Source organism: Callospermophilus lateralis, chromosome 5 (assembly GCF_048772815.1).
Source record: "Callospermophilus lateralis isolate mCalLat2 chromosome 5, mCalLat2.hap1, whole genome shotgun sequence".
Lineage (NCBI taxonomy): Eukaryota > Metazoa > Chordata > Mammalia > Rodentia > Sciuridae > Callospermophilus > Callospermophilus lateralis.
The window spans coordinates 14563603-14704475 of NC_135309.1; the positions used below are offsets into that span (position 1 = coordinate 14563603).

Here is a 140873-nt window from a genome sequence, read left to right on the forward strand (position 1 = left end):
CTTTTTTATGACTCAATCTCTGTAAGAAGAGTGTCTAACCTTAGCCTTGCTCTCTAGGCAGTATATTCAAGAAGCAGGAGCCAGCTGGGTGGAGTGTTGCACGCCTATAATCCCAGCAATTCAGGAGGCTGAGGTAGAAAGATAACAAGTTCTAGACCAGCCTCAGCAATTTAATGAGACCCTTGCAATTTAGCAAGATCCTATCTCAAAATTAAAAAAACGTGGGGGGGAGCTGGAGATGCATCTCAGTTCAACTCTCAGTACTGGGGGGGAAAAAAAGGAGATGTTAGTGAGCTAAGGGATACATCTCTGTAGACACCAGTTTTGCCTAAATCTATTCCTTTTATCCTCTGTGAAATCCTTAATCTCAGCATTATATTTGTGGGCTAGCATTGGCCAAGAGCTCCCTCTATCAGTCAATCTACCAAAAATATTTGATCACATTCTCCAGATGAAAATTAGGTAATGGCAGGAACTGCGATTCAGTGACCTACAGAATGGACCAATACCTTCTGTCTTCCAGAGGCATGAAGTCTTCAGGGAATAAATCCAACTCGGAGCAGTGTGATCCTAGGACCCTGGGGACCCAAGGACCTCTCCTTTCCAACAGTGAATCTGTGTGATACTTCATCCAAAAAAAAATTTTGCAACAGATTGCATGCAGAAGCTTTCTGAGAATATATTATCTTCTATTAAGCTAGACATTGGGGAATTTTGCAAAACTAGCATTATGTCACTCTTTGCATGGCTTTTTTTTTTTTTTTTTTAATACCAGGGATTGAACTCAGGGGCACTTGACCACTGAGCCACATTCCCAGCCCTATTTAGTATTTTATTTGGAGAGAGGGTCTCACTGAGTTGCTTAGCACCTCGCTTTTGCTGAGGCTGGCTTTGAACTCTTGATCCTCCTAACTCAGCCTCCGGAGTTGTTGGGATTACAAGCCTGTGCCACCATGCTCGGCTTTTTTGCATGGCATTTTTTTTTTTATTATTTTGGGAAAGATTACTTTCCATAAAAAATGTTGTTTATGTTAACATGTTCAGAGTTCATTATTATTATTATTATTTTTGTAGTACTGGGGATTGAACCCAGGTTCTTGTATATGCTAGGCAAGTGCTTTACTACTGAGCAAGACCCCCAGCTCTGATTTTATATTGCTATTTTAAATTAATTATTTGTTTTGTTTTTGAGCTGGGGAATAGAGCCTTAATTAAATTTTGTAATTTAAATATTGCACATCCTCAATACACGCTCTACCACTGATCTATGCTCCTGCCCTAATGCTATTTTCTTTTTCTTTCTTTCTTTTTTTTTTTTTTAACTCGCAATTCTCCTGTCTCAGCCTCCCAAGCAGCTGGGATTACAGGTGTGTACCACTATACCCGGCTTTTTTTTTTTTTTTTTAAACACTTTTTTTAGATGTTGATGGACCTTTCATTTTATTCATTTCTTTATATGTGGTGCTGTGGATGGAACCCAGTGCCTCACACATGCTAGACAAGTGCTCTACCACTGAGGCGCAGCCCTAGCCCCGCTAATGCTATTTTCTCTGTGTGTGTGTGAGCCAGGGATTGAACCCAGGGATGCTTATATCCCCAGCCCTTTTTATTTTTTATTTTGAGATGGAGTCTTGTTAAGTTGCTTAGGGCCTAAATAGCTGGCTGAGGCTAGCCTTGAACTTGTGATCCTCCTTCATCAATCTCCTGAGCTGCTGGAGTTACAGATGGCTGTAGTGCTATTTTTAAATGAATTTAAAGCCAGGCATGGTGGCACTCACCTGTAATCTCAGTTGACTAGGGAGTTGAGGCAGGAGGATCACAAATTCGAGCCCAGCCTTGGCGACTTGGTGAGATCCTGTTTCCAAATAAAAAATTTAAAAAGGGCCAGAGGGGATACAGCTATGGAGTAAAATGCCCTTGAGTTCAATCCCCAGTACAATAAATAAGTAAATAATCCAATAATTAAATTTTTGAAATTTAATCATGCGAAGTCAATCTTGATAAATACAACCCACATAAACGTAAGCTCGTCGGTCCCCAGTAATTTTAAATGTGCAAGCAGGTCTTGGAACCAAAAACTTTGAGAAGCGCTACAACAGGAAAAGCCTCAGAAGCAATCCCAGCAGCGTGGGTGCAGGAGGGCTGACTGCTCCCTGCCACCGGCTGAGAAGCCCCCTCTTTCCTGCCCCCGAGTCCTGCAAGTAAAAAGAGGCATGCGTCAGTCAGTCCAAGTTGAAAACCAAGCAGGCCCGCAGTCGCCCAGTGATGGACAAGAGAAGCTCCTTTCCAAGCTAAATCTGGAAGCTGGGCCCTCTGCAGAAGCTGAAGGGCGGGGAAAGACTCGGTACACCAGCGTCCCCTCCCTGTGCAGGACACGCCCTGCGGACGGCGCCGCCGCCGAGAGAGCAGTTACCCTCTGCGGAGTGACTGCCCAGTGCCCGATGACGTGTCCAGGGGGTGCAGGTACCCGCGGGGGGTAGGGGGGAAGAGGCCAGGCCACCAAGCGCGGCCGCTCCAGAAATATTCAGCCAAATTAGTAGAATAATAGATTTTATCCAAACCAGCTTTGAAGGAAAACAAAAGAAACTTATTAAAGGAGGGAGAGGGAATCACAAACTGATCGATTTCCGTGCTGGTAGGAGTTTGCCTCAGTGAACCCAACTACTATGTAGAACCATGGAGCCCTGATATAGGGATATAGTTCAGTTGGTGGAGTGCTTCCCTTGCAGCACAAGGCCATGGGTTCAATCTCCAGCACCAAAGAGGAAAAAAAAAAATGTATTGTCACCTATGCGACTGAGGGGGTAGCTCTGCTGCAGCAGGGTGCTCGCCCTGCACGCCTAGTCCTGGTTCAATCCCCAGGACTGCAACAACAGAAAACAGGTTTGTTCAATCCCAGCCCCAGCCATAACCCCAGTGGCTGTTGAGGCTGAGGCAGGAAGAGCTCCAGTTCAAGGTCAGATTCAGCAAATTAGGGAGCCCCTGTCTCTAAACTAAAAAAAAAAAAAAAAAAGAAAGAAAGAAAGAAAAAAGTAAGAAAAATGGTCTGAGATGTAGCTCTGTGACAAAGCGTTTGCCTTGCATTTGCAAAACCCTTGGTTTGTTCCCCAGTTCCAAAAGAATTAAAAGTAAAAAAATAAAGTCTGCCCCAAGGAAGTTAGAGGGAATCTTTTCTGTCTCAAATTTCCATCCCACAGGTGGCTCAGGGACACAAACAGCTTCTGAAAGAAGAAAGGGGGAGCGGGGCATGGTGGCACATGCCTATAATATCAGTGGCTTGGGAGACTGAGACAGGAGGATCGAAAGTTCAAAGCCAGCCTCAGAAATGGTGAGGTGCTAAGCAACTCAGTGAGTCCCTGTCTCAATTTAAAATATAAAATAGGGCTGGGATGTGGCTCAGTGGTCCAGTGCCCCTGAGTTCAATCCCCAGTAACTCCCCCCCCCAAAAAAAAAAAAGAAGAAAAGAGGGGACAGTGGGACAAAAGGCAGGAAACACACACAAGCCAACTTAGCTAGGCAGGGCAAGTCAGAGAACACATGACACTTCTGGGTCTCCCCCATTGGCTGGCACCTGCCCATCCTCAGCAGGAGGAAGCTCAGTTGCAGAAAAACTTTATCAGGAAATTGGGTAGGTTGAGGCTTTTAATTTTTTTTACTTTTTTTTTTTTTGTACCAGGGATTGAATCCAGGGGGACTTAACCACTGACACACACACCCATCCCTTTTTGTTTTGAGACAGGGCCTCCCTAAGCTGCTTAGGGCCTTATTAAGTTACTGAAGCTGGCTTTGAACTTGTGATCCTCCTGCCTCAGTCTCTGGAGTCGCTGGGATGACAGGTGCACACAACCATGCCCAGGTGGGGCTTTCAATTTTACAGGGGCTCTGTTCCACCTCGGCTGGGAATAAGCTGGGAAGTGGCTCATTTAGCTGTTTCTGATGGACAAAGAATATTTCATTTCTGACCCATGCAGGTTTATATTGTAATATGGTGTTCAGGCAATAGATCAACCTTATATAGCCTTTTAGTTTAATTAGATTGGATGAGCCGCTTTTCTCATGGAGATTTCAATAAACATCCAATTTGTATAGGCATAGAACCTTTCTGAAGGAATATTAAAGAAACGGGTTAGTGATTTCTTCTCTTCCTCCTCATCCTCCTCCTTCTTCTTCTTCTTTTGTAGTTGGACACAATCCCTTTATTTTATTTATTTATTTATATGGTGCTGAGGATCAAACCCAGCACCTTGCACACGCTGGGCGAGTGCTCTACCACAACCGCCCACCCTTTAGGGATTTCAACTGAAGGGAATGCAGTGACTGAGGGTCAAGGTGAGAAGGAGACTTACTTTTGCTGTCTACCTTTGATAACTTTTTATTTTCTACTACCTCTAAGTATTACTATTACTTATTTTATTTATTTATTTTACAGCGCTGGGATTTAACCCAGGGTCCCACACATACCAGACAAGTTCTCTACTATCACTAGACAGGAGTCCTATGAGGTCCCTCTAAAGAAGAGAAATAGACTTCAACTTAATCAGGGCAAATTCTTGACTTTCACCACTGAAAAGAATTCCAGGGCTGGGGGTGGGGGGTGCTAGGGTTGTGGCTCAGTGGTAGAGCATTTGCTTAGCATGTGTGAGGCATTGGGTTCGATTCTCAGCACCACATAAAATTTAATACATAAAATAAAGGCATTGTATCTGTAGTGGCACCCCCTTTCTCCTCAAAAAAGTCTTAACTGGGCTTCTCCAGAAATCTTCACCATGGCTGATTTTAGGACTGTCAGCAAAAGAGTCTCTAGAAAAGAGTTCAGTGTAGATAAATTTTCCATTTTCATGTGCTCTGTTTTACCTGGCCACTGGCCAGGAAGATACCAGCACTCCAGGTGCTGAACACCCCCTTATTAGTTTTTCACAAACGTATCCAGTATAGTAGTTTGTAAGAAAAGTGCAAACAAGGCCTCTGGCGTTGAGCTGGGACTTCACAGAGACATCTGCATTTCTAAGATAAGTTACCAATTGGGCTCCATGGTAACAGCTGGCAGGGGGAGGAAAGAAAGGGGAGAAGAAGCTCTCCCCTCTCAGGTGTTGTCCTTGTGAGAAACTAATGTGACTCCATTTTTAAAAATAAAATAAATAACAGCAGCTTCTACCTCAAGGCCTGTCCTAAGGAAGGGGGCGTAACCCTTGTCCTTGGAAAAACCCACTGAGCACTCCTAAGCACATACCCACCCTGCTGAGTTGTTTGTCTGTAAATAGCAGGAGAGGTCTGAGGCACTAGGTGTCTCTGACTTCAGTTAATCTAGGTGAGGACCCACAGCAACCCCCTAGCAACCTCCAATCAGCATGAGACAGGGAAAATACCTGGGATTCCAGATGACCCCCAGTAGTTTATGGTGGTTGATAACATGTTGGGAAACCATGTAGTTCAATACATACACCCCTCGTGGCCTAAACCAATCAGTTCAAAGGAATCCCCCTCTTGAATTAACCAATCACCCCTACTCAAATTGTTCCCTCCAGTGAATGTGCTAATCAATGTTAAGAGTTGTTGTTTGACTTTCCCATGGTGTGGAATGATTTGCTGTGTGATGTTGTGATGCATAGAGTATCCCCCCAAAACCTATAAAATCTCACTGAACAAAGGACCAGGACTCACTCCCTGGGACCGCTTCGTCGGGAACGGTTGTGAGTCCAGGCTTGAGCTTGCAATAAAGACTCTTGTGTGCTTGCATCGGATTCGGCTCCTGGAGGTCTATTGGGGTCCCATGAATCTGGCATAACACTTGAAGGGATAACTTGCCCAGAACAGGGAAAGAAAAAAAACTGCTTTTAGGTGAACTTCTACAGACTGTGAACTTCTGAGCCCCTCCCCTTACATGCTGGGTATAAAATTCTGAAACTACCTGAATTCAGGGTTCAGGGGATTGATTGATTACAGCAAAAGCTGTGCCCTCTGAACCTAGCTGCAGCCAAATAAAACTGTAGCCTGCTCTCTTTGGTACTTTGCCTCGTCTGTCCCTAGAACAGTTTCCATTCATAAGTTAAAAAAAATAAAATAAAAAAAGAACTCTAGGACTCATCAGAAGCAAGGCACAAGCAAAGATGTATTTCAGAACAGCAAGGGTGTACAGACCTCAAAGGCAGAGGGTAGGCTACCCTTGCCTCTCAGAGAAGATAAGCAATGCTCTCAACATTGAGCCCTTGGGCTGAATATTTCTGATCACATACATGATTTTCATGGAAAGAAATGTCCAAGTTTTTAGGCAAGCTCTTTAAAAGTCAGGTGACAGGACAATCATATGATTACTGAGGTTTAGAATGTCTTTCTTTAGTTACAGTCTAATCATAAGTCATTTGTGGGCCCATTGTGTAAGTCTTTGGTGATGTTTAAATTCATTATGTTTCAGTACACGCATGTGATCTTGGTCACTTGGGAGGCTGAGGCAGGAGGATTGTAAGTTCAGTGAGCCTGGGAAACTTAGCAAAACCCTGTCTCAAAATAGAAAAGGGGCTGGGGATGTAGCTCAGTATTACAGTGCCCCTGGGTTCAATTCCCAGGACCACTAAATTAACTAATTGTGGTGTTTGTTCTAGTTGATCTGTGGAAGCCCATGGTGGAGGATTTGATCATCTAACTATAGGGACAAACAAGGCTGGTTCTGTTCATAGATGTGGGTCCATCCACTGACGGCTCTTTTTGTCTCTCCCGGAGAGCCCAAGCATCACACTGCATCTGGGCTATGCTCCTAGTCCTTGAACTGTTTAAAAAACTCTTATAAAAAATAATAATGAAGGGCTGGGGATATAGCTCAGTATATATGGTAGAGTGCTTGCCTTGGGGTTCAATCCTCAGCACCACAAAATAATAATATAATAATTACAATGAAAGAGCTGGGAGTGGTGTCACCTGTTTAGGTATGCTTTAGAGATGGGCTGTGCCCTGCAGGGCTATTCGATGATGCGGGGAGCAGCAGCGTCAGGCTGTGCCGAGTCACTCCACTGGGGAAAGCAGTAGTGCCATCTGCTATAACATTTCCAGCACAGGCACCAAGGTAGAATTGGAAGAAACAAGCTCACTATCCAAACCAGGAATAGACTGAGAGCCAAAGGTTACAGAGAAGCAAGGCTTTAACTGATGGTGCAAGATCTGGCGTCTGGGTGAGCAGGCGCCCCAGAGCAGCTACGATCAGCGTTCTGCCTCTCCCCGGTTCCTTGTTGGCTGAGTGCTGGGGGGTCCCCAGCCTTCTAGAATGTCGCCTAGGTTTTACTGTCTCCTATTGGGTTATTTAAAGACATGTACCTTTAGTTGTCCCACCTCCTGTGTTCTCCGGTGACTTCTGGGACTGAACTGGTAGCAGGCAGTGGGTCTCCGTTGGTCAGGCTGGCTGGCCCCTTCCTGTCTGCCAAGGGGCTGTGACTCTGTCACATTCCAGTGTGACTTTCCATTTTGTTTTCCCCTCTTGCTGCCCTTCTTACATCCCAGTTTACATTTAAGGCTCAATACTGTGCTCTGCACATGCACCACCAGACTCTACTTCTCACAGAAGGACTCCACTCCTTGTGTGTAGAGTGCACAATCGCCAATCGCCCAGCAGGACCAAGAGGCATGAACTGATAAATAACTTCCCTTTGTCAACTTGCCAATCTAAATCTAGGAGTGCACGGACATCCCATGTCACATCAGGAGCACCAGACATGGGGGCTTATCAACCGCCCCAGATGCAGCCCCCTCATCTAACCCCCTGCTCTTCCATGTTAGGGGGGAGCTCGGGGACACCATGATGGCAGGCAAGCACTCTACCACTGAGCCACAATCCCAGCCCTCTTTAAGTCTATTGATGTGATACATTACATTTATTGATTTCTGTATGTTGAACCAACCTTGCATCCCAAACCCATTTGTTCCCGGTGCACTATCTTTTTAATAGTTTTTGTATTCAATTTGCCAGAATTTTATTGAGAATTTTTGCATCTATGTTCATTAGAGATATTGACCTGAAATTTTCTTTCTTTGATATGTCTTTGTCTGGTTTTGAAATCAGGGTGATATTGGCCTCATAGAATGAGTTTGGAAGTGCTCCCTCTTTTTCTATTTCATGGAATAACTTGAGAAGTATTGCTATTAGTTCTTCTTTGAAGTTCTTATAGAACTCAGCTGTGTGTCCATCTGGTCCTGGGCTTTTCTTGGTTGGTAGGCTTCTGATGGTGTCTTCTATTTCATTGCTTGAAATTGATCCGTTTAACTTGTGTATATCATCCTGATTCAATTTGGGTAAGTCATATGATTCTAGAAATTTTTCGATGTCTTGGATATATTCTATTTTATTGGAGTACAAATTTTCAAAATAATTTCTAATTATCCTCTGTATTTCTGTAGTATTGGTCATGATATTTTCCTTTTTATCACAGATTCTAGTAATTTGAGTTTTCTTTCTCCTTCTCTTCATTTGCTTGGCTAAGGGTTTATCAATTTTATTTATTCTTTCAAAGAACCAACTTTTTGTTTTGTCAATTTTTTCAATTGTTTCTCTTGTTTCAATTTCATTGACTTCAGCTCTGATTTTAATTATTTCCTGTCTTCTACTGCTTTTGGTGTTGATTTGTTCTTCTTTTTCTAGGGCTTTGAGATAGTAATGTTAGGTTATTTATTTGTTGACTTTTTCTTTTTTTTAAGGAACAAACTCCATGCAATGAACGTTCCTCTTCCTACTGCCTTCATAGCATCCCAGAGACTTGGATACATTGTATCTGTGTTCTCATTCACCTCTAAGAATCTTTTAATCCTCTCTTTGATGTCTTCTGCCATCCATTGTTCATTCAATAGCATATTATTTAGTCTCCAGGTGTTGGAGTAGCTTCTATTTTTTTTTATTTTATCACTGATTTCTAATTCCATTCCATTATGATCTGATAGAATGCCAGGTAGTATCTCTACTTTTTTATTTGCTTAAGAGTTGCTTTGTGGTACAATTATATGGTCTATTCTAGAAAAAGAGTGATATGCTGCTGAGAAGAAAGTGTATTCACTTGTTGATGGATGAAATGTTCTATACATGTCAGTTAAGTCTAAGTTATTGATGTCCTCAGTTGAGGTCCCTCTCTTTGGGAACTTCTCAGATCTGGGGTGATACCATTACCAGAGACACTGATGTGAGTTGAAACCTACGTGCTGGACCAGACCCCTTAACAGGGAAATACGATCTTGCTGGAGAGTTCCCAGTCCCAGGGAGTCCAGTCCCTTTGAATCATACATATTCTACCTAAGTATATACCCTAATAAAAACCTGGCCCTAAGCCCTGCTGCACATCAGGCTCGAGATAGCCTCGCTCTGCCCAGGTGCACACCCTCACCTCCCCATTTCTAATTAAACTTTTCCTCTCTACGCTAAAACATGACACATCCTGAAGTTATTTTCTGTGATGTGTTCAAGAGCATAAAAAATCCCACTAGAGGTCTCCTCTGCCTCTAAGGGACCTCCTTGGATGCCTTACAAGGTGACAGTCACAGTTACTCAGGAGACTGAGGTAGGAGAATTATAAATTCATAAGTTCTTTTCTTTTAATAAGTTCGAGGTCAGCCTGGGCAACTGAGGGAGACTTTATCACACACACACACACACACACACACACACACACACACAAAGGCTGGGGATGTAACTCAGTGGCACTGCACCTCTGGGTTCAATCCCCCGCAATTAATTCACTAATCAAATAAGTAAAATAAAGTAATAATGAACAGAGGTCCAAGTCTACCCAGAGGGGAACCTGCTGAGTTGCGGGGTCTGCGGAGAGTGGTGGAGCCCTGCTCAGTGTCAGTCTGGTTCCTGGAAGGGTCCGTTGCTTGCCTACCCTCCTTGCATCAGAAGCTCCTGGCCGAGCACCTCAGGCTGGGGGGTGTGAAAGCAGATGTTGGAAGCAGTTATCAGCAGCTTGGCAGTCTGCAGGTTCCCAGTGGAGCACAAGGCAATGGACATCGGGAGACCTGAGGAGGTCAGGAGGAAACGCTTGCTTCATTCCTCCCAGCTATCAAGCAGGCACCCAGCGCAACAGGCAGGTCCCTCTTTCCTGAGCCTCCAGATCATCTCACACTGCCCCTAAACCCTCCTTCTCCTTCGGAAACCAGCATTTGTCTGAAGGCCCTTGAGAATACCTCCCTGTGTTCCTGCGAACAAATCCACCACGTACCAACCTCCTGAACGAGGATGGTCAAACTTCCCGAGCTCTGCTTTATTCTCAGTGTCCTGGGTAAGCCTGGCAAACCACGCAGTAGGTTCCCGGATTGTATCCATTTCACCAGTGACAAAACTGAGGTTTTGAGAGGTTAAGCAATTTCCTCCAGGTCATGTACCTAGGAACTGACAGATACCTAGCGGCTGGGAAAGATAAGATTAGAACTGTTTGAGGTTGAGTTCCTGCCCTTTTTTTTTGTAGTCCTGGGATCTACCACAGGTGCTCATGCATGCTAGACAGGCACTCCACAGGGCTGCCAGCCTGAGCTCCTGCTCTCCTCCATCACGCTCTACTCGGCACTTGGCTCTGTATCAGCAGCCTGGGGTGATCTGGATGCCTCTGGGAGGATTACAGCCCCAAACCTGTTATCCACCATTTGTCTTGGAATAAGTTGCTGGAGATAAGCCAAATCTGATTCCTAAATGTCATGATTTAAATTTCTGTAATAAATTTATGTAATGGCTGGAGCCTAGGGCTCAGATCAGGTGTTAGACTACACAGTAAAGAGCTGTTAAGTTTAATCCAGTATGAAATTTTTTAGATAACTTTTTTTTGAAGCACTAGGTATTGAAATAAAGGCCTCATGTCCACTAGGCAGGTGTCAAACTGCTGAGCTAAGTCTCCAGCAGTCATATGCAACTCCTGGAGTCCTAAAACATGTGGGTTGACAATAAAGACAAAACTCAAATTAGAAAATACAAACTACAGAATTTTGGGGATGATCTATTTATGACACCCCTTGATGTAGACTTCAGCCTGTGTTTAGTTGGCTTTTTCCCTGCTGTGACTAAAGGACGTGACCAGGGGGCTGGGGATGTGGTTCAAGCGGTAGCGCGCTCGCCTGGCATGTGTGCGGCCCGGGTTCGATCCTCAGCACCACATACAAACAAAGATGTTGTGTCTGCCGAAAACTGAAAAATATTTAAAAATTCTCTCTCTCTGTCTCTCTCTCTCTGTCTCTCTGTCTCTGTCTCTCTGTCTCTCTCTCTCTCTCTCTCTCCCTCCACTCTCTCTTTAAAAAAAAAAAAGGACATGACCAGAACAGTTTTAGAAGAGGAAGTGTTTATTCGGGGGCTCAGGGTTTCAGAGGTCCATAGAAGGCTGGCTCCATTCCTCAGGGCTCAAGGTGAGGCAGGACATCCTGGCAGAAGAGTGTGGCAAAGGGAAGCAGCTCATGGTGACCAGAAAGAAGAGGGAGAGTCTGCACAGCACTGCCCCCAGTGAACCATGCTCTCCAGCTATCCCACCTGCCTACAATTACCAGTTAACCCCATCAGGGATTAATTAGCCGATTAGGTAAAGGATATGACCCAATCGGTTCTTCTCTAAACCTTCTTGCTTTGTCTCATATGTGGGCTTTGGGGGGATACCTCACATCCAAACCATAGCATTCCCTTCCTGGCCCCCAGAAGCTCACAATCATCTGACAATGCAAAACATATTTAGTCCATTCCCAAGAGTCCCAGGAGTCTCAACTATTCCGAGATTGCTCAAAGTTCAAGTCCAAAGTCTTCTCTGAGTTCAAGGCAATCACACAATGTAAATTCCTGTAAAATTAAAAGCAATTTACAAATATCCAATATATAAAGGTACTGAGTTAACATTTCCATTTGCAAAAACAGGGGCATAGAAGAAGCGATGGGACCAAAGCAAGACTGAAATCCAGCTGGGCAAACAAGTCCTGCAGTTCTGTGTCCAGCGTCTGGGGACAGGGCATCGTGATGTTCTCTCCAAAGGGCTTGTATAGCTCTGCCCCTGTGGCTCGAGTGGCCTTTCTGTTGGCTTGTCTCTGCTCAGTTCCTGCATGAGCAGTTCCCTAGGATGATGTCCCGTGTTACTGGCATTTCTTCATCTCAGGGGTCTCTGCTGCAGCTTCGGCTTCCTCCTCACATCTCCACACTTTTCCCACCCGTGGGCTGCCCGCAGAGACTGCGACCCTGCTGTACTCTGCCTGGCCTCCCAGGCCTTCCTTTGAAATCTTGGTGGAAGCCTCCATGACCCCCTAACTCCAGCAACCTGCGTTCCTGCAGAATCAACCCCACATGGTTGACACCAAGGTCTGCTGCCATCTTGAGCAGTAGCCAAGCCTCCAGGGACCTTGGCTGCAGAAGCCTCTGAGTATCTGGGTGGCTATGCATTGTTAAACCGGGACGCAAAGAAGAGACCACCGACTCCAATTTAAATCAAGTTAAAGCAAGCTTGTAACTCCGACCAGCCGGGGCTGTCTCTCCTGAAACCCGTGGGAATAGAAGACAGCCCTGCAACTCTCTAGAAGTTCAGCTTTATGGCACAGAAAGTTTGCAAAAAGCAGGGGGGTGTCTTGAGAACTTACAGATAATAGGATTTTGACCAGCATAACACAAAGGCAGGTAATAGGTTAATGGTCTAAATGGTCCAGCACTTAGGAAGTAAATTTAGATCCCAGCATCAGAATGTATGAGGCGCCACTAGAGATTCAGAGAGGGTTGTTATCTGGTCAGGGAAAGCCAGGCATGGGTGAGTTCAAGGCATGGGCAGGCATTCCAAGCAAGTTTATAAATCTCATTGATTTATAGTTGTTATAGTTAAAACTTCGTCCTGGGGTTTCATAAATTGACTTCCAGACCACTCATATATAATCAAATTTGGCGTGAGGGTAGGGAAGAAATGGATCCCGGACGAGCCCCCCAGATGCTATAGTTAAAGCTTCGTCTCAGGGTTTCATAAACTGACTTCCAGACCACTCACATATAATCGAATCAAGCCTTTATTGAAGCACACTGGTGGCGACTGACCACAACATAAAGCTGTTCCCCTGATCAGCCCCGAATAATTGCAAGAGCGCTCCTTATAAGCCTGAAAACCACGAAAGGGATGTTCGGTGGGGTCTAGCCAATGCAAGCAAGCCAGGTTACAGAAGCGGGACAGTGCAGTCAAGCGGAGGGAAGCCTAACCAATCACAGTTAGCCCAGTCACCCCAGTTACAGAAACAGAGCCCCGTTACCCTAGTTACAAAAACAATGCCCCTTAGGTAGTTCCGTGTTCTTAAAGGTTTCTATAGCAAAAGGAAAAGAACATCTTGCCCAAGTCATGACCCTTCTACTTGGCATGGTTGTTTTACAGGATGAAGTCATAAAACAAAATGGAGTCACATTTGCTTTTACTATCACACAGTAAAGCCGAAATTAACTTTTCATGCCTTTGTGATGAGATGGCTCCCAATCTTAAGAGGGAATTAGGCTGGGTTTATCAAGCATGTCGAAAACTTCCTAAGCCCTCTTGTGCATGAAGGGTGCCCCATAGATCTCTTCTCAAGAGAATTTTTACTTTTACTCCAAAGAGCTTGAGATGAGTGTGGTCTTGCCAGCTTCTTAGATGCCCTCAAACTATCTTTCTTAGTCTCTGGGCAAAGTCTTTAGCATTTCTGCAGTGGCAGTAATGTCTTTAACAATTGCAATTTAGCCCTAGTTTTACTCTGGCCTTTCAAGTACGTTTTCCAAATCTTTCTGTTCCAGTTATCACAATAAATTTGGCTAAAAGCTGCCAGCAATATCCTTGCTACCTAGAAAGTTCTTCTGCCAGATTAAGAAGTCCATCGTGGGCTGGGGATGTGGTTCAAGTGGTAATGCGCTCGCCTGGCATGTGCAGGGCACTGGGTTCAATCCTCAGCACCACATAAAATAAAGATGTTGTGTCCACCGAAAAAAACTGAAAAATAAATGTTAAAAAAATTCTCTATAAAAAAAAAAGTCCTTCGCTTTTAAAATCAGCCTTCGGGTGGGGTAGTGGCTTAGGTAGATAGAGCTCTTGCCTAGCATGTGTGAGGCACAGGTTCGATTCTTAACACCGCATATAAATAAATAAAATAAAGGTCCATTGACAACTAAAATATGTTTAAAAAAAATATCAGCCTCACACAAAATCTTAGGACACAGGCAAAATGTAGACAAATTTCAGCCAGAATGTACATGAATGGCCTCTAGTCCAATTACCAATAGTCCTCTTTTTCCTCTAAACCCTCTTGAGCCCTGTATTCACTGTCCATGGTCATATTGACATTCTGGTCTTCTGAGCTCCCTTCAGAACTGGCCATTAAGCTCCGCTTATAACAATACAAAACATTTCCAGCTTGCTCCGCTAAACATCTCAAAATTCCTCCTAACAATTCCAAAAAGCTCAAAAAGTTTCTGAACCACATGGTCAGTGATAAACCCAGCCTAATTCCCTCCTAAGATCAGGAGCTATCTTGTCAAAAGTTATACATGATTCACTTCTGTTTTCTGTAAAATATTAGGATTTCTATTTGGCTTGGCTATTATTTTGATGTTTTAAACTTACTTGGAATGCCTGCCCATGCCTTGAACTCACCCATGCCTGGTTTTCCCCGACCAGATAACAACCCTCTCTGAAACCCTAATGGCGCCTCATATATTCTGATGCTGGGATCTAAATTTACTCCCCAAGTGCTGAACCATTTAGACCATTGACCTACCACCTGCCTTTGTATCATGCTTGTCAAAAGTCTGTTATCTCTAAGTTCTCAAGACACCCCCTCTTGCAACTTTCTCTCCTATAAAGCTGCACTCCTAGAGGGCTGGAGTACTGTCTTCTATCCCGCAGATTTCGGGAGAGGGACAGTCCCGGCTAGTTGGAATTACAAGCTTGCTTTAATTTGATTTAGAATTGGAGTTGGTGGTCTTTTCTTTGCGTCATGGTTTAACAGTCAGGTTAGGCACAGCAACACCTTGCTTTCTTCTTTAGTCAGTTTTTTCGCTGCTGTAACTAAAGAACATGACCAGAACAATTTTAGAGGAGGAAATGTTTATTTGGGAACTCATGGTTTCAGAGGTCTTAGTCCATAGAAGCCCAGTTCCATTCCTCAGGACTTGATGCTAGGCTGAGCATCATGGTGGGACAGTGTGGCAGAAGGAAGCAGCTCACATGGTGATCAGAAAGCAGAGAGTCTGCACTCTCCAAATACAAAAGTCATGCCCCCAGTGAATACAAAATATATACCCCAAAGCCATGACCCCAATGAACTACTTCCTCCAGCCACACCCCACCTGCCTCCAGGTACCAGTTAATCCCATCATATATTAATTCACTGATTAGGTCAAGGATATGACCCAATCATCTCCAAACCTTACTGTTTTGTCTCACATGTGAGCTTTCACATTCAAACCATAACAGCATGTAAATGATTACACAGCTATTGTGTAAACATTAGTACCACTGTATATGATGGGCAGCTACTATTTATGAGTTGTGTTATGATTTCCATGTATCCCAATTTTATTTTCCAAATATATGTGGTCATGACACAAAGTCCATATGAGACACATATGCACAAATCTCTCAAGACCTACTGCAATATGGAATCTGTAGGCAAGAGGGTAGGAATGATTTAGCAAGCACCCAGGTGACTCAAAATCAGGTCAGTGTGAATATATATATTCAATTTCCACAACTTTAAGGATAAGCATTTCTAACTTCTGAGATAAATAGGGAACAGAGGACCACAAAAATGGCTAGAGGTGGAGCTCAGGGGCAGTGTTTGCAGAGCAGGCACAAGGCCCTGGGTTTGATCCCAGCAACACACACATATACACACAATTTGATGCACTTTAAACAATTATTTTTCAGAGGTGTAGGGGGGAATTTTAGATGGATTTGGGGCTAAATCTCAGATGGGGGTGGGGGACAGGCAAATTAAGACCACAAGTGAGGGGGCTGGGGCTGTGGCTCAGGTGGTGGCTCGCTTGCCTGGCATGCGTGCGGCCCAGGTTCGATCCTCAGCACCACATGCAAACAGGGATGTGGTGTCCATCAAAAACTAAAAAATAAATATTGAGGGAATTCTCTCTCTCTCTTAAAAAGAAAGAAAAAAAAAGACCACAATTGAGGGAGGGGTCAGCTCCTCAGCCCCACTGCCTCAACCAATGCAGAACAGGGCCCTGTGCAGCCGGGTCAGTCATGTGGTTCTGTGGAGTCTCTTGGATTTTAAAAGTTGGAAAATATAAAAACTATAAAAATATAAGGACAAATGAAATGAACCAAGTCTTGCTCACAGGTGGCTAGTTTTCTGAGTAAGGGGCCTTTCAGTTCCATGGAAAAGGTATCTGGGAAGGGACCAAAGCTGTGAGAGGTCTGGTTTGGCTGGTGCATGATGGAGGGAGCAGGGAAATAGGGATCAGCTGGCCTGAGACATGGCTACAAAGCAGTACCCAGAGCTTGGTCAAGCCGTAAGAGAGCCTGTTGGTGTCCCAGCTGCTAATGAGGGCCAAACCCCTACCTCTGGGACCAGCACCCTACCTGGCCCTTCTCACTCGACAGCATGAGAAAACAGGCAGGGAGGGCTGTCTAACCCACCACTGCAGATCAAACATATGAAAGGCTGGTGAAAGGGAACTGGTAAGATGAATTTCATTTATAACACGAAGAAAATATCCTTGAGGTTAGGAAACAGTTCCAATTTTTATTCAAAAAATTATTAATCAAAATTGCAAAGCAGATTTACAGAGCCACAGATTTATAACAAAACAGGAGGGCAATGAAACATTCCAGAGACCCCAAAAAGTTCCAGAGAAGCACATGCCAGACATTTCCAGTTCAACTGTGGTTATATGACAGGTCACCTTCACTCTTGCATCTTCTCAATGAGCTCTTCCTTGTATTTGCCTTTCTCTTTTCCAACTTGCCGAGACTTGGCTTTGCGTTCAAGAATTTTTTTTCTATCTTTGTCCAATTTCAGCCTGGTGATAACTACCTGTCAGGAAAGACAACAAACATGTTTTTTTAGTTTTATTTATTTTATAGTACTAGGAGGACCCCAGAGCCTTGCTGAAGGATATGGAGTAATAACCCCCAGGGAAAAAGGATGGGCTCTGGACTTTCATCTCAATAACAATGGGTTTCCAGCTTTCACAGCTACTTTCCTGATTTAGACTTTGAACCTGCACAACTAGTTTCCTGACTGCCCAAGTCTCCAATGATTAAGTCACACTAAACATTCTGCTATGATTAATTCTCATTAAAACCTATAAAAAAAGACCCCTCTTGTACCAGTTGCCATGTTCTCCCCTGAAAATGTGCCATTCCACCACTACTTAATAAAGACTAGGTGCTGATTCATTGAGATCTGCTCCTGTCTTGGTTATTTTTGCTTATACTTGCACAAGGTGGTTCTGTGGTCCACCACTGACTACATCCCCCACCCTTTTAAAATATGATTTTGAGATATAGACTTGCTAAATTGTGATCCTCCTGACTCAACTTCTTGAGTAGCTGGGATCATAAGCATGCACCACCTCACACAACACCATAGTTAACCACCATCACCCTGAACAGTAGAGGTTCCCTGGACAATAAACAGCAGCTCAGGTTCCTTGTGCTCACCAGCCTTCCACCTCCTAATTCCTGAGGATCTCAGGAGGAGGTCACTTCCATAGTTGAGTGACATGTCCTTTGGTTGGGAAATTTTGTTCACTATTTCCATTAACTGGCAAGATGCATTGCTTTTAAAAAATCTGCATCGCACACAGCTACTGGGATAAGCAAGCCCCTAACCATCCTGTCCTCAAGGACCTGAAACTCAGGAAGGAAAGACAGATCCTATAACACATACAGGACGAGAGTGAAAAGCAGAGCACAGGTGTCCTGCTGAGTGGGCATGAAGGCCAGGGAGATGGTACACTCTGAGTACCAGTGCCTTCTTGTCACCAGCTAGGATGGCAAAACAAAGAGTCCAGACTCTTTTGGGGGGGCATACTCAGGGGTGCTGAACCCAGGGGCGCTCTGTCACTGGCTAGTTCCCAGATTTATCTTTTTTGTGCATGTGTATATGGTGCTGAGGATTGAACCCAGGCCTCGTGCATGCAAGACAAGCACTCTACCAACTGAGCTATGGTCCCAGCCCTATCTACCTTATTTTATTTTTTTAATATTTATTTTTTATGTGTAGATGGACACAACACAATGCCTTTATTTTTATGTGGTGCTGAGGATCGAACCTGGATCCCACCCTGCTAGGCGAGTGCTCTATCACCGAGCCACAATCCCAGCCGCTACTTTATTTTATTTTGAGACAAAGTCTCATTAAGTTGCCCAGGCTGACCTTCAACTCTGGATCTTCCTGCCTCAGCCTCCCGAGTCATTGGGATCACAGGTGTGTGCCACCATGCCTGGCTAGAGTCTGGATTTGGACAGTATTAAGCCAATGAACCAATCAAGGTGCCTAGCAGTCTGCCTCTAAGCCCTTACCTCACCCACCTGTACAGAGAGCACCAACATGTCAATAACTAATGGCAACACTACACTAAATGGCTGTCGCCCCCACTCAGTCAGGGACATACCTTGCTTGGGTGGATGCCCACGTGGACGGTTGTGCCATTAGCCTTCTCACGCTGCACCCGTTCAATGTAGATGACATACTTCTTTCTGTACACCTGGACTACCTTGCCGATTTGCTGACCTTTGTAATGTCCTCGAACCACCTAAGAGAAAGTATAAAAGAGAACCCCCTGTGATGGATGACATCATAATGAGAAAGCTAATTTTTAGGAACATGTAGGCTGAACACAATCTTTTGTGAAAAAGTCTTGGCAATGAAACATCAGCTAGTTTATGGCATAAATCTGCTTTGTGTTATGCTAGCTTAGCTAGAAATTCTTCGATTAATTTTTTTCCTCCACTTGTCTGAAGAAACATCAAGATTCCATGGACTAGGACAGTCATCAGAGAATGAGCCTCAGCAATCCTAAGCTGTCCATCTGGAGTGTTCAGCATACATTTCAGAGTGATTTTCAGGTTGGAAAGAGGACAGCCATGCCTCACTGAAAAATTAACATGAGTCTATGTGACCAGAGGTTCTCAGGACAACTTGGGGGCTATGCCTTTCCCAGAGACAAGGAGCACAGATGCAGAAACAGATTTTAGGAGAAAACTGTTCAGTGTGAAATGATTTTGAAGCACTGAGGGACATTCAACAGACAGCAGAATCTAATACACCGTTGAAGGCCACATGAGCCACCAACAGGGACTTGGGAGTCATCCACAGAGACGCAATTTGAAGTGCACTTTCATGAAGGGAAAGTAAAGGATGCAATGCTATAAAATGATTCGAGGATCTGGGAAGGATTCTCTGAGGAACTGACATTTAAGAACAGAAATGAGGAGTTAGCCAGGTAATGTGGAGGAGAGCACTCCAGGGAGCGGAAGAAAAAAAATAAGGGGTATTTAAGGATCTGATAAGACAAGCATGGCTGAAATGCAGGGCCTGGTGGGGTTAGGAGATGAGCTGCAGGGGAGGACAGCCGTGGAGCACCTCGGGCCTTGTAGGCAACAATTTTAGACTTTTTATGGGCAGAGGTACTGGGGACTGAACCCAGGAGTGTCCTCAGCCCTTTCCTGAAGTAAACTGGAAATAGCCAGAATGGACTTCTATAGATAGAATCAACAGGACTTAGTAGTAGTGCAGAAGACAGGGTTTAAATAAAGTTGTTGAGGATAACTTAAAGGTTTATGGCAGCTGGGTGTGGTGGCCATACCTGTGACCTCAGTGACTCAGGGGGCTGAGACAGGAGTACTCCAAGTTCTAGGCCAGCCTGGGCAACTGAGTGAGAGTCTACCTCAGAAAAGAAGAAAGGCTATGGGGCTAAGGATATAGCTCAGTGTAAAGCAGCACTACCTTAAAAAACAGGTCTTTTCTTGGTTAAGAAACTTGTAAAGTCTATGAGATATCTAAACAGGTATTCAGCAAATAGGTCTGTAGTGATTCAGGCTGGCATGTAAGAGGGAGATGTTACAGAGCAGACATTTACAATTCTGAGAATAAAATATTACTGATTACTGTACATTACATTCTCTAGGCAGAGAATGCAGAGCAAGATCAGACCTGGCCCTAATGACCCCAAGAGAAAAACAGCCAGCAGGGAGTCTGAGAAGCTGGAAGCAAACTGTGAGCCTGAAAGTGTCAAAGAGGCCAGGACTTCTTCAACTAACTTGGTGCTACCTACACCAAATGGTGCTGAGAAGTCAGAAATGTGATGAGAGCAAGATGTGTCTCCTGGATTTAATCACAAAGAGGTATCGCAGTCAAAGCAGATTTTATGAAGTAGTAGGAACAGGAATGAGACTGGAGAGTATCCAAGAGTGAAAGGAAGATGAAATATAGACAGTTCTTCTGAGAAGCTTATTTAAGAAATGGGCAACAGACAGTAGAAGCTGGAAGGAAATGGGATGGCAAAGAGAATCCAAATTTTCCAGTTCTCTTGTAAAGTCAAAGTCTGACAATACCGAGTCTGTGTTTCCTCTAGGCTGCAGTAGGTAAGACATACATCCTTCAAACAAGGAATCAACTTTTCAGGTTGACATGCCTAATCAGTCCACTTTTCTTACTTAATTTGCCAACCCAGCCCCTATAGGCATGTGCAATTCCCGGTTCTAGAACATGACTGATGGGAAGGATCCAGGAGAGAAGAGGTTGAAACTATTGATTCTGCCTCCAAGTTTTGCAGCACTGGGGGGTTGAATCCAGGGCCTCACACATGCTGAGCCACAATCCAGCCCTAGATTCTCCCTCTGAACTACCTTCAGAGAGCCCCAGTGTCTCAGATGATACATCAAACCCCTTCACTTCATCCCATTTCATTTCTAAACAATGGTTCCCAGCTGGGGGAGACAACTGGCAATATCTGGAAATATTTTTGCTTGTCACAGTGACAAAGATGGGGAATGCTGCTAGAACCTAGTGGGAAGGGAGGGATGCTGTTAAGCATTCTATAAAGTCCAGGGCAGTTTCCCCACAATTACTGGGTCCCAGGTGTCCACAGTGCTGAGGCTAAGAAGCCCTGTTCCAAAATGTGAGCTCTTTGAGAACAAAGGCTTACTCAGTCTTGTTCACTGCTAGTGTCTAGGGAAGTGCTCAATAAATATTCCTTCCAGGGGTGAATCCAGCCCAATCTATTTCATTCACCCTCACATCCTGAGGTCCATTGACAGAGAACAGTGGGCTTCCACTTTCAACACGGACTACAGCCTTTCATAATTTTTCACTTCTGACTTGCTGTGGCTTCTCCATTTTCCCTGGCAAGACTAGTACATTACAAACCTGGCTCCCACAAACATCAATTCTACCAAACTCAAAAGGAGCATTTTCCCCCTCAAAGAAGGGCTCAAAGAACCACCCTGAACAATAGCTCACAAAATAAAAGCCACTGGGCTAGACTGAAAAGCAGACTTTTCTTTGGCTGAAATATTTTAAACAGGGTGGGCACTCCAGCGGCTCTGCACCCCATCTCTGATCTGCACATCTGCAGACTGGGTACTTGCTAGGCTACTTTTTTTTTTTAAAAAAAAACTCTGAAGCACTCTGATGGCCCTCTGAGCCACATCCTAGTCTGGTTTTTTTTTTTTTTTTTTTTTTTTTTTGTATTTTATTTAGAGACAGGATCTCAATGAGTTGCTTAGCGCCTCGTTTTTGCCGAGGCTGGCTTTGAACTCGCGATCCTCCTGCCTCAGCCTCCCGAGCTGGGATTACAGGGTTGCGCCACTGAGTCCGGCTCTTACTAGGCTCGTGGGGGCTTGAGTGCCTGCGACTCCCTCCCTCGGGCACAGGCAGTGGCCCGGCGCCCTGCACTTGGTAGGCTTCGGGGGGGCGAGCGCGTACCTGGACCTCGTCGTCCTTGCGGATGGGCATGGAGCGGACGTTGTACTTCTGCCGCAGCTCCTTGGAGAGCGGGGAGGACATGATCTTCCTGCGCACGTGCGAGGGGGCATTGAAGTGGCGTTTGCGGTTTTTGCTGCGGTCCGAGGTCACGAAGGGGTTGAACTTCATGGTGACCGTCTGCAAAGAGCGGGAGGGAGGGCTGAGTGGGTGGAGGGAGTAGGGAGCAGAGAGGGGACGGAGCAGTCGGTGTCGCACAGTACCCCGGCGCCCCTGGCCTCAGCGCAGAGGCCGGGAGCGGGGAGCCGCACTGGCCTCGAGGTCGCCCCGCGAGGGAGCCTTGGCTCGGGGAGTGCGTGGTGGACGGCCGCGCATCTCTACGGCACTGCGGGGAAGGGTCGCACGGGGCTGTGGGCTTCAGAGCCCAAGAAGAAAACCATCTTTTACTCACCTAGCCGTACGGCGAGCTCGGGCTGTGACCGCGCAGAGCCGGAAGTGAGGTCTTTTCCTTGGCGCAGGCGCAGAAAGATAGCAGTGACCCATTCTGCCGGAGAGAAGCAGAACGGCGCCCCCTGCGTCCTGGGGTGGGATTGCAGCGCCTCGCGCCACCCACCTGGGGAGACCCCAAGAATTTGAATCTCTGGGCAGAAAGACCTGCCTTTATGTAGGGTCGGCAATAGGGGTTTATTGATGCTTTTTTTGAGCACTGGCGATTGAGCCCAAGGCCTCGTGTATGTTAAAGACCTTCGCCACCCCTGCCCTACACCCAGCCTTTTATTGATGCTCTCCTAGTGGGCACCTGTCAGTGATCTCTCAACCTTCCAGAACTCTGTCTTTACCCTTGTTGCCCGCCACGGAGGAGCTCATCTGAGTGCATATTGTATAACTGTCCTCAGTATCCTGGGGGACTGGTTCCAGAACCCTCTACAGATACCAAAATCCATGGATGTTCAAGTCCTTTATTTTAAAAAATGGCTTAATAGTTGCCAGGTGCACCATCACACACCTGTAATCCCAGCGGCTGGGGAGGCTGAGGCAGGAGGATCGCGAGTTCAAAGCCAGGCTTAACAATGGTTAGGCACTAAGTAACTCTGTGAGACCCTGTCTCTAAATAAAATACAAAATAGGGCTGGGGATGTGGCTCAGTAGTTGAGTGCCCCCGGGTTCAATTTTTTTCAAAAAAAGAAAAAAAAAAAAAAAAAGGAGGGCTGGGGATGTAGCCCAATGGTAAAGGGGTTTAAGTCCCCAGTAACTCCACCCACACACAGACAAAACATATAGCCTACACACATCTTGCTATATACTAAAAATCATCTCCAGATGTCTTATAACACCTAATACAATGTAAATGTCATGTAAATAGTTGTTATGCTGAATAATTTAGGGAATAGTGACAATAAAAATAAATCTGCACATGTTCAGTACAGATCCAAATTTTTTTCTAAATGTTTTCCTGAGATTGGTTGAGTCAGTGGATGTCGAAACTTCTTGTATAGAGGACTGACTATATATTATTCAGGTGCTTTAAACACCATGATGCTCCCTCCAAATGCCATCGGCAGACAGGCTTCTTCAAAATCCCCAAGAAACTTGTTCATAATGCAAAATTTCAGCCCTTACCACAATCCTACAAAACTAGACAGTGTTAAGTTGGGGTCAAATCTGAATTCATTTATTAGTGCTGGGAACTGAACTCAGGGCGACAGGCATATTAAGCATTCATACTCTCTACCCAGCCCCTGCAATATGAATTTAAAGTAAGCACTCTTTCCCCTCCTGAAAGGTTTTTGTTTTGTTTTTGTAGCAGAGATTGCTACCATGAGTGCTTAACCACTGAGCCACATCCTCAGCCCTTTTTATTTTTTATTTTTAGACAGAGTCTCAACTAAATTGCTCAGGGCCTTGCTAAATTGCTGAGACTGGCTTTGAAGTTGAGATCTTTCTGCCTCAGCTTCCTGAGCCGCTGGGATTACAGGTGTGCACAGCTGCAGCCCACGATACTACTCCCCTCCCAAAGATTTTCAAAGCTCACCAATGTATGAGGATCACTGTGAACCAAGCACCTGGCTTTGCAAAACTTATCCCCTGGTTTATCCTTGTCCAGACGAGCTGGGGTTGCAGTCAGACATGGATCCACGCGCCTCTTCCTGTTGTGGACCCCCGGGGACTGCCGGTGCACATCCCAGAATCTCAGTTTTCCACCTAGAGTGATCCTAATAGGCACCTCGTAGGGTTGTTAGGAGGCTTCAACGAGCTAACCCACTTAGAGTGTTTAGAACCGAGCCTGGTACAGAGCTCGCTGCAGTCAGACGGGATTCCCAGCAAAAGCAGAGGGTTGTGTGTGGGCCTCCCGTGGAGGAGGCCTCGCATTTTCATCGTTCATCCCGGGTCGCCGACTGTTGGAGTCTGTGTTTGTAGTAAACCCCGGTAACATGCCAGCAGGCTGCCGCGTGAGGAGCGCCACCTCGGCTTGTTCTCACTGTGACAGCCTTGGGGAAGGACCTGCTTCTGCAGGTGGGACTCCTCGGCCTCTGCCCCGCCCCGCCAGGTCCTTCCTAGGCTCAGCTCCTGGTGGCCCGCTGGCCACTGGCCGGGCGCCACCTCAGGCCCGGCAGGGCTAATGCCTGGGCTTGGCATTAGCGGGGAGGGAGCAAAGGGCTTGGAGCCTCTTCTGGCCTCCAAGTAGGGACCAAGGGGCTCTTTCTGTTCTTTATCTCCAGGCAATCCATTTATCCATTCGCCCGATGACCACTGAACTCCTGCTTTGTATCAGAGGCGGGATATGATGAATTAGTGGTGCTCAGTTGACAGATGGGGATGATGGGGATCCTAAAATTCAGAGCAGAAGAAATTGAATGGCCACGCTGAGGCTGGCCCTGGGCACTTTCCAGCTTAGCGGTGTTCCTCAGACAGGTCATGTCAACGTTAGACACCAGTGTTCAACAGGACTCCCTGCGGGCTGGGGCATCTGGGGTGATCCTTGGGCTTTCCGGGCCCTACCTGGGTCTCACCTCAGACCCTTGCAGTCAGTCTTGGAGGTCTTTGGAGGAAGACCTCGCCTGGAGTGTCTGCAGAAGCCCGCCCAGAAGAGCAACAAGCTAAAACTGCGACAACAGTAACTGAAATGCCATTGGTTGTGTGCGACCAGGTTGCAAGGATTGGGAGGTTGGGGCCAGGCAGTCAGAAGAGAGGGAGACTTTGCACAGTGACTTGGCTGCAGGGGCTGGGTCTCTTCTCAGAGCAGCCCTTAGGATCCACGCCAGCCCCCACCAGTCCATTCACTGGCCCAGAAAGGCCCATTCGTTTATTGTCATCCACCTACTCACTTGCTCCTGACCATTCATTTGCTTATTCATTTATTTGATACTCAGGTATAGAGCTTGATCACAGAGATCTGGGAGGACGGAGATCAGGTTCCTGCTCCCAAGAAGCACAGAGACTCACTGGCAAAGGGAGACACGGGGAGGACAGATCCTGACAACCCAGGAGAGCCTGGGAGTATCCATGACCAACCGAGCAGGAGAGGCATTTCTTAGCAGCTGAGTAGCAGTAAAATTAAAACAGGTGCGATGACATCACTAGATGGTAAGAGCTAGGGCTGGGTTGTCGTAATGGTGCAGTGGGACCAGCTACGGCCTTGCTTCCTGCCCACAGGGCTTGGTATAAGAGCCCAGCACCAGCACAGAGGAGATGCCCCGTGAATAGCTTCCTCTCTCAGAGGCAGAGGTGGGGAGAACATGCATCTTGGCATCTGAATTTCTGGGGGTTGGATATCCACTGTTTGCTGACTCTGTGGCTTTAGATGAGATATTAGCCCCTTGGTCACTCACTTTCCTAGTGTGAAAAACAGGAATAATGATATTACTTATCTCGTTGGTTTGGGGTCAGAATTAAATGAACCCTTAGCATAATCCCTTGGCACACTGAATGTAACAAATGGTAGAAATTATTCGTTGAATAGATGAATGAAGACAGCTGACCTTAACAGCCTGCGGAGTCACTGTTGGGCACAATGCCAACAGTTTACAAACATGCCTTATTTCACCTGTTAAAAAGTCCTCTGAAGTAGCTGGGTGCAGTGACACATGCCTGTCATGCCAGCAGTTGGGGAGGCTGAGGCAGGAGGATTGTGAGTTCATAGCCAGCCTCAGCAAGAGCGAGGCGCTAAGCAACTCAGTGAGACCCTGTCTCTAAGTAAAATACAAAATGGGTCTGGGTGCCCCTGAGTTCAATCCCCAAAATCAATTTTAAAAATTCCTCTGAATTATCCCTCTATCTGTGAGAAAACAGACTCTGAATGAGATGGGAGAAAAGGATGAACATGATCTATCATTGGATGCTTATTATAGTTATTCATCTTTTCATTATGGTTATTGATTATTGTTGATTACATTTTATATATATATATATATATATATATATATATATATATATATATGTGACTAGGGATCGAACCTGAGGGCACTCCATCACTGAGCCTCACCCCCAGCCCTTTTTTTAAAATCTTTGATTGACTTTATATATATATATATTCCAGTCTTTTTATTTTTTAGTTTGAGAGAGATTCTCCTCTCTAAACTGCTTAGGGCCTCACTAAGTTGCTGACGCTGACTTTGAACTTGCAGTTCTTCTGCCTCAGCCTCCAGAGCTACTGGGATTATAGGCATGTGCCACTGTGCCTGGCTGGTTATTGATATCTTGTAGACAATAAAGAAAAGAACAAGATATAGGGCTGGGGTGTTGCTCAGTAGTAGAGCACTACCTAACAAATACTAAACCCTGCATTCAATTCCCAGAAACACACACACACACACACACAAACACACACACGGCCAGGGGTGGAAGAGCGCCTTATTTATTGACCTGGGTAGATGTCTATATTTTTAAAATTTTTAAAATTTTTTTTAATATTTTTAAAATTTATTTGTCCTTTTTAGTATACATGACAGTAGAATGGATTTTGGCAGATTATACATACATAGATATTTATTTCATTTAGGATCCCACTCTTTTAGTTGTACAGGATACGGAGTTACCCTGGTCGTGTATACAAATATAAGGCTGGAACAGTTATGATGGATGGATTCTATTGCCTTTCCTATTCCCCTCCCCTCTCCGACCCCTTCATTTACCTTCGTCTAATCCAATGGATTTCTATTATTCCCCTCCCCAACCTCCCTTTTTTGGATCAGCATCCACATTTGGCCTTTGGTTTTGGGGGACTGGTTTATTTCACTTAGCATGATATTCTCTAGTTCCATTGATTTGCTGGCAAATACCATGATTTCATTCTTCTTTATGGATGAGTCATATTCCATTGTGTATATACACATTTTCTTTATCCATTCAAGTGTTGGAGGGCACCTGGGTTGTTTCTATAGCTTGGCCTTTGCCAATTGAGCTGCTATATACACGGATGTGGCTGCATCACTGTAGTGTGCTGTTTTTAAGTCCTTTGGGTATATTAGATGTCTGCTAAATGAAGAAAAAAGAAACTGCAAAATGATATGAACAGGATGATCTCATTTTGTTTACAGAAAGGCATCTCTAAAATGTTAACCATCACCTCTGGTTAGTGGGCTTGTGGATGATTTAAATTTTTCTTTTTTAAATTTTATACTATTTTTTGTCTTTCCTGCAGTGGGTTTAAGAATATGTATTATCTGTATAATCAACATCACATTTTAAGGGCTGGGGATGTAGCTCAGAGACAGAGGACTCACCTAGAATGCCTGAGGTCCTGGTTCCCATCCCACACACAAAATCATAACGTAAGGGTCTCAAAATTTTTAGAAGGCCATGCCTGCCCACAGTCAATGCAGATTTTCCTCACAGCTTGTTTTAAAGGAAGAAATAAAAGCTCCTCCTGCTCCAAACCTATCCCCTTTCCAGTTTTCTTTTTTGACATAAGGCAGATCTTGGGTCTGAGGCAGAACCACGCAATTCTTGGCCACCCTGGAGTCAGGTGGACCTGGGCTAGGATTCCATCTTTACCATGTGCTGCTGTGGTGTGACCAGGACTCGCTGGTGAGTCTGTTTCTTCCTTCCTAAAAAGGCACTAACTCTGGGGCTGGGGCTCAGTGGTAGAGTGCTTGCCTAGCATGTGTGAGGTCCTGGGTTCGAGTCTCAGCACCACATATAAATAAATAAAATACAGGTATATTTACAACTAAAATAAATATATATTTAAAAAGAAAAAAGACGCTAACTGCCATCTGTAAGAAACAGGACCAAAGAGCAGTCACCACCCACAGAGAATACCACAGCACACCAGGCCCGAAGGAGACAGAGGCCAGCACCTCGCCCGGTGGGGGGGGGGGGGGACAGTGGTGTCTCTGCCCCAGTGTCCCCTTCACATTATTGGATACTGTTTCTGCTGTGGAATTTGGAACCAGTTCCTTTCCATTATTTTTTTTGCTTTTGGTACAAGGCTGGAACCCAGCAGGAAGCACCCGTGGCACCACTGAACTGCACCCCAGCCCCAAAACCCGTTTCTTAAGAAGAGAGCAGGACCTTCAGTGGCCTGCCACATTGTTGCAGGCAAAGAAAAAAAATCATTTGTGACATAGTAATAAAACCCAAGCCAGTTTTCACTTAGGAGCCCTGCCTTGGCACCTGACTCTTTCCCAAGCTCCGCCCCGGGAGGCCCCAGCCCAGGCCCTGGGGCTGTCTGCCTAGGACCCCCCTCTCTACCACCGCCTGCAGAGCTTGTTTTATTCAGACTCCCCAGCTCCCAGCCTGTGACCCACCCTTCTGTGGGTTTGCTCTGTAACCCCACATTCAGAAATCTTCTTACATGGGGCCACTGGGATCCACATTTGGTTAGATAATTGGAAAAGTTATTTCTCATTTATCCCTTCCTCTTTCGCCCTTTGAGAAATCCCAGTAGTTCTTCCTTCTCCTGACAGAACTGTCTCGTGACATAACCACCTGAGCTCTAGGGTTGGTTTCTCTTAGGCACCTGGAGGATCCTCACTGCCGAGTCTTCATGTGCGGACCTGTTCGCACGTGACTTAGGGGCCTTTGGACCTGGGTGACAAGCTGACCTTCATCAACCCTCGCTAGAGCATGCAACTTTGCTAGGCTCCTTTCCAGTTGTCCGTCATTGACTTAACTAGGACTTCATTAAATCACAGTGGGACAGGTGAAGCATGCGGCAGCGCCCACAGGTCTGGGTGCGCACATAAGTGGCGGCTGGGTGGGGGTGCTCGGCTGGCCCACCGGCTCTGGGTGTCAGAGGGATGTAAGAGAGCAGGGAGGGCTTGAGAGGCACCTGCTATCACCCAGGTGAGCTTCTTGAGGCCCCGGTTGTCCCCAGGGTGTCGGTGCTGTTCTGAGGAGGCTTCAGAAGCCCGGAGAGCAGGACCTGCTGGAAGACAGCAGATCCAGGAACATTCTGCGGGAACCAAGGACTGGCTCCACCCCAGGGCCTTTACCTTCTGATCATCCTTTCAGATCTTTCCCCCGGGGTACTGTTTGTTTGGTACCAGGGATTGAACCCAGGGGTGCTGAGCCACATCCTCAGCCCTTTTTTATATTTTATTTAGAGACAGGGTCTCATTGAGTTGCTTAGGGCCTCGCTAAGTTGCTGAGGCTGGTTTTGAACTTGCGGCCCTCCTGCCTCAGCCTCCTGAGCAGCTGGGATCATAGACGCAGGCCACCGCACCCCGCCTGTTTTATTGTCTTGCAGCAGAATGTCCAGCACAGAACACAACTGCAGTGTTTAGCTGTGCACAAGTGGAGCTGGGGGCTGGTGTACCTTGGAGTACAGCGCTTGCCTAGCGTGCCAGAGGCCCAGAGCTCAACCCTCAAACTGCCCCCCTCCAAAAAAAAAGAGGCGCTAGTGCTTAAGAGCGAGCAGGAGACATTATTTTTTGGATAAATACTTTAACACAACTGGAGTCCTACAAGTGTGCAAGTGTCAGGTCTGTAGGTGTCTGACCCAGCAGAGGATGCCTGGCCTGTGGACCCTCTGTGATGTCATGATCGTCCCATTAATAGAACTGGGGTGCCAGTGGTCAGACTTAATCACAATGAGCCCCTTTTCTACAGCTCTTCCCAGCCCCTCTTCAGACGTGATAAGGCCAGGCAGAGACGACAAGGAGGCGAGTGGTCCCTAACTGTCTTCTAGGTGCTTCTCTTGGTCCCCCAAGATCTTCTTTTCAGCCTTTCCGACTCTGCTCTGTGGAATGAAATTCCATCCTGCCTGCTTTTAACCTCGGGCTCCCCAGCCACAGCCAGAGCAGAAAGAATCCCTCAGCAGGTCTGGCTGGGGCTGGGGCTTGTGGGTGAAGCCCTTGCCCAGCTCCTGTGAGGCCCTGGGTTCCATCTTCAGCACCACATGAAAATAAATAAGTGAAGGAAAGGTATCATGTCCATCTACGACTAAAAGTATGTTAAAAAAGAGAAGAAGAATCCCACAGCAATACTTCTGAAAATCAGCCTTTTAATAATCTATTTGAACCCTATGAGTGGGGAAAGAAAACATTTTTTTTCCCTTGAGATTTTGTTTATAAGAATAACAGGTCAGAGGAAACTGACCTTCCATAGCAAACTGATGTCCCCGATGTCCTCAGAGTTTTTTAAAAAACGCATAAACGTGGGCTCACATCTCCCACCCGCCCCACCCTACCATCTTCCATGGGGCTCCGGGATTCATACACCAAAGGGATTCCTTTCCATAACTGGGAATGGAATGATTAAAAAAAAAAAAAAATCCATCCAAGTGGCCACAGAAAACAGAAATAACCAAAGGCAGCTTACACACACATCAACTCATATGCAAAAGGGGAAACTTTGCTCATTGGAATTCGGAGCCAAAAATTACAAATGGCAGAGACTTGAGCTATCCATATAGATAATTTAAAAAATCTTTCTACTGGAAACTCCCCATTCATTACAAAAGTATGCAAACAATCTCCATACAAACAGGGAAACAGGCGGGGCTCTGTGGGATGGAGGGCATAGCTAGAATTCCCTGGGTGGAATTCATGTCTGGACCACTGGCCTTCCCTCTCAGGACCCAAAGGGAAGGATGAGGGGGAGCACGGATAGGGGACCCACCTCAGGAGGAGTTGGGGAACACTGGGCAACCCCAGGGGCTAGGAACATATTAGGGTGTGGGCAGCTGATGGCAAGTGGGCCAGAACCACGCTGAAGAGGTCCAAGCACTGGGACTCTTGGGCGCCCCAAGTGGAGGCCTGCAGGGCGGAGACAGGCTCCTTTGCTTTGCTCCCCCAGCTAAGGCCTAGGGGCCAGAGGTGGCTATCTGGGAGAGGCCAAGATGTCCTCCTCTGAGGGTTGCAGGAAGGATGCTTCTGTCTGGACAGTATGTAAACCATGACTATCTGCTCTTCAAGGGCGACTTCCCACATGAGACCCCACCCCACCACTGCAGATTCCAACAGGACAGTGGGGGCGCCTGGCAGGGGGAACCAGCCCCTCCACCAAGAAATACCCTTGCCACACAGCACAGAGGCCGAGGCACAATGGTGGGAGGTTCAGAGGGACAAGGACAGGAGAGGAAGGGAAATCTGTGACCCTCCTGTGACCAGTGGGCAGATCTGAGACCCCACCGCTGCTGCCAAACAAACGGGCATCTGCTTCTTGGAAGAACAGGGCAGGGGTGGGGACAAGGACCTGAGCCTGGGCTCCAGTTGGGGCAGGAGGGACAGGGCAGAAGGGAGAGTTCCAGCTACAGCGCCAAATCTCAGGGGCTTGCCTGGAAAGTGCTGTTCTGGGTGGATGGTGCCAGGTGGGAGGGCCTGTGGGCAGGCTGGTCCCAAGGCTGAGAGCCCACGATGGCTGCCCAGAGAGACACCAGGCGATTAGTGTGTCCGCATGGCGGGGCTGCAAGATTGTCAAAGCCTGGATGGCAGCTGGCCAGGGGATGCTGGACTGTTCCCTCAGAAGCAGGGGGCCACAGCCCTCCCAGGAGGGGATCCCCACATCTTAAAGCATCCCCTTGCCTGACTCTGGTCTTGGGGCTCCCCAGGAAAGGAACACCACAACTCTAGGCAGTGTAATTTATCTAAAATGAAACACGGGGAAAGAGGTAGCTGCGGGACCTCGAGCCACTCTCGCCTCCCCGCCTCCCATGCGCAGGCTGGGAGGAAGCCAGACCGGGTCGGGAGAGGGCCGCAGGAGCCAGGGCGAAGGAGCAGGGCGGGCAGCCTCCCTGGGTCCTTGGAGGGTGTCAATGCATCTTGCCCAGCTGGATCTTCTTCCAGGCCTCGGAGGCTGTGAAGATGCAGGAGTCCAGGATGCCCGCCACAGTGAAGGTCCCGCCAATGATGGCGCAGATCTGAAAGAGGGGGTGTGCGTCAGAGGCCGGCGCTGGAGGGAGCGCCAGCCAGACCCTCCCGCATCACAAGCTCTGCTGGCTGTGTGGACACCAACAGAGTCCAGAGTACTCAGGGCTCAGAGAAAACCACTTGTTAGATGACGAATTTCATGTTAATCACGAAAGCAATGCTCGCCAACATCAGCTCCCTTAATTCCCACAGGAATTAAGACCCTAGTAATTCCATTTCACAGGCGAGGAAACTGAGGGTCAGCGAGGTCACCCCCAATTCACTGGGTAGCAGAGCTGTGACCTGAATACAGGTGTGCCTGCACCCGGGAGCCTGTCCTCCCAACAGCCACTCCACATTGACTGGTTATTAATAATCCCAGTTTCAGATGAAGGATGGCGGGTCTGAAAGGCAGTGCCACTGGCCCAAGGTCTGACACAGCCCAGAGGTGGCAATCCTGGGACCTGAGCCTGGATCTGCGACGTGGGGTGGGCTGTTGGCAGCGCTGGCCTGGGGGGGCTGGGGCTGGAAACAAACCTCACACTCTTGGAAGTCTGGGTCATCTCAGTTGGGGGGGGGGGTACTGGACAGATAACCACACAATAAACCCACCCAGGGCAGGCATGGCAAGGCAGGGAGAGGCTGCTGGGGTTCCGGGAGAGCTGACATCAGGACCCGTCGTCACTCACAGCCCCTGGCATTTGTCAGCAGTTGGCTCATCACGATGGGGGGCTGTCCGTGCCCTGGAGGGTGTTCAGCAGCATCCCTGACCTCTCCACATGTGACGCCCAGATTACATTCTCCCCCTTGTTGTGACAATCAAAATGTCTCCAAGTATTGCCCGATGTCCCTTGGAGGTCAAATGTCCCCAGGTAGAGAGCAGCGGTAGAAGGGGTGACGAGGGACGCAGCCTGTAGATGTGCACTCCCTAACTTGCCGGCACGTCGTGAAGACCACGGCAGAGCAGGTGACGCTGACGGTGCCTTCTCTGTACCAGGCAGGCCCAGACCTCAGGGAAGCCCCAGGTCACCCCTAGGATGCTGGACCCACTGTACAGAGGCACAGAGACCCTGGAGCAGCGGTGCAATGCCACTGCAGGTGGCTGGGGCTCAAAGTGCGGGAGTCTGTGCTCCGAGAGTGACATCCTCCTGCGTCGCAGACACGCAAAGCCCCACCTGCTGAATACTCAATGTAGGGTGGCCGGACCTCCTCACGCTGTGAAAGTGTGTCCGTGCAAGCATGCTGCTGGCCTTTCAGTGGGGTCGGCAGCAATTCCACGACAGTCCAGCACTTCAGTATAAAATAGCCTGTGGGATGCGCAGCCCATGGCAGGCTAACAGGGCGTTCTGAGCGTGTTCTAGGTAGGCTGGGCTAAGTTATGGTGTTGGGTGGGTTACAGGTATTAAATGTTATTTTTTTTTTCTTTTTTGGCACTATGGATTGAGCCCAGAGGTTCTCTACCGCTGAACTACACTTCCGACCCTTTTTATATTTTTTATTTTGAGATAGGGTCTCGCTAAGTTGCCCAGGCTGACCTTGAACTTGCAATCCTCCTGCCTCAGCCTCCCAAGTCACTGGGACCACACGTGTGCACCACCACGCCCAGCAATTAAGTGTATCTTTGATTTGGTATTTTCAATCTACAGTGGGCTGATTGGGACATGCCCCCATCATGGGTTGAGGAGCATCTGTGTGTGCTAAGCACACGTTCGTTCTACCATTGACACCCCCAGCTGAAGGTTTCCTGGTCTAAAAAATTGCTTTCTCGTGACTTGGAGGAACTGAAACACAGATGACAGACGGCAAGAGAAGGTCACAGAAGGTCTGCAGGCTGAAGCACGGGGTGGACCCGGGGCTCTCCACACTGAGCCCCACTCCGATCCTCGTACCTCGGACACGGCTCCCTAACATTCTCAGGCTGGCCTTGACCTTGTGATCCTCCTGCCTCATCCTCCCCAGTACTTAGGTGTGTCCCGCCACCTCTGCCTTGCAAGAAAACGTTAAACGTCTTTTTCCTTCAGTACCCACTTCATGCCATTCAGAAGTACCAATGCCACCCATCCACAGGGCAGCAGGAGCACTAGAGCCCCCTGTGGGAGGGGCTCTTTACTGCTGTACCCATGGGGCTCAGAGGGGGAAACAGCTTGTCCAAGGTCACACAGCATGTCTGTCTGCCTCCCAAGCCCCCACCCTTCTCCCCATGCCATATAAAATGGCATTTAAATGACCATAGGTCTCAGAAGAAGGCTATGTTGGAGTCTGGGGGGGGGGGGCGCTGAGGGAGGTGGCCAGTGACTGACATGCAATCCTGCGGGGCTCCGAGAGACGGCAGCACTTAATAGATGCATTGGTGCCAAGTGGCGGAGACTGGAGCCAGCCACGGTGAGAGGGAGGGGTAAATTGAGCCGCGTTTATTTTTTAAGTGATATTTCCGTGAGATGAGCTAAGCAGAGGCTTACAGGGCCCGGGACAGACAGAGGAGGTCTGTGCGGATGGCTGGTAAGTGGGGCAGCTGGCATTCCAGGAATAACAGCCCCAGGAAACTGGAGCAGCCCCCCAGGGAGTGAAGAGGCTGGGGACGCTGGGGGATTATGCTGAGTGTCTTTAAGCGGCAAGGCCACTCCCTGCCAGCCTCCAAGCATGACGCAGGAGCTCTCTGAAGGGAAGGTGACGGCAGGGAGCTGGTTTTATTTTGGTGGAGTGGATCAGATGATGGGAGATTTTATACCACAAAACGCTTTTAGAGCTTGGATCAGAGGATAGGAAAATGTGACTTAAGTGCAATGGAGAGCAAAGCAAAAAATAGCCACGCCCCCCCCATCCGCACTCAGCCTTAGTGAGGCACCCAAGTGGCTGTGACTCACACACACCTGGCACCCGGTCTGACGCCGTCATTGTGCACACTGGGAAACAGCCTGGGGAAACCGAGGCCCCGGGACCACGGGGGCTGCTAAGCACTGGCCCCACCAGCCTTAAGGCTAAGGGGGACCCTGTGGTGAGCTCCCTGCATAGCCATCAGTGTCACTCAATGGAGCAATGTCCTTGGCACCCTGCTTCTGTGGCAGGGACTGGTCTCTAGACAACCAAGGAGGTGTGTAGGGGGTCAGGGGTTCCTCAAAGCTGAGAGAATCTGGAGCCTGCCCCAGCCCCCCTTCATTACCGTATCTTCCCTCATCCTAGGGCACATGTTCTAAGACCCCCTATGGGTGTCTGAAGCCACGAATGACGTGGAACCCCAATTATACTGTTTTTTTTTCTATATATTCATATCTATGAGTTCAATTTATAAACTAGGCACGGCAAGAGATCCAACAATAAATAACAATAAAATAGAGCAATGCTAACAATACACTGTAATGAATGCTACATAAAACTTGTAAACTTGTTTACGTCTGAGTATTTCCTTTTAGTATCTTTGTACTGTGGCTGTCTGTGGGCCCTGAAACCATGGCAAAGGAAGCCGTGGAGGGGGGGCCCCCCCGAAGCGTCTTGCGCCTTACCTGCTCTGCCACCACGTTCAAGTCCAGACGCGGTGAGCGGCCTGCAGGGAGCTGTGCTTGTGACAGGTCAGTGCCACGCGGGCAGAAGGCCCAGCCCATACTGCTCGGCTGATGTGCGAGGGAATGGACCTGCAGGGGTGATGGATGCTAAGGCCTGAGAGGGGCTGGGGCAGCCCTGGCGAAACACAGTGGTGACCTGGCATCTCCCTTGCCTGCAGGATGGGCAGGATCCCCCCGCATGAGCATAAATGCAGATGGAGCAGATGCCCCATGATCCACGACCCTTAGTTCCCACAGTCTGCTGACCTTCCACACACAGAAGGGTCAGGAGAACAGGCCTTTCTCAGGGTGCAGAGGGCGAGACGGGGGCAGAGTGAGCGAATGCACAACGGGGCCCTGGGGAGCAACGGGTGTGGGGGGGCACCCTTCGCCCGCCTAATCTGGGCGCTGCCAGAGCCGGGCAAGTCCAGCCTGGGCCCTGCGGGTGCCGCGCCATCATGGAGATGGCCGGGCTTGCTCCTGTCACCGCAAGCCTGCATGCTCCCCCGGCTCCAGTGCCTCTCAGGGCCGGCGGGGCTGGAGTGAGTGTCCACAGCCTGATACACATGCGAATGCCTGTTCCCTTGGCCCCTGCTGTCTCTCTCCACTTGGCCCCAAGGTGGGGGACAGGCAGGGGACAGGCAGGCACAGGCAGGGCTGCTGAACCAGAAGGGCCACCTGTCAGAAATTAAAGGACACCAGGTTGGCATCCCGAACCTCCATTTCCCCTGTCTGTGAAACAGGGTCTGCCATCAGCACGGGACAGCCGTCCAGCCGGGGTGTGACCTGAGTGCCAGGAACTGTTCATCCCCTGTCCTCCCCAGTCAGCGTGGCTTTCCCAGCCTGCGGAAGAGTCAGAGTCTGAGGAAATAAATAACGAACCTGAGTCCCATTAGAGGCTGCCGGAGGCAGACAGGCTGGAGCCTCCATGAGGACACCCAAGTCGAGGGCAGGGGTGGGGACTGTCTCGGAAGGAACGCTGACTCCGCCCAGTCACGTCACCCTGCCAGACCCCTTGCCTTCACCCCTGGCCCAGGGCGAACAGTGGGGTTCCCTCTCTGCCACTTCTATAACGGTTTCAGTACCCACCCTCCTCCAAACTCCTTTGTTGAGCACCTTCTGTGTGCTGGGCCTTGCATGTCCTTTCTCCTGGCCTCCTCACTCAGTCCTGGCAACTGTGCCCGCTTCTCACAGATGAGAAGACAAGAGGACCAGAGAGGGACCAGCCCGTCCAAGGTCACAGAACTACCAAAGCAAATCCAGGTGACCAGACCCGGGACTGGGAGTGTGTGTGTGTTGGGGGGGCTGCTGTTCCTGTGACACTCCCTGGCTCACTCCCACGCAGACACCCTCAGTGCCTCTCCCCCTGGACGGGGGGCTTCTACAGGAGACCCTTCTCTGTAAGAAGGAGGTTTGCACACCAAATATCCTGAAATAAGGGACCCCACCTGCAGCTTAGGAAATAAGAAGCTTCGTAACTTTAAAAATGAGCCTCCTATTTACGAAGGAGCTTGCTCTGTCTTATGCTCCCTTTCCACCTCAGAACTGGGCAGAGGAGAGCCAGGGGCTCCAATTCTGTTTCCAGGCCCAGGTGGGTCAACCTGTCCCCAGTTTACACCTGCGGCGAGATCTGACTTAGCTCACACGCCCCAGCAGGATCTGAACCAAAGCTTCTGCTCAGCGTAGGCCTCAATCAGTGAGTCCTGCTGCGGGTTTTGTTCTACTACTCAGACAAAAGAGGACACCTGGGAGAAGAAGAGCCAGGCCCGCCCGCCATCTGTCTGATATTTGTTAATTACCTATGTACAACCTGCCTGCGCTGTGCCAGGCCTGGAGAGCAGAGAGGCTGAGGCAGAGGACAGAGTGGACAATGTGCCCCTGCTCCAGTGTCAACTCACACAACCTTGGTGACTAAAACCCTGTTTTTCGTGTGTGTGTGTGTGTGTGTGTGTGCACGCGTGTGTGTACATGGGCTGGGAATGGACCCAGGGCCTGGCGATGGCTAGGGCACGCGTCCTCCCTTGCCTGCTCCCTAGGTCTCCTTCTCAGTTCTAAGTCAGTCTCGGGTTAGTTCTGAAGGCCGCCCCTCCTTGCTGGCTCTCCCTAGCTACTGCCTTTTGTTTCAGGCAAATGCACACAAAGACCCAAAGAAGCAAAGACAGGGAATGGGACCTGAAAGGCTGAAGCCACCCAGCCTTGGGTGGACAGCAGCTTCTTTTCAGGGCGACCTTGGATGTGCCTTTGCATCCTCCGAGCTTCAGCTGAAATCGTGCAACACATGGCCAGCATCATCTGGGGGTAGGGGGGTCAAAGGGGATCTTTGTGAAACCACCTGCATACAGTAGGTATTTAATAAGGATACTCGATAGTTACTTCTGTAAGCAGTTGTCTCTTGTGTATTTGTGAGCACCTGGGTCCAGCCCAGCCCCATGCTGGACGCTGGGAGGGAAATCAGGCCTGCAGGCCATTATCGGACTTGGCGACTAAGGAGTGCAATCTAAATCTTGGGGGGCTCTTTTCCCAGTGAGGAAAGTGTCAGGGAGCACGCTGGTGGGCAGAGTGTACTCCAGCAAAACCCCCTGGTCCCCTGGCCCTGCAGGATACCAGGTGCCACGGGCCATTCAACAGGAGCACGTGAGTGGCATCTGGCACTTTTTGGTGGGCCACAACTGTCACAGCTATGACTTCTGGGTGTTCCCCCTAAAATAAAACAAACCACACAAGCAAAGAGATCTGACACGTCCAAAGCCATCCAATCTGTCAGCATGGGCCACTTGTAGCCATCTCAGAAAAGGGGCTAAAGCAGGTGGCAGGGGACAAGTGTGTGTGTGTGGGAGGGAGCCCCTTGCGTGTCGTCAAATACTATCTCTTTATTCCTTTGGTGGCAGAATTTTCTGGTAGAACACAGTGTAGGCCTGAGCAAGGTGCAGTGGGGTAGTGGGGTCGGTGGGGTCCAGGCGGGGAGCTGGGGACAGCCTGGCTGAGGGCTCAGCAGGGGGTTCAGGTGGGAGTCTGCAAGTCCTCTGCGGGCAGGAGCCCTGGGGGCAGCCCGGCTCAGCAGGCCCTTGGTGGCAGGGAGCACGCACAGGGCCCTGCCCCTCCTTCCAGCCACCCACAGCTGCTCCCGCAGGCCTGCAGCCGCCACATGACGACACCCTGGCCTAAGCCCCCTCCATCAGCAGCCCCTCCAAGGGGCTATTTGCAGAGGCCCCCCACCTGGACTAGAAGGCTTCCCACGCAAGTGTTTGCTTTGAAAAGGGAGAAAGGGGAGGAGAGCAGGTGTCCCCTTCCTCCCTGCCCCACCCGCCTTGAGGGCTCCCGGGAGCACGTGTGCCCTCCTGTTATCCCAGCATCTGCTGCCCCGTGACAAGGGCCTTTGAAGCTCCACAATGACGCCATCTGCCAGGGACACTGGCCGGCTGGCTCATCAGGGCTGACCCCACGGTTGCTCTGGCAACCAAGATGGCAGCCTGGGGCCTCCAGAAACCTCCAGGCCCTCGAACACTGACGGGAGGTGCCTGGGGCAGCACGGCCCCAGGTGCAGGTGTGGGGTGGCCCAGGGAGGAGGAGGGACAAGGAGTCCTGGAGAGGTCTGGTCTCTGGGTGGGGGAGGAGGTCTTCCCAGGTGGCTATGGGGAAATGCCAGCTCTGGGAAGGACAGTGGCTCGCCTGACCCGGGAGGGGGTTTGTCCACGTGGAGGAGACTGGTCCCCACAAGGACCCTTCCCTGGGCCCCTCTCACCTGCCCTTGAGGCCCAGTGCTGGGGGCTTCCAGTGGGATCAGCACCTCCCCTGGGCCCTGTGTCACTGGGCAGAGCTGCCTCCTGCACCTGGGGCTCAGCAGGGCTCATGGCCACTCAGCTGACCCTGCCCAGCATGGGCCCTGAGTGTGGCAAATCCAGCCCTGTTGAATGCACAAGTGAAATGGCTTCGTTTCTCAGCCACTTGCGGAGTGATCTGAGGGCCCAGCACCTCAGCTGCTCTCGGTGTGTGAGGAACGGGCTGGGGACATGGAAAGGCCTCCTCAGCTCTACGGTGAGAGGTGGGCATGGGAGGCTTCTCAGCCAGTCAGTGCTACAGACCCCAGGGTCCCTGAGGGGCAAGTCACTCCCGCATGGACATGCCGGGACACCCATGTGTACCCTGGCTTCTGGCCTAATCTGGGCATGCAGTTGGAGCAGAATAAGAATACCTATTAGCACCCAGACCCACTTGGGGTATGCTAGCCTGTGGGACCTTGGGCGAAATCATTTGCCATCAGATCCCCTGATGGGGGTCAGAGGGCTTGTGTGTGTCCCCCCAGGGTGGCTGTGACAAGTTACCTGGGTACGAGTGGCATATGGAGCCCCCACTGCATACTCCCATCTCTAATGAGAGGCAGGTTTCTCATGTCCCCTGTGTGCAGGGGACACCTGGGTCTGTTGGTTTGAATCTCATTTCTCCAATTCTAGAGAACTTCACAGCCTAGTTACGCCCCCGTTTTTCTCTCTGGTTGTGTAACTTTTTCTACTAATTCGTAGTTCTCTGTGTATAGATTCTAAAGATGACTCCTTCCTTGCACGTGTGGCAACGGTCTTTCCCCCATCTGCACGTGGAGTCCCAGCTTTGCGGCTGGTGCCATTTGTTGAAGGGAAGTCTGTCATTTCTGTGTAGTCAAAGAAGGGCAAAAAGCTAAGCACCAAAAAAACAAATAACCCAATAAACAAATGGGCCAAGAACCTGAACAGACACTTCTCAGGAGAGGATAATCAACAAATATATAAAAAATGCTCATCATCTCTAGCAATCAGAGAAATGCAAATCAAAACTACTCTAAGATTTCATCTCACTCCAGTCAGAATGGCAGCTATTATGAAGACAACAATAAGTGTTGGTGAGGATGTGGGGGAAAAGGCACACTCATACATTGCTGGTGGGACTGCAACTTGGTGCAGCCGATATGGAAAGCAGTATGGAGATTCCTTGGAATTCTGGAAATGGAACCACCATTTGACCCAGCTATCTCTCTCCTTGGTCTATACCCAAAGGACTTAAAAACAACATACTACAGGGACACAGCCACATCAATGTTTATAGCAGAACAATTTGCAATAGCTAAACTGTGGAGCCAACCTAGATGCCCTTCAGTGGATGAATGGATAAAGAAAATGTGAAATACAATGGAATTTTACTCAGCAATAAAAGAGAATAAAATCATGGCATTTGCAGGTAAATGGATGGAGTTGGAGAAGATAATGCTAAGTGAAGTTAGCCAATCCCAAAAACCAAATGCCAAATGTTTTCTCTGACATAAGGAGACTGACTCATAGTGGGGTAGGGAGGGGGAGCATGGGAGTTATAGACAACTCTAGATAGGGCAGAGGGGTGGGAGGGAAGGGAGGCAGCAGGGGATTAGCAAGGAAGGTGGAATGTGATGGTCATCACTATCCAAAATACATGTATGAAGAATCAAATTGGGTGTCAACATACTTTATATACAACCAGAGGTGTGAAAAACTGTGGTATATATGTGTAATAAGAATTGTAATGCAAAAAAAAGTACATGTATAAAGAAAAAGGAACAAAAAGGGCAGAGAGCCGTTCTGAAGGGCACACCGTACCTATCAGCTTTTCCTACCTGCAAAGAGCGTCCCCTCTCATGAACTCCCTGGGTCCCACAGGGCCCTGGGGAGTAGCAAGAGCAAGGATCGTGATTCCTGTGTCACAGATTAGAAGACGACACCTTGTCATGCACATCTGACCGCTTGCCCCCCAGTACTGACCTGCCCTCCCTGATTTTCCTCCCAAGTCCCATCCTGCACAACCTTTGTCCTTGTGGTTTGAATGGCATTGGCTCTAGGGTGGGACAAGACCTAGGACTGGCCAACCAGGGGACTCCATTTTCCAAGCTCTAAGGACACTGGGGTCCTGAGCTGAGTCAACCAAAGCACTCTTCTTCTGAGAGTTGGGTGGAATTACCAGGGAAGAGGCATTTTATTTTTTTGCTGCCCTATTCTATTTGAGAATGAAGCCAATATGGAGAAAAGCAGATCACAAGATGGAGAGAGACCTGTTCCTGACATTGTTTGTAGTTGGATCCAGCCAGGCCTGAAGCCTAGTACCCCTGAAGCCAGCTCCACAGGTTCTGTCAAAGTCCTGACTAATATAGACCTAGTCACAGCAGGGAACCAAAGCACAGGGACTAGACCCTGATCTTGAACCATTATTAAATGTCTGAAGCCAGATACAGTCCTATGTGCCTACAGTCTCAGCTTCTCAGGAGGCTGAGACAGGAGGATCATTGGAGCCCAAGAGTTGAGGACCAGCCTAGGGAACACAGTGAGTCTCACACACACAACTACGCATGAAGAGGTACAGATAGGGCCTTCCAATGCTGTATTTACCTATAGGCCTCAGTTTCCAAATCTGTGAGGTAGGGATAATCAGCCCACCTCTTCCAACTCTGTGACTCCAGCTTCCCCAACATCTGAGCCTCTGGCTGAAGTGGGACACTGTGACCTCACGTTCTATCCTCAGGGACCTTTTGAATGGGAGACCAGAAACTGTGTACCTACTAGAAGTACTAAGCACATAAGAAAACAGATGTCAGCTCCAAGCTGCCCCAGGGGGACTGGGCAAGGCAGAGACGATGGCAGGGGGAGGAGGGAGGAGGGAGGGAAACCTGGACCCGTGAGCAGCTATACCCAGAAATAAGGCATGGAAAAAATGAGTCCAGGTTTTCACTGTGAAATCTACGCAGAAGCCAGGTGCGGTGGCCACGCCTGTGATCCTAACAGCTGGGGAGGCAGAGGCAGGAGGATCGCCAGTTCACAGCCAGCCTCAGCAACCTAGCACCTCAGGGAGACCCTGACTCTAAATAAAATACAGAATAGGTCGAGTGCCCCTGGATTCAGTCCCCGGTACCAAACAAACCAACAAACAAAGCCTACAGAAAAGGATGAACCCTGCTAAGAATAATTTCCACAAAAATAAATGTAGAAATAAAAAATAAACCAACAGACCCCTTGGAACCAGCAGCCCCTCTTGGAGCTGGATGGAGGTCTTTGGGAGGCGTCCTCCTGGAGAGTGCGCTCGGGTGGAGGGCCATTGCTGTGGACGCGCTCAACGCCCTCCCTGTCCTGGGGGCCGAGCCCTGCTCCTAGGTAGGCGCCCCCCGCAGGGCAGCCCGGCGCCCGGCTACTCACCGTGGTGATGAACCTGTACAGCGGCTGCCGCCTCTCGGTGTACTTGACCGTGATGGGGCTGAGGTCATAGCGGAACCAGATGGCGGGGATGATGCGGCCCGTGTGGCTGTAGGCGACATACTCCTGCAGTGGGGAGGGGGCCGCTGTGAGAATCAGAAGCACAAACCCGCCCGGTGGGCTGCCTGCCAGTGGGTGGGCGTGCACTGCAGAGGGTCCCCGAGCCCTGGGGAAGGGCCTCTCCTGTTCCCCGTGGAGCAGACTCCCCGGCCCCCTCTCCAGGCCCTGGACTCTGCCACTGGCACTGCACCCAGATGGCAGCCTTGGGGGACATTTTTGACTCTTCAGCTGTGGGAAATGGACCACATGACCGGGAAGCAGCACAGGAACTGAAATACGAATTTGAAAGCAGAGATGGAAAAGGAAGAGATTTTGCGGGGGCTCAGGCTGAGTAGAGGCTATTTCCCCCTAGAACTTCTGCGCCATGCAGAACCTTGCATTAATTGAACAATGGTGGGCTAGGCAGCCCAGACACGTAGGTGCTGGGTCCCTGAGGGAAGGAAGCCCCTTTGCCAGAGAGGGTCTCAGTCTGCAGCCTGCGGGAGGAGGCAGACCCCGGCCGTCCCCAATACTGCAGACCTGGACAGCCAGAGGCCCTGTCTGCCAGGGTTCCTGAGATGCACACGTTGCAACCAGAGAGGTGCTAAGGGGCTGAACCTACAGAGTGGCTTTGGGCCGCTCCTCCCTCCCTTGGGACCTTGGTTTCCCCATCTCAGCTCTCAAGGGCCTGGGATGACAACCTGTAGAATCTCCAGTTTGGGCACTTGGGGTGCTGGGCGCCTCTGGGCTATTCCCACTATCTACAGCAAACGGAGACCTAAACTGGGGGGACCTCCAACCCCCATCTCGAACTGTTCACAGGGATAACAGGGAGAGGGCCGGACTTCCTGCTGAGGGCAGGCTGGGGCCAAGGCCGCACAGCACGCTGAGCATGCTGCTCTGGCCTGGGCACTGGCCAGGTCTGGGGATAGGAGCCTGGAGCCAGACACAGCAGCTTCCTCAGGGGAGAGCTAATGGGGTTGTGTCTGCCTGGGTCACAGCCAGAGCTGCGGACAGAGGAAAGGAGCAAAAAATAGCCACGGTAGGCGTCACTGACCCAAGGCCTTCTCCGTGGCTGAGCACTTTTGCACACTGCCTCATTGAACAGCAGTCCTGTGACGTCACCATCTGACAAATGAGTAAACCGAGGCACAGAAAGCTGACAGGGCAGGTCCCAGGTCACACAGCTGCTGATGACTGAGCCGGGACGTGACCTGGGTGTGGTCCAGCACCCCTGTTCTTCCTGCTGGGACCACAACCATGTCCTGCGTCGCTAAGTCGCTGTCAGAACTTGGGGGTCACAGGAGGTGCTACTACTGAATGTGCCCCTCAGGGTCATATGTTGTTGGTGTCTGGAGGTGGGATCACTGGGAGGTTTAGAGGAGGTCAGGAGGGTGGGGCCCCAAATGGCATCAGTGGCTTCATGAGAAGAGAGGCCAAGGGAGTCTGCTTGCTCTGTCTCTCCAGGTGATGCCCTCCGCCAGGCTGTGACGCAGCAAGAAGGCCCTCACCAGACGCCAAGCAGATGCCAGCGCTGTGCTCCTCAACTTCCCAGCCCGCAGAACCGTGAGCCAACTCAACGCCTCCTCCTCACCAGCCAGTTTCAAGTCCTTTGTTATAGCAACAGCAGATGGACTAAGATGCCCCCCTTGTCACAGTGAACCAAAGAAACAGCACTGTCCTGCCGTGTTCCACCAGAATGCCCGTCTACAGTGGGTCAGGGCAGAGGGGCCCTCAGTCACCAACGGACAGCAGCTCTCCGGTGGGCCGACTCCACAGCCCCTTTTCAGACCCAGTGGGTGACATAATCAAGAGGCCAAGCCTGGAGCCCAGGGGAACCAGGTTCTAATCCCTCCTCGGCCACTACCTAGTTCTATGACCACCACTCCGTGCCTTGGTGGCCAGGTATGTAAAACAGGGGGTGTCCACACTCCCAGTATCAGAGCTGCCGAATGCTTGAGGAAGGACACAGGCTGAGAGCTTTGCAGGCCTGGCCCGTGGTGAGCACCCAGCAAACGACAGCACCCCTGCTCTGATTGTTTTCAGCTGAGCTAAATGATGCATGGCTCCTGAAGGGTTTGGTGGCCCTGGATCAGAAAAAGGCGAGTCCTGGTGGTAAATGGGAAGCCCCCACCTGTCCAGCTGGTATCTCAACCAATCAGCTTCCAGCACGTACAGCCCGCTGGCAGGTCATCTCTGGAGGGGCCTGAGGCATCTGGGATCAAAGCCACTAACTGTTGGGCGGTCACATTCCACTCACAATAACCACACTCTGCTTTCTGCCAAGACCTGCTCCTTCTCCATGACTCTGAGATCTGGGGTCCTGGGCCATCCCCGTTATTCCACAGCCAATTAATCAACAGCCAACCTGGCCTGATTTACCAGCCTCCCAAGTTTGGATAAAGTGCTTATCGCTCAAGGGCTGAAGTGCGGATCCCGGACTCATCAATCAGATTCTGAGCCCAAAGGACCAGGACCAGGACCAGAGGCAGGACCCTAAGGCATCAGCAATCCTGGGACCTCAAACAGTTCACACCCTTTCTCCTGGTTTTATTTCCTCCCCTGGACTCTGAGACCCCCACGATGGCAAGAATTGGGTCTTTTCATCTTTACCCAGAGTCAAGCCTGGAGGGAGGGTCCCCTCACCCCAGAAGCCTGGAAGAAATCAGCAGAAATCACAGGGCACAGCCGCCCGCCACCTCCGCCTTCTGCCGGCAGAGGGCGCACTCGACCACGGCTGGCCGCCGCCGCCCACGCACCTTGTTGGCCACTGTGTACTGGTAGGAGTACCGCTGCTTGCCGTTCTTGTCCTCGTAAACCGTGGGCACGATCTTCAGGATGTAGTCGTGGGAGGCCAGGGCTGCGGGAAGCACGGGCAGGATGAAGCAGGGGATGGGCACTGCCTGGCTGACAGCTCTTTCTGTCCCTTTAGTCCTGACACTTGGCACAGCAGGGGGCTCTTTCCCCAGTGTCACCCCCCTGGATGCCAGGGACCCGAGAGTCCACCCATCAGGATGTTCTCCTGAACTGTACATAATATTAAAATTCTGGGAACAGCCTAATATCTATCAACAGGGCAGCCTCTAGAGTGGGTGCCGGGAGGGTAGACTCCCAGAGGTGTCATGCAGTGAGAAGAACCAAGGGACAGAAGAGGGCACACAGCACGTTCCGTGAGCTGGGACAGGAGGAGACATTCTCTCTAACGTGTGTGGGCACCTGTAAGAATTATCTAGAAAGATCCCAGGAAGCCCTGAGCAGCCTGGCCCTGGGGAGGAAGGCAGGGTTTGAGAGAGACCCCACTCCACCGTGGGCACTGCTCACATAGTTTTACTTGAAAACAAACCGAGTTTTAGTTTTCAAAAGAAAAAGCTTGCCAACCAGAAAAGCCCAGTGACGCGAGCTGCCGATCCCTTTCCCCTTTGTCAGTGACTGGCCCTGGATCCTGCCACCTCAGCCCTGCCCTGCCCTGCTGACACAACTCCGGCCCCTCCCCCACAGGCCGGACAGGGAGGTGCCTGGACCTGGCCTCACTCATCTGCTGGTCCCCAGAGCCCTGCGCAGGGCCTGGTACGGTCAGATGGCAGCAGATGCTTGCTGCATGAATGAACGGATGGAAGTTGCTGGCCCAGCGTGAATGGAAGAGCGGGTGAATCAGCTACTGAGAAGCATGAGGTCACCAGGGTCCAGCACCCAGCCGCAGCCCTGAGGCGCCAGTCTTACCAGGGCAGAAAGAATTCTCCCGGGCCTTCTGGGATGCTAGGCGAGGCATCCAGGTCTGGGACCATGGGGCTAAGACAACACGGAGACCTAGGCCTGGGGTTCCAGCCCTGACTCACCAGGCCAGTGCAGGCCTAGTCCTGGACTCGCTGGTGGTCCAGCCTGGCACACTTCCTCCCGGCCCCTACTGAGTCTCCAGAAGGAACAGGATCAGGCCAATCCCTCAGAAAAACCTGGGGAAAGCCCTGCAGCCTTGGAGCTGGACCCAGGAAGCCCCACCTGTGTCCAATGGCTCTCAGCCCAGAGTGTGAGGATGCCCTGGGATCAAAAGACCTCACCTGTGAAGAGCCAGGTCGGTGGGCCACGGGTGGGTCTCAGCATTTAATCCAGGAGCCCAAGACCACCCTGGACATACGGTGTCCCAAATGGGCACAGCATTAAACTCGGAAGGAATGAATGCCTTACCCAGATCAGACCTGTACTACCTTTGTTAGAACTTATGCAAAACTCGGCCGTCACAGGGAAACCTCACGGTCACCACCACATCCACCTTCCACACGGGACTGGCTCACGTTCCTGCGTATTGACTGCAGACGGGGGTTTGTATGTGGCCGCCCGTCTTCTTCTAACGGGAGTCTGCAGCTCTCCAAGGAGTGAGCTTCAGGGACATCTTTTCAAGGCCAAGGCAAGGAACCCAAGCCCCAGGGAGACTGTGTCCTCACCCACATGTCCCTAGCACCTCGCCACAACAGGTGCTCAACATGCCTGACGGCCCAGGCCTTGATGGGGCCTCCCAGGACGTGGGCACACAGGACGTCCTCGCCCCGCCCCACGGCCAGGGCTGACTGGCTCCTGTCTTCACTCTTCGGAACAGCGACCCCGCAGCAGCGTCTCCCTAGGTCTCTCCCAGCTATCCTGGTTCTTTCCTGTGCTCTTCTCTAGCAGAACCCGAGGCTCACAAGCTTTGATGCAGTTCCCCAGATGCCCACTAGAGGCAGGCACGCGCGGGGCTTGGTGGAGGGTTCCTGGAGACCACAGGCTCATCTCCCATCCGTACCCTTGCGCCCCTCCAACACCATCAACACAGGGCCCCCTGGTTTCCTCTGCACCTCACCAGTGGGATGAGCTTCGAAGCCGCGCTTTCTTTTGTCTTTTTTGGGGGCTGGAGCCCAGGATTTGCACACGCGAGGCAGGGGCTCTCCTTTCGCTGCACCTCCAACCCACACAGTTAAACCAGCAGCCTGCGTGTGTGAGTTGCACACCATTCAGTGCCACGACACAGGACACAATTCTGCCTAAGAACAGCCTAGGTGTGACCGTGGGAACTGTTCCCAAAGTGGGCCACTGACACTGCAAAGGGGAAGGAAGAGAAGGGCTGGCACTTGCGCACCTGCAGCGCGACTCACGGACTGAGCCCTTGACACCCCCTTGCTGATCCTCATGGCAGGGCCCTGCGAGAGGTGGAGGGGACGCTCCCATCTTACAGATGAAGAAACTGAGGCTCAGGGGTTAGCAACTTCCAAGTTCCCAGTGCTGCGGAGTGGGGGAGCCTGACTCTGGAGTCCAAGGTCCCCTGTCACCACACTGCCAACTGGCAACTGCTCCTACGAGTGATGTCCAGGTGTGACAGCTCATCACTCCTAGGCATGGCTCGCACACCTGGTGGTTACTGGCACAGGCTGAGTCCTGGGAACAGACAGTGGGCAAGGCAGAGCCCCCAGTTCATGGGCTTATGTTTTTGCTGGAGCCACAACCAAGAGCAACAAATGACTGAAGGGACAGGTCATTTCCCAGGCTGGCACGTGCAGGGGGGAAATGGGCTCATTCCTATGAGTGGGGACTGCTGGCCCAGAGGGACTCTCTGAACTGGTAGCGTCTACGCGGAGACCTGATTGACAGGCGGGGGCCAGATGCCATTCTGGCTCCAAGCTGCATAGAGAACAGCTCTGCAGAGGCCTGGGCATAGGGGACAGAGGCCAGAGGCCAGCAGGTGGCCTGACCTGGGAAATGGAAGCCAGTCTCCTGCTGGCTGGCTGAGGCCCGAGAGGACTTATCTCAGCCTGGAGCCGGAAGCGTCTGGCGGCAGCGCTATCTGCTCTGCCACTGGGGCCTTCCCAGCACAGACAGCCAGCGCATCCTCGCTGCCCCACATGCCCCTGAAGTGCACGCTGCCCTCACACAGGACGACAATGACCCCTCCACACAGACCAGGCCTCTGTCCAGACCCTGCACGCCAGAAGGTTGCACCTGTCCGTGAAGAAGTACTGCTTGTCCCTCCTGCAGGCAGCAGGAACGGCCACCCAGAGGGACAGCACCTGCCAATAGCAAGGCCAGACCATCGGCAGAACCCTCAGGTGGCCCACTGAGGGCTAGGCAGTGCCCGGGGAGAGCCCAGGTGGGCACCTCCCTTCCCATCCAGGCGTAATAACGCCAAAGAGTCAGCAGCTCATGCTCTGTGTGCCCCGAAAAACTAAAAACAACTTCTGCTCAAGGTGGTAGACTTCACAGGGAGACGGGGGTTTGACTGACTGGTGGGCAGAGAGTGGAGGGTGTCTCCTTTCACTGCATCCCTGGCTGTGGTAGGAATCAGAGAGCTCGGCTGAGGGGATGAGGCAGGTGACCCGTCCAGCATGGGGGCTGGCTTGAGCAGACAGGCCTGCCGGGCCCCTTTGTGAAGCGTGCGTGTGCGTGAGGTGTGCAGCACCTGTGTGTGGTCTAGTGTGTGCAGATGGCTGTCCTATTTCAAGGGAGAAGAGGGGAGGAGCCACTGCGGGTGGGGAGGGGCAGGCAGTCAGGGGTGGCCACCTGGGCCACCTTCAGAGATGTTCTCACAGTGGCCTCCTGGAGTGAGAGTGGGTTTGGGCCTGGCCATCACCCTCAGGCCACTGTCGCCACTCAGAACAGCATGCAGCAGCGGTGACAATCCTCCCTGCCTCCCCCCTGTCCCTCCACCCTCCCTCTATCCCCTTTGCCCTTCTTCTGTCCCCTCTGCCCTCCTTCTGCCCCCTCTGCCCTTCCCCATCCCCTCTGCCCCCCTTCTGCCCCCTCTGCCCTCCCCCAGCCCCTCTGTCATCCCCCTGTCCCCTTCCACCTGCAGTCGGGGGCTCCCGGGGCTGAGGGCCGTAGGACACTCACGGTTGGAGTTGAGTCTGTCGGCTCCCCCAAGGGCATTGAAAGCTCCGTGGACATTCTGGACCTATGGAGAAGCACAGTGAGCCATGGGGACAGGCCCTGGCCGTGGGGCACTGGCCACGAGAGCCTGGTCTGGGGTGCTCACTCGTGGTTGAGGGGTCCAGCAGAGTTGTGGGGAGCAGGAGACAGCAAGGGCTGGGTGTGGGGAGGCAGCGGCCTTCCCCTGTGAGCGCCTAGTTGGGCGCGCTGTTGGGCCCCCCATGTCGCTCCTTTACAGTCCTCACAATGTATCACTGGCCTGTTTCACAGAAGAGCACCCCAAGGCCCGAGAGGCACCCAGGCTTGTTGGGCATCAGGCCGCTGCTGAGCAGCTGAGCAGGCTGGACCAGGGCTGCCGGCGTCCAGCTAAGCTCTTCCGACAGGGACACACCAGCTCGGGTGACTCTGGACCCTGCACTCCTCCTGAGGCTCCTGCCACCGTCTAGAAGGCCGGAGAGGAGGCTAGATGGGGTGCCCAGAGCTGGGGCCTCCCATTGTCCACTGCAGGGACAGACAGACTTGTGGACAGACTCTTCCTGGGCACCTGGGCAGGCACCCACCAGGCAGGGGCAGTTGCAGAGTGGGCTACGGCCACGGCCACCTCTCGTTAGGGCTCGGTGGGGAACAGCTGAGCCGAGGAGGATGAGCACCCCGCAAGTGGAGCATGCCACCAGGGGCCCCTAAGAGGGGACACGCAGCCAGACACCCTGGAAGGCTTCGTGGAGGAAGGGACACCAAGACTGGGGATGAGTCAGGTCAGCGGCCTGAGCCGGAGCCTGAGGAGCCTACAGAACCCTGGTGGCCCCAGGGGAAGGAGGGCACGGGGGCGGCCACAGGAGCAAGGCCCCCACAGGGCAGGCTGCAGCCGGGCGGGCAGTGGGTGGGTGACCCAAGATTGTCCTGATCCTCCCAGGCCCTCTGGCCGTGGTCACTGAGCTGCCCTTCAGAGCCACAGGCTTTCATCAGGCAGGAAGGGGAGTCTGCGAGGGAGGAGGAGGCCTGTCCCTGTGCTGCTCTGGGGCTGGGGTCCAAGCCTGGTCTCTGACCCAGTGGGGGTGGGTGGAGGAGGGTGGAGGAGGGTGGAGGAGGGTGGAGGAGGGTGGAGGAGGGTGGAGGTGGGTGGAGGAGGGTGGAGGTGGGTGGAGGAGGGTGGAGGAGGGTGGAGGAGGGTGGAGGAGGGTGGAGGTGGGTGGAGGAGGGTGGAGGAGGGTGGAGGAGGGTGGAGGTGGGTGGAGGAGGGTGGAGGAGGGTGGAGGAGGGTGGAGGAGGGTGGAGGAGGGTGGAGGAGGGTGGAGGAGGGTGGAGGAGGGTGGAGGTGGGTGGAGGAGGGTGGAGGTGGGTGGAGGTGGGTGGAGGAGGGTGGAGGAGGGTGGAGGAGGGTGGAGGTGGGTGGAGGAGGGTGGAGGAGGGTGGAGGTGGGTGGAGGAGGGTGGAGGTGGGTGGAGGTGGGTGGAGGAGGGTGGAGGTGGGTGGAGGTGGGTGGAGGTGGGTGGAGGAGGGTGGAGGTGGGTGGAGGTGGGTGGAGGAGGGTGGAGGAGGGTGGAGGAGGGTGGAGGTGGGTGGAGGAGGGTGGAGGAGGGTGGAGGTGGGTGGAGGAGGGTGGAGGTGGGTGGAGGTGGGTGGAGGAGGGTGGAGGAGGGTGGAGGAGGGTGGAGGTGGGTGCCGGACGTTCCCTCCACACAGCGTCTGTGGCTCATCTCGCGCTCACTCGCACAGTGACCTGGTGAACGTGTGTCATCCCAGAGGCCCCACCTGGGCAGGGGCCACGCTTGGCCTCCTGGTGTGAGCCACGCCAGCGGCTAGTAGGTGCTCGGTGGGCGGTTCTTGAACAGACAGATGGCAACGATGGGTGGACGGCGCCAAGCTGGGGGCGTGTTAAAGAACTTCTCACTAAGTCAGAATTCCCCACTAAGGACAGAGTGTGGGCCGCCACTGTCCCCGCTGAGGACACAGGGTGGGCCGCTGTCCCTCAGTCCTGGCACGGGCATGTGTCAGGGTGCTGCTCTCGACACTGCAGGCAGGCCCCCCAGAAGGCATTTGCCTGTGCCCAAGGAGGACAGAGGGGACCAGGTGACACAGCTACTGTACCCTCACTCCTGGCCTTGCCACCCCGAGTGTGCCCTGCTCACCTGTAGTGTGTCTCCAAAGGAGAGCTTGTGGATGATGTGCGTCATGTCTGGGTTCTGTGGCTGGGCCGTGGCACTGTGTGTGGACACGTGGAAGTTGCCAGGTACCTGAGAAAGAAAGGCAAGTTTCAGGAGTGTGGCTGTTCAGGGTGGGATTCAGGGGCTGTGGGATCCAGGTGCAGCACAGGCAGTCAGACCTGGAGTCAGATCTGGGTTTGGATCGTGGCTTATATCATTTCCAGCTGTATGACTTTGAAGGAGCCACTTCACCTCTCTGAGCCTCGGACTCCCCTGAGGAGGGAGCTGGGGTAACCTTGAGGGAGAATGTGGGTGCCCCCCCACACTGGGGCCACTGGCACGAAGCAGGACCCGAGACAGTGGCTGGTCCCCAGCACCCTCCACGGCCTCTGGGCTGCAGGACAAGGGTCTTCCTTGAACTCCAACCAAGACCTCCTACCCAAGGATGCCCACCACCCTGGACAGGGGAGCCCTGAGGACAGACTGTGGCAGCCTCATTCCTTCCCTGGGTCTCGAGGACTGGCAGAGCCTTGCCCCAGGGAGGGTCAAGACAAGAACCTGTGGGCCCAGCGCTGACAGCCACAGGTCAAGCTATGGACGGCGACGGCTCCCCAAGATCTCCTTGTTCCTGCACAAGGCTCACCTTCCCCTCCCAGCTATGCAGACCAAGGCCCTGGGGTCACACCCAACATCCCGGCCATCAGGAGCCCTGTCCACCACCTTCCCACACACCAGTGCCTGCCCCTCTCCAGCCATCACGGAGGCCCTAGGCCAGGCTCTGGACAGACAGCAACGGCAGCCTCGCCCTGGGCACCCAGCGCCTGCCTTGTCCCCACCTGGTCTAGGCCCTTCACTGACCAAGTTGGTCTCTCAGCTCCTCCCCAGACCCTCCCCGGCTGGCTCTCTGTCTGTGGTGTGGATGTGGCTCATCTCCCAGGGCTCGCGTTGGAGGCTTGGTTCTCACTAGACGACTTGGGAGGTGGGGCCTTCGAGAGCAGGGCCTGAGTGGAAGGCCACAGGTCAGAGGGGACACTACCCTCCAAAGGGACTGGTGTAGTTCTCCTGGGAACCTGGTTAGTTCTTGAAAGTGGGCTATAAAAATAGCAGAGCCAGACCCTCGGCTCACTTTGGCTTCCTGTGTCACCACGTGGTCCCTCTTGTACGCACTGTGATGCCACTGGCCAAATGGACGGGGCTGCCCAACCCTGGGCTTTCAGCTTTCAGAACTGAACCAAATAAACCACTTTTCTTTATATCCATCCTAGCCTCAGGTATTTCACTATAGCATTGAAAAACTAGAGTTCACATCCTCACGTGCTGGGTTATGGCTACTGGCAAGCACTCTGCCCTGTCCTCTCTGCCACTGTCACCTATGCTCACACATGTCTGCCACAGTGGGCTCCCTGCTCTGCCTGGGACATTGCCCAGCATGCCCCACCTCAGGGCCTTTGTGGCCACCACTTCTTCCTGGAATCCTCTTCACCATGGCCGTCCCACCTCCTTTGGGTCTCTGCTCAGGTGTCACCTCTTAGGCCTTCCTTGTTCCCCTGTCCACAAGAGCACCCCAACCCTTAATTGCTAGAGCACTTATCTTCTGTCTTATCTTGTCCCCACCTCCTCCTGCTGGACGGTAAGTCCACACCAGCAGGGACCTGTCTGCTTCGTCCCCTGCTCTCTGAGACCCGACCTGGACAGGTGCTTCCCTTACTGAATGAAGGAATGACCTCCGATCCTTGGCCTGGCACCTGGTCACTCCCTTCATATAGAAAAGGGAACTGAGGCTCACAGCAGTGAAGACACCCGCTAAGCCCCCATGTCGAGAGCTGTGGTCTGACTCATGCCCCTGCATGTGCCCCTTCCTCCGGCTCACATGGGGTGCACCCCTCTCAGTGGCCCTCGGTGAGAGCACAGAGTAAGGAACTAGGGGAGCTGGAGTAGCTGAGCCCCGAAAAGCAGGGGTGAGGCAGCAGGCCCGAGAGGGAGGCGGTCACGTGTCAAGGACCTCGGGTGTCACAGTGAGAAGGCTGGGGTCATCTCGGTGCTGACCTAGAGCACGCCTGCTCCAGGCGCACCTTGCGGAGCCGGAGCTTCAAGGCCCGGCCTGGCGGGCCGTGGACTGCAGTGGATGGGGCAGCCCATGGGGCCCGCCTGGGGCATGAGGAACGGCTTGGCCCTGCTCGGGGCCCAGAAAGCCAAGGGCAGCAGCAGCTGAGCTCCACACCTGGGCTCGAGACCAGCCCCGCTCCCTGGGGCCTCAGGCAAGGTGGTGGCCGCCCCGTCCCCACCAGAAAACAGGGAGTGAAGGAGGTGGCACAGAGCAGGTGGCAGTCAGTGGCTCGGCTTTGGGGATGAAGACACTTGTGTGGGGACCGGGGAGAAGGGCCCTGGAAGAGGGGGGGTGAAGGCGCCAGGCTCCAGGCGGGCACATTAGACTTGAGGCTCTGCTGACTTGGCTTCGCTGACGTAGGGAACGTTCTCAGAGCCTGCGCGGGGCTGGGGAGGGCCGGAGGGGGACAGAGCACCTGCCCAGCAAGCACGAGGGCCACAAAACCCAGCTGACCAGGACAAGAACCTCCACCCACAGGCCCAGAGCTCCCGCCCCTGTGGCCGGCCCTCCTGGAGGTGACGAAGCCCCCAGCCACTCCGGGAGTTCGCCCCCCACCAGCACGGGCCTCCTGTGGACGGGCCACGGGCACAGCTCAGACTCAAGGCTCCCAAGGCTAAGCAGGTGGGGGAGGCTGGCTCCAGGCCTCTCCCGCCCGCGGTGGCCTCGGAGGCTGACTCAGGGATGGGCCCCTGCTGCACACAGCCATCACAGGTGCTGACTCATGCCAGTGCCCGCTGGGCTGCAGAGGAGAGGACGTTGGTGACTGTGGCACCTGCGTCAGCATCTCTGATGCTTCCAGAGCTCAGGCTGAGCCGGCGCCTCCCCCTCCCCTCCCCTCCCCTCCTGGGGCTGCTGGGGGGGCCACCTGCGTCAGGCCGGGCAGCGGGCGGCCGAGAGCGTGAACCCCGCACGAGGCTGTGGTCCCCATGCACAGCTGCGCTTCCTGATGGACGGAAAAGGGGGCAGTGACACAGTCTGGCCGGAGGCTGGGGGATGAGGGCGCAGGAGGTGGCTGCGGGGTCTCTGCTCTCCAAGGGTCTGGGCGGAGGGTGGCCCAGAGCACGGAGATGCGCTGGCCACAGGACACAGCTGTGAGGCGGCAGCTGTGGGCAGTGGGCTTGGGGCCCTGGTGCCAGGCTGCCTGCGTCCAGGTCCTGGCCGATTGTCCTTGAGATGGCTACTAACCCCCCCCCCCCCGGGCTCATCTGCTCCAGACTCTTGTGGAAAGGGCTGGAAAGAGCCCAGTGAGGGTGGCCACAGCATGTGGGCTGGTGGGACCTTTCAGACCTGTGTCCATCTATGCTCACAGTCACTTGCTTGTGCCAGGTGTTGACCAGTGTGGGGTGGCTCACTGTCCAGGCCCTGCAGGGTGTGGTCCTTTTTCACAGCTGGGAAGCGGGTGCTGACCCCCAGCAGAGGAAGCAGAGGCTCAGAAAAACCAGAACGCTGAGTCTCCAACCAGTGGGCACCCCAGCCCAGGTTTCTGAACAAGGGTCTGCCTGACCCCAAAAGGGCAAGTTCTGGTTCAGCCAGAGCAGCCGGGGCCCCAACGGAGCTTGTCCAAGGGGCAGATGGCAGCTGGGGCACGGGTGCCAGGAGATGGAAAGGTTTGGCGCTTGGTGGTCTCCAGGGCACTGGGCGCGTAGACCCGAATCAACCCAGGCCCTTCCTGTCCCCTCTGGGGAGTGCACAGGTTCCAGCCCTGGTGGTCACAGCTCCCCAGGGCGGCCCCGCGACTAGGGGGCTGTGAGCATCTTCAACTTCCAAGGGCTGGCACAGGCCCCCCCAGCCACTCGGAGCCTCATCCTGTGCCCTCCGCTCAGCACGTCCTTCATTATCTCCACGTCTGTCACCTAAAGTACGCGTCTGCTTGTCTGAGTGCTCACCTGAGCGCTGGCCATCTGTGCAATAGACTGTGGCCAAGGAGGGACCGTGGCCGCTCCTCTCTGCCCACAGCCAGGGCCGAGCAACAGGTAGAGGGCTCAGCAGCCTGGATGCACGGGAGAGCTAGTGCTCAGGGCAGCGACGAGAGCCCCTGGGGCGGGCAGGGAGGGGAGTGATGGCGTCCACAGGGGCCCACCTCACGGGATGTGGCTGCAGCAGATCCCCAGATGGTACAGCGGTGGAGCAGGCAGCCCGGGCCCACCTCCTGTCCTGCCAGCCTGCCGTGGCCTCCCCTGGCCGTCCCCTCTCCAGGCCACCCCAGTTTTGGCCTGAACCCCACTGCCCCTCGCCTCCCAAGAATGAGGCTCCTGCAGTGGCCGTTCTCTGCCCTTGTGGCCTTCCCTGGGCCATCCACAGCACACAGGTGAGTGGCCCCCGCCCTGTCCCCCAGCACCCTGCGGCACACTCTCTCTCGGACACACGTGGGCCATGTGACCTGCTGGGTGTCTGGGAGGTTGACGCGTTGCTGGTGTGGTCCCCCGTGTGGTGGTGCTGAGGCTGGTGGGGCTTGAGAGGTGGGCACAGCGGGAAATGGCCAGGTCACGGGCACTGCCCTCAGAGGGGACTAACGTGCTTCTGCCCCTCCCCATTGCTCCTGGCTTCCTGTCCCTTGACTCCACCATGGTGACGCCATCCGTCACGAGGCCTCCCCAGAGTTAAGTAGATGCCCACCAGGCTCAGATCTGAGAACTGAAGAGACCTTTCTTCTTTCCTTGTTCTGGGGGAGGGTCTCACTGTGTCACCATGCTGGTCTTGAACTCCAGGGCTCCAGTGACACTCCTGCCTCAGCCCCAGAGAACTCAACTCTTTTTTTCTGTTTTTGGAAGAAAACTTGCCCTCCTCTGGTGCATGTTGCTCACGCACAGCGGTGGCTCCTAGTGACATGACGTGCTCCTAGTTACAGGGGGCCACTTGCTCAGCTTCACTCCCCGCATCTCCCCTTTCCCTCCCCCTCCCCCGCCCCTTCCTTTACCCTCAGGGCCTCCTTCGACTTTCCTGATGTCCCTTTTTTGTCCCCTCTAGATTTCACATGAGAGAAAACACTGTCAGAGTCTGGCTTATTTTGTTTAACATGATATTCTCGTTTCATTTATTTTCCTGCAAATAACATAATTTCATTCTTGTTTATGGCTGAATAAAACTCCATGATGCATACATGCCACATTAAAAAAATCATCTGCTCCTCCATTGATGATCTCTTATCTTTCTGAAGTGCCCGGCCTCAGGTATTTCATTATGGTAAAACCGACTTAGCCCATGTGTTTTCTAGATTCCAGAAACTGTCCAGCCCGTGTTGCCTCCTGTCTGAGCACCCATCTCATATCTTTTGTTACACTGCCCGTCTCCCCAATTCTCAATGATGGGGTTACACCAGAAATCGGTCCTCAAGTACATTTCTTTCAAGACCTTGTGTTCTCAACGGTTTTGGTGACCCTTCGGCCAGTCTGACTACCCTGTCTTAAAAGTTAAAATGTTTTTAATGCACAGAATTCCAGGATTACAAAGGAAAAACAATATATTTAAACAAGAATTAAAATATTAAAAACATTTAAACATTACTTCTTTAGTAATGCATCAAATAACAAGAGGGGGGAGGGGCATGTGACAGCTGTCATTTCAAAGTAGGGACGCCCCGATGTGGCACCACTGTCAGTTCACATCAGTGTCAGCCACGGGCCTGCTGACAGCTAGTGTCCTGCCTGCACTCACTGCAGACAGAGGGGCTGAATCTGAGTCAGAGCTTGGCAAAAACAACATGCACTCGACCTCTGTCCAAGATCATGGGCCCTTGAGGTCACCCTGCTGTCCCTGGGGTACCTGCAAGTGAGTCTCCTGTCCTCCTGTGTCAGAGGACGCCAGGTGTGGATTGAGGCTCTAGGCCATCCCCAGGTCAACTCTAACCTCAATGTAACATCTCCAGGGGACACTGGATGGACACCCAGAGGACACCGTAACTGAACTGTGGACCCCCAGCATCACGGGCCCCACGTCAGGGAGTCGGAACCGCCCGGCGGCAAGAAAACACCTAAGAGGCTTCTTCGTTCTCGCCGGACCTGCCGCCCGATGCACGGTCACGTCCTGTCCACTCCACACCCCTAACCGGCCGCGCCACCCCAATCCACTGACATAGCCACTGTCCCCGAGCCCCGCTCCAGGTCCCTAGGCCAGCCCCCACAGGTCCACCAGGTTGACCCTTCCTGTAAGGGTGGAAATGTCCTGCACCTGTGCTGACACAGTGGCCACTAGTCCCCTGCGGCTAGTGAGACTGAGGGCCTGAATTTTATACTTTGTTGAATTTTAGCTAATTATGGTTTCAGTAGCCTTCGGGGCCACTGTGGGAGATTACATGGCTCCTCTGCCTGAACACGAGGACCACCAGACAGTCCAGATCATGTACACAGGCGGACCCCAGGAAGTGACCGATCTGCACCGAAGCCCCAGTGCACCAGCCTCCCAGGATCCCACCCTGTTGTCCTCTCCCACCCTGCTCCTGGGCTGCAGCACTGTAAAACCCATCAGAAGTGACAATGTCCCACAGCAAGCTTCAAGGAGGCCCAGAGGAGGCAGAAGGTGGAAGGGCACTCTACCCCGGAGCTACACCTTCAGAGCTTTCTAGTTTTTATTTTGAGACAGGGTCTTGCTAAGTTGCTGAGACTGGCCTCCAACTTGTGATCCTCCTGCCTCAGCCTCCTGAGTCACTGGGATCATAGGTGGCCACTGTGCTGGCTAGAGGGTCTAACTTTTTTTTGGTACTGGGGTTTGAACGCAGGGGCAGTTAACCACTGAGCCACATCCCAGCCCTAGAGTGTCTAACTTTTAAGAGTCAGAAATGTGGACACTTTGGATCTGTTGGTCTTAGCTCTGATGCATTAAATGTGGAACAGGAAAAACACAGCTTGTTTTTCCGGCTAGATGTGGCCAGTGAGTTAGTAACCTGCTCTCAGGTGATCAGGGGTCACAGGAAGGGCATTCTAAGCAGAGACCGAGAGACGCAAGCAGAAGCCAGGAGCCACCAGTGGCTGGCTGGGTGGCCCTAGGAAGGTGGCTGTTGGACATGAGGCAGCTGTGGGACCTGGGTCTAGGCATCCTGTAAACGGCTGCAAGGCTCAGGGTGAAATGCCAAGCTGAGCAGAGAAGGCCCGTGCCTAGCGCCCCCTGCTGGCTCCGAGCCCCCCCCCCCATCCTCCCAGGTGCACCTGACGTGGGGCTGGGTCCCTGTTTCTAAGGACAAAACAACAGGGACTTTCAAACTCACCCCATCCACTCCTCCCTGGGCCTCAGCCCTCAGCACAGTGCTTGGCCCAGCGGACACTCCCAGCCCAGGGACGCGGGTGCCACTCACTGCCTGGCCCGTGACCAGCCCCAGCATAGAAGGTGCCGGATACATGTGTGGAATGAGGAGCCTGTGTGGGCTCAGTTAACTGCCACAGAACTTTGGAAGCGGGGACACACACACACACACACACACACACACACACACACACACACGACACACACACACACGACACAACCCTGTGTCATCGTTACCCTATGTCCTCAACCTGAAGGAGCTGGGCCAAGTGGCCTCTGGGGCATTGCGGGGCATGAGGAGGAGAACCAGAGCTGGGACCAGAACCCAGGGCCCCAGGCTGCAGGTTCTGGGGAAGGAGCAGTCCCTCCTGACAGGGCCGTGGGACTCAGGGCCGCGGGAGCCTGGAACTGCCCCAGATTCTCAGGAACCACCCGGCGCTGGGCCCTGACTCCCAGCTCGCCTGGGGCTCTGTCGGGGTCCAGCTTTGGGGGCACACAGCTCCCAGCTGGTTTCCAGGGGGAGGGGGCGAGGGCAGGGAGCAGGCAGGGGCCGGCGTCTCCTACCTTGTTGATGCTGAACTGCCCCTCGAAGCGGCAGCCCACCCCGTTGTTGAGCGGGATCTTCATGGAGTTGTCGATGTGGCCCACCTCGTGCCGGCCCATCTCGTCCTGGATGTCCAGCCCGACCACTGTGGAGCCGAGGAGACAGTCACCCCACCAGGCGGCAGGTGGGGAGCAGTCCCTCATAGGAGCCAAGGCCTCCATTCCACGCCCAGGCCCAGGCCCAGGCCTCCCCTCGCTGGGTCGGCAGAGGACAGAGGGAGGTCAGCCAGCAGGGAGAGAGTGGCCCCAGGCTGGGAGGAAGCAACACTTGAACCTTCCCAGGCCTGAAACCCACCAAGCCACTTCCTGAGGGGGAGGAGCCTGGGGAAGCAGGGGTGGGCAGTGGGGAGGGATGGACCCCGGGGCCTGGCGTGCTGGAGCGCTGAACCCCAGCCCTGCACTTTCCCAGCTGGGCGGGCTTGACTCAGGCACTCAGGAACCCCTCCTTGCCTCTGTCACCTCCCTGGGAAACGGGGGCGGTGAGGATGGGACATCCCTGACGATCAGGAGGACCAACGGTGCTTGGAGCTGGGGCTGCTGGGCGGTCAGCAGGACGTCCGTCCAGAAGCTCGGACTCAGGTCACTGTGTGAACAGGCCGGAGCTCGCTCACAGCCCCCGCAGTCTGGCCTCCTCCCCAGGCCTGCTCCTGCCTGGCCCAACACCGGCCTCCGGACGTGGGGACATGGATGTTGTGATGGTGAGGCTGACAGCACCAAGCCGGTCCCTGTCGGACTCAGCAGATCACCCCCAGCTCGGGTCCCCACACAGGTGTGAGGTCTCTCGGGGCAGCCTTCCTTGAAATCATGACAAGTGGAAGCAGCCCCGGGGGCAGTGGCCAGCGCGAGCGCTCCCTTGGCCATCCGTCCAGCAGCCCTGCGACCTCCAGCAAGTCACCTAACACCTCTGTGCCTGTTTCTTCCTCCATCACAGGCCGGCTGTGAGGAGTCAAGAAAATTGAAACAGCACCTACTGTGTGCTAGACGCTCTTGTCAGAACATGCTACTGGAAGACGCCTGTGGGGACCGGCTGTTGTCAGCCCCAGCCCACCCAGGGAAACCGAGGCACAGGGTCTCCCAGCTGAGAAACAACAAGGCTTGGACTGGAGCCAGGAAGTCTTGCTCCAGAGCCAACCCTCAGCAGCTCTGCGGGACAATGATACCCAAATATGTCAACACGGTCAAGGGTTCAGGATGGACCTGGCCCCAAGGAAGGGCGGTCATTTTTAATTAATATTCTGAGTAATGTAAGAGCAGCTGAAAAAAAAAATCCCTCATGGGGCGCTGGCTCTGAGAGCCCTGGGGACGCCAAAAGCTGAGGCTGCTCAGGCGCCACCTATACACTGGGGCAGCATTTGCATATGACCCACGGCATCCGGCACATCCGGCATCCGTCTATTCAAATCACCTCCCCAGGACTTACAAAGCACTCTGCAAACAGCTGCTACAGCTTGGACCTCAGGTGCCCCCTGAGACCCATGTGAGAGAGCCTTGGTCCCTGGCTTGGCACTGTTGGGAGGTGGTGGAACCCTCAAAGGGTGGGGCTTAGCGGGAGGCCACTGTCACTAGGGTGTGCCCTTGAAGGGAAGGAGGACTACAGCCCCTTCCTCTCTCTTTCACTTCCTGCTAGGAGCAGCTTTGCTTCAACACACACACCACTATGATGTGCTACCACGGCCCCAAAGCAACAGAGCCAACCAGGAAAGGACTGAATCCTCCCAAACTGAGCCCCAATAAACCTTTCCTCTTTGTAAGTTGATTTTCTCAAGGATTTGTTACAGTAACAGACAACTGGCGAATACAGTTTTTATGCTGTGTCCTTTAGAGAATAATGACGAGGAAAAAGTCTGTTCAGGACAGACTTTTTCCCCAAATCTTTTTTTCCCAATGTTTTTGATCTGCAGTTAGTCAATTCCCTGAATGTGGAACCGGCAGATGTGGAGGGCTGACTGTGTGTGTTTGCACATGCATGGACTGAGTGGTGGTAGGGAAGGGGCCCTACTGCCAGCAGGCTTCCTTAGGGATGATGGCACAATGGGGAATAATGAAAGGGAATAAGAGAGGGGCATTCCAATGTTTTAACTTTCTTCTTTACATATTTTTGTAATTTGAATGTGTGTCTTTAAAAAAAAAAAATTTCTGGGCTGGGGTTGTAGCTCAGTGGTAGAGTGCTTGCCTTGCATGCGTGAGACCCTGGGTTCAATCCCCAGTACCACATAAAAATAAACAAATAAAAATAAAGATATTGTGTCCATCTACAACTAAAAAAATTAAAAAATAAAATCCTGAATCAACTGTGCAAAAGAAAAAATTATTTTGGTGCTGGGGGTGTGGCTCAGTGGTAGAGCGCTCACCTAGTATGTGTGAGGCCCTGGGTTCGATCCTCAGCACCATAAAAAATAAATACATAAAATAATGGTCTAAAAAAAGAATATTATTTTTAAAATCAGGGTGTGAGGTCAGACATGCAGCATGATCTCAGCAGCATTTAGAAAGGCAAAGGAGGGGCGGCCAAGTGGACAGAATGATGTCAGTGTGTCCACAGACACCGTCTCTGCTCCTCTGGGTTTGCCAACAAACAATGACGAGCATGCATTTTTTTAAAATATTTTTTTAGTTGTAGACGGACATGATACTTTTATTTAATTAATTTAATTTTTTAATGTGGTGTTGAGGATCGAACCCAGGTCTTCACATGTGGGAGACAAGTGCTCTACCACTGAGCCCAGCCCCAGCCCACAAGCATGCAGTCTTGGCTATGATATGCGGCTGGGGTCGTGGGCCAGTGGTGGGGCATCTGCCTGGCACGTCCGAGGCACAGGGCTCAAGTCTCAGCACCACAGATAAATAAATACAGATCCACTGACAACTAAAATACATATAAAATGTGAAGCCCCTCCCTCCTTACCTCCCCGCTCCTTACCTCCCTCCCTCCCTTCCTCCCTCCCTCCCTCCTTACCTCCTTTCCTCCCTCCCTCCCTCCCTCCTTACCTCCCTTTCTCCCTCCCTCCCTTCTTACCTCCCTTCCTTCCTCCCGCTCTCCCTCCTTACCTCCCTCTCTCCCTCTCTTCCTCCTTCCCTCCCTCCCTATCTCCCTTCCTCCCTCTCTCCCTCCCTCCTTACCTCCCTTGTCCCTCTCTCCCTCCCTCTTTACCGCCCTCCCTCCTTCCTTCCCTCCCTCCCTCCCTCCCTCCCTCCCTCCCTCCTTACCTCCCTCCCTCTCTCCCTCCTTACCTACCTTTCTCCCTCCCTCCCTTCTTACCTCCCTTCCTTTTTCCCTCTCTCCCTCCCTCCCTCCCTCCTTACCTCCCTCCCTCTCTCCCTCCCTCCCCCTTACCTCCCTCCCTCTCTCCCTCCCTCTTTACCGCCCTCCCTCCTTCCTTCCCTCCCTCCCTCTCTCCCTCCCTCCTTCCCTCCTTCCCTCCTTACCTCCCTCCCTCTCTCCCTCCCTCCACCCTCCCTCCCTCCTTACCTCCCTCCCTCCCTCCCTTCCCTTTTTATTCTGCAGTGCTGGAGACAGCCTGGGCCTTCGTGCTGGGCAGGTTACCAGGAGCTGCACCCCAGCCCTTAAGTTCTTCTAATAAGAAGCCAGGGGGCGGGCCTCCAGGCTTGCTGCTCCCATTCAGGATCAGGGGCCAATGTGGCCAGCAGCCTGAAGGTGCATTCTAGGCCACTGCTTGGAGCTGGGACAGAGCCCAGAACCACGTCCCCTCCCTGCTCCACTGGCCCCCGTCCTCTGGCCTGACTAAGATTTTCCTTCATGATCAGCTCCTGAAGGAGAAGCTGCCAAATGAATTGTTTTCCAAGAGGAAGGAAAAAAATTTTTTTAAATGAAAATAAATAAAACTGACCTATTTCAATAAGTTCTCTGGCTCGGGGCCACTGTGGATTCAAAAGTCTAACGTCAGTCTCACCAGAAGCAGGGACAGGGCTGACACCTCCCTCCTTCTGGCTGGGCCCTGGGCGTCCTGCCCTCTGCTGTGCCCTTTAAGGGGGAGGGGGCGGGCGGGGGAAGGAGGGGGCATCAGGTGACGCGCCAGGCAGTAGAGGGCCAGTGGCTGAGGAAGCCCAGACCATTTTAACAATGGTCACGGTTTTTGTGAATGGCCAGGATCTGACCCTGAATCTGACCTTGACTGCATTTTGTTTTACAGGAGTAATTCACTGTTTTCAAAGTAGGTTTGAAGTAAAAAGGAAGCCTCCTGACCTCCCCCATAGGGACATCTTTGGGGACCTCTTGCTGACGGTGCCCACTCTCTTCTGCAGGCGTTGGTGGCTCTGGCCACCCTTCCCTGGGCCACTGCTCTGGGCTACCTTCCCAAGATGCTTGGAGGCCGGTGACCCCGATGCTTCCACCCACAGCAGCCTGCAGCCACCAGCCAGAGACAGATGGCACCTGGTCCCATCGCTACTGCGGGAAAAACTGGACGGTGTCACCACATGGCACAGCTGCCGTGATGCCGGGCTGCGGCTGGCCTGTCACTAAAGACACGTCTTGGCTACCTCCTGTCCTACCCCAGCCTCTTCCTCCTCAACAGACCACGTGCATGGACCCTCAGGCCCTGCCTCTAAAGATCAAGAGACCCGAGGGACTCCACCCGGCCCAACAGGCTGCTCTGCAGCGGTGACCCCGTGAGGAGTTTCTTATCCCCACAAACCTCCAAAATACCTTCTCCTAAAACAGAGAGCGGGGCCTCAGAGGCCCTGTCCCCCTGGCTCACCCTGGCCACCTGCGCACACAGATCTGCCCACAGGAGTGAGCGCTGCAGCGGCCTCGGGAACACTCACGTTCGCAGTGCAGGTTGGGCAAACTGATGTTCAGGCTGACGTCAATTTTGCCCCCGCTGTCCTTGTCCGGGTCATCGACGTAGAGCTCGTTCACACTGAGGACGAGACAAGCAGAGCCTTAACTGAGAGGGAGGCAGCGATCCATGGGGGACGGCCAGGGCCTCGTTGGTGACCAGGGCTCAGATGACCCGGGTCGACCTGGGTCCAGCCTTTGTCTGCTCAGGCGCCGGGCAGCAGGGCTCTGGGCTCCAGCCCCTCCCAAGGCTCCCCACCATGTGGAGGGAGGAGGGGTGCGGGGAGACAAGGGCACATCTTTCACATCAGACGGGTCCAGGTTCAAATCCTGGTGGTGGCACTTTCCACACGCACCTCTGTGAGCCCACCTGTTAGATGCAGATACGCTGCTCGTTTCTAACGGGGTGGTTTGAACTCTAAAATGAGAACCGCGGGTCTTCCTAGGTCTCAGGGCCGGGCACCAACGACCACCCAGTGCCATCTGCCTCCTCTCGTGGGATCCCTTCCCATCCAGCTGGGAACCTGGAATCCCAGGGAGCTCATGCTTATAAAGCCCTGGGGGTGGACCCCGGGTTGTGGACACAGGAGATGTGGCTGCTGGAACCAGCAGCAGAGAGCACGGCTTTGAACAGACAGAACGTGTCACCCTGCGCATACAGAGCTCTTTCCTGGCTCCGACTCCTGCTCCCCATGACTCCTGCCACCTCCTCCCGTCCACTAGATAAGCCAGGGTCACCCAAGATCCGCATGTAATGGTGCCTGTAAAACTCCTTGTGCCACATAAGGACACAGCATGGATTGTAGGGACAGGGATGTGGGTATCGCTGGGGACAGGGGATCATTATTCTGCTGCTTTTATTTTATTGGTACTGGGGATTGAACCCAGGGGTGCTTCACCATTGAGCCACAACCCCAGCCCTTTTATATATTATTTTGAGACAGAGTCTCGCCAAGTTGCTCAGGACTTCGCTAAGTTGAGGCTGGCTTTGAACTTTGCAATCCTCCTGCCTCAGCCTCCAGAGTCTCTGGAATTACAGATGTGCACTACCATGCCCAGCTGCTCTGCTGCTTTTAATGGCCACAGCTAGGGGACATGTGGCTCCAGACAGCCACATCACCTTGCTGACAGGGACAGTGGCACCAGGTCGGGATCTGGTAGTAACACATTTATTCACAAACATTTTGGGGCACCTGCTACCTGTCAGGCACCAGAAGCAGTGACGAAGCAGACGGGCGTGGTCTCCGCTTTTGTGGCACTTTCAGACCTCGTGCCTCCTAAACAAACACTGCCACCAGCTAAGATCAGTGCTGGGATGGAGGGCTGCAGGGCACCACGGGAGGGACACAGGGCGACAGGCCTCCAGGGAGCTGGTGGAGGGCTCCTCTGAGATAGCCGGTAAAGTCTGCAGGGAGATGAGGCAGGTCCTGGCAGAGAGAGGAGGAGGACCCCGCAGCTTGCGCCAAGGCCTGGCAGTGGGGAGGACGCAGCGTGTGTGGGACCCAAGTGAAGGTCACCGAGGCTGCAGCGTGAGTCAAGGGGAAGCGGGGCTGTGACGCAGTTGGAGAGTGCCAGGCCGGCCAGGCCGTCTTCAGAGTTGGTGCAGAGCACAGCCAGATGGTCAGGCTCGCACTTGAATGGGCACCCACCAGAGGGACCATCCTGTGACAGGGACACCAGATGGGAGGCAGCCAGGATGTGGGGGGATGGACAGGAGGCCAGGCACCGTGCAGAGCAGGCTGGACTTGTGAAAAGTGGCGGGGGGGGGGGTGGGCAGAGGCAGGCATGTGGGTAGAAGGCCACATTTCTCTCCAGGCCGGGAGCACCTGGGGAACTTGGGGTAGGGAAGGGACAGGTACTGAGTTTCAGGGGCTGTTCTGATCGGGAGGAGGCTGAGGAGCTGCTAAGAGGGGGTCGGAGGCTCAGTCTGAGCCCAGTTAACTCCCCACAGGGAGAGGGAACAGACTCTATGGGTGTGGCCAGCAGGCAGCCCAGGGGGGAGGGCCACGGGGCTGGGCAGTGGTTACTTCAAACATCCGCAGGATGGGGAGGGAGAGACGTCGTCAGTGGGCACAGAGCCACCCATTTAGATGGACATTCCTGGTCTCCACTGCACAGAACTGGAGTTAATAATAAGGGACTCCTGGGCTCAACCATCAGACACGAGATTGTAGATGTCCTGTCTGGAGGAGACAAGTCAGGCAGAGGCGTGGATCTCCTTTCTACCAGAACTCCATCTGTTGCTCTTGGTACCTGCCGTGGCATAGCTGGTGCTCAATTAACACGGAACTGTGGGCGCAGAAAGGCAGCCCGTCTGCTTCTCTGTGGGGGCCACAGGGGTATTCCTGGGAATAGGCCAGCCACAGAGGCAGCTCAGATTTCAGCCTGCTGGACCCCCAGCTTAATGGGTTAAAGGGAAGGTGGGAAGCTAATTAGGGAGGCCTACTATGATGTGCATTCACATGATCCTATCTGCTCCTGTGAAATGTCCTGATTTTAACACCAGGACACCAAGGTTCAGAGAGGGTGTGTCCCATCCCCCGTGTCACACACCAGGAAATGGCCAGCCTAGACATTTTTTGGGGGGGGTACTGGGAATTAAACCCAGGAGCGCTCAATCATTGAGCCACATCCCCAGCCCTTTTCTGTATTTTATTTAGAGGAAGAGTCTCACTGAGTTGCTTAGGGCCTCGCTAAGTTACTTAGGCTGGTTTTGAACTTGCCATCCTCCTGCCTCAGCCTCCTGAGCCACTGGTTGGCTCCAGGTGTATGCCCCACACCTGGCCCCAGCTAGACTCTTAACTGGCTCGGCCTTCCGCCAGAGCCCAGGATTTCCACAGCTCACACTGCCCACCCGCCCTCCCACTTCTCAGTATCCAGGGTCAAGGGTAAGAATGAGGGAAGCCTTGGCCACTGGAGGCCATGGGGAGGCAAGGGCATACACTGGGCAGTGGTGCTCACATTGTTGGGCCATGTCACACAAGTAGGAGGAACAAAGGCGCATGGTGGGGGGGCGCTGTGCGCAGGGTTGGAGGACCAAGCCCTCTGGCCAGACGGACACCTCCTTCGCCCTGGGCACCCACTTTCTGCTCCTTGATTCACTACTCCAGAGGGCTGCTGAGTCACAAGCTGCCGGGTGAGCGCAGAGACAGAGCCCAGCTTCCTCCCTGCCCCAGACTCTTCCGTGAAACTGCTCACCTTTCCCACCTGGTGAGGCTGGGCCTCCTGGAGCCACTGATCCACTGAGGGATTATGGGATGATGTCATTTCTGGCAATTATGGGGAGGTGACCTCAGCAAAGAGCAGGGTGAATCCCAGGTGCAGCCCAGGTGAGTTCACCTGCCAGGCCCCAGAGGGCCTCTCCCGGGCCTGGCCTCCCGCCTCCCAACCAGAACAACCAGAGCAGCCAGCTGCCCAGGGCTCAGGGCCACCCAGAAGAAAGGGGCAAGGGCGCTGGGCGGGGAGGACAAACCCAGGCCTGTGGCATTTGGGCCAGAACTGGCTGCTCTGGGGCTCCTGCCTGGAGGGCCCCGGGCTGTAGGACAGCTGGGGTCTAGTCTCCTGCTCCTCCAATGCGTATGATCAGCACAGCTGCCTCTGCATCCAAGGCAAGTCCCAGGCCTGCTGGCTTCCTGCCACCCCACCACCAGGCCACAGCAGCCCCCTGGCAGGGCCCGCAGGGCAAACTGGCTTTGGGGCTTGGTAAAAGGCCCACAGGCTGCCAGAAACCAGCCCACCTGGAAGAAAAGAGAAGGCTCTGTGGACCTACTGCAGTTTGGGGACTTTCGTGGGACTGGCACCTCGTGGTTTTTAGCACAGGCAATGAGAAGACCCGTGGGGGCGGAGCAGATAGGAGTGGGCTCATCTCTAGGCTCTGCCACTTAGCACCAGGGCACGCTGTTCTGCCTCTCAGAGCCTCGGATTCCTCCTCTGAACAACTGGGGAAGCTTCTGAGGAAGTCTGATAACAGGCAGAATCAATCTATGGCCACAGGGTTCAGAACAGTGGTGGTAGGGGACAGTGACCGCGGGGGGCTTCGAGGGAAATGCACTGTCCTGGTCAGATGATGGGCACGTGGTGTAATGTAGGTGACAGGACATCAAGCCTCACCCGTGAACCTGCACACTTTGCTGCACACAAGTCCCACAGACCTCGGCTACAAAGAAGGAAAGAAAGTCAGGAGGGAAGAGAAGTGGGAGGGAGGAAGGGACAAAGAGAAAGAGGGAGGAGAGCGCTGGCTACCAAGCCGAGGCTGCCCCACAGCCGACACATGGGTCTGTGTCTGTCTGTCTGTTGCGCACAGCTCTCTTGGGAAAGACAGTTCAGCATCACAGGGAAGCCCCCAGCTAGGGATCAGTCCTGGCTGCACCCGCTCCTGGCTGACCCTGGACAAGGGGCCTTGCCTCCATCAGCCCCAGTTTCTCCAGATACAAAACAGGGCCATCCCAGTACAGCTGGTCCTCCGAATCCCAGGTTTTACAAACTTGGGTTCAACCAACAAATATTCAAAAGCAGAAGCTCACTCTGCTCTTATCAGACATATGTATTTTTTTTTCTTGTCACTATTCCCTAACAACACAGCGTAACACTTACACCAGGGTCAGACTGTGCGAGGGGTCACGTCACACACAAGACATCTACAGATATCGAAGTTCCCAGGAGGGTGGGCAGGTTCCCTGCAGATACTGCGCCATTCCACAGGAGGGACTTGAGTGAGCAGCCTCAGGTTTTGGCATCCTGGGTTGGGGTCTCAGTCTGGACCCCCCAAGGACACCAAAGGACGACAGCATCTATAACAGAGCTGCGGGGAGGGTTAAGTGAGAATGAGAGCAGGGGCTGGGGGGCGCTCAGTGGTAGTGCTCGCCTGGCACGCATGAGGCACTGGGTTCCATCCTCAGCACCACGTAAATGCAAAATAAAGATACTGTGTCCACCTAAAACTTAAGAACAAATATTAAAAAAAAAGAGAGAGAGAGAGAATAAGAGCAACTCTAAACATGGTCTTAGTAAACAGTAGGTGCTCAATCTAGCTCCACGACTTTTACCATCATTGTGAATAATGGGGATGGCACCAGGACCCCCTCGCTGCACCGCGAGATGTGAATGTAGTGCTGCGGGTGGGGCTGGGCTCAGCCCCGTGGGACAGCAGAGCTAGTCCCTCTGAGCTGGCCTCCTGCTCAGGCCAGGATGACACCAGGGCCTTCACAGGGGCATTTCCTATCTTGCTCCTGGCCCAGTCCATGTGGGTAGAGGCCTCCGGGAGCCTCAGCACGGTGTGGTGTGCTTGCAGACTCCTGTGGAATGACCGTGAGGCAGGAGGAAGACCTCCGCTTGGGAAGTGGGGAGGGTGTGCCCACATTCCAGGTGGGGGACGGTGGGCAGCCAGCCAGCATGGCCTGAGTGTGCAGGGAGGAGGCTGTGGAACTGACCTTGTAGGGGAGAGCAAGAGCAGGCCGAGGTGTGCGGGGGATGGGGGATGTAGGTGGAGGAGCTAAAGGCCTTGAGATTCTGGGCTGAGGCTGAGCCCAGTGACATCTATGGAAAACAATTTTATTTGCTTTTAGAAGAGCACTTTAATAGTTGGAATTCCTGCCCAAAGTCGCTGACCTCCTTCCTTTGATCCAGTGGAAACTTACAGGCGGCAGTGGCGGGGGCTGGGGCAATGGTGGGGGCTGGGGGCACTGGCTGCAGCTTATGTCAGCAGGCGCCCCAGACCTTGACTTTTAAGTCCAGACTCTTCCAGCAAGCAAGGCATCTATCACCTAGATAGATGGCCACCAAAACATGTCCCATGACAGCCAGCCTCCTGCTGGTCCTGGGCTACCACCTGGCTCCTCACCAGGGCCCAGGCTTCAGAGTCACCTGTCCTGGACTCACCTTTACAAGAGGTGACCTTTCCAATACATGAACCTGTCACCCGGCCCTCAGAGGCCTTGGGCCTCCCATTGCTAACAGCAAGGTCCTCAGTGCTCCTGAATGTGACCTGCTGGTTGCCTGCCAGCCCTGACCACACTCCAGGCTCACAGAGCCTTCTCTCCCCTCCCTCGGCAAGCGACTATCTCCCCAAGTCTGAGTCTACCTGGGGAGGGTGGGGGAACATCTGAAGGTGGCCCCCAAGCTCCCCTCCCTGGGGCTGCAGCTGCCTGTGCGTCGCCCACCCCCCCCCCCCAGCACCTACATCCTCCAGTCAACCAGGGGCTCCAGAGGGCTCCGGGCAGAGACAGGGGCACGGCAGGGTAGGGTGCCCAGGCCGGGCCTTGGTGTCCCACAGACCTGGGCTTGACTCTGGCTCTGCCACCCACCAGCCTGGTGGGGTCTCAGCACCTGGTGCCTCAGTGTCCCTGGCTTTCAAGTGGAGCTAAAAACATGCAGCCACAGGGTTTTGTGAAGGTTAAAGGAGATGATTATCATACAACCTGGACGTGTGTACTGGGCGTCAGCACATCCTTGTCCCGAGCCAGCCCAGCCTAACCTGGGGACGCTGATTGAGTGGTGGTCGTTCAGACAAATCCTACTGGACAGAGCGCCAGGGCGCCATGAGCAACTGGCGGAGGCTCCAGTTGCTGAGTTTTATCACTAAGTCCTCGTCACTGAGCCGTCAGAGCCTGAACAGTCTGGGCCGCCTTCTCCAGGGAGGGCGCTGCCCCCTGGAAACAGAATCTCAGGACATCCTGTGGGGCCACTTTCCCAAGGATAGTCACTGGCCTGTCCAAAGCCCAGGTTGAAACCCAACCACCCAAACATGCCTCCTCCCCGTGGGGCTGGGCCAGAACAAGTGCCTTATGTCACTGGGAACCACAGGCTGGGCTGCAGCGGTGCTGCTCCAAGTGGCGGTGACCTCATTTCCTTCAGCTACAGGCTCATGGTGAGACAGGGGGGTGCTGACCCACTGTGGTCACCAAACCACCCAAGAGGGCCAGCCACCCAGAAAGGGGGTAAATGGTCACCCCCAGCTCTTCCCAAACCTGCAGGCCTCCCTGGGGCTCAGAGAAGCCTCATGAACCTAAGGCCCCAAAGGGCTGGTCGTTACCCCCCTGGCTGTGCCCAAGCCCTCAGTCAATGGAAGCAACTCCTGCAGCGTGGCAGAGGCAGCAGGAAGGCAACTGGCACGTTCATGGTGGCACCTCCGCACAGCCCTGTCCCCTCCCCCAGCTCCTTCCTCGCCCCGCTGCGGTGCTGAAGATGGACGCGTGTCTATCCCAGGGCTGGACGCGAGGCCAACCCCCTATAGGTGGACCCTGGTGTTCTCCTGCCCCCTCGCCCCTTTCTTCCTCTCCAGGGCCACCAAAGGAAGTCGTGGAGCAGGGAGGACGGCGGGGACACACTGTGCTCCGCAGAAGCAAGCCGCCCCGCCCTTGGTAAATGGCACGGGCTGCCTGGGCTTGCCTGCGGGCCTGACGGGGCAGCGAGTGGCAGGGCAGGCGCACACAGGTGGGCCCGCCCGCGCCAGCTCAGGCTCTGACGTCAAGCTCCTGGTCTGCGGCCCACTGCCCAGGGCCTGCCTCACCATGGCTGGGCTGAGTAACACCACCATCAAGTTGCCTGTCAGAGGCCAGAGAGGGAGGAGGGTGAGGAAAGCGACACCCAGGGCCCGTGTTACACGCCCCGGGCACAGCAGCCCTGAAGCCCACCAGCGCTAGATGGGCGCACGCGGTGCTGGGGCCACGAGAGGAGGTGCGGGTCGGCCCAGCCGCCAGGCCAGGCGGACAGCCCGGTCTAGCCTCGGAGCACCACCTCCCTGCAGCCCTTGTCCACCACGCAGACCCTGTTTGGGGCTTCTTTTCCGCTCAGTGGTCACTGATACGCAGCCGACCCCCAATCGTGGGGCCCATGCCCACAGATTCAGCCCACCCTGGACTGGGAAGATGGGAGGCTGGGGATGCCACCTGTCCAGCACCAGAGGCCCTGGGTTCACTCCAGCTCCAGGTCGTCAGGGGGGCAGACTTGGTTCCTGGGTCTCCCTGTACCATACAGTGTGACAACCACTCACAGCGGGGACACCGTATGGGCAGCAGTAGGCAGTGGGTTCCAAGCATAGGTGATGCCCTGTGACGGTAGGAACGCCAGCATCTCAGATGCTGTTATGTTTGGGGATCCTGGTCGACCCCCAGGGACAGTGTTGTCTGTCTGCTGATGGCCTGGGTCCAAGGCCCACCTGGGCTCCTCTGAGAATGGACACAGAGGCCGAGAGGCTGGCCCAGCGATGGGGGGGCCCATGGTCAGCCGTGAGCCCTGCAGCATGGAAGCCACCCTGCCTAAGGTCCTGGGCCTGGGCCTGGGCCTGGCCACCGCCCTGAAGGACAGCTCCTGCCTCCCTCAGATACCACAGTCTGCAGAGAAGCCCCCACCCCAGGGAGCAGGTGATCCCAGAGCCTGGCACTGCCAGCCGGTATACAGCAGGTGCTTCACAGTGCAGCTGGTCTCCACCTCTTGCTTCCACCTCTAATTCCTAAGAGCAGCCCCTGAGATCCTAGCAGCCCAAATGCGAAAGAGGGGAGCCTGCTTGCCTCAGAGACGGCCATTGACGCCCCCATGGGGGACAGGCAGTGGTGGGGGAAACGTCCTTTCCTGACCCCTGTTCTCCCTGGAGGGTCACGGCTTAGAAAGCAAGGCCTCTTCCAGAATCAGGGGGGAGCTTTCCCTCACTCAGTCAGCAATACCAAGACTCAGAGAGGTTTAGCAGCTTGTTCCGGGTCACACAGTAATGCAGCGACTGCACAGACCCAGTCCTGGGTCCCCCCGCGCAGTCTATGAGACCCCTGGGCTTTGGTGCCAAAAGGTTTAAGAACAGAATCAGAGTGACAGCAAGGCAAGCTGCTCCACCCCAGGAGAAGGTGGGAGGCTAGGGGGAGGCCCTACAGGTGCCTCAGTGGCCTGGAGACACCTCCCAAACGCGTGGCTGCCGTAAGTCCCTCCACTTCTCTGACCCTCCGCTTCCTCTGTAGGGAGAGCGTGGCTGCCTTCTGGGGCTGAGGGTCCCAGGTAGTGACGCTATCTGCCATCCAGGGCCACCTAGGCTAGGCAGCTGGGTTTCTACCTTCCATTGTTCTTGAGAGGAAGGCCAAGGAGACAAGAAATTCCACAACCAGAACAAGAACATTCCAGGCTGACGGGGGGGGGGGGGGGGGGGGCAGCTCTCTGGTGTAAACACAGGAACAGCGCTTTGAAGTCTGAAGTCAGTGTCACAGGCAGGAAAGTGCTGGTCTCGTCCCCAGGAGCGCTGCGAGGGGGTGGCCGACTCCACACACCCTGCAGGCTGGGGGCGAGGGGACAGCAGGTCATTCTAGCAATCAGATGAAGGGCTGGGTCATGGCTGCCAGGAAGCCCACTCGGACCCCACCCTGTGTGGGCCTGGGGAGCAGTGGGGGAGCCTGAAGTCAGCGACCACCCCCCCCAGGAAGCTGCCCCATCCTCCCAACAATTCCAGCTACAGCAGCAAATGACCCCGAGGTGACTCAGAGGGACAGAGGCCCCGGCCAACCAGGAGTGCAGAGCTGAGCAGGTCTGTTCATCCGCGGACCCAGGAGCCCCGCAGGTCCCACGGAAAGCCATCCTTTCCGCGTTGACCAAGCCCTGCTCACTTGTGCTCTCAGTTCAAAGGCACTTTATGAAACAGAGCAGTGGGCGGACAGACAGACGGATGACAGATGGCAGGGGCCCGGAAACTGATGTGAGAGAGCAGGGAGGTTTCTGTCCCACGGGGGCTCAGAGTGACTTACACTTCTGTCGTGATGAAGCCGGTGAGTTCCGAGAGGAAGAGGAAGAGGATGAAGAGGCAGCAGCAGATGGAAACTGCAAGAACAGAGCAGGACGGTCAGGGTGGAGGCTCCAGAGAGGAGGCTGCCCCTCAGCCCTCCTCGGAGGCCGCAGGCACCATCGGGGAGGTTCCCTCACTCTCCCCAAAGGCCCTTCTCCCCACGGCCTCAATGAAGCAGCCCCACCCCAAGAACGGAAGCCTGTGGTGGAGACTGAGCCGACTCTGGGGTCAGGGTGGCCCTCCCTGGCGCGCAGGGTGGTCTCCAATGTCAAGGCCAGCCTCCAACACAGGTTGCGCACGGGTGGCCCACACAGGTGTTCTTCTGTTGGGCTTGAGTGACACACGCTGGACAATGTGGAGTCCACATGGGGGAGATTTCATGTTGAAATTGAAACTTCTGCCTTCTGCAGAACACCCAGTCCTGTCCCACGGGGGTCTGACAGGGGTTTACCCTGGACCCCCGCATTCCCTCCGCCTCCTGGACCCCAAGGCCGAGGCAGAGGGAGGTGACATCCGGCCCGTCTCCATGAGAGGCGCCTTCGGCTCCACCTCGGGATGGCGAGGTGGGTCCCACCCTCCCTCTGGAATCCCTCTGTCAGGAAGCCGTGTCTTCTCCAGCCCACTCATCAGTGTCACTTGCAGCCCACTTCTAAACTCTCTGGGTCCTAAACTGATGCTATTGTCACTTCCGCTCCAGCTTTGGCCTCGGGTGGTCCTGGTTCGGAGCACAAACCCCAGGCCACGGCGTACTGCCCAGCTCTCGCTGGAATCGGGCTTCTCTCAGGAGTCCTCCCCTTTTATTAGCGTGGCCTTCAGAAACCCCGCTCCAGGTGCGTTTGAGGCTTTTATTAAATGGATAAAAATCCACCGTGTGTCTTGGGCACCTCCACACGGGGCCCGGGCACAAGGCCTTCACCGCCCCGTTCGGCTGGCACACCCAGGGCTGCCCCTTCCCATTCCAGGTGCCACGTGGATGCTCAGAAGGTCTGGACGGTGAGACCGGGGTGCGACTCGACGTGGGGAGCGCTTGTCCAGCAAGCGGGGTTCCAATCCCAAACCACAGAAAACATCTTGGAGCATTTGGGGTCTCAGATTAGGGCTCCTCAGTGACGTGGGAGAGTCCCTGTGCACCCTCTAGAACAGACCCCGCCTGGCCCCGCAGGGCAGGGCGGAGAGGCCCGTGGGAGGCGGGGAGGGCACCCCCTCTCCTCTCAGTTCTGCACAGAGGGGGCGGACGCAGGGGGTGGGGGGCATGCAGAGTGGGGACAGGGGTCGGAGGGGCTACTCACTGATGGCCCCGGTGTAGGTGGGCTGTGTGAGGTCCTTGGGCACCTTCCTGTAGATGTCAAACCTACGGGAGGAACAGCGGCATGAGGGCAGAGCGGGGGAGAGGACGGGCAGGTGAAAGGCCCGGTGGGCAGTGAGCCGCGGCCTCCCACGCCAGGGCCACCTCCTCCAAGCAGCCTCACCCTGCATCACCTGTGAGGGTGCCCCTCGCGGTACCTGGCACCTCAGTCCTGACACTTGTTCCCCCAAGTCACTTGGGTGACCTTGTGGGCTCACTGGCTTGGTCGGCCCTTCCAGGTGGGTCTCTCTGCATCAGAGTGTAACCTCCCTAAGGGCAGGGACCTTGTTGGTGTGTCCTTGCCATGTCCCCAGGCCCTGGCACACAGCAGGCCCTGCAGAAGTAACTGTGGAGTGGCTCAGGTGACCCTGGAGGAAACAGAGTGGCCTGCAAGGTGCCGGAACTGCAGTCACCTTCCCTTTCCTGCCCTCCCCTCCTCGTGTCCACTCTCCCCTGGAGCCCTGGCCAGCACCTGCTCTACGCGCATGCGCAAGAGGTGACTGTGCTTCTGCCGGCAGCCCAGGGCCTGGCACCAGCTGGTGGTGGTGGCTGTCTCCTCTGGTTCCTCCCAGAAAGCACCACTGCCCTTCAACACCAGGGTCCTACCAGAGCTCAGGGAAGTCACAGGGTGGTAGGAACCCAGGGTTTGGAATCAGGTGACATGGATTTAACGCCGGCTGTTTCATCACCCCACCCCCCAATGAGAGCTGAAGCCTGGGAATCATATGGCTCCAATCTCACTGGTCCTCTTTCTTACTGTGTGACTGTAGGCAAAAGGCTGTCCCTCTCTGATCTCAGCATTCCTCCTCTTTGAGATGGGCCTCCTACTCCTGCAAGGACTGAGTGTGGGGAGGCTCCGCACCCGGCCTCCTTCCCTTCCCTGAGGCACAGAGGTAGTTCTGCCCCACACAGGTCATGGCCTGCTCACCTGTGCCAGGCTCTGGGGGTAGGGCCTGACTGGTGGAGAGACTGAGGACCAGGGGACTTGGCTGCTCTTTGGTGACTGGGAAACAAAAGCATCTTGCTAAACCCAAGGCTTGCCTAAGGGCCGGTCCCTGGCTCTGCCAGCTACACTAAGACCTCAGGGGAGAAGGACTCCTGTGTGCGGCCAGGTTCAAAGGGCAGCGCTTTCTCTGCTGCCTGCTTGGCAATGGAGACAAGGGCTGGGGGAGAGGGTCCCCGTGACTGCCCCTTTTTGAAAAGGTAGTCTCTGAGCTCGGAAGCCACGTTAGAGGTCCAGAGTCTGACTGTGGAGTCAGACTGCTCAACTGTGACTGCGTCCCTGCGTGACCTTGGGCCCGTTGCTTGACCTCTCTGGGCCTTGGTTGCTTTGTGTAGTGGGGGCAACGACAGCAACCACCCCACAGAGCAGGAGTGAGAGTCAAATGCCTGAGTGCATAAAAAGCACCCAGAAGCGGGAGTGGGGGGTGTCCCTCGCTCCTGGGGTCAGCCCGAGGCCCTTGTGAAACTTCCCGCAGGGGCTGGTGTCTGAAGGGGTTGCAGCTGGTTCAGCTGGGATGCCAAGCCGCCCTGGAGGAAGTGCCCTTGAACCTGACCTTCCCCAGGCTGGCCATGTGTGTGCAGACCCCGCTCAGCCTGGGCTCTCATGCTAAAGGACACCAACTCAGTAATCTCCAGGAGACCCTCAAGGCCCTGTCACAGAGCGGGCTCCGTGTGTCTGCCGGGCCCAGGGTGGGCCGGCCTGAGGCTCCGAGCATGCGCAAGGTTGGCCGGTGGCGCAGGGACAGGGATATCCCAGGTGCAGACACTGTCTTCAACTGGGGATGGGTTTACTGGACACACATCCTCAGTCAGCAGCACCCTGAGAGCATTCGTCGCGGGTGGCCGGGATCAGGGTGGCCAGGACTTTAGATTTTTTAAGAGAAGCCAAACATTTGGAATTTTACGTGGAGCTTCCCAGTTCTCGTGGGGCAGTCGCGAAGGGGCCGTGGTCAGAGGAGGCCCAGGACCTGCCGGTGGCCCTCTGGGTGAGAAGCCCTGCAGAGCTGTGGGGGACACAGATGGCCACAGGCCTGCAAAGGCCACTCGGGGCCAGGTAAGAGGCACGTGCCTTCTCTAAAGGAGACCAGAGAGCCAGCAGCAGAGTGACGTGGGGGACAGCAGCAGGAGGGTCCTTTCTCTCTGCCCCCCTTGGTCTTGAACGAACGGCTTCACTCTGATCATGAGGAAAGTCCAAACTGAGCCAAGCAGACGGGTCAGCTAAGCCTGAAGGGGACCCTGGCTCGGCAAACGGACAACCTCTGCGCAAGCTCTGCAGATTGGCCAACAGGTCAGCCGCCAGCCACCACTGCCTTCCTGGGTGGGATGGTGGGTCGTTAGGCAAGAGGAGCCTTGGGGACGCCTGGACAGCGCAGGAGGGGACTCTGAGCTCGTTTTGTAATTTGGGGGGTGAGTCTGAAATCATTTCAAGAGGAAAACTTAAGACAGCTTTCAAAATCCAGGGGAATTATTTTGGAAATTGAAGGGGGTGTCCAGGTTTTCCCCGCAGGTGTCTGTCCCAAGGGCTGGGCGTCAGGGCCTTGTGTCTGCTGGGGGCAGCAGAGGGCAGGAGAATGGGTGAACAGAGCCACAGGGAGGAAGACAAGGACACGGACAGCAGGTGACCTGGGGCGGGAAGTGCTTCAGAGAGGAGGAGGCGCTGAGTCACGATCCCTCTGCCCGCCGGGCACCTGGACAGATATGTACATCTAATTCCCACAATGACCCTGGCAGAGCCTGGCATCCCATTTTTTCCAGAGGGAAAAAACTGAGGCCCAGGTGGAGGCAACATGCTTGGGTCACTGATCCAGGGAACGTCAAGCTGGGATTCACACCCAAATCTCCATCCCAGCCTGCTCCTTCCAACGCTCAGGGGAAGGAGTTTAGAGCTAGCCTGCTGGTCAACAGCACCCAAGTCTCCAGGTGGCAGGGTTTGTTTCTCCAAGCCTGAGCCCTGGAGCGGGAGAACCTCTGGAGGACAAGCCCGGGGTGACACACAGGCTTTCATGGACTCAACAGGTGTTTACGGACCTCCACCCCATCACGAGAAGGCCCCTGGTGCATGCAGACACAGCCCCTCCCTCATGTAGCTGTCATCTGACAAAGCTTTTGGCTCCTGGGAGGGACCACCTGGACACAACAAACGTGGATAATGACTCCTTTCCCACGCTAGAGCCAAGCTGGAGGCTGGTGGGGCAGAGAAGGAAGAGCTGAAAAGGATCCTGATTTCAGAGCTGACCACAAGCCAAGTGAGTCAGCGATGAAGGTCACTGAAATTGGGCCACCAGGAGGCTGGTGAGAACCCAGGCATGTGACGGATCAGGAAGTGAGCCGTCCATCCTCCTTGCTCACATTAGTCAGCCCCTCACTGCGGTGATGTGATCAGCTGTGGCCACCCCACCGTCAAGAGAATGTGGCGGAGAGGGGAAAGAGAATGGGGAGGGAAGAGGGATGCTTGGTGTGGACCTACTGTGGGCTGGGGTCATGCTATGCCCTTGAGTGGCATGTTCTCATACAGTTCTCTTGAGGGACTTGCAAGTTAGAGACTGTTGTCCCACTGTGCAGATGAGGCTGAGAGGCCCTGGCCTTGGTGCCTGCCACCATCAGCTCTAGGTTGAGACCAGCTGAGGTCACGGTCCCACCAGTTCACCGTGTAGACCAACAACAGAAGCCTCAGGAAGACCGACTTGGCAGTCAGGGGGTCTTGAGCAGAGCTGGGCACAGGGCACACCTGCAGCCCCAGCTCAGGAGGCCAGAGGGTCCCTGCGCCCAGGAGCTGGGCAGCCCGGGTAACACAGCGAGACCCACCTCGTTTTTCTAAAAAAAAAAAAGGATTTAAAACAAAACAAGCCAATGAAAAGCGATGAACCCCTGGGCCTCTCGTGTCCTTGAAAAGTCCTGTGCCAGAGTCTCAATCAGGAGTCACTGTGCCTCCTGGGACATGGTGACGTCCAGAGACACGCGCCATCACGGCTGGGGCTGGGGTGCCATCGGCACGAGTGAGTGGAGGCCAGGGGTCTGCCACACAGGACAGGACGCCACAAGGAGGGCCACCAGCTCCAGGGTCCACAGTGCTGGCACGGAGGTAGCCTGCCATGTGCAGGGACACCTGCCCATGGGGGCCCCTGTCCCCAGCCGTCCCCATTCTCCCTCAGAGGCCCCGCTGCTCTGCTCCTGCTGGGGGAGTCAAGGTCCCGGCCCGTGTGGCCCCCAGAGACAGGATTTTGCTTCAGACGGCCTTCCCTGTCCCTTCTGCTCTGCGCCCAGAGAGAACACTGGACAAAGGAACCCGAGAACCTGAGGAGTCCACCTGGACCTGCCCGTGGCTCAATTGGGGTGGCGTGGTGAGCACAAGGTCAGGGCCATGCAGAGTGGCCAGTGCCCATCTCTGGCTTCACGCCTGGGCCACGGGCACTCACGGCAGCCTGGATGGTGCAGTCAGAGAGAAGATGGAGGCCAGGCCACCCCCAGCCAGCGGGGTGAGGTCAGCTCCCTAATGGCCCAAAGCAAAGTCGTCTTTCCCAGTGAGAAGCTGTGAACGCCGGGCTCCCCCATCCCCTCCCCTCGCTCCCCAGCTCTGCTCCCCTCCCCTCGCTCCCCAGCTCTATGGCTTTAACTGACACCAACCTGCCGGACCTGCAGACGACCTACAGATGACCTGCAGACATGTCTTGGCCGGCTCTGTGGCCCCCTGTGGGTGGCAGGAGGCTGTGAAGTCACCAAGGCTTTAATGGAACGGATGTCTCTTGGCAGCAAGTCACTGGAAATGGGGGTCACTCATCCTAAAATAGCCATCGAGGCTCCCAGCGGGCACTCATCCTGGTCAGCCCTGCCCACCAGCCCAGGGCAGCCCGGTGCCCAGCCCAGGGTGTGGGCAGGAGGCACGTGTGCTCCGTCCCCTCCCCCTCGCTGACCACCACCAGCACAGGACGGTGCTAAGCGTGTGCACTTGCTGTATGAGCTGGAGTGTGGGGGCAAGGCCTCTGCCGGGAGGGGCAGGCCCAGAGAGAGCCCTGGGATTCTTCCCTCCCCTCGACCTTGACATTCAAGCTGCTGATATGCGCCCACACCACCCAGCGCTCTGTCAGCTGGGCTCTGTCGCTGGAACCGTCTGTCTGTCCCCGAGGTGCAGGAGCCTTGACAGAGGAGGAAGGATGGCAGGGGACCCCACATGAGGCTGCCCTGCACCTGGCCTGAACTCAGCCTTCAGGTCCATTACCCCACAGCCTTGCAAAGCCCTGTGTGGCAGACAGCATCGCTGGCCCCATTTACCTGCCCAGGGGCGTGGGGTTGGGAGGTGGGGGAGCAGGGGCTGGGCTCACGGGAGGTCTGGGAGAAGCCCGGGCACACAGCTGCCCGACACCCATGTCACCAGTGCACACCTAGTGCCCTCACAGTGGTCCCCTGCCCCGCAGCCGTGCTTCTGCCCTGTCACCCCACAATTGACTGCAATGATCAGTCCTGGCTGATCCCTCCTGCTGCCCCCACAAGAGTCGGCTGGAGAGAAGGAGGGCAGAGCTGCTGCTGCTCTCTCCCAGGGCCGGCCACCGCTCCGCGGCCTGAGAGCCCTCCCTGACCCCGGGCTCTGCACACAGGTTCCTGGCCCAGGCCTCAGGGAGCGGCAGATCTTCCGTTCTGACCGGGCAGGGCCAAGGTAGATTTGTCCTGCGTCACCTGCAGGGCTGACACCCAGCAAATGCCAAGTGAAAGTGCAAGGTGACGTCCACACAAGTCCCTGTCCACAGCACCAGCCCTAACAGCACAGGCCAGAGAGAGGCCACCAGCGCAGGTGCAGGGGCAAGTGCGGGCACGGCCCCCTGGACACACAGCCATACGCGGAGGGCACGGCCAGCGAGCCAGGAAGCCTGTACACTCTGACCCGGGCTCTGTGGGGACAGCACCAGGGAGGGGGAAGGCCCGACCACTGACCTACGTGTGTGTTTGGGGGTGGGGGAGGGGGTGGTCATAAAACTGAATTCACACCGCGGTTTAAATTTTCAGGAAAAAAGAAGGCGAAACTGAAGGTTTCATACAGAAGGTCACACGGGGGTCCCTAGGAGAGGCACAAAAATGTCAACTACTCAGGGGTGAATGTGACAGACGTGCAGAAAACACTGTCCAGGAGGTGGAGGGAGAAGGGAGGGAGACGCAGACCTGCCGAGGGGCCAGGAGCGCAGTATTGGCCACATGGCACCCCCCCACTTGCCACATGTGCGACTCAATCCCAGCCTCCACTCACCTCCTCAGCCTTCAGCCTGCGCCCACCCGAGTCACCACAGGTCAGCAGAGGGGGGAGCAAAGGCACCAGCATTTCCCAGGCTCCTGCTCCATGGCCAAGCCCCACTTAGGCAGCTGACCACTAGATCCCACAGAGGCCTCCCCTACCCAGGACGCACCGGTGACCACAAACACGGAGGCCCAGAGAGGGAGAGCAACATGCCCAGGTGCACACAGCGAGGAAGAGGCGGTCGGGATTGGAGGCCTGATCAGGGACCAAGGGGCTACACAGAGATGTTCCCTGACCTCCTGACACTCACATGCCCCCCCAGGCCTTGGCTGTCCAGGGTCAGAGCTGCCTCCTGGTGCCAACAGCAGGCGGAGAGCCTTCGCTGAGGGGAAAGGGGGTGCACAAGGCAAGCACAGCTGGAGGGGCCCACCCCACCCGCATCCGTCTCCCCCTACAGCCTGGAGCTGTGCGCAGGAGGAAGCCGGCCTTGGCTGAGTCAGGCTTCCCACCTGCCAAGGACACAGGCAGCCCTGTGGGGTGACCGGTCCCCAAAGCGTTTCCAACTCACTGGAAACTGGAAGCAGCTGGCAACACACCTCCAGGGCAGGACAATGTCCCCTGTGCAGATGCTATAAATGGAAATGCATCTCAGAGGGGCGGGGCGGGGGCGGGGCTTGTCACAGTGACCCATCATCCACGTGGGATAAAAATACAGCAGGCCCCAAAGGCCAGCAGCCTGGGCTGGTAGCTATTCAGGGCCTGGACTCCCTGCCAGGCTGGCCCTGCACGGAGGTAGGAAAGGAATGCGCTGGCGACGTTGCGGGTATTTAAGTTTAGGAGCATATCAGGGGAAGCAGCCAGTCCCTATGGAGGGCATCCCGAGGGACGCCCCCTGCCCTGCCCTTCGCCCCACCTGCCCTTGGGGTTCCATCTGCTCCCAGCTCTGAGGGCACCTGTGACAATGTTCCCAGTGGCCTCGGGGGCAGTCACAGCCGAGTCCTGCCCACAAGCAGAGGGCGGGAGGAAGGTTTTAGGAGGGGAAGGAGCTGCACCACTCCACTGGTCTCAGCTGGTCAGCACCATCCAGGTGCAAGAACTAGTCCAGCCCCCATTTTTCACAGAAAAAGAAAACAGGTTCAGAAAGACCTGGAAAGGCAAGTGGGAAATGCAGAGGAAGGAGGAGCGGCTGCCAGAGGCTCCCACAGAGGTTCAGTCCAGAGCCCAAGGGCAGCGGGCACGCCCCCTCCCTAAAGGGGTAGGGGATGGAAGGAGTTAGGAAGCGACAGAGAGCAGGCCCAGGGCCGGGAGGCTTTTCTTACAACCCCTAGCAGAGGGCAGGAGAGGGGACCTGAGCGTCCTCTGGCTGGCCTGGCCGAGGGGGCACTTGGTAATCATTTTCATGATCACTAGTTGCCAGTTTTTGGGGGGCTGTTTGAAGTGGGCTGTGGGGGTGCTAGAGAAGGCCAATCTGGCAAGGAGGCATATAAATGAAGATCTGAATTAGGGAGATAGCATCCACAAAGGCCCTGGGGCAGGGAGCACCAGGCAGGAGGGTCAGCAGGGGCAGGGAGCAGAGGCCCTGAGGTCTTACATGAAGTCACCCATTTAAAAATAGTACTGACCACTTTAAAAAAAAAAAACTATGCAAAGCAAACACCCCAGGGTCAGATTTGGCCTGGAGGTGATCAGATCTGCACTTGGCCTTGAATCTTGAACATACAGAGTCGAAGTGGAAGGAGCCAAAGGGCAAAGACACTGGAGAGCTGCAGAGCTGGAGCGGTGCTGGGACCAGACCTCCCCCCCCCGCCCCCCCCCCCCCCCCCCCCCCGCCACGATGGCCAACAGGGTTTGTCCCAGGGATCCCTGGAGGGGCACCTGCTGCTGCCACGGAGCCTGACTGGGTGTGCGCCAGCTGAGATGTCTGCCCAGGTCACAGATGTGGGGACAGGAGTCACACCCTTTCTGGGGTCATGGGGCTGCTGTCGTCTAGACCCATTTTGAAGAGGAGAACCTGGTGTCTGGCGAGCTACACTGAATCACCCATGTCACAAGCAAGGACCAGAGTTGTCCTGGGGCTCTCCCCAGGACGTCCAGATACCCTGCAGCCTTTGGGAGCCGATCTCCACCAGACTCCTCCTGCACTGACCCATCTCTAACCAATAACGCAGAATAACAACATCGGATTTTGCAGTGACTCACTGTATCCGTGGCTGAGAGGCGAACGTGGGGGTTTGGCCTGACGAAGCCCTCTGACGATGTGCCTGTGGCACATGCTGTTCAACGAGGGCCCTGAGCTGCCCTGAGCTGGCCGAGGGCCCTGCTGCCAGCTGAGCCCAGTGCCTGCCTCCCAGCCACCCTCCCTCCCGCTAGGTGTGAGTCACGCCTGGAGACCTCAGTGTGCCGGCTGCAGAGCCTCCGCTTTCCTTGGCTCCTGAGCAAGATGTACTTTTCCAAAGGACACTGATTCAGCTGAGCCCAGAGTTTGCAATGCCCTGCAGCGGTGAGACTGGCCTCCCCTGAGCCCAGCCTCCTCTGAGCCCGCACTGTCCTCGAGCAGGGACCACAGAGGGCAGCTACTGCCTCCCTCGCTTTCTTCTTCCTCCTGCCCAAATGGCAGGAGCGCCCACCTCCTAGGGACCCACCCAAGCCAGCCAGACCCCCAGTGGCCTCCCTGGAGCCCCCGTGGCCGTGCACACCTGCAGACAGGAACAGAAAGGAAGGGCCCACGGTGGCTGGCCAGGGACCCTCCAGTGTGGAGCCAGGACAGCCTTCCCGTCAACCTGGGGTCCTGGCAGCTCAGCACCAAGCGCTCGGTGGACCACATTTCCGTTGGTACAAAGCACTATGCTTGGGAGCAGCTTCGGATTCACAAGAACACGGAGCAGACGCAGAGTCTGTCCTCCCTGTCCCACACGTGCACAGCCCCCGCTGTCCACACACCCTCAGGGGGCACATCTGTCATCCACAGGCGCCAGCCAGGCCGCCAGTCACGCCAAGTGCTTGGTTCCGCAGGGCTGAGTCCCAGTGCCGAGCGTTCCTGGACTCGGCCTCTCTCCTAAAACCCACGCCCCTGAAGCCCCAGCCCCCATGTACGGCTGGTCTTTTCCTGTCCCCAGGTGGCCTTTCCTACAGCGGGGACACAGCTCCACAGCTGCTGGGGTCATCTTGGTCAGTGTTGTGCACGCCAGGTGCCCCTTGCTTCATGGGTTCCGGGCTCCTCCTAGTTGGCACCGGTGACCTCCGTGTCTGCAGGTAGCTGCGCAGACTTGTGACTTCTGTAAAGTGGGGGTGAAAATCCTGCCCACCATGGGAGTGCGGCCGAAAGCTGGGCCCTACCTCGGGAGTGGCCAACTCACTGCACAAAGCAAGCAGTGGTCGGCCATGACTGACCACACCAGTACTGTGGCCGTCACCACTGGTGGGCTCGCCACGCAGTTCTCCACCAGAGCAGCACAGGGAGGGGACCCTGTGGGTTCACACCAGCCTCTGCTGACCCAGGCGGCCAACCCTCTCCAGGCTCAGCCTGTTCACATGCAAAATGGGGGCAGGGGGGCTGCGTCTCTCCTCTGGGGGGTCGGAGATAGAGCAGATGACTGACCGGCTTGCAGGAGCCACGGGCATCCGATGGGCACTGTCAGAAGGCCAGGTCCTGGCTGCAAGGTCTGGAGGGGTCCCTGGCCTTTTCTGGAGCCCAGTGGACAGCCACGTGGGTGACACCACAGATGTGCTATGGAAGGAAGAAGTCCCATGCACGGGCTGTTCACGTGGCAAGGAAGGACACGCAGAACTAATGCCCGCAGGAGTCTGGAGCCCGCTCACCTCGCGGCCTCCCAGGGTGCTGAAAACGGGCTGTACCCCCATCCACGCACGGCCACCACGCTGCGCGTTTCAGGAGTGCTCTGTCATGAGCCACAGTTCAATTTAGAAATTAAAATTTAAAAACTAAAGAGAATCGAGTCATCAGCCAGGTGTGGGATTCCTCAGCACCACCTGAGGATCATGTGACAGAGACGGTTTCAGGGCTTCTTTCCTTGGATTCCTACTGCCACCTTCCCTGGGTGCAACCTCAAGCAAGTGGCAGGACCCAGGCAAGCATTCGAGAACTCCTGAAACCTGTCCTCCCTGCTGTGTGAGCTGGGCTAAGTGATGTCCCTCTCTGAGCCTGGTGGCCTGGTGTATAAAGTGTGCTCAGGATGAATCGGGAGTGTCCAGCACTGTGCTTAGCAGATAGCGGCTGCTTGAAAAAGGTGACCTGTTTATAGGATTCTCACTGAACCCCCCCAGAACGTCTTGCCAATTGCAGGTTTGGGTGGGTTGAAAAATCTGTCTAGTGGGCTGCAACCAGTATTAAAAAAAAAAAAAAAAAAAAAAAAGACTAGCGCAGGAAGAACTCAGTCTGCGCTGCTGCCTACGGGGTGGCACTTCCCTGAGGACAGACAGGCTGTGGAGTTGAGGGCAGAGCAGAGGGGCTGCCTGCAGGGGGCGCCAGACCCGGGAGGGGCTCCTGGACGAAAGAGGCAGGACAGGCACCCAGGATGACGGTGGGCTGGTGTCTGTCCCTCAGGGAGGAGGCAGGGGCCACCTTTCCCTTCCCTCGACTAAGTCGAGGACACTCACTCGGTGACGCGGCCTTCTAACACCTACATCCCACTGTGCTGGGCGGACCCCAGGACCCCAGCCTCGTGGGCCAGGTAAGCGCTTCCCGCGGAGCCACGCCCAGGCAGGGTGATCATGCTAGTAGTGAAAGGAGGAGCAGGCTTCTACACAGCCTCCAACCAGCGCAGGGCCTTCTAGAACCTTCTTCTCCCCTCACCGAGTCTCGTGAGTCCCCTGGGCTCACGGCGGGTGAGGCTGGCTTTCCACTCCCAGGGATGAGGACAGTGACCACCTTTTGAAACACATCCATCCAAACTTTTAAAAGTGAAGCCATCTGATCAGCCACATGGGCTGATGGAAGGGTGGTGGAAGTCCATGTGGCCTCAATGGTGGTGGCTGCCATGTGGGTAGCACCCTGAGGCTGGGGAAGGTCCTCTTATTGACACCAAGTTGCCGGGGAGATGACTGCTGAAAGGTGTCCCCGTCACTACACACACGCCCAGCTGTGATGCGAACTAACGAGCAGATAAGATGAGGACCAAAGGCCAGTAGATGTGCGCCCAGGGCACTTCCTCCCTGAAGACTTCCAATCTGGGTTGGCCCAGGGTGTACAGGTGGCGCCTGCAGGTGCAGGTGTGGGTCTGGGGGCTGAGGCCACTCATCTGTGTGGCCTGACACGGTGGCGAAGTCCCCGCTACCGTTTTCTCTGCTGTAGTCCTTCCCCTGGGCCAGTGCGAGCTCAGTGAAGCTGGTCTCATGAAAGTCTGTACCAACAGCACAGACGGCTCCCTGCACCCTCCACCTGGCCTTCCTTCACATAATGTGACCAGAGAAACCTCCTCGGAACTCAGAGGTGCGCCTTGGCGTGACTCTATCAGCTAAACGCACATTTGCGTGGGTTTTCCCCTCAGGCCGTTTTCTGGTCTGGGACCTCACACTGCATTTAGTTGTTTCTGCTCCAATCTGTGATGGTTCCTCCATCTTTCAAGTTGGGGACACTTCCAAAGAACACTTGTTCATCATTTTCCTATGTCCACCGAAATGGGTGTTGTCTGGAGCTTGTCCTGGTCCGTCTTCAGGGGTCCTAACAGATTACCTGAGCCTGGCTAACTTAGGAAGAAGAGAGGTTGACGTTGGCACAGGTTCTGGGGGCTGGAAGTCCCAAGTGCCAGCACCTGCTCAGCTCTGGCCAAGGCCACGTGCTGCTTCTGCAACTTGTGGCAGGAAGCAGAAGGGCAGGTGGGCATGGTGAAGGGGACAAGGCACAAGGGGCAGTCAGCTTGCGGTCTCTGGTCCAGTCCTGTGAGAGCAAGAACTGCCCAAGATGGACATGAGCCCCTCTCACTACCCAGGCAGCCCCTGACGCCCGCCCCCAACACCACCACAGTGAGGAATGGGGCCTCCGCCTGAGCTCAGAGGGGACAGGCCATGTTCAGGACACAGACGCCGATGATTCCCAGCTCAGGGATGAGGACACAGGTCCTTCATTCAGCCAATGGCAGTGTGGAGTCCACAGGGCCAGGGCCAGGGGTGGCACCAGGTGAAAGGAGTGGACGAGATGGCAGAGCCAGGCCTTTGAAGACCCTGTCAGGCAGACGCTGGTGACAGAGCCACAGTCTGCTGGAGGCCAGGAGGTCAGGTGGGCCTCTGAGCAGACCTGAAGGGAGGGACAAGGCCACGATGGAGAGCATTCTGCACAAGCCTCCTAAGTGGAGGGCACGCCAGTGCTCGGCAGGGGCCCCACGGTGGGTGTGAGGGGACCCCAGTGAGAGCAGCTGGCCACTGTGGCCAGAGTGCAGGGGGCCACACAGGACGAGGTCAGCCAGGGGGCACAGCACAGAGCGCCCAGGACCTGCAGGCTGCGGCAGAACTCTGACTTGCTTCCGTGGTGGGTCTGAAGCAGAACACTGAGTGCCCAGGCACAGCGACGAATCCCAACCGCAGGTTCAACCTGGCCGGGTAGTAGGCCTCTTTGTGCCCCGCTTCCCTGAATCAGTAGTTCCCGACCTCAGGCTTCAACTGAGTTGACAGGTGTGTGTAGGACACACAGGCAGACTGGGGTGCTGGCCACTGTTTGGCTTCTGTGTTTTGGGGTTTGTGTATATGTGTGCTGGGGCCAGAAGCCAGGGCCTCACACAAGCTAAGTTTGTGCTGTACCACTGAGTCACACTCCAAGCCCCGCTGTTGGCCACCACCATCACCACCATCATTACTATCACCACCACACCACCAACACCACCAACACCACCACCACCACCATCATCATCACCATCATCACCAACCACCACCACCACCACCATCATCATCACCACCACGACCACCATCAACCACCACCACCATCATCATTACTCTCACCAGCACCACCACCACCAACACCACCACCACCATCACCACCACACCACCACCACCACCACCACCACCACCACCACCATCATCATCACCACCACCATCATCATCACCATCATCACCACCACCATCACCACCAACCACCACTACCACCACCATCATCACCACCACCATCACCACCATCATCACCACCAACCATCATCATCACCATCACCATCACCACCAACCACCACCACCACAACCACCACCAATCACGACCACCACCACCACCATCACCACAACCAATACCATCATCACCATCATCACCTTACCACTGTCACTACTACCATCACCACCACCACCATCACCATGATCACCACCATCACCATCATCACTACCATCACCATCAGTCCTTCAAGGGTTGCTAGGCCTCTCCCACTCTCTGCCGCTCCCCAGGTGGGTCCTGAGCCCACTGCCTCATATGCCTGAGCTGCCTGAGGACGGGGACACATCCTGTTCACCTCTGTCCCTGGCACAGAATTGAGGCTGTTGAATAAATAATGAACCGACTCGTAGGCGGAGGTGGAAGGGACAAGTGTGGGTCAAAGGCAAGATCCAGGGCCTGGAATAACCCGGGACAAATTCTTTCAACAACAGCCTCTGGCCAGGCTACAGCATTCGGGAGAGGCCTGCGGCCGGCTAGGCACCGCGCAAACCTCATGCACAACAAGAAGACAGCAGCAAGCACCCGCTGCAGCCCAGCCCCAGAGCTGGGTGTTAGTGTTGGAGAAACCTGGCTTCCAATCCTGAAGCCACCACCTCTTATCACTGTCAGCTGGGCAAGGCCACCAGGGGCAGCAGGTGGGCTCTTCCCTGCTCACGGGCACCTGATCGAGGCCCAGGCCCACTCCAGGAGGCATAAGGGGTGCAGGGGCCTCAGGAGCCCACAGAAGGCAGGCTGCTACAGTGATCCCCAGAGCTGGCCGAGGGTGACCTGCACCAGCCTCTGACCTTGACCTTCAACCTGCACGTGGAACAGGTGAGAGCAACTATGCTTCCTGGCGGGTAGGCAGACTGCTTCCTCCCAGAGGTTTTCTGTGGGGCTGGGGATGGAACCCAGGGACCTGTCCCATCACTGAGCCACACCCCAGACCTTTTCAGTTTTATTTTGAGAAAGGATCTTGCTAAACCGCCCAGACTGTCCTTGAACTTGGGATCCTCCTGCCTCGGCTTCCTGAGTTGCCAGGGTGCAACCACCCCCTCTTTATGCCCTGTGCTAGAACCACACCGGGCACATAGTAGGTGCTCAGTGCATTTGTCAAACAAACCAAGGGGCCAAGGCGCTGAGCAGGCACCAGCTGCCCTCTTCCCCACAGGCAGCACATTGTGTCCTGCCTGGGCAGGGGCTGACCTGAGCCCACAACCTCACAGTTTAGCTGGAAGGAAACAGAAGGGGGGAGGCCTACTCCAGCCTGGAATGCACCCTTGTCAGCCAGCTGGGACAGCAACAGAAGGAGGTGGTGATGGTGGGAGGTGCTGGCCTCCTGGAGTGTGGCGGGCCTGGAACGGAGCCCCTGAATGACCGGCTGCCTGCGATCAGGGCCTCCGACCCCTCCCGGGGACCTGCACAGCCCAGAGCAGTGTCTCATCTGGACAGGAAAGTCACGCAGGAAGAATGCGCACGTCAGTGGACTAGTATTTACAGGGAACAGCCCTGCCACGGCCCAGGATGGGGTGCACGGGGTGTGGGAAGCCTCCCACAAAGGCCACCCACTGCCCACCCAAAATCAAGCACCCCAGCCGCTACGAAGGGCATCTCGGTGGTGGCCTAGCAGAGCTAACAGGAGCCTCCCAGGCCTTGAGTGGCTGCCTGGGTCCAAGCCTTGTGGCTGCAAAGGCTGCGTCCCTGTGTCCAGCAGCCCCCGTGTTCCCGTGCCCTCCCGCACGCCCTGTGGCTCAGGAACACCTGGCACAGGCACCTCGGGGCCCTGGGCAAGCTCCTCGGCCTGCTTTTCCTCTGGACAGCAGTGGGCTGCTGCCCACGTCACAGGGGGCCTAGAGGCTGGCCAAGATGATGAGCTTGGGCTTGTACTTGGCAGGGTCACTGCACAGACTTCACCTGTGTCCTCCGAAGCAAGCTGGGTTAGAATGGTCACAGTCACGTGACAGCAAGACACTTGTGACAGCAAGACACTTGGCAAAGCCCCCTCCCATTTCCGCCCCAAGTCCTGGGACACATAGTCCTGGCACCCATTGTTTTCTGCACCATCACTAGGTGCCAGGCAAGAGCCGGGCTCCAAGGACCTGGTGGGTGGTGCAGACCACCTGCCTCGCCCCCAGGCTGCAGGCGCTGCTCTGTCCACACCTCCTTCTGTCCAGGGTGAGCTTTCCACGAGGATCTACTCAGAAGGCCTCGGGGGCCCAAGGCGGCCCAGGATAGAGGGCAAATTCCTCCCTGGGCCTCTGAGGTCCTCGTGGCTCAAAAGATCTCTCCCGCCCGGTGCTCCCCGGCTGTCCTCCAGACACTTCTGCCCCGGCCAGCTCCCACTGTGCCAGGGGACCTGTGTCCCTGCTCTCCCTCCACCTAGGCCTCCCTCCCCCCAGTGACTCAGTGAACCCTACATATCTTTCAAGTGTCAAGGCACCGGCTCCCTTGGAGGACGCAGGCTCCAGGTCCCCTGTGACTTTTTTTTTTTGGTACCGGGGATTGAACTCGGGGTACTCAACACTGAGCCACATCCCAGCCCCTTTTCGGTTTTATTTAGAGAGAGGGTCTCACTGAAGTTGCTTAGCACCTCACAGTTTCTGAGGCTGGCTTTGAACTTCAATCCTGCTGCAAAGAGAGAGACGCCCCACCTGCCTGCGGCACCCCTTGCTCTTCCCCACCTCCCTCGCTCTCCTGAGCTGCTGGTCCCTGTGACTTTCTGAGAGTCCTCTCAACAACTGAGGACAGTAAGCGTGGCTGGGTGTTGACTTCCTGGCTGAAACTCGGGCCCCTGGGGCGGGCTGCGTCCCTGTTTCACCACAAGACAATGCGTGGTGCAGTGGCCAGCAGGAGCATTTGTGAGAGACTGAGGAGCCAGATGGCCTGGGGGCCAAAAGTGAAAGGGACGCAAAGCAGAAGCAGAGGGAGACCCAGACTCCATGTCCCCACTCTGGGGGCTACTAGAGAAGCTGGAAGACAAGAGCACAGGGGGACAGAGTCACGTGCCTCGGGTCCCAGGAGCAGTGGGGCCCTGGAGGACCGGTGCGTGGCTTGGCAGCTGCAGCAGAGCCTTACCGGCAACCCACGCGCACGATCTTGTTGCCCCCAAACGATGCTGGGGATCAAGGGCCCCATCAATGCGACCTTCAACATTTGTTCCTAAGGCCTGTGAGAGGCCCTGGGGCCCCAACACCTCTTCCCACAAGCTTTGCAAGGTCCCAGCTGTGACTTTCCTGTTGTGGGGTTTTCAGGGACCCGGCCGCTCCCCGCCCCCCTTGTGCCTGGAACTTGCTTCGGGTACATCCTGTGCAGGATTTCACTGTGCGCCTCGGGACCCTGGGAGGTCACTCTGCTCCAGTGTATAAAGGGGACATGGAGGCAGGGGCAACGGAGGCAAGCTGGAGTCCCCCGAGATGGGCCCCTAGGCCGGTCCTGCTCCACAAGGGTCTGCATAATGACCAGGCATCCCGAGGGGGGAGCAGTCACGGCGGGGGGGGGCACGTCCCCTCTATGTGTGAGGAGCGGACCACCCCCCGCCATGGGCTCCTGCTTCCCCTTCACAGCGCCCTAGGGGTTCCGTCACTTGATCCCCCGCCCCCCCCCCCCCCCCCCCCCCGTTTTCTGAAGCACCACATCTGCTCAAGAACCTGCCCGACTCCCCGCGGCCGAGTGCCGCACAGGGAGACCCCTCACCTGCCCACAGCACCCCTTGTCTCCCCCCTCCCGCTCTCACTGACCCCCACAACTCACCCCCAGAGTGCCCCTCTCCCAGGAGGCCTGCTGCTTCGCCGGCACCCCCACTCTCCTCCTGCCTGGGAGCCCTCTGCCTCGGGCTCAGGTCCAGGTCCCGCTGCCTGGGCCTGGCGTCCAGCCCACCTCGGCTTCTCTAGCCCAGCCCCTCATGGGAGTGGCCCGGCCACCTGGGGCGGCAGGACTAAGGCACACGTCTCCCCTCTGGCCTCAAGTGCCTCCAACTGAGTCACCCGTCATTGTTTTTTAGTTGATGGGATATGACTTCCAATCTAATACGGGACGCTTGATGAATCGAAGGTCAACATTTTCAAGACGTTATTTCATGTGGAAAATGTGAATCGGAGACGCCGGCCAGCAGACTGGGCAGCGGGAGCGGGCAGCGCAGGCCCCGTGCAGGCTGGAGGCCCCAGCCACGCCCCCCCAGGTGTCCTTCCGCCTCACCCACACCAGTTCAGTCCTGCTTTGGCCTCTGGACTGCCCTGACCCCTCGCCCTGGCTCTGAACCAATCACTCAAGGTGAAAGCATGGGACAGGGTCGCGGGGAATCTTCTTCACCCCTGCCCAGCTGCCCCTGACGTCCCCAGAGCTCTCAGGGCCCCTTTGCTCAGAAAACTCTCCCTCAGATGCCTGTCCTTGTTCCCCTTGCCCTGTAAGCCCCACAGAGGGGACGCCAGGTCCATCACGGCCACTCCATCCCCGGTGCAGGGCCCAGCAGTAACTGTTACATGCCTCAGTGAGCAAACACGCTCAAGGGTGCCCACCAACAAGGAGGCCACTCAGCCACAGCACCAGGCGCAGGGTCGGTGGCCCCGCTGAGCTGCCAGGAGAGATGTGGGCTGCAGAGGCACAAAGGGCACAGGGCTCTCCAGGCGCAGAGCGGTGGAGGAGGTGGGCACGCTCCCCTCCCCCACCACCGCCCTCCTGGAAACTGGTGTCACCATCCCCACCCCGTGGTGTGTCCTAGAGTTCTGGGAAATGCCACCGGGCGGCGGTGCAAAGACCCACAGGGTGCCAATACACCTGCCCCACCAGGGAGCCTGCGACACCTGTCCTGCCCGACAGCCCAGGCAGCTCACTGAAGGGGCCCATCGTGGGATCCCAGAGCCTTGGTGGCCGAGTGCCTGCTGAGTCCCCAGGCGTCAGTATTTCGTCCCCACACTGGGGCAGAATGACCCCCGCAGACTGCGAAGCCCCTGCTTCAGAGATGAGAAGACGGGCTGCACCCGCGGTGTCCGTGCCTCTTAAACTCCGTGGACCAGCGGCCGTGAGTCAGTGTCCACTGAATGCTGCCCCAAAGTCCCAGCTCCCGCCTGGCCTCTCCAGCTGCTCTTAGAGAGGGCCGCTGCTCCTCCCATCTCCAGTGGAGGACTAGGGTCCAGGTGCGCGACCCTGTCGAGTCTCAACACAGAAATACCCAGGCACACCCGCCAGCCACCCCAACCCCTGTGCCGAGAACTGACCAGGGCTGGCTGCCTGTGTCACCTCGGTGACCCCTACCGACCCCAGGGAAGGTCCCCATTCCTGCTAAGGTGCCACCGCATTGGGAGCCTGCAGGAGCAGAGCTCATCCTACCCAGGGAGGGAGCTCCGGTCACTTGCTGTGTGGTGCCTTCAGTGTGCCTGGCGCTGTCCTAGGCCCTGGGGACCCCATGACGAACACAGCAGAGCCGGTCTCTGCTCTGGTGGGGGCCTCTGGAGACCCAGCTCTTGGTGGCTGATCCCTACTATTTCCCAAAGACCAGCTCCTTCCAAAGGGAGACCTCCCTGCCCAGGTCCCCAAGTCCACTGCCAGCAAGAAGCCCAGAAGAGGACCTGAGGAGCAGTGGCCTGGTTTAGAGGCCAAGAGGCCTCCTGGACACCAGCCAGCAAAACCAAGTCCTGGGCGCTGGTCAGTGGCCAGAGGCCCCCAGGCGGACTGCACCTGCTCGGGAAGACTGGATACCACCTCCAGACCCTTCCCATGGGCCGGTGGCTTGGCTGGGCTTTAATCACTGGGCTCAAAGTGGAGGCACCAAGACATGACCTGCCCTCCCATGGAGCGGTGGCAACATGCCCAGCGCCTGGAGCCGTCCTGTCCGGCTCCGATCCCCCAGGCCCAGTGGGGTCTGCAGACACAGGAGCAGCTCCTGCTCCTCCTCGGCTGGGTGGCCCAGCACCCACAGGTCCATGGCTTGCTCTCAGCGCTAAAGGGAAAAAGACCTTGGGCAAGTCTGCCTGGGGAGGGGGCAGGCCAGGTGGTCACTTGCCCAAGGTCATAGAGCGGATAAGTGGGGCACTCTCAGGTAGGGAGTCAGCCTCGGGAGCCTGGCTCCTACTGACCTCTTCTCTATTAGGTCTGATCCTTGCAGTATCACTGCCAGACAGTCTTCCCATTCCAGAGAGATATAGGCTACAGAGGCCTCCGTCCTCTTTCCCAGGGACTCCTGCCCAGTTGCTCCAAGTTAGCACCGAGCAGCAGCCACAGAACGAGTTGAATCCCAGCGGCCAACTTGATGTGCTCCAGTGGGTGAGGCCGTTGAGGGCCACCTGGGGGGACGTGCCTGCATGGCCCAGGGACCTGGCCGGATAGAGCAGGGGACCTTCTCATGGCCCTTGACTCAGCTCACTTATCTTGACACACACCCCAGCTCTGCGGCAGAAGCCGAGCTGCAGGTCCCCCTGACACCTGGGCAGGTGCTCCAGCCTTGTGAGCCTGGTTCCCCCGACCCCACCCAGGGCGGCCTCACCCACTGCGGGCCCCTCCATATATCCTGATGTTAACCTGCCAACGCTAGGACAGCCCACTCCACCTTGACGCTCGCCCCTGTGGAGCGAGCAGAAGCCCCCAGGCGGCCCACCTGTGAGAACGGAATGCACTGACGTGGGGACAGCAGCTAGCGCTCCTCTGGAGACCCAGAGATGCACAGCGCTTTCTCGTCTACCGTCCCTGCCCGCCAAGTGCCCAGTGCCTGCCGCTCGCCCCCATTCCCCCTTCCAGAAGCACAGGTGAAGTTGCCCACTGGTCAGGTCTCGTGCCACACACCAGGAGCAGGAGGAAAGAAAATCCCACAGCCAACGTGACCAGGGTGAAGCCAAAGCTTCTCTGCTAAGGTCTGGCACCGGGCGAGGAGGGCACGTCTGGTCCCTCCACCTCCACCACGGAGCACCAGAGGCACCGGCCAGAGCAGCCAGACAAGGAAAAGAAACAGGAGGTGCCCACTCCAGGAAGGAGCAGCAAGATTCCCCACACAGCAAGCCCCGGATGTCACACAGTCTAGAAGCTACACTGTGTCCACCACAGACGACAGCCTCCCTGAGACCGAGAAGCAGCCCCGCGCATGAGAGCCACACCAGGGTCCAGGGAGGCGGACGCCTGAGAGCTACGGAACGTGACAGAGACTGAAAAGGACACAAAGGACCGCAGGCCTGCCACCGACGAAAGCAGCCAGCAGTCAGCAAGCAGACTCGATGCGACCCCGCCCAGGAATCCCATGCCACCACCCCTAAGGCCTGTAGGGGCCACAGGACACCCGGAGAGCCAAAGCAGTGGAGAAGAGGGACGTCGAAGGCACCAGCTTCCTGACTTAGGGTCACATTACAGAGCCACAGTCAGGAAAGAGCATGGCCCTGGCAGGGTAAACCAACAGGCAGACTGTGCAGCGGAACCGAGTCTCCAGATACAGGGCCGCTAACCCGACCAGGCACCAAGAGGACACAGGGGAGCAGGCTCCTCAAGAAATCAGGCTGGGAAAGCTGAGCATCCTTGTTCAAAAGAGTGGAACTGGCCCCTTATCTTATACCATATGCAAAAATCCACTAGGGTAAATAAGAACCCTACGTGTAAATCCCCAAAGCACAAAAATCCACTTGGATAAATAAGAACCCTACGTGTAAAACCCCAAAGCACAAAACTGCTAGAGGAAATCGGGGAGGGCCTGGACACGGGCTTTGGCAATGACTTCTTGTCACACCAAAAGCTCAGGCCACAAGAGCAGAGATAAACAAATGGGATGTACCAAGCAGATGGCATCAAAGGAACGGAAAGGCTGTGGCCAGGAGACCCCAGGGCTCACTGGGGAACATCAACCCGTTCAAACTGAGCAGGGCCTGAACAGGCACTTTAATGGCCAGCAGGTCTGTGGAAAGGTGCCATCAGACACCAGGGAAATGCAGCCAGCCACCACCTCACGCCTGCTGTCCAGACGACACAGAGCAAGCGCTGGTGAGGAAGTCGAGAGGGGACCCTGCACACCATGGGCTCAGACGGGCCCACCGTGGGGAAAGCAGCGAGGGGGGTGCCCAGCGCCCTGCGGGCAGCCATCTCTCTGGGCACACACTCAGAGGACACAAAGCCACACCTGGCCAAGGTGCCAAGTTATGCAAACTCTGTGAGTGTCCATCAAGGGCCAAGTGGACACGGAAGTAGGTGCAGACACAAAGAGACAGTGCCACAAGCCATGGGCCCAGAGGACACGCGCCGGGGGGAAGGCTAGACACCCAGAGGACAACCTCGCACTGTGACCTCTCCCAGGCACTCTGTTTTCTACTAAAAAGGTCAAAGACACAGGGAGTAAAAATGGTCCCCAGGATCAGGTGCAGGAGGAAACAGGAAAGAGGCAGGAGGAGGTCAAAGGACACAGATATCCAAGTGGACCCACTGGAGACGAGGGACCACGGGTGGTGACGTGTGCGTGTTCAGGGCCCATGCCACGTGTCCCTCACAGCGGCTCTTACCCTGAGGAGCGAGGCATGGGCTGATTGGGACTCGCAGGGGGCTGGTCCCCAAGGTTCACGTGAGGGAAGCTGGGTCCCAGCTTTGGCAACACGAAGTGCTGGAACCCTTAACAGGTGTGGCCAGGAAGGAGGTCACTACCAGTGCCACTCTCAAGAGAGGTTAAGGTAGTTCTCCTGGGACTAGTTAGTTCCCAGGGAGGGTTGTTATAAAAGCCCCTCCCATCCACCAATCTCTCCATGTTGTCTGTTTTCCCTGTTTGATCTCTGCCTCTTGCACAAGATGCCATTGGCCACAAAGTGAGGCAGCCAGGGGCACTCATACAGAGCCAGCGCAATGCCATCTGAACTCTCAGCCTGGAAACTGTGAGCTAAATAAACCTCTTTTATTTATAAGTTACCCAGCCTCAGATGCTTTGTAACAGCCCTGGAAAATAGACAAATCTAGTAACTGTGTGAGATGATGATGTTTCACTACAATAACCATTTTACTACGTGTGTGTCTTAAAAACATCACGCTGTACATCTTAAATATACACGATACAATTTTTTTTTTTTTTAAAAAGACTTGGAATCTGGAGTCTCCACTCCTAAAACACTATAGTGCTGGGTGAAGTATTCCCTTCCAGGTTTCCCGTGTGACGTGGGTGCTGGGCCCTTGTCATCAGCTCTGCTTACAAAAGGTGCAGGGTGCAGTAGAAGGACCGCAGGGTGGGTGCCGACTGCCACGCCCACTCCAGGCACGGATGCCACCTCCTATCCCGCAGGTCTGTGTCTGTGGCCACAGACTGCCTTGCGCCCCACAAGCCCGACCCCACATTGCCATAAGCTGCGAGGCCTGGAGGCAGCCAAGCTGCCCCTGCCCTGGGTCCTGCTCATGTTAAGTCATGTGATGTCACACAGGGACTGTGTGGTCTCCTTCCCTCCAGGAGGGTCGGTTTACAGGGAGAGGAGGGAGAACAGGAGCCGCAGGTCAGCTTCTCAGCTGGATGAACACGTCACGGCAACGTGAGGCATGGACCGTGGGGACATAGGACACGGGGTACGTGGCAACACAACTTTTCATACACTTAAAATCATTTCTGAATTAAAAATTCCCTTAGTTTGGAAAAATGAGATGCACCCGGCCTGCGAGGTGGGGGCAGGCCTGGCCTGGTCAGTGCTGACCCCAGTGTCCAGGCCACGCCTGGCGGCAGAGCTTCAGTGAACACGGTCAGGGGGCAGCCGACCCTCACCCAGCCCGTGTCTGGCCTGCAGCTGGGGCTCTGGGGACCGGCCAGGGCTTCCTCCACAGGAGGTGGTAGCACTAACCACAGACGCTCCTTGGGCTCCCGGGAACTTCCTTCCTGGCAGCTGCGCAATGGGAAATGGCCACCGGCGGCCTCCTCCCATTACCCAGAGGCCCCAGGCTCCCATGGCAACAACGACAAACACAACCAGGCGGACGGGATGACGTCGGTGTCCATGGGATGTCCCCGAGAAAATGCCAGTGTGAACCTACCCCTAGGGGCTGAAGCTGTGGTCAGGAAGGCCAGCTCTGATGTCATAGCGTGCCAGTCAAAGCTGTGTCACCTGTTTGTGTGACTCTGCCGAGTCCTGTCCTCTCTGTACCCCGGCATCCTGCCTCGAGGGTGCGTGAAGGAGTCCAAGCCTGGCCCTTGGTAACAGCTAGCTACGTGGGCACCCCCGGTGTTACCAGCGCCTCCGCAGGAGGTTCCTGACGGGGACACCCTGGGAGCAGGAGGCATGACAGGTCCTGCAGAAGGGCGTGTCCCTCAGGAGGGACTTCCGCCAGCCCTAGGCCTGCCCAGGGAGGCAGGAGCAATGGTAAAGGCAGCAGTGCCATCCCAGCAGACGGGCCTGGAGGAGTGAGCCCCTTAGGCCAGGCCAGGCCCAGGGTGGGACAGGGCCCCGAGGCTGCCTCTGTCCTGCTACAGGTCTGCGCCCACCAGGCCACCTCCCGAGAGTCCAGGGCTTGGCCCAGAGCTCTGTCCATCCGCCCAGCGAGCACAGCTGGTCATGCACCACACACATGGGGCCTGCACACTGCAGCCATTGGCGACCCTTGGAAAGGCTGGTGACTGTGGTGCTGCACAGAAATAAAACCGGAGTCGGCGCCAAGCACCTCCACACGTCATGAGGTCTTCATCAGGGCCGCACGGGGCCCTGCTTCCTGCTGGGGCATCGCGGCCACTGGCCAGGGCCTGCGCCTGCTCCGACCGCTCACTGAGGTCTGGCGTCTGTGTCCCTGTGGGTGCTACCAAGGAAGCAGAGTCCACTTCAGGCCTAATCACGAAGTGTGCTCATGCGAGCCTCTCTGCAAACCAGGGGCCAGGCTTTCCCAGAGGTCTCCAGATGACCGGCGGCTGGGGTCAGGGGCGCTGCGAGGACCATGGGCTTGTGCTGCAGGCAAGACGGGGGGGGGGGGGGGGGGGGGGGGGGGACACACGCTCCCTCCTTCCAGGCAGCGCATCTCATAGGCCACAGGAGCTGGTCCCATCCTCCCCAAAGTCCTGCAGGGACAGTACGAACACCCCAATTTGCAGGTAAGGCAGGCCAAGGCTTGTGGACAGTCTCTCGTCCAGGGCCCCCGGGCGGAGAACAGCGAGGCAGGTACGCAGATTCAGAGACCTGTCAGGCCAGCACACAGGGCCGTTCCCAGGGCGGCCTGGCCGTATTCCCAGTTGCGGGATTTACAGTGGGGAACCTTCTGGAAGGTGGACAGGGTGGACCACCGTGCAGCACGTCCCCCTGAAGATCTGGAGGCTCTCTCTGCACACACTGAGTGTGACCTGGAACCAGGAAACATCAAAGCAGGCTGGGCAGCACCGGGCCCCCAAGTTCTCGAGGGAGACTGTGGCTAAATTCTGTGCCTTCTGGTGTGAGAGCGGTGACAGCCAGCAACTGGCCAGTCAGGGCAGCAACCAGGCAGGAGGCACTGAGGGGAGCCACCAGCCCTTGCTGGCCTGGCCGTTCCCAGCCCTGGACCAGCTTCTTACTTTAAAACTAAAGCCACAGGAGTGAGCGGGCAGCCCGCGGGGAGGGCAGACACCTGCAAACCACATGTCCAACAGGGGCTCACGTCCAAACTACACGAGGGGTCCTTCAGGTCAACAGCAAGAGAACACAGGAGCCCATGAGAAACCCAGAGGACAGGGACAGACATGTCTTCAGAGACGAGCGGCCACCGGTTTATCAGATGCTCAATTGCTTATCGCCAGGGAAATAAATGCCAGTCCCTGGGACTCAGCCCACGCGGGCTGGGTCAGCTGTACCAGGAAGCATGACGAGTGTTGGGGGGATGTGGGGAAAGGGCTCCCTTACGCTCTGCTGGTGGGAGGGGAATACAGAGCAGCCACCGCAGAGGACACTTTGGAGGTCACTGGAAAACCCACAAGTGGACTACCACAGGATTCAGCAACCCCATGACAGGGCCCTCTCCAAAGGACTGAAATCAGGATCTCAAAGAGATGTCGCACCCCATGCTCACTGCAGCCCACTGACAGAGCAAGATGAGGAATCAACCTCAACAAGTGAATACAGGCATACACACGTGCTGGAATACTACTCAGCCTGGAAAAAGGAAGGGAATCCTGTCGTTTGCAGTGAGACAGATGAACCAGGAGCATACTAAGTGAAATGAGTCAGGCACAGAAGGCCAAATACTATCTGATTCTGAGACATGAGGCTTCCAAAACAGGCAGACAAAAGGAATGAGGTCACAGGGGCAGGGGGAGAGGGACGCTGGGAGATGTTCCACGGATACGAGGTTTCAGGCCTGTGGGACAAGCATGTCCCTAGAGATCTGAGGGGTGGCACTACCTGTGATCGACCCCATTGCATCGTGCACTGGAGTCTGTTAAGACAGCAGACCTCAAGAGTTCTGGCTACACTTCCAAAAACTGAATTAACACAGTGTGACTGGAGAGGAGGCCTGAGGGGTCTGGGGGCCCGGGGCTGGTGTGTACCGGCTGCGGCTGGTGATTACATGATAAACATGTCTAACATTTCAAAGTGTGCACCAAAAAAAGAGCCAAGTTTATTATATGCTAACTTAAAAAATTAAGCAAAAATAAAATAAAGTCCTAACAGTCTCACATCACGCATAAGGCCAGCGTGACTTCAGTCCAGCGAGGTGCCCGGCGGGACACTCAGCACAGGGCTCGTAAGCTCAAGAACCACAGGCAAGAGCAACAAGGTAGCGCTGCCCCCTCCTCCAGGGACCCTGCCGCCCAGACCAGAGCACGAGGAAGGGAGCTCGTGTTGCAGGGGCAGCTGGGAACCCAGCAGCCACGTGTCCGGGCACATGGATGAGCTGCGACCCTAACTGCAGCCGCCCTTCGTCCAGGGGGCCCACCACTGGAACACAGCAGACTCGGTCCAGTTCCAATGCATCTCGCTTCCTGAGCAGCTGCACTGCAGGGCAGGCTCCAGGAGGGGGCTGGTGACAAGGACCAGAGATGGCACTGTTAGGTGTGCCAGGTCCCCAGGGGGTCCCTTGCTGCACCAGACAGGAGACCCAGCATTTCGTTTCCCTTTTACTTTTTGAGCTGGGGTCTCACTATGTCACCCGGGCTGCTCTCGACCTCCTGGCTTGGGTGATCCTCCTACCGCAGCCTCCCGGGTGCCGGGGTCAGGTGAGCACACAGCTGACACCCAGAGTTTCTGAGGGCCGATTTCCCTGGGTGTGAACAGGACTCAGCGTGCCTGCTCAGAGGGCACAGAGGAGCATCCTGCGGAGCTCCTACGGAGTGCGGGAGGAGTCCCTCCTGCCTCTCCCTTGGGCCAGGATTTTTTATGTGGAGCGTGGGAGGTTTCTGCCCTCACACAGCCAAGGTAATTAGGTTAATAGGCCTAAATGTTAAAGCTGCAACAGACAATTAGGCTAATTACCACTCCTAAAGGACAATTAGGGCTGTGTTTCCCAAACCGGGTTCTAGGCACTCTAGCAACAGCAGGGCGCCTCCAAGGACTCATCAGGCAAAACTGGGCTGAACCAAGAGACCCTGGGTCCTCCGAGCCGGATGCCTGGGAGCCCTGAGTGAGGCAGCCTGACAGTGGTGTGCACAGGCAGGACTCCGCGTGTCACCCTCTCCCAGAGCCAGGACTTGTGCTAACACGCGCTTCTGATGCAGGTGGGCGCTGAGATTATGCAGGTTCAAGAGCTCCCGGGCAATGCTGGAGCTGTTGGCCTGGGACCTCTTGGAAGATAGAGGATGCTAACAGAGCGCTGGAATCACAAAGGGGCTTTCAAAAGTACCCAGGCCCCACCCTGGGGTCCGGACCACTGGTCCTGGGGTACAGCTTGAGTTTGGGGATTTTTACATCTTCTCCAAGGATCCCGATGACAGTGGGGTTCAAGCGCACCATTTAGAGGTACCAGCTCAGCCTCACCCCAGGGCCCTCCTACGCCCTGCCTGGCTCTCCTGGGTCTGTAGAAACCGCCCAGCAACTGCGGGGGTCAGAAAGGAACTCAGCCGGGGAATGCAAGGCCACTGCCTGCTAAAGAATGGTCACAGCCACCAGGAGATCAGAGCCGGGGATCCAAAGGCCTGGGGGAGCGACTCCCCTACACGCCAAGCCCAGAGGGGCAGGTGGACATGGCCCCGTGGACAGCATGCAGACCTGGCCTTCAAGAGTGACGCCATCAGCTGGTGTGAGGGCTTTTGAAAACGCTGATTCCAGAATCAGGGGTCAGACTGCATGAAACCAGTTTTAAAAATAGAAAGAAAAACAAGAAAAAGACTGAAAGCTCTAAGCTTTGTGAGGAGCCCTACTGGACGGGGTCAGCCAAGGGGAAGCCAAGGAATCCAGTTAGAAGGAGCTCCGGCTCGCTCTCAATTTAGTGAATGGAAAAGAAGCCTATAAGGCGGCAATGGGCCACCGCTGGCTGATGGGCCCTGCTCCTGCCCTCTGCCACCTCAGCAGGCCCTGTGTGTCGAGGAACAGTGTAGTGCTGCCTTGGAGAGCTGCCGGGGTCAAAGTGAATGGACCCCTGCCAGCTTCTTCCAGCCGTGCTGAGCTAGTAAGTGCTCAATAAACACAACACACGGGCTCCCACATTCCCTCCGCTCTGGGTTTTAGGCAGGCCTCCATTTTTGCACACGGCTGTGAAGCGTGTGCTGTGGTCGCTCCTGGGAGCTCCTCTGGGACGAGGCTCGCTGGGCATGCAGGCCTCCCTGTTGTCACTCTGCTCGGGGTTAACTGTGCTCACAGTCCCTGCAGCCGCGGTCTGCAGGGCCTTGCACACAGGCTGCGGGGTGCACGGGGTCCAGACCTGAGGGCCAGCACCAGGATGGGAAAGTATTCCTCCACCTTGGAGAGCTCCCGCTGGGTCCTGAAGAGGTCTGGGGTCTCCCAGAGGGCAGAGACCACTTGGAAGGCCAGAGTGAGAAGTGACCCAAGGGACCGCACAGGGCCAGCCCCACAGGCTGTGGCCCCTGTTGTCACACAGGGTCCCACGCTTGCCGCACACTTGGCTGAATGCTCCGCGGCCACCATCTTGAAATTCCTAATACTTTTCCAGAGGGGCAGCACTGGGCCCCACAAATTATGTGGCTGTCCCTACAGTGCTGAGGTGTCCCACCTGTCCCTACAACTCTCATCTCCTTGAAGGGGAGAAACAAAGCTCCAAGAGGTAAGTCCATTGTCCCAGGGCAGGGCGCGGGTCAGGTGGGGCAGCAGCAGCCCCCAGGTCTTGGGGTTTGAACTTGGGCTTTGATGGGGCGTTAGCCACCCGTGCCTCCTTCCTGAGAGAGGGTTCAGGCTCCACTGGCTTGGGGCATGGGGACGCCATGTGCTGTTCTCTCCCCCCACCTCCCAGGCTCAGCAGCAGAGCTGGCAGGTGCCTCTGGTCCTGGGCCAGCCGGAACTAGGGACAACACCCACGGATCTAGGTCACAAGGCCAGTTCCACAAGTACGTGCCCAGCTATCAGGGGACCCGTGGGCAGAGGCAAAGCAAACACAAGACACCACCTCAGGTCCAGGGTCCCTCCTCTGGGCCCACCCCCTCCCTCACCCAAAAACAATGCTGAAAGGGAAGGGGCTGGGGTCAGGTAGGGGCAGGCACTGGGTTCCATCCCTAGGGGAGGAAGGAAGAAGGACGTAGACCTGCCCATTGCTAGCTGCCAACCGCCCAGTGCCCAGCAAGAAGCTGCAGCAATCACAGTGGCTTGGCCCAAGCACCGTCCTGGGTGCTGGACATGGCCTGAATAAAGCAGATACAAATCCTTGCCCTCGGGTGCCCACGGAGTAACGGGAAGGAAAAGAATAAGCCTCATAATTAAGCAAATGACGGGGTGCTGGGTGAAAGGTGTTTAAATGAAACGACACCAAGAACCATCGCGGCAGCTGGAAGCTCCGGCTGCACCCTGCGGCACCCTGTGCCCGACTTCCCCGGGGCCTGGCCTGGACCCTGTCCTTTCCCTGGAGCTCCGTAAGGTGCACAAGGTCCTAAGGGCAGGAGAGAGGAGCGTGGCAAGCTCAAGGTTTCTGTTTCTTCTCCTGCTACAGGAAGAGCACCAGGAAGTGCACCAGGAAGCCAGTTTGCCCCTGGCCTTGAACTGGGGCTGGGGAGTCATGGCAGAGCACGCCCCTCCGCCCCTCCTCCAGCTGGGTGGTGGGAGCCTCCGGGTCTCCTCTTCTACCCAGATAAGGCTGTGAAGCCCATGTCAAGGCCCAGCCACTGCCTCTCCCGCTGCCCAGGACAAAGAGCTCCCACCCCAGGAGTCTCCTTCTCCTTTGATCTAAAGTGAAGATTAGCCCCCTCTCCCAGGTGGCACGGGGATGGGCCTCAAATCTGCCTGTGCAACGCTGGATGGTCCTTGCACGCTAGCTGGCACCTCCAGTCCTCAGGCCCCATTAGCCCTCCTCCCTCCTCCTCTGGGGCCACTGAGCAGGCTGGGCCACCTGCCACAGGCCTCCCCACGGTGGGGCACGTGGCAGAGGGCTGAGCACAGTGCAGGCACTCAGTGAATACTTGATAAGCAAACACTGAATAGGAGGAAGGTGCGTGGGGACAGGGGACCTTCCTCAGCACCCGAATCCTGGACCCTTTGGTTAAGAGGTCTTAAAAAGCGCAGGTCGGCTGGGTGCACAGGGCCCGTCCTCCAACGTGCAGCCACTAAGTGTGGAATCCACCCTCAACCATGCTGCGGTGGGCCCCAGGGCGCTCAGGGCCAGAGGCATGCCCACGGAGCTCTGGGCAGCTGCCAGAGGGCTGCACCAGTCCCCCTTAAACACCAATGCTGGTGACAGCAAGCGCCTCCAAGGCCAAAGGCTAGCACTGGCTCACTTGGTATCCTTATTCCACCCTTCCTGTCCCCCAAACTTCCAACCAGGATCCAGGCCCTCCCTTCCCTGCAGCACCCAGGAAGCCTAGGGTAAGCCCCTCAGCCTCTACTTCCTCCTCTGTACTATGGGGGTGCAGAGTGAAAGGATTAAGTGACCAGAGGAAGCGATTTCTGCCGCAGTCCAACAAGCTCAAAATCACTTGACAAACGAGGGGGCAGGAATCTCGTCAGTCGAGGCAAAAGGGAGGCGACTGGAACTAGGAGTGGGTGTGCAAACGACTCTTGTGGCCTCATCTGTCAGCATGAGGACTGCCCTGAATTCCATCAGTGGGGCGTTCTTTGTTCAAAGTGCCCTGAGTCTGCCTGCATTTGTATCGGGGACCTCAGTGCCAGCCTCAGGGCTGCCCAGAAAGAGCAGGAAGCTGGCAAATGTTTGCCAGGTGGCCTCGGTGCCCATGTTGAGCAGGAAAACCACGTCAGCTAGTCAAGAGGTTCAAGGATGATGGTCCTCTCCAAACCTACACCCCAGCATGCTCCCATGCCATGGTTGACAGCAGGCTAGGACCTTCCCTTCCGGGCGACTGTCACTGTACTACTTCACCTGTGCTTGACTCTTCCTGATGCGGGCAGCACAGGCTGGCACAGAGAAGCCCCTCCTGCACTAATGCCCTACTTCAAAGCGGTGAGCCGCGCAGCTGTTCAGCCCTCTCCTGAACCCAGGCCTCACAGGTGGGGACCTTATTTTTAGACCCAATTTGCAAGTGGTGAAACCAGAAGCTGAGAGGGTTCAGACACTTGCTGGGGTCAGGTGGCTGAGCTGTGAGGGGAGGTCCCAACCTAGAGCCCTTGCCCCTGATTTTTGGAATACACCCCCCGCTGCTCAGTGTGGGCAGCAGGCCAGGATGCTAATCCAGCTCCTCCTAAAAAGCCCTGCTATTTTCCCGGCCTTGGCCAAGGGCATCCCCTGGAGCTCCACACCTCAAGGGAACGTGTGGTAGAGACCCGGTTGCGGGCAGACTTCCAGAATGCCTGGTCCAGCACGACAGGGGCCTGCGAGGCAGCTGGACCCCACAAAGGGCCCATTGTTGTGACTGCAGAAAGCCAAGGCCAGACCCTGCTGGCCCCTCTGCAGAGCCCTTTCCAAGCCTGCCAGGCCTCCTTCCCTTCCCGTAGTGCCCCCAACCCCGAGGCACAGGGACTGGGCTGGGACGGGGTGGGGGTGGGGACAGGCCTTCATCTGGACAGGCCTCCTGATCTGCCCTGCCTGGGGGTGCCTCGGGCTCTGGAAATCCAGCCCTCTCCCGCTGCTGCGGGGCTGGCTGAGGCTGCAAGCAGCTGCGGATCCCAAGGGCCCACGCGAGGTGCCCTGACCCCACCTGTCACCTAGGGTGGGGTCCGCTAAAGGAGGCCGGGAGAGGGAGGAGGGGATGCTCGCGGGTTCCCATCTGGGGGTTGGGGGAGGGAATGCAAGGGGTGCGGGCGGCTGGGGAAGGGGCTCTGCGGTCGGTGGGAGGGTGGGCCGGCGGGCTGCCCGCGGGGCCTCCGCACCTCCGGCCGGCTCGCTGCAGGGCGGGGGTCCCGGGGCCTGCCAAGGCGTGCACCGCGCGGGGGCTGCTTCGGCGCGCAGGGCGGGAACGTGCGCGGCCGCAGAGCGCCGCGGAGGGTCCCGGGGGGGGGGGGTCCCAGGGGCCGCGCCGCCCCACTCACCTCCTGAAGTCAAAGGGCATCGTGCCGCCGCTGCCGGGGAGGGAGCGCTGCAGGCCGGGCGGGCCGCGCGCCGCGTGGGTCCAGCCCGTGCCGCCGCCTCCTGGCCGCCCCGCCCCCGCCGGCGCCCCGCCCCCGCCGCCGCTGCGGCCGCGGGAAGTGACGCTCCGCGCAACCCATTGGCCGCCGCCGCCGCCACCGCCCCTTCCGCTCGGTGAGCCTGGTGCAGGCGGGGCAGGGATCGAGGACCACAGCGGAGGGGAACCCCGGGAATCCCGCACCTGTCCCTTTGAGCCTCCGCTGGTTCTTCCTCCTCGTTCCTCCGGGTGGCCTGCAGCAAATGGCTCTGCCCGTCCGGGGCCCTGATCTTTGCATTTGCAAAACAACTTCTTTGAGCTGTGAATTAAATGGGAAGGGTCCCCGTTTGGTCCGTGCAAGTGCCCAGCTCCAGGTGAGGGCCTGGTATTAGGGGAAGGCAGGAGGTCTGAGATGGGTAAAGTGGACCCACTGCCTACCCTGCTGTGCCTCTCTGGGATAATCACTGTCTCTGATCTCCCCTTCCACATTTGCACAAAGCAGCTGATGACACCTGTTCACCCGGAGAGGGGGTTTCTTGGGGATCAAGTGAGAACATTTGGGAGACTGGCTCCTCCCCAAGCTAGGCGGTTGGCCAGGTGGTCTTCCGCTTCTCATTGCCCCACCGGGTATTTGCAGAGTGCCAGGCCATCCAGGACTTGCAGGGCTGCCAGGGGCAGACGGTCAGCTCTGTGGCTTGGCCTAAGGTGGCAATGCACATTGTCACAGAAGGGCAGAGTGATTGTGGGGCTGAGGGGATGGCAGTGGGACAGACACAGGCCGGCCATGGAAGCCCATTCTGACCTCTGACCTCTCCCGGGGTTCTGGCGCTGGCCTTTCCTCCAGGTGGTACCATGAGAAAAATCCAGGTGGGAGGTGGGAGCTGGTGCCCCAAGAGCTGGGCTGTTAGGTGGCAGTCAGGGACACCAAGGCGGTGGAGGCAGGGTACAAGAAAAGTGCTGCAGGAGGGAGACAGGGAGGTGAGTTGCCATGTCCCTGTTTACCAGGAGCCCACCACCGAGGACTCACTGCCCAGGACTCTGGCCGGAGGTTGAATCTCCAGAATAACCAAAGTGCACAGTGTTGTACTTAGGTTTTTCTGAAGTAACCGTGGAGGAAACTGGGCACCATTCTAATCAGGTATCCTAAGGTGACCAGTGGGAGCCGATGGGTCACTGTCTTCAATCCGTCCTCATAGGGATGAGAGGGCCTTTGCAGCTCAGCCTATGGGACAAGTGCCTAAGCAGTGGCTCCGTGCAGAGGACAGCTGCAGCTGTCCCTGTGTAGAGGGACATTCTGTGCAGGTGACATTTGACCTTGTGTCCTCCCTTTTCCAAATGTGGATCACAGACGAGGTACTTGGGTGTCACAGGGCAACAGAAGCTGGGTGCCATCCCTGTCCTCAGATACCTACCCAGGCTTTTACACAAGAGAGAAGTGAGAATCTCCCTGTTTAAGCCCCTGTTGCTTTGGGGTTTTGGACCCTCATGCCTGAACCCAGTGCTCACAGCCTTCCAGCCCAGTTAATTACCTGACTGCTCAATTACTATGCGTGAAACAGGTCAGTCCCCTGTTATACAACCATGGTGTGCCAAGGGTTTCCTTGGGAGAACTTGGCACAATGTGTGATTAGATTGTTACTAACTGGTTAGTACCCAACTCCCCACCTTGAGTGGACGCTGCAGAGGGAGGCAGGGTCTGTTTGCTGGCCATCGTAGCCCAGCATCCAACCGGAGCCTGTTGTGGAGGGGACAGAGCAATGCATGTTGAAGGGACAGGTCTTTCCCCAGAACAGGGGCCACCAGGGGGCCCACCCACAAGGGTCTCTGCGGGGACCCTTGAGGTCCAGAAGCAGACCAAGCTGTCAATCCCAGATAGTCCACGCTCCCAGGAGATGGCGGGAGGTGGAGCCTGGAGGGGACGGTGTGTGGTGTGTGCACGGAAGCAGGCAGGGACGCGGATCTTTTTTTTGGGGGGAAGGGGGGGTGAATTTAATAAGAGCTGAACTGCAGGACTATCAATCCCGTGGGGCCCTGTGGTGGCCGGAGGTCCTCAGAGCATCCAGTGTCCTCATCCCCTGGCACTCCCAAGCCCTTGTGTCATCGCTTCCCACAATGAAGAGGGCTGACCTGTGAACCAACCTGCAGGATGCTGCAGAGGTGACAGGGTATGACTCCTAGGTCTCAAAAGACACTGAGCCTCCTGTGGAGCTCTTTGGCTTCTTTGTTCTGGGGCAGCCCAACGCCCTGTCCTGAGCATGCCTGAACTTGGCTGTCACAGGGGTCTACGTGGCGAGGCTCCCGGGCCCTGCCAGGGACCTTGTGGGTGATGGGGCCCACAGCTTAGCCACAGCCTCCGGGGGACCCTGAGTCAGAACCACCCAGCCAGCTGCTCTGGGCTCCAGACCCATGGAATGACAAGAGAAATGCTCGTGTCAAGCCACTAGGTCGTGGGTCACTGGTCACATTTCTTTCTACCGGCATTTTCTTCCTACCTTCCTTTATCTCACCCCCAACTGACTTGGGGACTTAGAGTCAGGAAACTCTCGAGCTGGTGAGCAGATAGGTTGCCAACCACTGGGCATCTGGGCGAGAAATGAAGAGGAGAATGCTCCCTGCAGCAGGTGGCCTCTGAGACACCCGGTGACCCCACCTCCTGGCATTTGTACCCTAGCAGGACTCCTCCCTGAGAGTGGAGGCTGGACTTACTGACTGGCTTCTAATGAGCAGAGTATGGCAGGGGCATGGGCAGGCTGTTTCCAGAAGGAGGCTGCAAGGCTGTGACCTCTGTCCAGGACACTGTCCCTCACTGTCTCCAGGATCAGTGGCCCAAGAGCAGACCGCTGTCTTGGGGAAGCCACCTGAGTGAGCCCACGGTGGATCTTCCAAGCCCCCACAGCTACCTTCAAATGAGCCTGGAGACGATCCTTGAACCCCAGTGGGCCCCGGGGTGGCCGGTGGACAGCGTGCCTGACTGCAGCCTCTGAGACGTTCTGACCCAGAGGAGGCGTCCAGCTCAGCTGGGTTTGGGTTCCTGTTTGCTGTTTTAAGCCCCTAAGCTTGGAGTGATTGGCAGTGCAGCCAGACTTTGTCAGTACTGTGCCTAGAATGCCCGTCAAGAGGATGAGGTGCATGCGTCGTGCCTGGCGCATAGTAGGTGCCAATTAAATGTTTGCTGAATGAACCAATAAAAAAATAAAAGAATGTCCTATGATGCAGAGTTTCCTGAATCCACAGGCTCATTCCTTTCCACCCAAATGTCACTGAAGGTTGTCTTTGGCAGGGGAATACCTGGGCCAGATTGATTTTTCTGTGGTGGGAGATTGGTTTGTGGTTCATGGGTGGGGCTGGCTCAGCCATGGTCCTGATGAAGAGAGATTAAAAATAATAATCCTTTGTTGTCTCAGAGAGGACTTGAGGGTGACTTAGGTCTGTAGCAATCAGGTCTCTGAATGTGTGACTTCACACTCTGTTAAGGTCTCCGATCAAGCAGGAGACACTCATGTTCACCACAATGACTACAATTATTCACTGAGCATCTCGGGGGCAGGTGCTGTGGAAGGAAACTGGCCTTGCTCTGAGTTCAAGAGCTAGGGGAGGAGGTGAGCGAACTCTGAAGCAAAAAACCAGCAGCAGGGTTACCAATGTCTGTTGCAGTTTCATGTGGGAAGTTCAATCTCATGGGAAGCATAGAAGTCTGGGGTCCTAGAATTAGGTCCCTGATTCCAGCAATGGAGATAAATTGGTTTGAACTTTCTCAGCTGAAGGTGACAGATATCACCTCGAATCAATACACACTTTCCATAACAGGGAAAGCAAAGGAGTGGAGTAGATGTGGGTTTCAGGCATAGCTGAATCCAGGTCCTTCAATGGTCACTCAGGAATCTGTCTCTCCCGGGCTCATCTTTTTTCTTCCAGCCACATCTGGAGGTGGGCTTTTACCCACGCTGGCAGAATGTAGCTCCAGGCTGATGTTTTTTCTACCCAGAAACCTCCACAGATAGATTTTATTTTTCTCAATTCTTCCTGCAAAGGCTCCTACTCTGACTGTCAAGGGCCTGGCCTAGGTCACACAGCCCTAAATGGTGGCCTCAGGGGAATGGGCATACTGACTGGCCAGGTCTATGCTGACCATCAGCCCCTACAGCCTGGGGAAGAGGCATCCTGTGCACACAGATGAGGAGTGGTTCCTAGAGCGGACTTCGGGCACTGTTGCCGGAAAAGGTGGAGAGGATACTGAGAGGCTGAGCTTAGGTGTCCTGGACAGGGGTCCAGGGCAGGCTTCCAGGAGGAGGGAGAATCGGAGCCAAGACCAAGCAGGAAGGGAAGGGCACAGGCTGGGTGCGTTACCCCTCCAGCGTGTGACCAATTACCCAGCACTTATCACTTAAAAAGGGACATGGTGTGTGAGAGTCGGGAATCTAGGAGCAACTCAGCCAGTGCTTCTGGCTAATGGGAGCTGCATTCCGAAGGCACCCAGCGATGGAGGATCCAGGCTCCCTCCCAGGGCTGCTGGCTGGAGGCTTCATTTCTCCCCTCTTGGACTTCTCCAAGACGCTGCTGTGACAAGGATCTCCTCTCGTGTGAAGAGGGGGAGAGAGACTCCTAAAACAGTCTCCAAGGGGCTGTCCGCGTGCTGGGTGAGGATGCAGGTGCAGGCCAGTGGCAGGAGGGCAGGGTGGCTGTAGCCTGGGCTGATGTCCATCCAGCTGGTGAGGTCAGTGGGGGCGCTGGCTTGTCCAGACTTTGTTTGAACTTTCTTCTGGTGGTTAGGGGCCCTGAAGTCAGGCTGCATGGGAGCCTTTCACTCTTGGAGTTGGAGGGAGGGAGCCCTATGCAGCCTTCTTTTTCCTGCTGTGTTCTGAACACAGCAACTTCTTTGGGGGAGGGGGATTTCCTAATGGTGAACCACAGAATTCGGCAGATGGACCCAAACAGGCACAGGAGGGGCAGAAGAAGCACAGGTCCCCTGGGGCATGGCGTGGGAGGGCAGAGCAGCACACAGCTCCCTGCCTCTGCCCAGAAGGAAGTAGCAAAGAGGGGCCAGCCCCTAATCCCTAACTCAGAGTCAGAATTCACCCTCCACCTGGGGGAGGTCAGGGGGCCACCGGAGTATTAAGGGGAAATCCTTCTTCATAAAAACCAGAGGAGTGGGGAAGCACAGCCTCGTGGGATAATTTGCAATTTTTAGAAGGCTGATTGGTGGCCAGTGTGAAGGCTGGGCAGTGGGAGGCCAGGCAGAAGGCCCCTGCCATCTCCAAGCAAGAGAAGGGGAGTGGACTCAAATCTGTGGGCTGGGAGAGGGTCTGGAGGCAGTGAAGTGGCCTCTTGTCCAGCTACCTGGGAGAATTCCAGGAGACAGGAGGTTCAAAGTTAAAGGGGCCTGGAGGTAATTCCTCCACTTTCTCAAATGTGTCTCACTCTCCCAAGTTGTTGGCAACTCCATCAACTTCCAATTGCCCATATTCTTCCATCACCCATGACTCCTCTCTGTATCTGCAGGGTCATGGAATTGCATTTAGGTGTGAGCTGAGGTTCCTCAAGTTCCAACCTGTGGGTTTCTCAAATAGAATTTGTGAATTGATTTTTTTCAATGCTCTGGAAAATTATCACCAATCATGTTTTTAAACATTACCTCTGCTCTATTTCTCTTATTTTGTTGCTTTTGAACTCTGTTTATTTTTGCATATTTTCTTTGAACCTATTTTCCAGTTCACTAAGTCTCTCTTTGGCTATGTTTAGTCTATTGTTAAACTTATTCATTGAATTATTTATTTTAATTATTGTACTTTTCAACTCTGAAATTTGAATTTGCTTCTTTTTCAGATAATCTGTGTCATCGTCTCAGATGCCTTCTGTGCAGGCCTCCAGAGCAACTCTTTTCTCCTGCTTTCTCTGTGTGCTGGGAGATTGACCGACACTCATGGCCTCTTATTTTCTGGTTGATTTCAGCCTGTGGAAAGAGCCTGTAGTAGATTGGAAGGAGAAAAATAGTCAAGTTTTGATATGTGTCCCTCAGCTTCACTGCAATTGGTGACTCTACTGGTTCTCTGTCCTTCAGTAGACACCCAGTTCCTATCAGGTGGCTTTCTTCACCTGGCTCCACCCTTCCAAGTTCCAGCCACCACACCCTCTGCCGACCCTTTCAGGCCTCCAGTGTGCCTCTGCTACTAGCTCCAGGGTCCCAGATCTATTGAAAGCACCTTTTGTAAGTTCTCCTCCAACCACTACAGTGCACCATCAATTTCAGGCCAGGAGGTCAGAACACTGACAACTTCTTTTTCTTATTTTTTCTCCTCCCCCCGCCACCCCGTTGTCTCTTCCTACTCCTCCTTCTTCTTTTTTTGGTACTGGGAATTGAACCCAGGAGCACTCCACCACTGAGCCCCACCCCAGCCCTTTTTAGATGCTGTTTAGAGACAGGGTCTCACTAAGTTGCTTAGGGCCTCGCTAAGTTGCAGAGGCTGGCTTTGAACTTGTGATCTTTTTGCCTTAGCTTCCGAGCCTCTGGGATTATAGGGATGTGCCACCACACTCAGCAACAATTACTTTGGAGGGGGGTACTGGGGATTGAAATCAGGGGTGAGCCACCTCCCCAGCCCTATTTTGTATTTTATTTAGAGACAGGATCTCACTGAGTTGCTTAGCACCTCAGCTTTGCTGAGGTGAGGTGAACTCACCATCCTCCTGTCTTAGCCTCCTGAGCCAATGCTATTGCAGGTGTGTGCACTGCACCATGCAACACCACTGCGCCCGGCAACAGTTACTTTTTATGGATTCCAGTTTCCTACAGAGTTCTCAGGCATGGCTCCTGAACGTGGCAAGCACAATTGCATCATTGTTGCTGTCTGATGATTCCATATCCGGCATCCCTGAGCGCCATTCCTGCTTGGCTTCTCTCATGGTGTCCTGTCTTCTCATGGATCTAGTTACCTTTGACAATGTGCTGAAAATTGTATTTGAAAAATAAAACAGGTATAAAAATAATCTTAGAGCTGAGGTGATTTTGTGTGGCTCTGGCCGGGTACCCGGGTCAAACACGCATTCCAAAACCACCTTATTTCACGCTCAGAACTTGAGATTTACCAGGGCCACAGATGACTTGAAGCTGCAGTGTCCCCAGGAACTGCTCTGCTACGATTTCTCTCCTGCTCCTGGGTACAGTGCTTCAGGGTCACAGCCCAAGGTACAGGGAGATTTACCAGGGTCACCAGTTCAGACCCTGGACTCTGAGATGCATCTCTCAGGTCTTCAGAATAATCCAGATCTGAGCTCTTCTGACACTTCATGCTGCTCAGTTTTCTGAGCCTGATGAGCCCAGGACCATGATGACACTCACACAGACTAAATGGAGCACAGGAGTAAAAGATGCGGCCAAGAGCTGCAGGGGACACAAGACCCAGGCAGCCGCCACCAGCACGACAGCTTCTATGAACTTGTTTTAAGTAAGCAGAAGTAGTAATGGTGAAGTCACAGTGAGCAGCACATAAGCCAGAACCAGGGGCTCGCTGTCATCATCAAGTGTCATGCACTGGGCGTATCTGTCAGCATCGCGTGGTGGGTGGGTGACGTGTCGAGACTGTGTGAGGACAGCTGCATCCTCTGCAGGCAGCAGAGGTCCCGTGGGGCCATCATCACCCAGGCGGTCCACCGCTGATGGAGGTTGGGGACAGTGGGAACAGAGTCACAACACAGAACCCTAGAACCACGGGATTCTGAATAGGCATTGGAGGTTGTCATCAGCATCTGTCACTGTGACAGACACCTGAGGTCTTGGGCTCACAGAGAGAAAAGCTTTGCCTTGCTCAAAAATTCTGGGGGCTCCTTCCGTGATCCGTGAGCCCGTTCCCTGTACACCTGGAGTGACCCAGGAGGGTCCTCAGAGCAGAAGCGGCAGTGACGTCCGGGTGCCTGCAGCAGCTCCATCCAGAGGAAGAAGCATTTGGTGGGAGCCTGGCTCCAGGGTATCTGGGTCCTGTCTGGGCCACTCACGGGTGTCCCTCTCCCCACTCAGCCCCCAGTGTCGTCTTCTGCAAAGTGGAACTGGTGCCCCTGTCCAACGGCCCTGGGAGGCCTGGAGTGTGGACCTGTGGTCACCAGGCACCTCCCACACACACTGCTTTGGACCTGGGCCTGACCGGATCCTGAGTCTGTCCCGTCTGGGTGCTGAGTTCTCTCTGAAGTCAGAATGCTGGCCTCGGCTTCGCCCCATTCTCTCTCCAAACGACTGCCCTTCTCAGCTCGGCCTGGACACGCAGACTGAATTCAAAACAATCCTCAGGCGAGTCCCAGGGGCGTTTTAAGTGTTAGGTGGACGAGGACTGCACCCTGCCCTCCGGGGAGGAACCCCCTTGTTCAGCCAGAATCCCCAGCACCTGCCTGCTCCGTCCACTCTGTCCCCAGTGCACACAGCCCCAGGGACTCTCATCTGGCCTCTGAGTAGTGAAGAGAGTGTTTGCTCTCGTGAAATCTATTTTTTTGTTTGTACCAACTAATTATTTATTAAAGGAATAGTGATCGTTGAATTTCAGAAGTCACACATGTAGAAAGACATTAAGCAGGAATGTGGGGCTGTAGTGGAGAGCTCATTCCATCTGCCACCAGCCCTGCCTTGGCCCAGGCAATTGCTGCTGCTGGGTCCCGGCACCAGCCTGGGCCCCTGGTGTGCTGGGAGGCCTGGGCCTCTAAGGGGAAGGCCAAGGAGGAAGGCTCTGCTCTCCCAGCAGGGAGCTCTGAGTCTAGAGCCAGAGGAATACTCTGAGGAGTTGAAGGGTGGAGGGAGGCAGCTCCTCAGGGCCCCTGCTGACCCCCCAGGAGTCTCAGAGTGCCAACACCTGGGCACAGAGGTCTGCATGAGAGACCTCTGACCTGCTTCCAAGAGAGCCAGGGATCTGGACAGAGAAGTTCTACAGATATTCATGGAGGGGTTATAACGGGCCAGAAATAACTGCAGCCTCAGCCCGGGGTTGGAATTAGGGTGAGTTAGGAAATGGAACTGAAGAGACCTGTCTCCCAAGTCATGGAGCCAGAGAGACGTAACAGTGAGCGCCTGCCCGCTGCCCAGGGCTCTGGGCCCCCCGGGTTCACTGTATTTGGTCCACAGGTTGCAGAGGAAGGAAGCCACTTTCCTTAGAAGAGTGCCCAGGAGGCTGGACTCCCCTTTGGCCCTCCAACTCCAAGCCTCCTTCCTCCGCTTCAGCTGTGACCCGGTTTTCATTTTGGAGTGAGCACTTCCAACTTCTTCCCTCTGCGTTTTACGTGTGTGTGTATGTGTGTGTGTGTGTGTGTGTGTGTGTGTGTGTGTGTGTGTGTTCGCTTGTCCTTTAAGGCTGATAGTGTCGCGTGTCCCATTCTGCGCTGCTTTTTGGATCAGCGTAGACCTGGGGGTTCTCTCAGGAGGCGCAGGCGCCCGCTGTCCTCTGCCCAGGTCTCCCACGGGGAGTATCAGAGGACGTTCAGAGGCTTCATCTGCAGACCCCACTCAGATGAGCGTGAAGCAGCGCCAGGCAGGACTTGTGCCTGAGTTGGGAGCGTGTGTGTCTTCTGTGGTCTGCTTCTGGAATGTTCCCCCAAAGGCTCGCAGTGTGCACTCTCAGGAGATAGAGTCTCATGGGACAGAGTTAGGTCACAGGGGAGCCCTTAGTATTGGGACCCCAGCCTGTCCTGCCTTTTTTTTTTTTTTTTTTTTTGCTCTTAGCCACCGAGAGGTGAACAGGCCTCTCTGCCATGTGCTTCTGCCATGATGTACCATGTCACCACAGTCCCAAGACAACAGAGCCAAGCCACCGTGGTCTGGAACCAAGAGCCAAAATAAACCTTTCCTCTTTGCAAATTGTTTGACCTCAGGTATTTTGTCACAGGGACAGAAAACTGACTAACACAATGCTGTTAACCTAATCTGCTGTGGTGGTTACCCTAGGTTTCCTCTGGCCTATGATATCATCATATGGGCCATTTAAATGGCAGATTGATCATGATGGAAGGGACTTATTTGTCCCTCCCTTCCCTGTAAAATACCTGCACGGCTTCCAGTGCCCTGGGGATATAGTCTACGGCCTTCTATCTGGTGAGAAAGGACCTTCAAAGTATGGTTCCTGGTCATTTCTCCACCTCCCCTGGCCAGGTCTGCCTCACATCACAGTTTCAGGGTAAAAAACAAAAACCAAACAACAACAATAAAACCCCCAAACGACTTGTGGCCCTTCACGCCATGTGTTTCCTGCTCCCGATCTTTGCCTGGCTCTTTTTCTGGAAGGCCTTCTTGTCCCCGCCTCTTTACCTAGCTCACTATAGCTCACCTGTCACGGTGACAGGGCCCTCTCCTGTGGATCGCCCCCCTGCTGCCCCGGCTGGTTCTGTGGCCCTCCTCTGGCCTACAGTGTCCTGTGCGTGTCCTGTTGTGTTGCTATGGTTCTGTGGGTGCTGGGGATGGACCAGGGCCTTGGGCCTGCGAGGGTAGTGCTCCAGCTCTGAGCTACACCTTATCACAGCATTTCTACCCTAAGGGCCGCTACTGCTGCCTCCCCCGTGGAAGGGTCTCCAGGCCCAGCTGGTGGGTGTGCCTGTGTGGTGAGGGGAATGGGGGCCTTGGAGGCTGCTGGGAGAGACCAGGTACACAGATGGAGGGTGGGAAGAGAAATCCAAACCTCAGGAATAGACTTACCCAAAGGCAGTCTTTTTTTTTTTTTTGCGGGGGGGGGGGGTACTGGGGATTGAACTCAGGGGCACTCGACCACTGAGCCACACCCCCAGCCCTAGTTTGTATTTTATTGAGAGACAGGGTCTCACTGAGGTGCTTAGTGCCTCACTGTTGCTGAGGCTGGCTTTGAACTCAGGATCCTCCTGCTTCAACCTCCTGAGCCTCTGGGATGACAGGCTTGGGCCACCACGCCCAGCTCCAAGGCAGTCTTGTTCCCAGCTGTGCCATGACTACAAGTCCCTGTGTTTTCCTGAATCATTTCCTCACCCAACAATGTCACTCAGGTCTGTCACATTCCACTGTTTCATCCTCAGCAGTGAAAAGGGGATTTGTGCGGTTTTTTTTTGTTGTTGTTGTTTGTTTGTTTTTGTTTTTTAATCTGAAATCAGTCCTGGCAAGAGCTGGCTGAGCCCAGTGGCTTCATCTCCTTATCACACCCTCTGGTTTCAAGACAGTCTCCAAACCCTCTGCCCACTCCAGACGCCAGCAGGGACTTTTGAGAAGAGGCACCGCCCGGCTCGCCCTTTGGAGGAACAGTCGTCCCCTCCAGATAACGGCTAAAGCCCTTTATCTCTAAGAAGCGCTCTGTCCCCAGATCCCAATCGCCTTGTTACTGGTAGAATTGGGGGAATCCCAAGGCTTTCACCTCGCTCCTCTCACTTCCCTTTTCTCCAAACAACTTGAGGGAAAAGCTCTCTTTGTTTCTTTTTTCTTAACATAATTTAATGCTCTTTTCCTATAAAAGTACAAGAGATTTTTCAAGACCCGCCTTAGTATTCAGAGCACTTTCCATCTGTTTTCCACACAGAGGATTTTTAAAAAATTATGTAATACTGTGTATGGACCAAAAGGTGTAGACGACACACGTGTACAATTTAAAGACCAAATATGGAATGAATACCCATGAATACATCACCCGGGTTAAGGGACAAACCATCACCAACAGCTCAGAAAGCCCCTGAGGCCCTCTCTGGCCCCACGTCTCTCTCAACCCACCTAGAGGTAGCCGCCATCTTGATTTTTGTGGGAGCTACTCATTCCTTTGCTTTTCTTTAGTGTGTGTATGTGGTGTGTGTGTGTGTGTGTGTGTGTGTGTGTGTGTAAAATACCCCAAAATGCTGTCAGGTTTTTGCCCTTGATCAAATTGGAAGGTATGGTTCACAACCTGGCCTTTCACTCACTCTGTGAAATCCACTCATGCTGAGGTGAGCAGGTGTGATTCTTCCTCTTCTCCACTGTATAGTAGTACCCTACCTATGAATGTACCAAAGTCCACCTGATTCATGCTCCTGATGACATACACATGGGTGATTTCCAGGATTTTTTTCCTCTTCCAAATATTCTAGCATATTTCTTAGTGTGAAAAGAAGTGTAACAGTTTTTTTCCTTTTTCATCATTCCGGGGTATACAGTTTGGTGACATTAGGTGCATTCACATTGTTGTGTAACTGGTACCACCATCTGCCTCCAGAACATTTTCCATACTCCCAAATTAAGGCTCTGTACCAGTTAAACCATGACTCCCCCCCAGCTCCACACCACCGTTCTACTTTCTCTCTCTCTATGGATTTGACCACTCTTGGGACCTTATGTAAATGGAAAAAATCCACTGTTTGTTGTTTTGTGACTGGCTTATTACATTTAGTGCCATTTCTCAAGGTTCATCTATGATGTGGAAGGTGTAAAAATTTCCTTCCTTTCGAGACTGAGTGCCATTCCATGGTATGTGTTTTGTCAAATTTACTTTTAAGGACTTCAAATTCTTCATTGCTAAGTTAGAGACGAACAAAGGACATTCTTACGTTAGACTTATGTCTTGAAACTCTGCTGAATTCATTTATTACTTCTGGTAGATTTGTGTTGGCACTCAGGATTTTCGATGTAGAAATACCACAAATGAAGATCTTTTTACTTCTTTTCCAAAAAAATTAAGTATATATATATATATACTTACATATTTATAACATATATTCCATTAGATATAAAGATACTACACTGGAGTTGCAGCCTGATAAACCCTCTCATAACTTGGAAATATCACAAGTCAAATGTGCTGTATCTGCCTGAACTAGAAAACGCCCAGGTCAGTCACAGCACATTGGAGGACCCCGTGTGCCCTATAGGGCTGACTGGGAGTTGGGGCTGCATGTCACTGCCCAGCATCAGGAGAGAACATCATCTGGCAGATAGCTAGCTTAGGAAAAGGTCAATATTCAAAATTCAAAGTGCAGGTTCTAACTGTGCATTGCTTCTGTGCCATCAGAAGGTTGAAAAGTGCTAGGTCTAGCCAGGGCACGTGAGGGACACCTGCACTGGGCACACTCTGTGTATTCACTCACCCGTGGTGGGTGCTTAGGCCACTTCCACTTTTGGCCTCCTGTGGATGATGCTGCTAGGAATGCAGGTGAGCAAACATCTATTCAAATCTCTGCCTCTGCTTTTAATTCTTCTAGATATACCCCAGAAGTGAATTTCGGGACACGCTGTAATTCCATTTCTAATTTTTTGAGAAACCTCCACACTGTTTTCCAAAGCAGCCGTGCACCTCCTGTTCCCACCAGCAGTACGAAGGAGCCGACTTCTCCCTGGGCTCACCAGCACTTGTTACTTCCTGGTATATGTGAAGTGGTTCTGGAGTTTTAATCAGCAGCTACAGCCGTTCTTGTCCAGATATCCTGATGCATGTGTGGAAGATGTTTCTAGAAGATTAGGAATGAGATTTCTGGGAGCTAAGAGCTGTGTGTCATTGTCCAGTGTGGCAGTGCACCGAATGCTGTCACCAGGAGGAGACAGTCTTTCTAGCTGCTCCTTGTCCCAGTGCTAACTGGTGGGTACGAAGTGACACCTCATCATGATCTTATTTTGCATTCACATGAGTAAGAATGAAACTGAGCTTCTTGTTACACACACTTTGGTCACACTGCTTCCTCTTATGTAAAACCTCTGCCCTTTGTCCCTTTTTATCTGTTGGGTTGATTGTCCTAGTCTTTTGAATCTGTAAGATGTTTCTCATCTATTCTAGACTCTCAAATTCTTTATTAATTATATTCTACAGATATCTTCAATCTTGTGACATGTCATTTCAACTCTTATGATGTCTTTTATGAACAGAAATTAATTTTATTTAGTTAAACGCATCAGTCTTTTTCTGTTGGTTGTACTTTCTGTATTCTGATTAAGATGTGTCATAACGATCCCTATAAGTATAGTCTAGATCTTCTTCTAAGACTTCTAAGGTTTTTCTTTCGTATTTAAGGGCTTGATCCTGCTGGAACTGATGGTGTGTTGTGCTAAGGGGTGTTGGTCACCTTAACTTTATGGGGTCATCAGTTCTCTCCTTATTTGAGGTCTCCTTTGTTAGAAGCCAGATTTTCTAATATGTGTGCCTCCATTTTGGGACCCTTTTTTCTGTCTCATTCACTTATTTGTCAGTTCCTATACCAACTACATACTATCTCAGTCATGATTATTTATCATAAATATTGATATTTGATTAATCAGTTTTCTGCCCAGAATTCTTCTTTCTTGGTTCTTTGTTCTTCCATGTGAATTGAAGATCCAGTGAATTGAATTATGGGAAAGCTGTGTTGGACTTTTGGCTGAAATAGTGTGAGGACACTTGGAGGAGATGTGCCTTCTTGTCCATGGACGTGGTATGCATCTGCAGGTATTCAGGTTTTCTTTAACAGCACAGAATACAATTTTCTAAGAAAAGGCTGTGACACGTTATCTCAGGTTCCTTATGTTTGTGGCTTTTGTCTGTGTATATACGTATATACGTCTGCTAAAAATATATGTGTAGTCACAATGTACATAATGTGCTTCTCCTTCTTGGATCACACCACACCGGCTTTTACTAAGGATCCTTGGAGGTTTGTGGGCGGGAGGGAGAGTCCTCCTATTACCAAACAGTCTAGATTTTGCTCCAGTCCCATTGGTTGTTTACTTTTCCCCTAAGAACTTGAGTTTTGGGTTCTGACAACCTTGAATGGCCATCCTTGCTCTCCGTCACCATGGACCACATCCTTAACCTCTCTGTGCCTGTGTAGATATCTCTAACGCGGAGGTGAGGTTGATAACTTCCCTAGGAGGTGATGGTGATCACAGAGATAATGGACTGAAATGCCTAGTGTGGAGCCCCGTCCTTCCATTTTGCTACGTATTTGTTGTTCTAACGGAAATCAGTGTTTGAAAAATTGGAATGAAGATTTCTGTTTCCTGTTCCACTTTCTCTCTTCCATTCCTGAGGATGCTACCTCCAGGCTGCCTCCTCCTCCCCAGTCCTTCCTGAGCTCAGATCTCATGGCAGCTCCCTGTCCCCTGCCTCTCTTTACTTTGCCACTTGAGCAAGACTCCCTCCACCTAGGTCCCACCATTGGATAGTGCTGCCCCTGCCTTCCCTGGCTCCCTAGTTCCCTTGTTTGGGGTCTAAGCTCATGTAATATGCTTTTCTAAGTCCCTCCGTCTAATTGCCACACTGACCAAGCTCAGGCTCTTGGTGATTTGCATTACAAGGTTGCTTAGCAGGAATCATCTTCCACTTGACAGAGGAGAACCCTGAGGCTCAGAGAGGTGAAGTGACTCATCAGAGACCCCTCCCCCCAAGTTCAGAAACACAGACCCAAGTGTCCCCTCCCAGGTTGGTTTGGGTTGGCCCTCCACCTGGCCTCTGATCTAGGGATTAAAAACCTCAGTTTGATCCAGTTTTGACACACTGGTGAACCCCGGGGAAGGTTCCCATGCCGATCTAGCTCTCACACTGCTGCAGAGGAGAGCAAGAGGGTCTGAAAGGGCAGAGGACGGGTAAAGGTCAAGAGAGGGGGGGGGGGAAGAGAAAGTGGGGCTGGCTGGAGCTTTCCACCCCAGGCTGAGCAGGGGCTGAGCTGGGCGGACCCAGAGGGGGCTGGTGACGTGCTGATGGGAGGGGCAGGGTGGGGACAGTGCTGAGGTAAGGGGAGGGGGAGGGATGACGCAGCCTCCTGGGTGGAGGAAGTGATTGTGACCAGGAAGTAAGCAAGCTGAAACCACCTCGGAGGACCGTCAGAACCTTCCTGGCATCCGCGCAGGTTAAAAAGTAGTGACAATCACATTGAAAAATCACATTGAAAAATTGGAATGAAGATTTCGGTTTCCTGTTCCACTTCCTGTCACTCATTCGCCCGGTCACCCCGAAGATTCCAAAAACCTGAACTGTGGGTCTCCCTCCCGCTATTTTGCAGAGTGGAGGCTGAGGCTCAGAGAGCCACAGGGATTTGCTCCAGAGCCCTTGGCCCCCAAAATGGAACCAACCAAAAAAAGACCTTGCTCAGGGCAGCCCGGGCCCAGCCTCCCCTCCCTCCTGCTCCTCGCCCTGGGGCCCCTCCAGGCAGACACCTTGGGCCCTCCAGAGTCGGCTGGATGATTCGAGGGGGCCCCATAAACATAATGAATGTTCTGCTTGATATAAAATATCCCAATAAAATGGGAGGCCATGAAACACAAAGCACTGGTGACCTGCCACGGGTGGACCCAGTATTGACCACAGTGCTGGCCGCCCATGCGCTGCTTCCTCAGCCTGAATGCCTGTCCTCCTCCAGGCCCCCATCAGCGTCTCCCTGTGTGACCTTAAAGACAGACCTGGGGCGGGAGGACCAGGGGCCACCAGGGAGGAGGGAGCAGGCAGAGCACACTCTGCAGGGTCCCCCGCTCAGCCGCCCAGAAGCTGGGTCAGGGCCACAGTAGTCAGGAGCCCCCTTTGCTGTCTTTCTCTGGACCCTGCAATGTCAGGGACAGGACTGTGCCAGGGGATAATTCTATATTTTAAAAGTTAATATACAAAGATCCAAGGAAGAAACTGCTCAAAAGGGAGGAGAACGGTTAGCTGAGTCCCCCTGGCCTTCCCTAGCTCTCCATGACTCCAACAGGCACTCAGAGGATAGGGGTAAGGGGTTTATTTAGGCTCCCAGTTAGGGAGGTTCCAGACCATCACTGGTTGGGCCTGTCCCTTTGGGGCCAGTGGTGGGGCAGCGCGTCCTGACTGCAGCACGTGGAAAAGCAAAAGTGCTGGCTTTGTGGTGGCCACGAAGCAGAAAAGAGGAAGGGGCTGGGGTCCCAGTGTCCCCTCCGGGCTCAGGTCCCAGGGACTGGGAGACCTCCCACCAGGCCCCACTTCTTACAGTTATCAGGGTGTGTGAGCAGCTTACTGCAGACCTGAGGAGCCAGGCAGCCACCAGCCTCCTCCACTCCACCGGAGGCTCCTGTGGAATCTGTCAGGGACTCTGGGCGGATCCTGCAGCCTCTTTGTTCTTTTACCTTTTAAAAATTCTGTCCTTTTAGGGCTGGGGATGTGGCTCAGTGGTAGAGCACTTGCCTAGCACGGGCAGAGTCCCTGGGTTCAATCCTCAGTACCACATACAAATAAATGAATAAAATAAAGGTATTGTGTCAACTACAACTAAAAGATATTTTTTTTAAAAAATTCTGTCCTTTTAGATACACGGGACAGTAGAATGGGTTTACGCACACACACACACACACACACACACACACACACACTCAGGAGCTCCCGTTCTTGTGGTTGTACGTGATGTGCTTTCACTGGTTGTGTATTCATATGTGAACAGGAAAGTGATGTCCAGTGCGTCACCCCCTTCCCTTCATTCCCCTTTGTCTAATCATATTTTTTTTTCTCCTCCAGGACTGGAGATTGAGTCCAGGCACACTCTCTCACTGAGCTGAATCCCAGCCCTTTTTATTTCTTATTTCTAAATGGTCTCACTAAGTTGCTCAGGCTGGCCTTGAACCTGTGATCCTACTGCCTCGGCCTCCAGTGTAGCTGGGATGACAGGCGTGCACCACCATGCCTGGCTACATGCATACTCTTTATATTGCATGATAAAGACACTTAAAATTAAGATCCACATATTTGGCAAGATTTTAGAGTTGGATTTGTGGTTTGGGGGGGATAGTCAGGCTAGGCTAAGACTGACCCCGGTTCAGGAGGAGGCAGAGAGTACCTGTTGGGTACAGTGACCGCCACCTCCCTCCTCCTTTCTCTGCCCTTCTTTTCCTCTCTCCCCCTCCCTCCTTCCCTCCCTCCCTCCCTCCTTCCCTCCCTCCTCTCTTCCCTCCTTCCCCTCCCTCCCTCTCCCCTTCTCCCCTCCCTCCCCTCCCTCGTTCTTCCCTCCCTTCCTTCCCCCTCCCTCCTCTCTTCCCTTTCCTCCTCCCCTTCCTCCTTTCACTCCTTCCCTTCCTCCCTCCCCACCCACTTCGTCTCCTCCCTTCCTCCTCTTTCCTCTCCCTCCATCCCCTCCCCCTCCCTCCTCCTTCCCCTTCTCTCTCCCCTCCCTTCCCCCTCCCTTCCTCCCTCCAGGGCTACAGGACCCAGGACATTCCAGGGATTTTTGCCTGAGGCTATTAAACCTCTGTTTCCCCCGCCCCCCAGAAGCCGGATCCAGGCTGCACGTGAGGGTGGCTCACTAAGTACCTGACCCGAGCTGGGCCTGGACAGCGCGTCTCTGCGTCTCTGCGGTGTCTGTGGAGGGCGGCTGGACCCTGAGCCCTCCACCTTGGGCTTCTCTGGTCTGAGTGGAACCCCACCCCCCAGCACCTCTCCCCAGGCTTCCCTTGCATTTGGTGACATTTTCAGTGGAATGTCCACCACGCCACCAGTGTCCCAAACAGCTCACTGAAAACCACGTTGACTGCGGAGGGGCACATCCTCGCTCCCTGCTTCAATCCCTGCCGCTGCCTCCCCACTCAGAACCCACACAGGTGCCATCAGGGTCCTGCTGTCTCAGCGGCCCGGGGGCTGTGCCTGCCCCTCCCTGGCGCGCCCCTCCTCCGGCCCCTCCCCTCCGCTGCAAGGTCTCAGGGCCTCAGACCTCGGTCTGCGGAGGCCCTAGCAGCGGACACCACAGACACAGAGACCTGGACTACGGAAACGTGGTTCTGGAGGCTGCAGGTCCAGGGTGGAGGCACAGCTTTCTGGTCTCCTGGGGCCTCTCCCCTCGACATGCATCCCCCATGGTGTCCCTGTGGGCTGCTCTGGGCTTGTGCCTCATGGGTCTCCTTGTGGGTCCTGATCTTTCCTTTAATTTATTTACTCTTTATTATTAATTAATTGGTGCACAGCCCCCTCTTCTTGTCAGGGAGCCAGTCACCTGGGATCAGGGCCTGCTAACATGCACGCATCCTCCTGCCCTGACTGTCTTAAAGGCCTGGCGCCTCCTGCTGCCCCTCCCCCAGCCTGGCTCCTCCCTCTCCAGGCCTCTCAGGCTCCATCCTCCCAGGCTCCTGAGGCCCTCCCTACATCCCTCCCCCAGGATACGACACTGTGATGACCAGTCTCCACAGCCCTCAGGCTCAGATCCCCTGCTCCCGCTGCCGCAGGTGGACGCTGTCCACGGCAGGCCCTTGTCCACCCAAGAACATCTGAGGATGGAAGAGTGGCAATGACTTCTTGGGTGGATCACACTTTAGTCCAACTGTGGGGACCTGTCCGAGTTGCCCTTTCAGGACCCTCATCTCTCTCCTGGCCTTCTTGCTGCCTGGTCCCCTCTCTGCCTCAAACTGGTGGTGTGCTCCAGCTGAGGTCCAGGTCCTGGAAGGCCATACCCCCTCAGGTCTCTACCTGGGCAGCCCTGACCCAGTGACTTCCTGTGGCCACCGGGGCTCGGCCTAAAGCGCTGACTCCTGCGGGCAGCATCCCCCCCACTGCCCACCAGAGGTCACCTGGCCCTGGGCACCCCACCTTCTCCTCTGCCCCTGCCCCGTAGCTGGCTGCCTCTTCCTCTGCCTCCCAGGGGCTCCCAAGGCAGAGCCCCAGCGTCAGGATAACAGTTCCTGTGGAGAGGCCAAGGGAAGGGACCCTCACCTACAGTCCTGTTCCTTCAAAGGCTGTTCTTGCCCAGAAAGAAGGAGAGAGACTCTCTGTGACAGAAGGAGAGACCAGTGAGTAATGAGGCCAGGTAACAAGGAGGCCAGGTAATAATGATGAGGGAAGGGCGGGAGGGACAGGGCCCCAGGGTCTGCAGCCTGGCACAGGCAGGGCTGAGACAGTGCTTGGTGGGCAGGCGCTGTTATCTGACACCTGAGGTCACGATGCGATGCTGGGCCAGGTGCCACCCTGCAGCCCCCTTGACTCACTGCCCACTGAGAGGCCCTGACCTGAAGGTGAGTGGGGGTCAAGCCTACGGTTCCTAAAGAGGGCAGTGTGGTCTTCACAGGAGGTCTTTATGGGATGGCATAAAATGTGTGCCTCACAGTGACCAGGGATCAGGAGGACAAACTGGGGTGAAGGCCAGCTCCGTGTCTGGCATGGGACTCGGCATACAGTAAGCACTCATCCATGCATGAGGACACTCTGGGTGTCCTCACCTGCACCAGAGTGTCTGCTCCTAGAGGAAGGAGGGATGGATCTGTGCCCCTCGGATCCCCAGAGCCAGTAGACAGTAGCTGGTACACAGTCGGCACTCAATGCTTGCTTGCTGAAGTCCTGAGTGAATCAGTCACATAACCAGCTTCTGTAACAGCGCCGGGAAGCCGGCGCTGAAGCCTGAGTGCCTGGTTCCCTGCTTGTTGCCGCAATCTGCCCTTTCCCCACGCACCCTGCGCAGCCCTGGCAGGCCGTGACCACACAGCCTGTGACGGACGCTGGGTTCCTGCTTCTCAAACAGTCCCTGGCCGGCGGAATCCCCGGGGCTGGCTCATCAGGGTGAGCTGACGACCTGGGGTGCTGCGTGGTTGACTTTCCCGTTAGCAGAGCCCTGGTCAGCAGGCTGGCTGGACCCCGAGGCTCCTTTGGGGAAGGGAACAGAACGTGCTGCCCAGGGAAGAGGGACACGGCTCAGCCCCTGTGAAACAGGAAGTGGGCCCTGGCCTGTCCCCCACGCAGCCTCTTGTTTGAAGCTCCCATCTCTCCTTCCTCTGACCTCGCAGCTACCCTCGTCCTGGGAGGTTGCAGGGCTCTGCTGGGAGGCTAGAAGGTCAGTGAACAGCTGGCGCCAAGTTCATGGACAATCTAACAGTAACGGGCCACAGAGTTGCCTAATGACCACCCGGGCCTCGCTCAGAGCCCAGGCTGCGCTAGATGAATTGATTGCATGTCACGTTCTTCAAGGGACGTCACCAGTGACCGATGGCCTGTAGAATCATGGGCACCCCAGCAAGAAATCATCAGTGCATGACAGGACGAGGCCAGAAGGGAGAGAAGGTGCAGGAACCAATGTGTTCTGAGCCCCTCTGTGTGCCAGGCATGGCTCACGTGTTCCTCACGGAAATGAAGTGGGCACTGTGATCCCTTTTATAGATGAAATGTAAAGGTTCAGAGAGGTGGAGTGACTTGCCCTGGTCCACACAGCAAGCACGTGGCAGAGCTGGGATTCGAGCTTGGGCAGAGAAGGTGGCATGTCCCTGAATGCGAGAGGCAGAGGAGTGTGACTGTAGGACACCAGGCAGGAGGAGGACGAGGGCCTGGGAACACGGTGTCCACCTTCCAGGCATCCTGTGGCCGGGGTTCCTGGGACCCATGTCTGCTGGCCTGTGAATCTGCCCCTGGAGCCGCCAGCCCACTTGACCACTTGCCCCTGGCTTGCTCGGCTTCCTTGGGAGCTTTGCTCTTTCTAACGTGGGTCCTGCCCCCAACACTTGCCTTTCACTCCGGGCCCAGGGTTTGAATGACTGAGCCTCAGGGTTTCGCACCAGCCAGGGGCGGCCCCAGGAATCCCAGCTTCCCAGTGCTGCTGAGGCAGGGAGCTCTCCCAGTAGCCACCTCTGCCCCCTGACCAAGGCTTCGCTCGGCAAGGCGACGTCCTATTTTTAAGGCGACCTCTTACTTTTAAGGAGCCCAGTCATTTGGTTTGGATCCTGTATTTGTTTTAACGACCTGAATCATTCATTTTTCTACTCTGAACTGACTCACTGGTTGCCACCTCCTGGTGTGGGATCCAGTCCTCCTCTCGGGGGGCCCAGCTCCAGCCACCACCTTCTCACCGTTGCCACCTTGCTCAGGGGAGAAGTGACCCCCTCCCACTCTCCCTGCCGCCCATCGAGTGTCTACCATGTCATCACCCACACGGTCATCATGGTGATGTCCCGCCAGCCAACTCACACCACTTCCTGCCATTCCCACTGGACCTCCGAGGAACTAATTGTCATTCCCATTTCCCCGACCGTGGAACGGAGCCCGGGAGAGTTCAGTCCGTCCTCGGGGTACAGGAGGTGAGCGAGGTGGCCGAGGTGCTGAGCCCGCTGGCCAGCCTCCAGGGCCACTCCCTGAGGGGAGTGTGGGGTCCCTGAAGTGCCCTTGGCCCTCCCGGGGACTGAGGTTAGATATCTGTGGCTCCCAGGGACCTGCGGCCCCAGGGAATGTCCTGTTCCCTGTTTGCCTAGCGCTTATCTGAAGACAAAGCGGGTGTCCTGTGGGAGGACACTGAGCGATGGCTGAGGACTCCCCGATCCTTCCACAGTGGGGACCTTCACACAGTTTGGTGTCTCTGCAGCGTCCAGCGCTTGGTAGTGACCGATGGTCAAGGAATGATGCAGGGCAAGGCGCGGCCTGAGGAGCCCAGGTGCTCACTCTCCAGCTGAAGCTTCTCTTCCGAAGGTTTCTTTCTGGAGCTCAGGACAAACGCCCGCAGACAGGGCCTCCTCGTTGCTTTTCTCGGGGTTGAACTGACCAAATCCTCAAGGGAAGGGCTGCGTGATTCACTGGACACATATTTAAAGACCAGGCCTGCCTCAGGGGCCAGGGCTCCGCCAGCGCAGTCCTCTGGGGTCCACTCTCCCTCCCAGGCCTGCTGGGGGCGAGCTCCCTGGTGCCCCGAGGGCAGGCAAGGCTGGAGACTGGGGAAGCAGGCCAGAGACGGGTGACGGCCCCGTCTGGTCAAAGGGGACCAGGAGGGAAGACATCCACGTGTCAGCGCTCGGACAAGGGCATGGGAGCCGAGGGGAGGCCAGGACAGGGCTGGCTCGTCCCTCAGGAACAGCAGCAGACGGGCCTGTGGACCTTGAGTGACCAGAAGAGCAGCTGAGGTGGGAAAGGCCTGGGAGGATGAGCACACAGTGGGGTCGGTGCAGGTGACAGTGACGTCCCAGTCCCCGCCGCTCTCTCTGGAGCGTCTCCCCTCACTTCTGGAAAGGCCAACCCTGCTTTGTTTTCTGATAATCCTGAGCCCGGGTGGTCCTTTGTCACCAGCATCTGATTGGTTTGGGGGTTTGGTGCCGCAATGCAAGTGTTCAGAAAGACCCCTGGCCAGGGAGGCAGGAGTTCAGTGGTCAGGCCCGACCCCCAGACCAGGCTGCCTGGGCGGCAGGGTCAACTGGCGTTTACGGGCCCAGTCCACACCCAGCACTGCCCTTCTGGTGCCTTCCCTGAGCATGAGCAAGGGCACCCCTACTTGGCAGGTGGGGAAACGGAGGCCCAGGATGCTGAGTCAGGGGCTCATGGCCACAGGGTACGTTGAACCGCAGAGACCCGCGGGTCTGGGGCTTGGGAGCTTCTTGACTGCTGGATTGGTCCAGAGAGCAGGGAGCCCTGTCCTGCCTCTTGTCACAGGCGAGGATGAGACTCGGTCATGGTGGTGCTGGACCAATGGCAGCAGAGTCCTCTAGGCCCAGAGCCAGGCCCTCCCCCTACCTCTCTTTGTCGTCCTCCCTTCTCAGCTTAGTGTCTAAGAGCATGGACCCAAAGTCAGACCGCCGAGGTGAGCCTTTCAGCTCTGCCATTTATGGGCTGTGTGGCCTTGGCAAGTTTACTTTACCTCTCTGGGCCTCGGTTTCCTTACCTATCAAATAATTCTGTTCATAGCAAATGATAATTGATCCCCAGCACATGAGAAATAGCGTATGGATGCTCCTCGACCTACAAAGGATTCGTGTTTCAATAAAGCCATCGTGAGTTGAAGACGCCATTAAGCTGCAATGCACTAGTGACACTGCCCCTCCAGGTATCACGGAGTGGCCCAGCCTGTCCTGCACGGGCTCACCCACATGGCCTGCCGATCATTTGAACACGAAGCCTGCTGCCCAACACACGCGGCACGTCTCCTGAGAGTGACAACTCCACACACCACACTCCCGGTGAGCAACCCAACAGCGGCCTGGGCACCTCCTGCGCCCGTTGTGAGTAGGACCCTGGTGAGTCGGGCACAGTCTGTATGGATCTCAGAAAGCCTGATGTCAACTTCCTCTTTCCTTGGATTACGAAGGGGGGGTATACAGAGAGAAACCCCCGGGAGGGAGCGTGCCGTTTCCAGATCTGCAGACAAGAAGGGGCTTTTCCAAGAGAGACGTCAGAGTCTGTGGCCTCCATTTACAATCGGGGCTCAGAAAGGGCGAGCTAGTTGCCTGAAATCTCACAGCCAACAAGCAGCGGAGGGAGGGAGGATTTGAACCTGGGCCTGCCATCCCAGCTCGTGCCCTCGATCCTGATGCCATATGGCCAGTCCTGGTGATCATGGAAAGATCTAGTGCCTGACCCTGCGTTGAAAATGGAAATATGAGTCAGCAGCCGTCCCCCGGGAGCCAGAGGAGCAGAATGTTCCGCCAGATGCCGAGGAGCAGCCGCCAGCTCCAGAGTTTCTTTCATGCCGAGGAAAGGGAGGAGGAGAAGGCCAGGAGGACGGTCCACCAGCAGAGCCTGGACCAGCTGCTGCTCACACATCTGGCCTCTGGAATGCCCCAGAGGACGGCTGCGTTTGTGCAGCTCCTTGTAGCAGGCGGCTCCTCCAACGCAGGCCTGCCTTGCGCTTGGCTGTTCGGGACCCGCCTGGCAGGAGCCCACCCACCAGGCCTCTGGAGACACCAGGCGCCAGCGCAGACGGCTGGGTGGCCCAGGCACTGGCCGTTTCCTAATCTTGGAGTGAGGACCCGGTCACCCCGGCAGGGTCACCCCCAGGGGGTCGGGTCGATGCTTGCTGATCCACAAAGGAACCAGTGGGCGTGAACCAGTGAGCCTTACAGTGTCCCCAGCAGCTCTGACCTGCAAGGGTGGGAGTCCATCTCCAGCCTCCACTGCACTCCAAGGGGACACGGTCCTTTCTGGCCCCTTCCCAGGGCCACGCGGAGCCTGCAGAGCAAGGGCATATGGGCCCGTCTGCCTCTCCTCCTATGACGGGTCCCCACCTCACTTGGGGCTCGTGGCTCTACCCGGGAAAGTTGGGGGCTGGCCAGTGTGACTAAATGAGATGGGTGATTCACATCCATCCCCAGAGGAGTGAGGCCCAGGTCTCCCCGCGGCGCCCTCTGCACACGACCCCGTCCCGGGTCGGGTGTGAGTCAACGCCTTCCAGAAGCCGACTCTCACTCTGCCCGGGGCCTGGCGGAGCCCCACAGCTCCCTTTCCTCTGCTCCTGGAGGAACAGGTGAGCGTCCGAGGGAGGGTCAGGACGAGGTGGCATCTCCAGGTGGCCACCGGGAGGAGAGGGCCCGCCAGGCAGCCCCAGGCCTCCTCACCAGCTCTTTTTCGGCCTGGCTGAGGGCAGGGCCTGCGGCCTGCAGTCCAAATTCCTTACCCCAAAGTGGAAAAACAGCCCACAATTCCACAGAATTTGGCGGAATTTTACAAAGTCTCCTTGATGATGTAACTTGCCTGCGACCCACACCACGCTCTCCACACGACCTCGTTTCTTTATCCGCAAAATGAAAATCTTCCTCCGGAGCTGGTGAAATTATCTCTGCGGCAGCGGAGGGCGAGGCCAGGGAGTGGGCTGCCATTGGGACAAGTCCCTACACGGTCCCCACTGTCTCCATGAGGGACCCACATCAGATGGCGCAGGGACCTCTGGGACTTTGTTCCTGTAGGAGCCTCTGTTTATTTGGAAGTCAGGCCTCAGAATTCAGAAGTCCAGAGTGACCACACAGGAATTCTGAGTGGTGGCTGAGTGTCACAACCCCGAGCTCATGTCCCTGAGGCCTGGCGGAGACACAGGTAGAGAGCAGAAGCAGGATGTCCCCAGGGCTCTCATCTCCAACTGGGTGACTGAGGCTGAGTCACTTCCCCCTCTGTTTATCAGTAAGACAGAGACTATAATTCCTGCCTCCTGGGGCTATAGGGGCTGGGCAAGGCTTAGCGGTTAGGGGCCTGGCTCCTGATCCCTCCCCATCAGCTGCCGTCCAGCAGAATGTGGTCGCCTCACAGTGGCACCTGGTCATCTTCTGGCAAGGCAATCGCAGTCCGACCCAGAAGGTGGCTGAGGAGATCACACTGGCTCGTGGCTGGGGCTCGGTGGCATTCAAGGACCCATAGGAACTGTGACAGAGTTCCCTGAGGTTGGTCTCTGGCATGCAGCAGCAGATGCTCAATAAGCGCGAGCTGGCTGTGTGGGGACCCTGACACCATCAATGCAAAAATAGACCCACAGAGCGCTAGCCACCAAAGGGACAGTGGAGATCAGAGGCTTCTTTTAGGTCATTTCCTTATATTATCAAGGGGTTGGGGGGTGGAGACCCAGAGGCAGAGAGGCCCAGCCTCGGGGAAGCCACGGCCAGGGGCAGGCAGGGCCAAGACTGAAGCCTCTGTTTCTCCAGCCACAGAGCTTGGCACCTGCCCTCCAGCAGATGGGTCCCTTTAGAGCGAGGATGCTCACATGTCACAAAATATGAGGGGCTTCAGACTGGCTCAAGTCATCTGAAAAGATCCGGAGGGAGTTCACAGCAGCAGGGAAATGCCAGTGCCTTCCAGAAAGCTCCTCTGTGAGCCAAGGTGACAGGTCTGCCCCGGGAAGCCTCCCCGTGTTCCGCTGGGGCCGCCTCCCCGTGCTCCGCAGCCCTGCACGGCCCTGCGTGGCCGCTGCCCTGCGACCGCAGCACACGGAGGCACAGAGGGGCTGAGGAACCTTCGCCAGGCCCCACAGCAAAATCCCTGGTGGGGCTGGGACTTGAACCCAGACCAAGTGGCCCGGAGCCTGTGACCATGCACAGCGGCCTGCTGTCCCTTTTCCTCCTGCCGAGTTGCCTCCTGCTGAATCACATGGTCTTACTTCCAAGACCTCCTGGACTGGTGCACAGCCCCGTGAGGCTCAAGGGGTACTTGCCCTGGGGCCAGCACTTAGTAGGACATCGTTTTCTCACCTCATTCTGAAGCCCTCTCTGTCAGGGCCTGAGCCCACTGGACACTGCAGAGGAGGGTGGCCTAGTCCAGGCACACCTTAATTTCTCAAGGACCGGAGGTGGGCAGGGTGGCCAGGTGAGGGACATGGCTGGGATAAAGTCAGGGATCCTGGTCCCTCTGTGCCCCCAGGGCGCCTTGGCCAGCACTGCCCCTCACTGGGCCTCAGTTTTCCTCACCAGAAGGCGGGGGTGGGGGGAGGGGGTCAGTAGCCTCCAAACAACTGCCATGTGACCTCCACTTGACGGCTGTGACTGGAGCCTTCCAGGGACCAGCGGCTCCTCTCAGGGGTAGGGAAGAGGCAAAGCGGAAATGGAGACCAGACCCAGCTGTTGGACTCTGGGACCCTCGGGCCCTGCACTTCTGTGACCCTGCCCCTCTGGGTCCTGAGGAGTGGGACATGCGGGGTTAACAGGTGCTGGCACCCTGGCAGAAGCCTCAGGAAGTACTGAGGGGCCTTCTAAGAAAGGGGAGGCGGGAAGGGACACATTTGTCCTGGCTTCAGGGACTGGGGGCCGGAGGTCAGCCTGGCTCCCAGCCCAGCTGGCTCAGATCACATATGAAGCCTTTCAGGGCTGTGTGGCTCTCCTTCCAGAACCTTCTCTGGCCTGCCTCTCTTGGCCCACCCAGGGCGATGCCCAAGCTAAGGCCTACAGTGGGGCAGCTGTGCTGGGAGGAGGCCCTGGGCTTCCTGGGGGACTGTCCTGTGCTCTGAGGATACGTCAGCCTCCATGTCAGGGTCAGGGGATGTGGTGCTGCCCTTTTCTTGGGAACCCTGATCATTTGACCTAATGGCCTTGAGCCCTGGTATTCTTACCTGTGAACCAGGAAACACCGTCTGCTGCCCGGGGCAGGTGAAGCTTACCTTCCTTTGCGCCTGGCCTGGTGCAGGAACCCGCTACCCAGCTCCATGCTGCATGGGGAGCATGGCGAGGCCTGCTTGGTGCTGCTGGGAATGGCATGGGGTCACTGGAGCCTTCCTGGGCGTCACCTTCACTTCCCAGAGTCACCTTCAGACCACAGGTGTTGCCTGGCCTTGCTGCGTCCACCTTGGTGGGTGGAGCCCCTGCATGCTGTGGGCTCCTGAAATTCAGGGGCCTCTGCACCTGGGACCAGAACCCGGGCCTCTGAGCCTGGCCTCCGTGTTGCCACTGGCAGTGTGAGATCCCCACACAACGCTCACGAGCACCCGTGGCCCCCGCGTGGGGTCTGTCCTCACGAAGCAGCAGTCCTCGGAAGAGGTCTCAAACAACCAGAGGGGGGTCTGGTGGCCGGGCCTCAGTGAGGTCACCAGGATGACCTGTAAGGATGGCCTGTGACCCGGAGCACCAGCCAGCCACCCCCATCTGCTGGCCCCGACCCATTCCAGGGCCTCTACAGTAACTCCCAGCTTCTCGGCCACTGTGGTCACTTTGGGGTCCAGGGACGCCTGAAGGGGCTCCAGCTCCCGGGGCTCCACCTTGGCTTTTCATTGTTGAGGCCACTCACGTGTTTCCTGCACAGGTAGAGAAGGGAGGGTCGGTGTCAGCGCAGGGGTCTTCAACAGCTGGAGACCATTTCCGTTATTTCTGACTTAAAATGATCTGCTCCTGGGTAGCACCAGCTTCTCCCCAGGCACCTCTGGAAGCCCCGTGTGAGGTTGCTGGGCCCTTGCCAGGCCCACACGCGTCCTACCCGCTCAGTGAGCACGCACTGAAAGCCCACTATGTGCCCAGCCCTCTGCAGATGCCCGGACTGGCCGCCTCCCCTTGAGCGCAGGCTGACACTCGGATCAGGACTCCATCCCTCACTGTGCAGGGAGGACTGGGTTGTCCCCCAGCCCAGGCCTCCACGGGGCGAGTTGCAGCAGAAGCTCTGGGGGGGACGCAGGTGCAGGGGTGCGCGTGTCCCAGGGCGCAGCCGCGGCTAAGCCCCACTCTGGCTTCTCCTGGCGCTGGGAGCAGCAGCGGGGCCCTCCATGCGGCCTGCTGCAGGGTCCACCTCACCCGGCGGAGGCGAGGGAAAGTCAGGGACAGGTCAGGGACAGTTGAATCATCATGTCACAGTCTGGCTCTTCCTCCTGGGGTGGGTACTATGCCAGCTAGGAGAGGGCTTGAGGTTTCCCTCTGTTAGTCAAAGACACCTGTCAATCAGGGAGATGTACACCAGGGACCCTGCAGTGTCCTGCCTGTGAAGAGCCATCTGGGGCTTCCTTGAGCAAGCCAGCCAGGGGCAGCTCTGGTGTCCACTTCCACCCAAGGAGCTCCGTGAGCTTGCACCAGATCTGGGTCCTAGGGACAGCGGAGTGGCTACGAGTAATGCTGCCCGCATGCGTGCTTGTGTGTATCTTTGTGTCTGTGTGAGTGCTGGTGTGTCTGGCCCGTGTTGGTTGGTGCGTGTGTCCCTGTGTCTGGTCTGTGTTGGTGCATGTGTCCCCGTGTGTCCCCATGTCTGGCCTGTGTTGGTATGTGTGTCCCCGTGTGTCCCCATGTCTGGCCCGTGTTGGTGCGTGTGTCCCTGTGTGTCTCTGTGTCTGGCCCGTGTTGGTGCGTGTGTCCCCATGTGTCCCCATGTCTGGCCCGTGTTGGTGCGTGTGTCCCCGTGTGTCCCCATGTCTGGCCTGTGTTGGTGTGTGTATCCCTCCGTGTCCCTGTGCGTGGTCTGTGTTGATGTGTGTCCCTGAGTGTCTCTGTGGGGGGTCTGGGGAGCACTGTCTTTTCTCCTCGTGTCCCTATTGTCAGGATGACTTGGCCCGTGTCAACATGTACCTGCCCAGCACAGGACCTATTGGGGAGGCGGCCTCTGCAGGTCCTGTCCCTGCGTGACTGGGTGAGTCCATCCTCCAGGAGGAAGGACTCAGGGCCCAGGATGGGGCCCTCACCTGCACCATCTGCCCTCTGCCCTCAGCCCACCTGCCTGTGGGAGCCCACCCATGGCCTGGGCTTGCTGGCCTGGCTCCCCACGGGCTGTGACCTTGGGCTGGCTGTTCCCCTCTGGACGGGCAGGTGCTCAGGGATCAAAGGGCAACCATGACACTGATCAGTGGGCTCAGGGCTGACTGTGTGTCACTGCAGAGGACTGTGCTCTGGAGGTCATCTTCTCACACCCAGATGAAGTCAGCACAGGCCGCTGCCCTGGCGAGGCCTCCCAGGCTGCCCTGCTGCCCTCAGGGAAGCCCAGTCCTACCTGAGCGCTCCCTTGGCTGCTCTGCCCTCTGCCCGGCCATACTGGCTCCTCCTCCTCCTCCCCGCTCCTCATTCCTTCCCTCTTCCTCCTCCTCCCTCCTCCTCCTCCCTCCTCCCTCCTCATTCCTTCCCTCTTCCTCTTCCTCCCTCCTCCTTCCTCCCCACCCCCCTCCCCTCCCTCCCCCTTCCCCCTCCCCCTCCCCCTCCCCCTTTCCCCCAGAGCATGTTTTTGTCATCATAGCTTCACCAGGTTCTCCAGTGAAGGTTCCAGTTCCTACATCCTGGCCTCCTATTTCCCACCCTGTGGGGCTTTTTCAGGAGGAGCTCATCAGCTCCCTTCATTCCTTTTGTCCCCCACTCTATGCACAGGACGCCACCACAGTATATTAAACGTCTGTGCCGTGGCGGTGATATTTCTGGCTTACTCTCACGTGATCTTAGGCCCCACGGAGGCAAGAGGATGCAGCGCCCTGTGTCCTGGGGGCCCCTGGCTTTCCTTAGCTGGGCCAGCCTTGGCCAAGCCTCCCGGGCTGGACTTTGCTCTGGGATTCTGAAGGTGACGCGAGGCAGCGGGGAGCCCCTAGTCACCCAGCTGGCCTGCGTGCTGTGCCATGGCGTCAGGGCCATTCGGGCTCCATGCAGAAGGCCCCCAACTCCGGTCACAGCTTCTTGGCTCAGGTGTCACCTGAATCCCAAACAGAACCTTGAATTGTGCCCCACCCCACGACCCCCTGGGGAAGGGAAGGACAGTCTCAGGAGCCTTTGCCAGAAAGAGCCTGGTGGCTTTGTTCTTGACTGAGCTCTGGTTTGCTCTTCCACCCATGTCACCTCCCAGCTATGGGTCCTCGTCCCTGAATCTGGCTACCTCCTTAGGAAGAACCTGTCAGCCTCAAAAACATTAGATGGGTGCTTGGCCTGAGTCCTGGGTCCCTGTCTAGAATTGACAGAAGCAACTGTCCACTCAGTTCCCCGTACGCGGTCACAGGAAACTATGCCAAGACCAACAACGAAGGGAGGCCCCAGAAGAGGCCACTCCAGCAGGAGGAGATCCTAAACAGGGGTTTACAGCCCCAAGTCTTCACACCGAATCGTGCATGAACACGCTGACACCAAGCAAATAATTTTGACCATAATTATTTGACTCTCTTTTAAAATGAATAGCCATGATTGAGATATTAAAAAAAAAATCAGTCTCCTAGATTGAGTGCCATTAATACCATGAATGTTCTCAGATATTCGTCATTCATGGACAGGATAGAGACTCTGTGCCATAAAAAGTTGAATCTTGAACTGAATCTTTCTTTCAAAACTGGCTTTAGGGCTGGAGATGTGGCTCAAGCAGCAGCACGCTCGCCTGGCATGCGTGAGGCCTGGGTTCGATCCTCAGCACCACATACAGACAAACATGTTGTGTCCACCGAAAACTGAACAATAAATATTAAAAAATTCAAAAAAAAAAAAAAACACACAAAACCTGGCTTTATTGAGGTCCACTTCTGATATTGTCAGATTCACAGTAACCAGTATATAGTCGGGCTTTTCCACCCCAGCTCAGGGCAACCACCGGGTCTCTTACCGTCTAAGTCGGCCTTTTCTGGGCCTCTCCTGCAGGTGGGAGCATGTGATGGTGAGACCTAGGGTCTGGCCTCTGTCTCTCATGAAGACTCTGAGGTTCCTCTGCATGGTGGCCAGTGCCAGGGGCTCGCTCACTTTCCCTGCTGGTTGGTGTTCTGGTATCTGATGGGCCACACTTTGCCTGGCATGGCTGACGGACAGTTTGGTCCTTATCAGTTCCTGGCTGTCACACACAGCGCTGTTGTCCAGGCTCTGGTGGAGTGAGTCCTGGCGCCCCGACGGTTCTGTGAGCTCAAGCAAGTCAATTGCTTTGCCTTCCAGAGAGCCGTGGAAGGACAGTGCATTCCGTCTCCCTGTGGAGATGAGAAGCTCTGTGAGGCTCCTGAGGTCATCCTTCAAGGTCAATGGTGGAGCTGGGATTTGAACTGGGCTCAGGGGCAGGGCCACACTAGTTCCCTTTAAGCTGTGAACCATTTTGCATTTTAACTTTTTAATTTAACTTAAGTAACACTCTACACTGTTAAATTCGCCTTGAGAGTGGTTGAATTTCACCTTCAGTTGTTATGTCCTGTTCTCTTTTATTAAAATGCCTCAACTTACAGAAAGTCGCAGGTGACATTCGATGATATTTGTGTTTTAGGTTTTGTGCACAGTTCCTAGCTCTCATCTTCCTCCTCCAGGCAGCCCACAGAAACTCCGGCTTCTCTTCCCCAGGTGGGCCACGGAAACTCATCTTTCCACACCTTGCTGTCTTGGAGCTGGCTATTCAAGACATGATCTTGTCTGGTGGCATCGCTAAGACCCCCATTTTGGAAGGGGTCCTGCCCCATACCCATGGGGAAGGAATGCTGCCCAGGGAGGTCAGGAACACTGCACAGACAGCCCTGCTGGGCCCCCAGCCGATGACTGGCACTGGATCAAGCCTTTTTCCACAGTCACATTTGGACTTGGCCATGGGTCAATTGTGCCAAAGCACAATAGCATTTGAGAGCTGGAGATTTCTGGAGGGTGGAGCTCCTGGAGAGGGCACGGAGGCTCTGTGACCCTCCCATGCCCAGCCCTGTGCATCCCTTTTCCTGAATCCTTTGCAACATCCTTCACAATCAACTGGCACCTGTACGGGGTTCCCGGGGTTCTGGGAGCCTAGAGAAGACCGTGAGAAGCCCGATGTGTACAGGTCAGTCAAAAGCACACCTGGGCTTGCAACTGGTGTCTGAAGTGTGTGGATGGGGCTGGTGGGGGCAGGCTGGGGACCTGACGCCGCCTCCAGGCAGGTGTCCACTGCAGTAGTGCTTGCTTGGTGTGTGGGGAGCCTGCCCCCCATATGGCGTCCAAGCCGTCTGTGCCACGAGGGTGGGGCAGAGACACAGCAGAGGCTGAGCTGGGCTTTCTCTGCACGCCTAGGGCCTGCCTTGCCTTTGGGTGTGGGCTGGTGCTGTAGCCGTCCCTCCAGGACATGCTTGCTTTACACTCTGAAATCACAGAGTCCACGTCACAGGAACCAAGCATTCAGGCTCGTAATGGCTGGTGCTAACAAGACGCATCAGGAAGACCTCCATCACCCCTCTGGGTGGTTTATCAAGAAAACTTAGTGCAGTTC

The 140873-nt window shown here is 55.2% G+C and overlaps 3 protein-coding genes across 3 annotated transcripts in view; 1 reads left to right on the top strand and 2 right to left on the bottom strand.

The window, feature by feature from the left end:
* Positions 1 to 16663: 16663 nt before the first annotated feature.
* Rpl26l1 (ribosomal protein L26 like 1) lies at positions 16664 to 22389 on the bottom strand. Its single transcript, XM_076855670.2, has 4 exons — positions 22328 to 22389; positions 21880 to 22056; positions 18566 to 18706; positions 16664 to 16980 (listed from the first exon to the last, which is right to left on the bottom strand). Exons 2-4 carry the CDS (start codon positions 22045 to 22047, stop codon positions 16852 to 16854), a joined length of 438 nt encoding a protein of 145 aa, XP_076711785.1. The 5' UTR covers positions 22048 to 22056; positions 22328 to 22389; the 3' UTR covers positions 16664 to 16851.
* A 7913-nt stretch (positions 22390 to 30302) lies between these two features.
* Ergic1 (endoplasmic reticulum-golgi intermediate compartment 1) lies at positions 30303 to 107794 on the bottom strand. Its single transcript, XM_076856337.2, has 10 exons — positions 107678 to 107794; positions 75809 to 75870; positions 74482 to 74554; positions 64750 to 64844; positions 59926 to 60050; positions 52005 to 52109; positions 49840 to 49900; positions 45747 to 45847; positions 42892 to 43014; positions 30303 to 32179 (listed from the first exon to the last, which is right to left on the bottom strand). Exons 1-10 carry the CDS (start codon positions 107695 to 107697, stop codon positions 32072 to 32074), a joined length of 873 nt encoding a protein of 290 aa, XP_076712452.1. The 5' UTR covers positions 107698 to 107794; the 3' UTR covers positions 30303 to 32071.
* Positions 107795 to 140346: 32552 nt separating this feature from the next.
* Dusp1 (dual specificity phosphatase 1) overlaps positions 140347 to 140873 on the top strand; it is a 13314-nt gene continuing 12787 nt past the window's right edge. The window contains exon 1 of the mRNA XM_076856339.2: positions 140347 to 140450. The gene's annotated coding sequence lies outside the window, so the exon portion shown is untranslated. The remainder of the gene's footprint in view (positions 140451 to 140873) is intronic.

Bases quoted from the DNA above. Each gene is read 5' to 3' on its own strand.
- Rpl26l1 (XM_076855670.2), bottom strand. From the start codon at position 22,047: ATGAAGTTCAACCCCTTCGTGACCTCGGACCGCAGCAAAAACCGCAAA. The intron at 18,707-21,879 runs GTACGCGCTCGC...ACTTTCTCTTAG, and splicing joins GCAAGGACGACGAGGTCCAG to GTGGTTCGAGGACATTACAA. The intron at 16,981-18,565 runs GTATGTCCCTGA...CTTTCCTGACAG, and splicing joins TGGGCATCCACCCAAGCAAG to GTAGTTATCACCAGGCTGAA.
- Ergic1 (XM_076856337.2), bottom strand. From the start codon at position 107,697: ATGCCCTTTGACTTCAGGAG. The intron at 75,871-107,677 runs GTGAGTGGGGCG...TTCCTCCCGTAG, and splicing joins ATGCCCTTTGACTTCAGGAG to GTTTGACATCTACAGGAAGG. The intron at 49,901-52,004 runs GTGAGCAGGGCA...GCTTCTCCATAG, and splicing joins CCTTTGGAGACACACTACAG to GTCCAGAATGTCCACGGAGC.